Source organism: Sphaeramia orbicularis, chromosome 14 (assembly GCF_902148855.1).
Source record: "Sphaeramia orbicularis chromosome 14, fSphaOr1.1, whole genome shotgun sequence".
NCBI classification, from domain to species: domain Eukaryota; kingdom Metazoa; phylum Chordata; class Actinopteri; order Kurtiformes; family Apogonidae; genus Sphaeramia; species Sphaeramia orbicularis.
The window spans coordinates 20,550,473-20,694,651 of NC_043970.1; the positions used below are offsets into that span (position 1 = coordinate 20,550,473).

At 37.6% G+C, this 144,179-nt stretch overlaps 2 protein-coding genes across 5 annotated transcripts; both read left to right on the forward strand.

Moving 5' to 3' along the window:
• The first annotated feature begins 966 nt into the window (after positions 1 to 966).
• cpeb4b (cytoplasmic polyadenylation element binding protein 4b) lies at positions 967 to 37,809 on the forward strand. 4 transcript variants are annotated; one of them, XM_030154957.1, is made up of 11 exons: positions 967 to 1,388; positions 2,182 to 3,416; positions 15,626 to 15,716; positions 20,469 to 20,519; positions 26,768 to 26,791; positions 27,958 to 28,125; positions 28,352 to 28,441; positions 28,945 to 29,063; positions 29,257 to 29,371; positions 30,857 to 31,038; positions 34,039 to 37,809. In XM_030154957.1, the coding sequence occupies exons 2-11, from the start codon at positions 2,229 to 2,231 to the stop codon at positions 34,264 to 34,266; spliced, it is 2,256 nt and encodes a 751-aa protein (XP_030010817.1). In that variant the 5' UTR covers positions 967 to 1,388; positions 2,182 to 2,228; the 3' UTR covers positions 34,267 to 37,809. The 4 variants fall into 4 exon arrangements, with proteins under 4 accessions (XP_030010817.1, XP_030010818.1, XP_030010819.1 ...); XM_030154958.1 differs by lacking the exon at positions 26,768 to 26,791; XM_030154959.1 differs by lacking the exon at positions 20,469 to 20,519.
• A 9,391-nt stretch (positions 37,810 to 47,200) lies between these two features.
• On the forward strand, positions 47,201 to 114,325 carry nsg2 (neuronal vesicle trafficking associated 2). Its single transcript, XM_030154436.1, is given in 6 exon segments — positions 47,201 to 47,456; positions 47,867 to 48,043; positions 68,712 to 68,822; positions 104,786 to 104,896; positions 112,877 to 112,915; positions 112,917 to 114,325. Coding segments are annotated over 5 exon segments (549 nt in total). The 5' UTR covers positions 47,201 to 47,456; positions 47,867 to 47,914; the 3' UTR covers positions 113,076 to 114,325.
• The last annotated feature ends 29,854 nt before the right edge of the window (positions 114,326 to 144,179 follow it).

A 144,179-nucleotide genomic window follows, 5' to 3' on the forward strand; every position in this document is an offset into this window, starting at 1 on the left:
GTTTTTGCCAGCGTTGGTTTGTCTGTCTATCCATGTGAAAGATAACTCAAAAAGTTAAGGACGGATTTGGATGAATATTTCAGGAAATGTTGATAGTGGCACAAGGAACAAATGATTAAATTTTGGGGTTGACTGGTGGGGGGGGGGGGGGGGGGGGGGGGGGGGGGCACTGGGGGCACTGGTCTGCCTTGGTGGAAGTCTGCGCTCTGAGTGCTTTTCTAGTTTAGGTATGCATTTGTTAAGGCCTGTTTAATTCATGTTAGTATGCATAAAATGTTTTTCAAATAAGGTAATAATACTTGCAATAGTAATTAGTTATCATTATTATTTAATCTATTTGAAATTAATGTTTAATTGTATCTTTTCTAGAGTTATTCATATATAACCCTATTTATTGAGCAATGGCTGTGATAAATACTGATGACAACCATAGAATAGAATAGAATAGAATAGAATAGAATAGAATAGAATAGAATTGCAGGAGGCAGTATTGAGTAATGGGGAAAAGATGAGCTTTGGTTAAATTGGGTTACCCAGATAAATGGGGCCATAATGAAGAACAAAAGAACACCACAGCTATTATGTACCATCCTGTTTCATTTCACATGTACAGTCAAGAGCATGGGATGAAAATGTCTGGCTAGAGATGCTCTTTTTGAGACTGTGCTTGCTATCCTTTAGGGGGGGTTGGGTATCTCAGTTTTCTCACGACCTGATACCGGCTGCATCGTGAAAGGACAGCAGGAGGTTTTTTTTCCCTCATCTCTGACCTCAGTGGGCTGTACATATGCGCGGCCTGTGCGTGTCATTGGTGCACAGCCGATAAATGTTGAGCAACATGGGCGAGGTTGCCGGTGAGCTGACCAATCAAATGTCGAGGTGTGGCTCGAAGAGGGCGTGGCCATTAGGAAGGGGCGGTGTTACAAGCGGAAGTGTGTCTCGGCTGATCTCTCGCTGTCATTCGGCCACGGTCGGTTTCAGGAGAGAGGGGCAGCCAAGAAGCGCACGAGAATCGGCTGGCTCTGTAGGAAAAGACAGTTAGCGAGAAAATATACCGACATCAAACGAACAATGAAACCGGTCGAATAGGGCTTGTGAAGCAACTGAAGCCAAGTATAGTCCACACATTGCCACGTTAACAAATCCGTTTTGATGTTATAGTCCAGGTTCGAGGCAGGCGATAGAGAGCTGTGTCATTGAGCAGGCAGGACACGTCAGGAGAAGGGAGAAAAAAAAGCTGACCGACTGCACTGTACGAGTCAGCTATCAAATCGCCGCTGAAAAGCTTTGCCTGCTCTGCTCATTTTCTCAAGGACACCACCTTGCTCTCATTCCGAGGGGAGGCTCTCAACAAAGACATCGCCGAGGTCGAAGGTGGTGATCAGAAGGTGAAAAGAGATTTTATTCGCCTCTATCCAAGCTGTCCAGCTAGCTAGCACTAGTGCTAACGGTTAATAGCTAGCTAGCTAGCTAGCTAATGTTAGCCACGGATGAAAACGTTAGTTAGCTGTCCAGCTAACATTTTTCGTTGATTTAAACAGGTTGACTGTAAACTCTGTTTTCTGCAAATCAATATATACTGGACAATGTTTAACTATTTGATTCCAGTGTATTACAATTGTCTATGATGAATTTCGGCTTCTGACAGCTGTCAAACAAGGTCGATGGTTTTACTGCTCAACGTTACGATGATTAATTGTTAATATTTATTATGTACATGGTTGTTTTGTGGTGCTGTGTTCTCGTTAAGATAACACTGCTTATCTTGGCTGTCTGTCAGCTGGTTAGGGTTTTTTAAATTAAGAGTATGTCGATTGTGCATAGCAATGTTACTAGCAGTATTGGTGGCTGCCAGCAGCTCAGCTGTAGACTTACAAGTTGGCAACGTCACGGGGTTATAATTAGCCAGAGATGTAACGTTAACTGGTTTGCTTTTTTCACAACTGCTCAATGTAAGAAGGGAAGATTGTTCAGTGCAAGAATGAGCTCATTCATTAGCAGTGTTGTGTGATTATCATATGAGAATATAAGAATCCACTGAGGGAGTTAACAGAACCAACAAAAAGGTCTTTTATGTCACAAGGGAATGTTCATCACCTCCAAATCTCTTTATTTATTCATAATGGAGTGAGAAAGGACAACTGCTAACTCATGCCATTCTATGTCCTCTTCTCTTAATAGGACCAAACGATCACGGGATAGCATTTGTGTGTGGGGGGAAAAAACAAATGGGGGATTACGGGTTTGGAGTCCTAGTTCAAAACAACACTGGCAACAAGTCCACATTCCCGGTCCGAATCCACCCACATCTGCAGCCCCCACACCATCACCAAAATGTGTCGCAGAGCCCTGCTGCTTTCATAAACAGCACCACAGCCGCAGGGAATGGCACCACGGGAGGCTCTCCCTGGCTTTTCCCCGCCTCTGCCACCCACAACAGTGTGCAAGACGAAATCCTGGGGGGCCCAGAGAAGCCCAAAGCACAGCAGCAGCAGGAAATGCAAGAAACGCAGGAAAAGCAGCAGCAGTTGTCTCCTGGGAGCCACCAGGAAGGTGGAAGTGGTGGTGGGATCATTTCAGATCTGGAAAAAGCCCGGTCAGAGGAAGCCAAGACAGACAACGGCACATCTGAAGGAAGTAATGGGAAGGAGAAGCAGCTACGTCTGGAGTCCCCAGTCCTGACAGGCTTCGATTACCAGGAGACATCTGGTCTTGGGGGAACTGGCCCTGTCCAGTCCAGTACAACCTCGTCATCCCTTACAGGCTTCAATAACTGGTCAGCCGCCATCCCTCCGGCGCCATCCACCATCATCAATGAGGATGTGAGCTTTTTCAATCCAGCATCTGCCAACAACGGGCCCCTGCTGTTCCAGAACTTCTCACACCATGTCAGCCCAGGGTTTGGTGGCAACTTCTCTCAGATAGGGCCTGCGGCGGCCTTATCCCAGCACCACCCGCCTCCCCCACCGCACCCTCATTTTCAACACCCCCACAACCAACACCAGCAGCATCGCCGCTCCCCAGCTTCTCCCCACCCTCCACCGCCTTTCTCACATAGGAATGCGGCCTTCAGCCAGTTGCCGCATTTGTCCAACAGCCTGAACAAGCCCCCGTCCCCTTGGGGTCCGGCCAGCTACCAGAGCCCCTCTCCCTCCCCCGGCTCTTCCACCTCCTGGAGTCCCGGAGGAGGCTATGGCAGTGGTGGTGGCGGCTGGGGAGGGTCTCAGGGCAGAGATTATCGCAGAGGACTGAATGGCGGGATGACCCCCATCAACTCTATCTCTCCACTTAAGAAGACCTTCCCCAACAACCATGTTGCATCCCAGAAGTATCCTAGAAACAGTCCCGCAGGCTTCAATCCCAAATCCTGGATCGATGATGGCGTCGGCCGCAGTGACAACATCTTCCCTTTCCAGGTCAGTTTGACTTTTTTGTCTGATTGTACTGGCAATGAATTTCTCCAGTCTTCTTTGTTATCATTTTATATCTCGCATAATTAATCTGTCACTGGATACAGTCTTGTATCATTTGTGCACACATGATTTTCGTCTATATTTATATATCTAAAATTGTCCGCATAATGGGTCTGTCCACGCTTTTGTGTGTGAATATATTTCAGACGTCGCCACTTTCTGCCTGAATTATAAATCATCAATGTGTCATTTACATTAGCTGTTAATTTTATTACAGTATCTGCTATGGGTGCTATTTTTAGACATGGGGGGCAGGGCACAGATTTACATGATGCATTTGTTACCGTGTTAGCTCAGAAATCAGTCGCTCGGGTCTGTACTTCCATAGCTGTAGGTCCTTGATGATGACTAATGTGGTTCTGTCACTGCAGTGGTGTGTACCACGTATACGAGCTGGGGATGAGGGGAGTGGGGAAGTTGGGAGGGAGGGAGAGAAAATGATAGAAGGATAAGAAAATGGGAGAGAGAGGGTTAGAAATGGGGAGAGCAACGAGGGCGTGTGATGGGAAGGATGGGCGATGACTGGCACCGACTAAGATACAAAGAAAAATCTCGATACACCAGTGAACAAGAAGACATCATCTGATTTCTTTTATTTAATTGAGAAAAACAGCTGGAGTAGTACCGTAGATTGATGAGCTGCTAACCGTAGCTCCATTCTTTCCTCCTCCTGCATCAGTTTATTTTATTCTGTGAAATTGAGCCTAATGATTTTTCAGGATTACCGCTTTATTAATCACCCAGGATGTGGCTGCCATAGCCTAGCAACCCGTTCTCAAAATGCCAGCTTGTTTGTAATGTAATTTTGATAGCTGGGTCCATACACAGTGAAGATGGCTCAGATAATAGTATTATCACATGTAGGAAACAGCCAATACGATTGATGGAAAGAGGTAAAGGGAGGATGGAGATGAATTCATTTTATTGATCCGCCTCATGATTGATTGTGTCAGTCATTACTAGGAGGCCGGGTGGAGGGATAAGGGTTACCATGTGGCTACGAAGGACTCAGGATGTGATAAGAGGCTTCTTTAAGTGGATGCTTATTCTAGTCCCTTTTGCTTTTGTTATTTCTCTGTCTAAACCAATTACTTACCAGTCAACTGTCTGTAAGGTCAGATAAAGTTTGGCTTCATTACAGGTTCTTCTTTACCATCAGTACTCATTCGGTTTTGGATGGAGTGTATAGTGGTAAATTGTCTAATTGAGTGCCTGTCTTGTGTTTTTTCAGTTGCCTGTCAATAGTGTAACGATGGTACTAACTGACCTTAGAGATCACCAATGAGGAGGCCTCACAGCCTTGGTTAACATTAGCTCAGAAAAGCTCTGTATATTCATTTAAAGTAAATATAACCATGCATACTATGACTGCCATAGGGATTTAATTTTTTGCTGTTTACAATTCATGACTCATCCTGGAGTATAGGTCAAACTACAGACAAGTCTCAACATGTCGTCTCTATTTTTGCTGAATAAGTAAGAAAGCCTGTCTTTGAATAGTGTTGACTCGAACAGTCTAATTGATGTAGAAAGTCATGAGTTTAATACTTCTTTTCAGACCTAATTATCTCTGTCCCTTCCTTTTTAAGAGTCATATTATGGTAAATGTGTTTTTACATTGACATTTCACAACTTGGAAAGCACGACTGAGGATGGGTTCAACAGATGTCATACAATAATGTCACCCTCTGCCCTACTCCTCATCAGAAACTCGATGCTGCATTTGTCAGGACTCGGTGGCAGATTAAAGCTATAGCAAAGCATTACTGTAACTGCGGCATGGTGCCCTTTCTCGTGTTCGAATCAGATCAGCCAAAGTAGCATTGTCCTTCTGCCCTGATGCAGCAAGGGCAAGGGGGTGGGGGGGTGGGTGTAGAATGGCCTTACTGTGGACTGCGACTGATTATGCAACTGTAACCCATGATTTACAATAAACAAAGAAAAGAAGAAAGAAATTAATGATTTTGGTTAGCTACAAAATTGTGGTTGAAATGCTACATAGTTGTGTTAGCAGGTTGCCCAGATTCACTGTTCAGTCTGGAATTCTTGCAAATGACAAACATGCAATCACATTTAGCTCTGTAATTTTCTAGAGGTGGTATTTATCACATACGCTTTTTGGAATTTAGAATCGGTCGTCTAGGGATATGTTCTACTGTCAGAGAAAGCCATTTACATCAAACTGATTCTAATATTGCTTTTTTAAATACAGATACATCTAGATCCAAATCTGTCTTAAAAATAAATTATTGAACTGGAAATTGGTGTCGGAGGAGCATGAATAAAGGATCGGCTATAGTAATACAGTAGTTTGTAATACTTAAACATATGAATTGTTTCACACAACCATATGTTATTGATTCTTGTATACTTTAGGCCAACAAGTCTTGGTAATTAAATAGGCAAACGTGTAATTATTTTTGTGTGTTGCCTTAGATCATGTTGCTGTGTGGCTGTTACTGCAGAAACTACTGTTGAATTATTACACAGGTAACCACGTTTCATGTTCGTCACAGACCTCCTCTATGACACACAGTGTTCTGCTGTAGATTAGGATGCGACAAATGAAAACTGGATGAAAATCAATGTTGCACCAGTTTCCTTGGGGTATATTCTCATCTGCTGCTTTGCTGTTGTTAGAAAATATCTACCGTGGAAACCATTTGACTAAACAAAGTGTTGCTGTTTTGTGACTTGTTGTCAAAATTGTGCTCATTGGCGTTTGCAGACACCTTCTACAGGTCACATTCATGTCTTAAGTTAGGTCATGGAGGTAGCCTTAACCCCTAAGTGAAATAGACCCTTTGAGGAACTCTAGTCATCTGCCCCACCATGCCTTGCATACTTTCCATTCTGGCACTAATACTACAGATGAAGAATTAGTGGCTTCTGCTTTAGAATTCCCATTGTTTTAAGGACAAAGTGAACACATCATACAGGCAGTATCTTTGGACATTTTGGGCTTAGATGTGTGAGAAAGAAATCTACAGAGAAGAAGCAGACAGTTTCACTTCCATAATGTAGCGTTTTAAAAAATATTTGCCAAAACTGACAGTTAGTTGAAATGAATACCCACAAACAATAATGATGGTAGTCAGGTATGTTGCAAAGGCTAGCTGCAACATAGTTTGGCATTATCTTGTGATTTCTGTGGGTGGTTACTGCCAATCTGTGTCCAAATGAGCAACTGGTTACATGCAATTTGAGAGTGGGGCCACCTGCCATTTGGTGGACATTTTATCCAAAGTGCTGTACAGCACCATGGCACGCACACAGGAAGAAAATGTTCCAGAGCCATGGCTGTTGCAGCATCAGACAGGCCACTGCTGTATTAGAGCAGCTTTAGTATTTGGGATGGGCTCCTGGCCAGACATACTGCTGTTTACTGCTAATACACTGGACAACTAGAAACTAATCTCAGATGAGTTTTTTTTTTTTTTTTTTTTTTTTTTTTTTACTTTTTTAAATAATGTAACTTGTCTACCCTGTTGCTTTATCTTCTCTCTTGCTTTACTTCTTTTTCCCCTTCCCTAAGTCACCTGTAAGTCAAGGTCAGAGGCTGGTTGCTGTGTCAGGTGTCACAGACTTATTTGAACCAGTAGAACTGGCCGAAGACCTGCAGGGCCTGAAGTGAATAAGCCAGGACAGGATATTGTCTCAGTAAGCTACCTAGGTAACTGTTGGTTACAGCTTACTCCTCTTGTTTGTATAGCTTAGGAACACTGGGGCCTTCTGTGCTACAATGTTATGAAGGTCTCAGGTTAAGACATGGTTTGGTTCAGGCATTCACTTTCCACTTCATGAATTATGACACTTTGTAAGGCAAATATCAGTCACAAAGTTTAAAAATATCCCACTTATTGTCAGTGCTGGAAGTAATTGTGTAACTCATATGTTACCATGTGACTCAGCAGATTAGATGTGATCAGATCAGTCCAGTTTGTCCTGTCTAAAGTAGCTACCCAAGAAACTGTCAGTTACAGCTCACTTGCCTATAGCATGATGTATGCCCTGTGTGCACAATAACCCTTTGGCCCACACTAAAGCATCAAAACATATAAAAACTTTCATAGATGACAATGCTACATTTACATTTACATTGCTTAGATCAGCTTGCTAGCCTGGTGATGACTACTTTTTAGGTCAGTATCAGAGTCCAAGTGCATCAGTTTGATAGCTCAGCTTATTAGCATTTCAGCGGTTGTTTGACATTTCATCTTTGTGTTAGTTGCTGTGGAATGGGTACATCTGCCTCAAAATAATTCCTGTATCAAAGCTGGATTTGCACCATTAGGCATTGACTTTTTTTTCGACGCTTACTGTTTTTATTTGCAGCTACAAGTTCGTACACCAGCGGTTTTGGGTGTTCACCTGCCTGTTTGCCTATGTTTGACATGAAACGTCCATAAAGAGAAGAGCACCACATTGACGTGTTTGGATTTCCTTTGAAGGAATCAGCTTCACTCATTTCAGCTAGCCTATCCACCCATATTTATGAGATACATGCAAATTCTCTAACATGTACATATTTTAAGCTAAATGCCTTCAGCCATTACCTGTGGATCTTCTGTCGTTAGTGTTAAATGAAAGAAATGCTTTTTTTTAGACTAATGAGTGACCTGAGCTGTGCTGGCAAGCGTCTAACTCTGCTGCTCATATGCTGTAGCTTCATTGTGCCCTTCTCACACCCTTGACAGACTCTCTGAAACAGGAAGAAAGAAGGAGCACGAGTGTGTGTGCATGTGCACATATTCATGTATGCTTGGGCTAATTAGTCCCTGGCCTATGTCCTCTGCACATGTGTCTCAACAAAGGAAGAAGACAAAGCGGAGTCTATGTGGAAGTGTCATATTCTGTTTAGCCTGGCTCATTGCATACAATAGAGTCACATTGGTCTAATCCCTAAGCAGCGCAAATACTGCTGCAACCCTCTGTCGATCCTATTACACCTCAAATGCACCCATACACACTGTTCAGCCCTTCAGCCAGCACTGGGTAATAGGTTGTTTTTGACAGTAGGGGGTATTTAATGTCATAGCAGGTCTTTGAAATACTTTGACCAGGAAGAAACATAATCACAAGCATCAAAAGCCCAACCTGCTTCCCTTTCCTGCCCTCCTTTCTTTTCTTTTGGACTCCTTACCTCACCATTTGCCTTCCCTCTTTCCATCATCGCCCTCTTTCATCTGCCATTTGCCTTTTCCCTTCTTTGCTCTGGTTTTCCTCCCACAGTCTCAGTCAAAAATGGGTTTTAAAAATACAAAAAGTAAAATGGCAAAATGCAGTTTTTCTCCTAGATTATTTTAAACCATGAACAACCTAAACATTCCACCTCACATTCCTCTGTCCTTTACCCCTTTCCTCCACTCTTCCATCCTCACTCAACCTTTATTTTTCATTAACAGAGAGGTGACACGGAAGATTAATGCTTGAGTAAATCGGCCACAGCATGATGTATTTAATCATTCTTTACTTCTCTACATGTCTTCAGATCTGTAGGAGGCTGTCCTATCTGTTTTATCCTGCTTAAAATTTAAACTTGTTTTGAATGTTGATGGAAAGGAAACTGGTCCTTTTAGCCACTTTTGCTCTTTACCCTACATTAAACCTAAATCTTAATTTATTTTATGTGATGTGCACTGGTGGTCTACTGATTAAAGAGGGGGGCCATGGAACATTCCTGTTACATGTGTTGCATTTCCCATCCATGTGATTGTTCATGAAATATCCAGCATCTTAGATTAGCATTCATCAGTTATTTAAACTGATCATATACTGATTAAACCTGTACTATGTAACATGTCACACTTTTACATCACAATTACAGGGTGAACTGGATGAATCATGTAATTTTTGATATTTTGCACATACCCTGAGTCACCCATCATGCGGCCTTTTCTAGGTGATGGTTTCAAATTTGATGATGCATTTACTACTTGAATAATCCTGGTGCATTTGGATCAGTTCAGTAAACATTTGTTGATCCAAGGTCAGACTCTCCAAAAAGCAGTGGCTAAGTGAAGGCTCTTTGCCATGCTGTGTAATGCAAATCAATCCATCATCAGAGCTTTTTAATGACATTGATGGAAGAGAGGGTATATCTCGCCTTTTAGATCAATCTAGCTTATGCCATAATGTGTCTTAGTGTGTGTCAAGTGCACAAACTTGCATTTCTGTGTAGTCTGTCTATTATGTTTATACCTATAGCCTTGGGCTGTGTGGGCAAGCTTTCATAGATGACAGAGGCCCTATAAATGATGTGTGTCTTGCTTGCAGCAAATCTGACCATGCGTGTTTCTGGATGTGATGAGTGACTGTAACTGTGTGTCTGAGTCTGTGTGTGTGTGTGTGTGTGTGTGTGTTTGTGCACGTCCTGCAATCTGTCAGGACTGAGTACTCTGCTGGTCAGCTGGCCAGTTGTTGAGAGGGAGAGGGATGGGCACATCTGATGATTAATCACCATCTGAACCTTTCCAGTCTAATGCTTAGCAACTGCAGAGCAGCAACCAGGCCTCATGTCCACCATACTAAGTGTCAAGTCCATTTTAGCCTCAAAATTAATTCTTATTCCCCTGAAATAGTATGTAAAACCATTATACAGCAATACCATACCAGCTAAAGCCAAGTATTCATTGTGTGATTTTTGAGCTGTCTCAGAAGAAAGATGAGAAATCATAGCGTATGTCTGAGCATGGCTAAAAGAAGTGGTCTGACGCAAGGTTGTTATCGTTAACAAAAACTAACAAAATGACGAAAACTAGAACTGTAAAAACATTTTTGTTAACTGAAATAAATAAGAACTATAATTCAAAGAAAAAAAACGATAACAAACTGAAACTGTATTGCGTGTTTACAAAACTAACTAAAATGTATAAAAATTCTGGATAAAATTCCCTTCGTTTTCCTCTTTGTCAATGTTGGATTGATATAAACTCGATTTATTTCCCTCAAGCAATTTTAGCTGCTGGTACCATATGATATTTAACGGTCTGTCACTTCTTGTCACTTGTCGTTTAAGTGTTTTCTCATCCCCACTCTTACCTGGAAACATGGAGACTAAAGTTGGGAGAAAGCAGCAGAGTCCTGTCTGGGATTTATTTGAATTCGTTGGTGAAGAAGATAAAAGATATAAATTAACTAAAACTAAGCATTTAGAAAATAATGAAAACTAACAAAAACTAGCAAACCTGCTCTAAAAACTAATTAAAACTATCTGAATTAGAGAAAAAATAGTAGAAACTAAATAAAACTAAACTATAATGAAAAATCCAAAACTATTATAACCTTGGTCTGACGTTGCACAGTAACGAAGGTATAAAGATGGCCAATGTTTGACGAAAAACTGTGAATTTTATTCCATACATACAAATCCACGTGCATACTGGTGCAGTGCTTATCTTAGCTCCTTTGTTTATAACTGTGGTGGTACTGAGGGACAACAGTTGCAAGTCACACCAAAGTTTATCGGACCCCTGTTGCAAATTGTGGCTACTAATAAACATGCAAGACTAGCTTTAATTTCTTGAGGGCTCTGCCCAAGGGATGAATAAAATTCAATCTAATTTAATCTAATTTAATCTAATCTAATCTAATCTAATCTAATCTAATCTAATCTAATCTAATATAATATAATTTATAATCTCACAACCTGGAGGATCTTTAAAATGTATCTAGAAACATGGAAATACTGTACTGTACTAATACTGTCATTAGCCAGTGTTAAGCATAAATGTAGTATTACATCCTATGACACTTAAGCTAACTTGCTAATTAGTGTAGTTGGACATTAAACTCAGCCTGTACGAGTTAATATTTAATGGCTTGTAGTGTGTAGCATAATCCTGGTTAGCATTATGGTTGACATTTTAACATTCACTAATGTTAAAGGGTGGCAATATTGCCAAAATGACAGTACTTGTAATTTGATTCATTATTGCATTATATGGTCTGTCAGCTAGTTTGCTGATTACTGTCTTTGTACATTAACAAAACTGTAGTATTATGTGTTAATGTTAATCAGGTAGCCATGTCTAGCAAGTATCCTAGTTAGCAGTATGGCTGATGTTTTCTGTAAGTTACTGGTAGTTTTAGCATGTACTCATGGTAAGAAGTAGGCATTATTGGCAGAATGGAACTCATTTCTTTCAGTAATGTGTGGTCTGTCAGCTAGCTTGTTTATACATGAAATACAAATGTATGTGTTAGCATGTACCCGCTTGTTGTAGTGTTTAGCATAGCATGTCGTAGTTGGCAGTGTTAACTTAGCGATAGCTTTAGCATTCACTCATGGTTAGGGGTGGGTAATATTCCTAAAATCACATTATATATAATTTTGGTGTCTACTTCCACATCAACCTGCTTTTGTTATGTTTTTCTTTTCCTTATGTTTGAATGTTTGTTTAATTTGACCTCCAGCTATAACCTAAGTCCACATACGTTACTGAGGCGGATATGAGAAAATAGTAGACATAGTCTGGCCTATATCCCTGTGTTGATATTTGTTTTGAGGGAGAGGGTGCGTTGGGTGTGTTCCTCCGCCATGTCATGTCTGTTTTAGTATGTTCTTTTCGTCAGTGTGGGAAATCTGCACCGGCCTGAATGCTGGTAAATTTGGCTGCAGCTGGGAAATTTGGCTCTTTCACCAGAAAATGTGGCAGACGTTCAAACACAGGCTTTGGCTTGATGAAATCGTGTTGAATTTTAGGAACCTCTGCATGCGGTAGATGAAGAAGTGAGCTGCCTGCCTGACTGACCCCTAGTCATATGGTTCACAACACAAGTCTGTGTTTTGAACCCTTTAACATGGAACCCCTATGGAGTTTGTGGTGAAACATAGTACGCTGTGTGCTTTTCTTTCCCAAGGTTCTTTTGCTCTCGGCATGTACTTTCTTTTCAGCCTGCAGTTTGTTGGGAGGGTGTAACCTGGTAGCTGGTGAAATCACTTTATGCTAGAGAAGTTGACAACAAAGTGAATAGATAGAATGACAGAATGATTGGTTGGTCGTTACAGATTGGACAAACACATGATGACAGACATTTTGGTTAATCCTTGTGCAAGTTTTGTTGATTATTAGTCAGGCTGAGTGGAGAGCTGGTCTTATAATGTTGGGAGGTTTTTTTACACTCCAGTGCATGACAAGAAATTGAATTTGATGCACAATTTTGTATTTCTCTGTTGTGATTACAGCTGAAAGGATTAATCGATTAATTTAACTGACTGGAATCAATTAAAATAATATTCAATCACAGTTTTCCTGACTCAAAGCCTTGTTTCCTTAATTTTGCTGCCACTACACATCGGTTCCCCTGTTGTCTTTCACACGGACGCTTATTGTGATGTACATGAGGGCAGGATTAACACAAACAACATGGAGTGTAACTCAGAAGAGATGGGGACAAAAAGGCAGAAAATGTCTGTATGTTCACTTTTCTTCATTGGAACCATCACTTACTCCTTTAAACTTTTAAGTGTTAAAAATATTTGGCTTTTTTAAAAAAAAATTTAAGTTGTATGTTAGTTCTATCTTTAGTTATTGTAAATTAGTAAGTTGGATACAAATGTGTTGAAGACTGTCGTGCACATATTGTTTGTAGATGTCATGACTTATTTGTTGTTTATGTATAGATATTTTTATATATACTTCTATACTGTTGTTATTTCAACAGATATTTGTTATATGCTATATATCCTATTTTATATTTTTTGTGGTTGTTTCTGCTGGTTCTGGAATAAAGGACAAATTGTCATTTTCAGACATGTCTTTTTCACGTTTAATCAAATCTAAGAAAATAATCAATTACCAAAATAATTGATAGTTGCAGCTCTAGTGTAACTGTACATAATCCTGAATGTATTTCACACTTACAGTAAATCTTACTTATAATATGTGTGGATGTTGCACCTTTATTGTTAAAAAATTGTGTGCAGCTTTTACATAGTGCTTACATATTGTGACTGTACAGTGTTTTAGTAGGTGGGTTTGACAGTAATTTTATAAGTTTTCACGAAAAAATCTATTAAAGTTTCTTATTTAATATCAATCGTGACCAGACAACTTAGAAAAATGATGATGACTAATGTTTTAGTCATGATGTATTGTGCACTGGACAACTTCTAACTATTGGCAGGGTCATTGGCACTATTGAGTGTGAGATCTCTGACGCACATCTGAGGAAATAGAAGACTTTTTAAAGTATTTCTGCTTTTGAGATGGCATGCGGAGGATGACTGGTAAAAAAAAAAGGAAGAATGAGGAAGAAATAAAATGCCAAACATGTGATCTTGTGAGGACATGATGGATTTGTGGTACCAGTGGCACATTTTTGACTAGATACAGACATACATTTTCTGTTCATTAGCACCACACGACCAGAAGGTTCTTTTCGGACAGAACAGAAACCGAAAAGTTTCAGACATTTAAAAGCTTGTCAGAAGCTGCATATTTTGTTGAAATGAGGTGGAGTCATAAGAGTGCTTATCTGCTTGGCAGTTTTTGTGTACTTGTGTGTGTGTGTGTGTGTGTGTGTAGGTGTGTGTGTGTGTGTCTGTGTGTGTGTGTGTGTAGGTGGGTTGATACATGTTTGGATTTGGGTGCACATAGTTTTTGTCCACATTGAATGGGAGGTTTGTTTACAAGTGTTTGTGGTAGCTTACAGTCATTTCCAGTATGGCTGGTATGCCAGAGATGCCCTGGTTGTAGGTGTCACACATGTCAGTCAGGAGTGGCGTCCAGTTTAGGTTTGCTGTAAATATCCTGTACAATTCCTTGCTAAATTGGAATAATCAAATGTCATTAGGTGGATAGAGCTGGCTAAAGTACACATGGGAAGATCTCATATGACAGGGTTGACTAAAAGGGTATCTGTTGTTTGGAATTACTTTATGCACTAATGAATTGATTATACTCTATAAAACAACTGCCAAGTACTTTGTGATCAATCTTAGGACTCTGAGTATATTTTGTCCCTTTTTTAATACTTTTGATTTTGCCTTTTATATTTTATATAAATATTTTATTATTCAAAAAACTGTTTACCTTGCCTTTTTTGGTATTTTTTTCAGCACAACCTCACCTGTGTGACAATGATTTTTTTCACTTCACATGTGGTATTAACACACTGAACCTAAAATATCACAAAAATTTGTTACTATTTTTCAACAAAAACATATTGAGCAAACCATTTTCATGACTATATGACTATATGACAATGACATGATAAAAATGTAATACTTACAAAAAAAAATCTACAAATTTAGTAAATAACAAAGTTATATACAACTATTTACATGAAAATGCTGGCAATGCTTCAGGTGTTTTTAGGACAACTATATTCGATTTACAAAACAATCAGGTGTCACAAGATACCACACATTTGATTGGTTGATGTAAGTTTGCAACTAACACAATGATTGTGTGTATCATAAGTCTGGTTTTACTTGGCTTTTCAAAACAATTGACTTCACAGTATTAGATTGACATTTGCATTTTCCACAAGAGTTGAAAGGAAGATTCAGTGAAGCTCTGTCTTGCTCCTACGTCATTTTAAATAGGTCATGTGATTTGGACATGTGGGCGTGTCCAGGGACTTTGAAGGGTTAACAGCATATACAGTCCTGATACTTCATGTTGTGACGTGTAACTCGGTTCTGTGTTTCCATGCTAGGCTGCAGTTCAGAGTGTGCATGTATGTGTGCAGCACTACAATGGCAACATTTATAGGAGGAGTAGAGTGAGGTGAGATTGTCACAGATGGCGTTGTTTTTTTTAGCAGATCAAAAAAATAATAAAAGTTAAAAATGCAAAAATGTGTCATCTATACTTTGGTGTGTCTGGTCCAAGTAATGTCTGTGTGTGGAAAATAGTGCAGGTGGGGAGAAATGTGAATCTGAATTGCAAAACAGTATATCCTTGTGTGTAAACAAAGGGAAAAGCTGTCTCTACTTTTGTAGGTGTGTTCTTTGGGTGAGCCTAGGTTAATTGAATCATCGTAACATGTAACAAGACACAGATAAATCTAATTGTTCCAGTTTTGTCCCCCGGTGCAGGTAGCGAAGACTGTACTTTATCTTTTTTGCATCTTTTGTTTTTATTTATTCTGGTCACTAGTGGCTGGAGTTAAATGGGGTTTTTCTTCTCTCTTTTTCTCTGTAGGAACGTACCAGGTCATTCGACGGCTTCAACATGAATACCCTTGAGAGCTCCCTGATCGACATCATGAGGGCTGAGCAGGACACCCTCAAAGGTAAAATTTGGACTGTTATAGTCAACCACACATTACGCAAACAATTATTAGCGTTATCGTCTTGCAATTTGTGCTGTGTTAATAGAGATGCTTCAATAACTTGCTTGCATGCTGCAGACAATATAAGAAAATTAAGGTGTAACTTATCAGCATGTTGGTGCCGGTAGGAACTTTACACTTGGAATTACAGCTGATAACTTTTTGTACATCACACTTATTCACAATTTAACACCTCAGTTTTTAGCAGAGAAGTTTTGCTTCCTCCACAGGTTAAATGTCTAGACATAATGTCCTCGTAGAAGCTTCTTTTGGGGCTGTGATGAACAATTATTAAAAAAAAAACAAAACACACACACAAAGGTCAGCCTGTGTAGCGATCAGCCCACACCTCGCTCGTTTTCCCTTCTCGCCATCTCACATTGTGAAAAGAATTAGAAAAATGTAAAGTTGCAATGTCGTGAGGAAAAATGTGTTTGGTAAGTGTGGCTGAATGTGATACAGTCCATATGACCTCTTTTCCTTGTGCATTTTTAGGAGGAGATGCAGAGAGAAAACACGGTGCAGAGGTTTAGGCTTTGTATTTAAGAGGGGATTTGTGAGGGAGGACTCAATTTTGGGCTCCAACCGATTGAAGCTGTTGGCCAGCATCAGTTTCTAATGATCACTGCTGCACGGTTTCTCTGTATTTATGTTTTGATGCTGCTCTTTTCTTACTCCTATGCCTTGTGATTTCTGTCCCATTTTTTGGAACACAGTTGTGCAAGATGCAGTTATGTTTGTCTATACTGATCAATGAGGGAAAAAAAAAAAAAAAAAACACATCCTGTTCACATTTAGCAAGACCTCTTTGAGCAATTTATGCTTTTCATCGATGTAGGCCATAGATTAATTGAAGTGGATGCTCATCTCTGCATTGCTTATATGTGATTTTAATGACGTGTGTTTTAACCGACATTGATTATTGATTGGTAACCACTACCCAGAGCCAGTTGTTAGTCACACTGCTAACCCAGAAATTGATTATCGAACGCAGCAAGAAGTGCATGTTGTTTATGACTCTACCCAGTACTAATTATAAAGATAAAGACGACTTGGCTGACAGAAAGCATAGCAGCCATTAATAGTGATTGGTGGAGGCCAAGGCTGCTTTCTTGAGTTATTCTAGTAATGATCATTGTCTACAAGGAAACACCTTTGATTTCTGAAGGCTTTAGAGGAGTTGCAAGGATTGGGTGGGGCTTTTGAGGCGTTGTTGACTAAAGTTTGTGTGCTCGCCTCACTATTGTAGAAGATCATTAGGCGTAATCCTATGTAATGACTACTGTGTTGTTTTTCTTGCAAAATCATCACAGAAACCTCTTTAGCAATAAGCTAACTCTATGCTAATTCAAACGGAAACATGAAAAATCTAATATTTGACCTGGTTTCTTTTTATTTCTGCATTTACGTGTGTACACAGCATAATGTATAACACAAAAGGTCAGCCATGCAGTATTATTATATAGACATATCATTGTCTCTACCAGAACAACAAAATGAGCGAAAAACTCGACACTCCAGACAATTTACTATCAGCTTGTATTTATTTCAGGCTGGGCTCAGTCATATCCAGCTGTGATCTAATGTTCTGCTGTCAAACCTTACTACCTCTTCCCTCAGTATTAAGAGAAGAGGAGTGGAAGGTTACCTCATTAGCCAACGTTTGGGATCTCGGCTGTAGTCATGCTGGCACGGATTCCTGCAACTGCTAAATCCGAGAGCCTGGCACTGCAAGACGATATAACAGGTTTATGCTCAGATTGAAAACCATACGTTTGGGCTTCATTAGCAATCAAACCATGTAGACTTTTACAAAATATTATGAAATGACATACAGTATAGCAGAAATAATGTTATATAATAGTAATAGTTTGGAGCCAGTGTAAATGCTGCCAGTTCTCTTAACTGAATGAATAGTAGCAAATGTAATATTTTCTGTCAATGTTTATCTGTGAATATATTATGCTCCCAGAGCATTCGACACTTTCTCTACTACTTCATATCACAGTGTTTTTATTTTGTTCTCTATTCTGTATTTTTTGTCCATTGTACTCTCTTTTTTCTGTTATTCACACTCTTAGTTCTCATGTTCCTTTATTCACTTTTTGTCCTTGTAGCCCTCAGCCTGCAACACAGTAATGCAGTTTATTCCTTGTTTTGCTAATTATACCATGCTTGTATAGTGCCTTCGTTTTTGCCTCACAGCAAAGTTTAAAAAAAAAAACATAATTACAGCAGATTCTTTCTCTCTATAACCCACGTGCATGCACATGCTAATATAATAAACACAGACAACGTGCATACACAAGCACATTCAGATTAGACTTTAGCGGGTCACAAAATTCGTATTCCAGCACAACATATTGAACAAAGTGAGAGTGATGAAGCAAGGGAGCGGGGGAGAGAAACTGTCTACAGTAGAAGTGGCTTTGAATCGCTTCCAGCATTGTTCTGACTGACAGAAAGGATCCCTCTGTTCAGCCACCAAACACACTCACACACTCCACTGCTGTATGTGTGCTCGTGCATGTTACTGTACTCTACATATATGCAGCCAACAGCATGCTAATAAGGTTCATAGAGCGGGCATACACAGCCCTGCAGACACATTGGGATATGTGGAGCGCTTACGTGCCTGCTAACATGCTTGAAAGGGTTTTGAAATCCAGTATGCTGGGTTGTGCAGGGATGGACTTTGTTTTTGGGTGGCACACCTATCTGCAAATATATTACTAATCTGAATTACAGAGGGAGGAAACTGTTGAAACACTTCAAGAGAAATCCGTGCCCATGTAAATCTATGTTTTTTTATGACCTGATAAGTAGATTATGAATGTTTTCCTCAGACAATCTGAGCTTTTATTTTGATGCTTTTAATGTATAGATCATAAGGTATGTGCTTAGATGTATGAAAATCTGTGTAGTTTTGATGCGCTCCTGTACCCACGGGTGGTCCATCCAGTTTTTTTGTGGTGTGTGTGAGCCCTACTTTGGTTCTATGCACCACAACTACTGAATACTGTGGGGCTCAATAGATGAGGTGTGGGGGAGGGGCCAGCAGATTTCCATGTGACTGAGGCATCGGTATGCACCAATCACAGGGCGGTCTGTACCAATACAACAATGGTTGTACTATATCAGCTCTTTCATCTCATTATCCCTCTGCAGCAAGCGGGACTTGCATAACTTTGAAGCTTGTTTGGCATCATAACATGTATTTGTGTGGGTGTGTGTGTGTTTGTGTGTGTGTGCAAGATGGACCTGGCAAATGACTCAATGTCAAATGTATGAGAGAGAGAGAGAGAGAGAGAGAGAGAGAGAGAGAGAGAGAGAGAGAGAGAGAGAGAGAGAGAGAGAGAGAGAGAGAGAGAGAGAGAGAGAGAGAGAGAGAGAGAGAGAGAGAGAGAGAGAGAGAGAGAGAGAGAGAGAGAGAGAGAGAGAGAGAGAGAGAGAGAGAGAGGAGAGAGAGAGGGAGAGGAATGGTTGGTGTCCCACAGACGTAGTCTTTAATGAGATTGATGTGGATGCAACACTCAGTGTGTTCAGAGCTGTCGTAGCCAAAGCTTTGTCCGTTGCAATGCTCTTAATGAACTGTCTGAAACACACAGCATTACATTAATAAGTGCTTTTGTGTAAATCGGTTATTTCAAACCAAAACCTTGCCCTTGTGTTATGAATGTGGCCTACATTGTGTATAGAATTCTTCAAATGGTAACCCTCAGCATTGTAAATCCCTGCTCATGAAGCAGTAACTGAAGAACATTATATTGTTGTCATTTTGCCAAATTACAAACTTACAAAGCCTGGATAGGGCTTACAACTCGAGCTGTTTTTGTCTGTGTTTTAGTTTTCATTTTATTCTTTGTTTCATTTCAGATTTTGAAAAACAGACACAAAACAACACTTTTCTCAACTTTTTATTCAAAGAGCAGTGCTAACACACAAACAGAAGCTACTCATATTCTGAATCATGGTCCTTATTCATGAAGTACATAAAGTTTTATTGTGCAAAACTACCGAAGAGGTGGCAAAAACACTAGTAAATACTGCTATGGAATAGATCATTAGCCTCACACCATTAACCCATAAAGACCCAGTGCTACCTTTGTGTCAGTTACCCAAAGAATTTTTCTCTCTAAGTGATATATCACCATTTATTACAATATTATCCTCTGTATTTTGCATGTTTCACTGTAAATCATGTATTTTCCGATATTTAATTTAGATGTTCTTGAAAACTCAAGGTAAATTCAAAGGTTATTATTTCAAAATATAGAAAACTGAAGAAAAAATGACAAAATATGTCAATAACTGAACATAAACCAGGTGTGTCCATCCACTGTCATTGATCCAACTCCATGGGTTTTACTGGTGAATCAATGTTGTAGAAGATTCCATGTTCACTATGGAGCCTCTGAATGTCTAAATGGGTCTGTTGACCTGAGATCTGATGATCATGAAAAGATGACAAACTGCATTTTACACCAGTTATTTACATGTATTGATGCAATTAGTGGATCAGCAGAAATTAACCATTTTAGATCAGTAGATGGTTTTGGTCACCAGTTGATGTTAGGGTTTTTGTGGGTTAATAGAAAGAGTAGCACAGCAGCCGCCTGTTCAAAAACTACTAATCCTGGCTTCACATGTCACATTTAGTGTTGTGTAGGCCCTGTTATGTTAAATCTGTGTGTTCTGTGTCTCCCTGTGCAGGTCGTCTGGGGTTTCCCCATCCAGGAGGGGACAACCCTCTGCCCCTTAATGGTATGTATTTAAACTTAGGCAAAATACTCTTAAGGAAGTATTCAGACTTATAATCGCCTCATACAAATGTTCAGCTTCTCATTAGAATGACTTTCTTTTTTAATATCAAACCATGTTTTATGATGGATACTCCTTAAATTGATATGACTCATTAAAACTTAAAGGGGTCATATTTAGCTAAACCCACTTCTATTAGTCTGTGGTACATTTATGCAGCGTTTCCACTACGTGGAACCGGCTCGACTCAGCTTGACTCGACTTGGGTACCAGGTACTATTCCTGGAGACCGTTTCCATTACAGGATACTACTGACTTTACAGTACCTGGACGTCATAGTGATGCGACGCGTTACTTCCGTATGTCCGCTCAGAGAGTTGTGATTAAACTTGCTCATTGCATGTTGTCTCGTCAAGCTCATGCTGAATTTTTACATCGGCCACAGACTGAATCTCCTCGACCAACCATGGTATAGTTTTATGAGCTGTCATTATGTGGATTAACCTACTGCTATATTTACTGTCAACTTCCACATTTGTTTTTTGTAAAACGACAGGTCACAGAGACAACTCTCTGACCAATCAGTGGTCTGCAGTGCTTACACGTCACATTTTAGTATCTGTTCCCCAGTCTTGGAACCTCGGCGTAGGTGATACCAAAAAACTAGTACCGGGTACCAGATTCTAGGTCCTTTTTCGTAATGGAAATGCAAAAAGGCCGAGTCAAGTCGAGCTGGTACCACATAGTGGAAGCGTGGCAATTATTATTGTGTATTTGGGGACGCTAAAAGTTCAAAAAGTTTGAATTTGAACCCTCTGGGTGCTGCAAAACCATCTTTATATTCATTTTGGCAAAAATCGAGTGGATTTCTACAACCTGTTTTTAATACCTTCTTAATTTGTTATGTCTATAACCATTTACGTCACGACATTTTCACATATAAGGTCAAGACTTCCAATGAACATCTCTGCCGAGTACGCCATAATTGTTTGTCAGCAGTAGCGGTTGTAGTCCATACTGAAAATATGTCCGAACTTTTAGCCAGTTGCCTAAAATGTTCAGTTGTTAGTTGTATTAACAAACTCAAGTGGCTGAACAGGACAGAGCAGCAAAGTCAATAACCTGGAGGGGGTGGGGCGTGAAGTGGCTCATGTGCATTTAAAGGGCCAGTGCACAAAACCACCTTTCTGGTGTCATTACTCAGAAATAGGGTTGAAGATGGGCCTGTGGAGTTTAATTAATAAAGAATTCAGACCCAAGTATGGTATTTACAGTTTATGTAGGCCACAGGGAAATGTTTTAAAATGCATAATTCCTTTTAAAAAAGAAAAGTGGACAATATAAAATGAAGTTCATCCTGTTTTAGTCACAGTGGATTTATACTCTGTAGGTGACACTGTGTGGATCTGATGGAAATTGCTGGTTGGCCTGAGTGGATTTGTCCCGTCACTTCTCAAGCTGTGTGTGCCCTTATTTGTATGGGACAGAATCCACCAAAATATCTAATGACTGTTCACAGAGCCCTGAAGTTTTGTAGAAGTCAGAACTGATTGTAAGACTTACTTCCACAAAAAAAACACCACTCTTTTGTTCACCTGCTCTACAACTTCTGTAATGTTCCTCTCTTTCCTTTGACTGTTGATGATACTCAGTCCTCACACCCATACCGCATGAATAACCAGAACTAGGAGGTGTGGATGGTGAGAGGAAGTTGTGGGATTTGACGTCAGGAAATAAGTGAGAGGATGGTAGGTGGATTGAGGGATTGGGCAAGAAAAGTGGCATTAAGAATGAGGCTAGCCATGTGTTTGGAAGCTTAAATCCAGCTACTACACCTTGTATAGGCACTGTTGGCAATAAATAGTTTGTAGATTTATCATTTTTCCTGGCTGTGATAGAAACTGAGGATACAGGTTACTGCCCATTTACTTTAATGCAAATTTAACTGAGGGCCTGACAAAGATGAAGATGAGCTGCAGTGATTGTTTTATCAATTGTCAAGTAATGTGAAAAGAAAAACAAGTTACCTTCAACCAGAAAGTTCACAACATGTTGTTTTCTTTTTATTCAGAGCCCATTTTGTTCCACCGGCTTTCACAGCATTAAATCAAAACGAACAAATACAGTCACATGGATCCTCAATCTTTCATATTCTTTTTATTTTTAGCTGCAGGATAAGAAAATACCAAGTCATGTTATGGGACAAAAAAAAATATTCCTTTTGTTTTTTTGATCAATGATACTGTTGTTGATGTTGTTTTCAGATATTTATCAGTTTCTTTCCTTTCTTTGTGGCAGTAAACTGAACATCTAACCAAACAAGGCATATTGAGGATTTCATCTTGATCAACATTTTACTCCATTTTCTGGCATTTAACAAACCAAACAACCTAATCAACTAACTGAGAAAATAGTGAACAGATCAATTGCTAATAAAAGTAGTCCCCACTAATCTTATTTGATTTCTATGGGCAAAACTAAAACTACTGTGTGCTTCAGTGGTCCTCCAACACAAACAACAAAACTATGCAACGATGCCACTCCTGATTAAAACAACATACTAAACCCTTTTACATGCTGCACTTTCATTTTTCAGCTAGCCCACACTCCTGCCCTCTTTCCCGTTTTATCGCCGTGTAATTGCGTTGTTGTAGCGTTTGCTGTCTGGTCATGGGCCAGGATGTAAAACAGGAGAGGCCAGTAGTCTCTTCACGAGATTGCTGGGTCACATGGTGAGATCACATGGTCAGGAGTTGTCATCTAGCCCTGAGACAGATGGTGCCAGCGGATAGGCAGGATTCAGAGGCTACACACACACACACACACACACACACACACACACACACACACACACACACACACACACACACACACACACACACACACACACACTTTCTCTCTCTTTGCTTTGTCTCATAAACGTACACAGATTGCATGCATCATTCTCTTCATCTCTTGCGCTCACTCTCATTTTCTCTCACCCCCACACAGCTTTTTATCAGCTTCTTTATCCATCTCTTTCAATCTATTTTTCTCTCTCACACACATCTTTTTATAGCCCTCTACGCTCTCTTTCAATCTGCTTTAGTATCTCTCTCTCTCTCTGTCTCTTTCCCATCTCCCTCTCTGACCTTCCCACAGAGTTAATGTCCATCTGGGTTGGAAAGTCCACCGAGGGAGCTGAGGATTATTGCTTGTGTGTTAGGGCCACTTCTTCATCCTATCCGTGTTCTTACAGTTTAGATAGGTCAACGCTTCAATCTCTCCAGTGTCCACTTCATTTTAATTCAGTCTACTTTCGACCATTTCACTTGTGGTCTTTGCAAAGAAACATTATTTCCCAGTGAGCGCATTACAGAAAGAAAAAAAAGAAAGAAATTCAAACGTAATGAGTAAAAAGAGCCCTCGGGACATACATCACAGTGATCCCTGTTTTTGACTGATTGACCTTTGTTAGATGAGTTATAGACAGGTTTTTGAGCTAAAGACATTGGATTTCCCTGACAGGTTTTACAGCAGTAAGATACTTAAATGCTTGAAAAATGTGCCTTCCATCCACTGAAATATTAAACATCTGCTCTTGCAGCCCTCTCTTTATCAAAGTCATACTCAGATTTTGTGCGCTGATTGACTATTGTCCGATTTGCTACCACCTTGTTGTCATGGTTACATGTAGCCGCAACCTGGAAAATTTTCCATAATCGCCAACCTGGACGGGAGAGTCAAATAGCCAGGTGCAGTGTGTACATGAGAGTGGCACCTGGCTGCCTTGGCCGCAGGGCTGCCATTATGTTTACACTACACACAACTGAGGCTGAAATGGCAGTAGCCTGCACTACATTTTGAAATTTTACAAGAAAAAAAAACATTCTGTCAGATAATTCACTCCTACTATAATACATTTGTTTTGTGTCTTGCAGTTCTATCCAGTTTCAGTCCTTTGATACTCTCAGCTGCTCCTTTCAGACTGTTGTTGAGGAATGTAATGGCTCCATAGTCAGCCACACTCGCACTTCTTTCACCTCTGGGATCAGGAAAAGAATCTCACCGTTGGGGTCATTTGGGAGGTTTGGATTACTGTGACAAACTGATAATTTCAGTTTCTACCAGTGACTGAGCTAAATGGGCTTTTCTCACTGTAATGCTGGAAGTAGTGCACCTTGCCTGGAGTACAATGTCCAATGTTCTGCAGTGTACAACTATCAGAGGTACTGGGTATCCACCCTGGCTATCTTCAGTGAATGTTTGGAAGTGCTGAACTGTTCTGGATTAGAATTATTGTTCCTCAGTGTTGAGTCCTTCATCATTTTTTCATTTTATTAACATGCTTCCTGTAGGTCAGGGGTTACTAAAACTCAGTTTTATTCAGGAGCCACATACAGCCCAATTTGATCTCTAAAGAACCGGACCAGTAAAATAATAGCATAATATAATATGAGTAATGACAATAATGACATTAAATTATGAAATATTTACAAACTATTCTTTCACAAAAAAGATGTGAATAACATGGGGAAAAAGAAATTTGTTAAGAAAAATAAGTACAAATTAACAATCTTATACCTCAATTTATCATTTATACTTGTGCATTATGGATCGAATCTACAAAGGCACAAAACATTTAGTAACAGGCAGAATATTGTTAAAATTGCACTTCATTTTCTTTAGACAGTTCAGGTTGTTCATATTTGTTCAGGTTATTCACATTTTATTGTTAAAGGATGGTTTGTAAGTGTAAATATTTTCATACGTAATATATATATATATATATATATATATATAATTTTTTTTTTTTTTTTCTGAAATTATTTATAGGTTAATATGCTATTATTTTACTTGAGATCCCATTTTGCTGAATGTGACCCTTGAACTAAAATGACTTCAACACCCTTGACTGTTAATATCTTCAGTGTAATTTTTGCACTTAGCAAAATCATCCCGTGGGCCGGATTGGACCCTTTGGCAGGCTGGTTTTTGGCCCGTGGGCCATATGTTTGACACTCCTACTCTAGGTCATAAATAGAAGGCAGGACATCTTTCGTGGCACAAACAATCATACCTTTCTGTGTCAACCGGATAAGCTGCACAACACTTTATGAGTGTTAAGTGCACTATCTAATCATTTCTGTTAATTAAATCCCAACAAGGCTGTTGTCCTTGTGTTGGGCCCAGAGCATGTTTCGCTGCTTGCTTCACTTTTTCTTTTTACATTTTCTCTGCGGGGGACTACAAAACATGACCTTGGTTTATAAATTCACCTCATGAAGCCTGTTTTGAGGAACATGGGAGCCCTGGTTTACCGAGTCTTAATTTTACACATCATATTTGAAGATACCCTGGTGAGGATAAAACAATCCGTTCTTTTCTTGTAAGATTGAATATGACCTTAATGCTCTTTTTCTTCTAGCAGCAGTTGGATCAACCTTTAGGTAGTCATTGAAAAGCTGTAACTGTTAAAATGTGGTATACTTCAGCTTTGAGAGGACATTTTATTTTATTTTACAAATATTAAAGGAACAGAAGCTTCGCTGTCACAAAGACATTTTTTATCTGAGTCATTTATTTGTCTTGTATTTTTTCTATGTTAAGGTGAACCTCAAGATTTTTTTTAGCTCAGTTTACTATTATTCCTCTTCTTTCACTATTTTAATGCATTCAATCCTCTTTAAATGATCATCACTAGTCAAAGCACACAGTTTTGAGCCCCTTTTTAATACACGGTGACAGTTTTGACTATTTTCCGACCTGATCTTTGTTTTACATCTTGTGCCTTTAAATGGTTTCCTTTATCTCTTTTAAGGCATTTCACAGCTGTATTAGAAAAAAAAAAAAAACCCTTCGCCATTAGTGTCAGCTCTGAAATGTGCCAAATACAGTGCATCCATCATTTCTGAAAACGCAGTGAGCTAAATCTTTTGTTTTGACATGTTCGTGCTACATGCTGTTATATTCTGTCACTGAGGCTTTTGTCCATATTACTTCTCAGGAGAAACTTTACCCTAACTTACCCTTTGAGTAGAAGTTGTACCCTGATGTCGTCCTCCGCTGGCAATTGATTAGTATTCTGATGGCTCCACAGGCTGATTACAGTTTGCTCATGTTTAATTAGAATGAGGGTGGGCTTGCGACAGAGAATCATTCTGTTGTCATGACCACCTTGCACGTTGATGGTACATGCCTTATTTTTATTTATTTATTTATTTTTATATATAATGACCATCTTCTTTGATTTCCCCTTATTCCACATGCAGCCAGGAATTATAGCAGGAGACGAGGTAAAATATACTGTGTCCATGAAAATGTAACATCACCTCATCAGTATAAATTGAACTCAGTATTTTGGTTAATTTTGTGATGTCAAGCTGTGTTACTATAATTTCCCCGGTTATGAGTCGCTGATTTGTTGTTAACGCTCAGCTCTGAATGACCCTTTCCGCTTTGTGTGTGTTTTGTGCAGTGACACGTCTGTTTGCATGACTGTCTTAGTTGTGGATTCTCGTTACCTGCCTGTAAAAGTGACCTTATTGCATCTTCCATCCTTATTGTGTCTCACTCTGCACGACCTCGGTGCTCATCCTCCCATTTTTTACACCTGTATTTTCCAAAGTTTATTAATCCAGACATTACAAGATGTTAGCATACACATGTAACTAAAAGTTAATGAGGCACACAGACACGCGAAGTAAGCGACACATGGCCTGAAGTACACACACAAACACACACTCAGCAAAGCATGTACTGTAAGCTGAGGCTAACTCCCTTACATAAATCTCTATAAAGCAGCTCAGAGCAGGTTGTATGGAGGCAGGAAGGGGCCAGAGAGGTTTTAACCTCCACAGCATGCGCAGCCCGCTGCAAAACCATTCATATTGCTAATGGTGTTTCAGTTGTAGCAGTAAATTAAAATAAATCCTCTGAAAATAATCCATGACACAATATATGTTACATTTCTGCATTTTTTCATTTAGATGTGTGAAATTATTCATTCAGAGAACCATTTGCATGCTACATGGCTGGATTTACTCATAAGTAGATGTTTTGTATCTGTTTGTGTCTCTTAGTCCCTTTAAAACCATTTTCTTGGTTTGCAGATTTTATAAATTTTTCTGTTTAGTTTTAAAGGGTCTTCACACATTTATATCAACATTTACTACAGTAGTTCTAAATAAATTAAAATTTGCTAGAACTAATCGGTATGCCCAAATGATATTGGAACTGATGTAAGTGATCGAAAAAGTCTACTGGGGAGTCTCTGCTGTTCCCTCATTTACCAGCACCAGGTGGATGACTCCAGGCAGTGGAAGTAAAATGCTAATGTACAGTTGTCATTACCGGCGTAGCGGCGTCCCAGTGACCTCTCCTTAACCTTTCCCCCCAGGTCTCTCCTCAGGAGATAAACCTTTTTCTGAACTCCACCTCCACTTCCTCTTCTCTCTCACAGGCCATTCTTCCCTCTTCCCCATGGAGGATGGTTTTCCTGACGACGAACGCGGCGAGGGTCTTGCAGGTCTGGGATCTCCGCATTGCTTTCCACACCAGAACGGAGAGCGCGTCGAACGCTATTCCCGCAAGGTCTTTGTCGGTGGACTGCCCCCGGATATAGATGAAGGTACAGCAGCTCCATTATGGTTACAAGGCTTTTATCTCTGGCCCAGTTCAGTCACTTTAGGTTTATTTTCAGATATGACCTTAGAAAATGGAAAAGGGTCTAAAATCACAGGTCGCAGCTGACTGTCCACTGGCTTTGCTTTTAGCAGTAAAATCTAAGACACACCTTGTCCTCTTAATCCACATCAGTATTTTCTTTTTTGTGCACCTTCTGTGTTTGATTGCAGATGAGATAACAGCCAGTTTCCGGCGTTTTGGACACCTGTTTGTGGACTGGCCTCACAAAGCTGAGAGCAAGTCTTATTTCCCTCCCAAAGGTATGTTATCTTGTCATCACACCTTCTTTGTACTTTGCTCTTTGGCCCTGTAAGTTTTTTTGGCATTTCTGTGTCTGTAAATTCAATTGCATGAGAACGAATACAACATTTAAAAAGGTGCGGTAAAAGGATGTGTTTTTCAGAATCACCATGACCTTTCAAATTCAACAAATACAGCCTTGAACTAAATACATATTTGGTTAGACTTCAGTTTGGATGTTGCTGTGTCTCCTTAAGAAATGTTTGAACCTGTAAAACCTCTTTTGTATGGTGGAGAACTACTCTTTTAAAGCAATGTGTTTTATAAGCGCTAACATTTTAGAAGCAGCTCCTTCTGTCTGTTTTCTGTGTTTGTAAAAGCTCACGGCCTCCTGCTGTGAGTGCAGTATGTCGTGATCAGATGTAGAGTCACAATAATCAGCAGCGCACCAAATTCCAGCATGATTCTCTGTCAACACTCTGGGCCTGCAGCATCATGAAAAACCCTGCTGTATCTTGTGCAGGCTATGCCTTCCTGCTGTTCCAGGATGAGAGCTCGGTGCAGGCTTTGATCGATGCCTGCATTGAAGAAGACGGAAAGCTGTACCTGTGTGTGTCCAGCCCCACTATCAAAGACAAGCCGGTTAGTGGAAACAAACTCAACAAAATAGACCCACTTGTTTACATGTCCTTCTCTACTGGACGTAGTGGCGATCATTACCACTGTATAAGTGGTTCATTTATTCAGTGTACTGGTGCTTTTACACTATATTTGTTGTGCCATTTGTGTCTTGAATGAAGGTGTGAAGCTGAGACTAGTTTTGATTTTGTTACAGGTTCAGATTCGCCCGTGGAACCTGAATGACAGTGATTTTGTGATGGATGGCTCTCAGCCTCTGGACCCGAGGAAAACTATTTTTGTAGGTGGTGTCCCTCGTCCGCTTCGTGCAGGTAATGAGAAATCTTATTTTTTATCTTATTTTTCTTTTTATGTACAACCTTTTTCCCCGACTTGCTAAACTAACAAGCATATCTACTAGCAGTGTTTACATTTGAAGGATACTAAAAATACATGTTTCTTTATGGTGACTGTATTAAACTGCTTTCTATTAACTTAACTTAACTTAACTTAACTTAACTTAACTTAACTTAACTTAACTTAACTTAACTTAACTTAACTTAACTTAACTATTTTTCATTGCCAACTAAGGGTGTAAGACAATGTTATTATATCTAAGAATAAGGATATTATGTCTTGTCATAATGTATCACTTCTCCAAAACTCTATTAATTTTGTAATAGTTTGTGTGCACAGTCGTGGCTCATAGTTCATTTTGTGTTTTAAATTATTAGTGGGCATGCTCTTGATTATGAAACAGAACATGTTAAAACAGGGCAGTCAGTGTGAGGGTCTACTATGAACTGTTGTGATACATAAAAAAGTCAACATTTTTACTCAGATTTGATGTCTGTGCCAGTTGATCATTTATACTGTGACAGTTTTCCTAAAAATTACATAAAAAAAATTGTAATGTGCCACTCACAGCTTGGAGCATACTGCAATATATCGAATGTTTATCTGTATTCTCAGCAACACACAACCCTAATGCTGAAACCAAAAGTAACCATTCCCTTTTAAGAAGTATAGTATGTATCCAGACCTTATTCTTAAAGTTGTTCAATGTTACAATGAAAATGCACGCTCCTGGCAGGTTTATGTTTCTTCCCATGTGCAAATACTTTATTGCGTGAAACGGTGAAATGTAGTCAGATTGTGTTCAAAATAAACATTAGATCTACAAGAAGCTAAAGATGAAAAGAAGCTGTGCACTGTGCTACTGAAATCAGCTTTAATCTACACTGGGCCAATCACAAAGTGCTCTCTGAGGCACACTGTGGTGTGTAGAATATTAAATTCGTTTTTATCCTGGCAGCGGTGTTTTATGTTTTCGTCGAGGTTGGGTAGCTTTGTTTAGTTGTGGTGGTGATCAAGGTCATATTAGACATGATCTACAAATGTTTTATGACACCCATCTGCTGTAAACTCATATGCAAAACATGAACATTTATAAAGTTGGGGGTTGGTTTTTAACATGTGAAGCTGTGTTGTAAATGAGCAGACTGACTTCAGCACAATTTGTGTATTTATTGAGGATGAAAATGAAAATATGACTTGTTTGGATGAGTGTTCTCTGCAGCTGTCCATGAGGCATTGCCCATATTTTTACTTCATCCAACTGAACTTTAATCTGTTTGTGTTGAGAGCTCAACCTCCCAGATCACCAACCCTCATCAGCTCTTTATGTGTTTAGCCCATGTGTGTGCTGGCATGTAACTGTTTGATTATGCCTGAGTGTGTGTCATTGTTTGTATCTGGTGCGTGACATTTATTTTTGTGTACATTCTGAAACCTGTTCATCTGAATCTTCTCTACAGTGGAACTGGCCATGATCATGGACCGCCTGTACGGTGGGGTTTGCTACGCTGGCATCGACACAGACCCGGAGCTGAAGTACCCCAAGGGAGCTGGGCGGGTCGCCTTCTCTAATCAGCAGAGCTACATTGCTGCTATCAGTGCTCGCTTTGTACAGCTGCAGCATGGAGAAATCGATAAACGGGTGAGGGGAAAGAAAAGAGACCTCAAAGTTTTTCTGCCTTCACCTCTTGGTGCTCATCTCTCTTTGTTTACCCACCCCTCACTTCCTGCTCTGTCTTAATCCCTTCTTCCTTTTGCCTCATTTCTTTCAATTCTGTAAAATGAGCAGCTTCAGTTGTTTGTGTAATGTAGGGGTGTCAAACTCATTTTCTTTCAGGGGCTACATTCAGACCAATTTAATCTGAAGCCGGCCAGATCAATAAAATAACAACATAACGGCCTATAAATAATTTTGTACTTTTTTTTTTTTTTTTTTACAAATCTTCTCTTTGTTTTAGTGTAAAAAAAGAACATTAAATTATGAAAATATTTATATTTACAAACTATCCAATCAAAAAAGATGTGAATAACCTGAAAAAACTGAAACTTCTTAAGAAAAATAAGTGCAGTTTTAACAACTTCATATTTATACATGTGCATTATTGATTGGATCTACAAAGGCACAAATCATTTAGTAACAGGCAGAATATTGTTAAAATTGCACTTAATTTTCTTTAGACATTACAGGTTCATATTTGTTTAGGTTATTCACATTTTATTGTTAAAGGATAGTTTGCAAATGTATGTTTTCATAATTTTATGTTTTTTTTTTCCACTAAAAGAGAAACATTTGGAGTTGTAATATTATTTTTGTCCCATTAATCCAAGAAGAAAATTTGGAGTCATTATTTATAGGTTATTATGCTGTTATTTAAGTTGAGATCACAATTGGTCTGTGACCCCTGAACTAAAACAAGTTCAACACCCTTGACTGTGAATATCTTTAATGTAACATTTGCACCAAAGGGCCGGATTGGAACCTTTGGTGGGCCGGTTTTGGCTCATGGGCCACATGTTTGACACCCCTGATGTAATGCTTAAAAGTACAGCCAATTTTAATATTTTGTTTTGTTGGAGAATCAGTAATCCTGGCACTTCTTGATTTATTTTTATCAGCGGCATGTTCTTGACATAAGCCTGTTTATTCACTGAAAATAAACACGCAGATCCTTAACACATCATATTAATAGACTACAAACTATGACACCAAGTGCAGACAGTGATATAGAGTTCATAACATTGCAGAATATTTTGAGACTGCTGGACAAACAACACAAATTAGCTGCTGCTGAATAAACCTCACTGCTTCTGACCTTCACCATATAATATAAAATATAAAATGACCTGAAATGCTTTATGAACTCAGGCTGTTAGTGGTTTGCTTACTGCCGTCAATAACAGGAAATGCAGTCATGTCTGGCTATCTGTGGTCTGCAGGGTTGTGGAATTGACACATTTACTTTTTTAAGAGAAAAAAAAAGGAATATGATTATTTAAATAGAAATCCAGCAGAAGTATCTACTAGAGAGGTAACATCCCTATGGAAAACACTGATAAAGTGTACTTTTTTTTAAAAATCATTTTTATAATTGTTATTCAGACTTAGACCTTTGCAACACTCACCTGCTAATCCCTCATCATAACTGAAAAAAAAACACCATGCGGTGTACTGAAATACTGTATAGAGTGGCAGTTTAAGCAAACCAGATGTTTTCAAGTAGGTTTTCCATCTTCCATCTGTTACAATTAAAAAACAAAAAGAGCGATAGTTTAATTTTAGGTACTTTAGAAGCAGCAGTTCTCTGCCAGAGAGCACTAATATGCTTCATATACACTGTAAAATGTGTAGCTCAGTTCATATCGTAGACATTAGCTAAAATAACAAAAATGTTATGTTATCCTGTATATTGAATTTTAACCACTTCATGCATCTCGGCTGAATCAGACAGTTCTCAGATCTCAATAAATCCAGGTAGAAGTCTCTTTTAGGCCTGCGTTAACGTGTTTATTTGTCCTCAGTGCAAGTGATAGCTTGAGATCAGATCTCACTTTCCTGCTTTATGTTCAAATAAACACAGTCTATTCAACAAAATTGTACAAAAACACAGAGTCTGTTTTTCTAATATTTTTACATAATTATATTTCACTTATGAGGCTCAAATTCCCCCGGGGAATTTTAAGATGTAATGTTTTTTGTCTGTTGACGTTGTAAATGTGTTTTCACGTCACCTTTAATGTTGATGATAACTTAGACCATTCAATGTGTTTGACTTGTTCTTTTGCTAAACATCCACTTTAATGATGATTGGATCTTAGCTGTGCTGCACTGTTGTCTTCTACAACTTACTACGATGTAACTAACACAACTTTGTGTTGATCCTGGTGTTGTGCATCACGATAAGCGTCCGTGTGAAACACAAGAGCAAGAAAATTAAGGAAAGGAAGCTCTGTTTCAGGAAAAATGTTATTGAATCAGATTAATCTGATTTTTTGAGTCAAATTGATGAATGGTTTCATCTACCATCTTAGTATCACTGTATGCACATAGTCAGGGTGCTTGTGCAGGTCTTAAAAGTCTTAAAAATTCTGGAATTTAGTGTGAAAGTCTTAAAGTATGGAAAAAAGTTTCTCTCATAGTTGAATTTTAGAGTATGCTCAAAGCCACATAATCTTGTAATAAGAAATACATGAGGAAAGCATCTAAAAAACTTGATATGATTTCACTAACCAGTTGGTACCGGAATGATTCTAGTGAAACTTGTTAGTGCGATATTCATGCACTTGTATGATTTTCATGTTTTGAAAATGCTTCTTTCAGTAAAAGATGATTTTCTATGAATTATGCATTAATTTATTCATAAATTTATTAAAATCAACTTTTCTACTACATACAAGAGGTACAGTCTCAACCAAAAAAAGTAGGCACGTAAGTATAAAAGTACATGAAGTCAAGGTCTTAGGGGACAAAAATAGCAGTTTTGAAAAAGTCTGGAATTTTTATTTGGATAAAGAGCAAGCACCCTGATAATGTTTTGTGAATACATAATCACACTGGCGGATGTTGTGATTGGACTAATTGTGCAGCTAATCCCTCCATTATAAAGAACATTTCTAAACTGTAACTTTTGGCCCTGACCTGCAGGTGGAAGTGAAGCCATATGTGCTGGATGACCAGCTGTGCGATGAGTGCCAGGGAACTCGCTGCGGTGGGAAGTTTGCACCCTTCTTCTGCGCCAACGTCACCTGTCTGCAGTACTACTGCGAGTACTGCTGGGCCGCCATCCACTCGCGTGCCGGCCGAGAGTTTCACAAACCCCTGGTGAAGGAGGGAGGTGATCGACCTCGTCACATCTCCTTCCGCTGGAACTGAGCAGGCGACGGAGAGGGAGAGGCAACAGGGGAACAGGAGGGCAGGTAGTGCAGGAGTCGCAAATCAGTGTACAAATAAATGCACTTTTCTGTTGCTGGTTCCTTTTTGCTCTAATTTCACCGAAACTTTTTCTCTTTTTTTTTCTCGAGTTAATATATAATATATCTATATTTTGAAGATAGAAAAGAAAAACTGGAATTATATCCAAATATGTCCAGCAAGGAAAAAAGATGTGTAATGTAATTTAATTTATGCATTTAATTTTTTAAATATTTTTATTATTTCTGAAAAAAAAAAAAACATATAGGCAAGTCTGAAGTGTGAGATGGTACTCTGCTTTTAATTGGCAAGTTACTCAGATTAAACAAAACAATATATTTTATGTGACACGAGGCTACTAAAAACATATTTTGGATTGGTTTAATAAGAATTTACAGCAGAGCAGTTGCTTTTTGATTTCATATTGAATCTCCAGAGAAGATGCTAGTGAAAAAAAATATATATAATTGTCGATTCAGTCCTGAGAGGGTGACTTTTCTTTGGGTAAAAGAGGCTCCAGAGCAAATGTGAAAAAGGTGTTGCTGAAGAAGAGTGCACTTATTTCCTATTCAAAGAGTGCAGTTACAGTATAGAAGACCCTATGTAGTTAACCAAAGCTGAAACTTAAAGAACTGAAGAATATAGAGGGCCCACTGCAGAATGAAACTGATCATTTCCTCCCAGATCGAAATATTCCAACCTCCCTTTTTATTGTTTCTGCGACCATACAGACGTTTTGATCTTACTTGAAAATTTTTCAAACAAATTCTTAGCGACGCATATTTGGGTTTTGATCTCCATTTTGACATGCAAAAACTAATACCTCAAACTCAGCTGCTAATGTGCCGAATACAGTAAAAGAAAAGACAGAGAGAGAGAGAGCGAGAGAGAGAGAGCGCGAAAGAAAAACATTTACACCCGCTGGTGTTCTCCTTTCCTAAGTACCGTAATCAAAGGGAAGTGATGCAACAGGCAGAGTGTGATGTGAATGGCACAGTTTTGTACTCACTTGCTTCATCACCTCCTTATTTTTGTAATCAAACCCAGGGTTGTGCTAGGGACAGAGCAGAGCATCGTACAGTATATTAGGGGAATGTATGGAGGCTAAAGGACAGACAGACAGACAGGCTAACTCGGTACAAACAAATCCAGCCCCCCTCCCTCTCCTGACGTCTGCCTTCAGCCTCTGCTGCTACACCCGCAGTAAACAGAGGGGGCAGGATCCAGGCGCTCGCTGCTGCCACGAATCCAAATTTATTCAGGACCGAGGCGTAGGTAGCTCCTCCAGAGAAGGCTGGTGAGTCTCTGGCCACCTTTTACTGCAGTTTTTTTTTTTAAAGGTGGCCACAGCACCGCCTATTGGGCAATGCCTGTCTTTGTTAGTTTTTTTTAAACACATTTGTGCAATTCTCCCGAGTCTTTAAGGAAAAAAAAAAAGCTCCACTTTGCATCCAGGAGTCGGCTATATTAACGGAAAGAGAAAAAAAAGCAATTAAAAGTTTATCTGGTTTCCAGATCATCAGCACACATTTGAGTCATGGAGGGATCTGGCCTTTCGGTGAACCCTCTATCCTTCCTCCTGCCAAGCTAATCCAACTCAGCATCCAGTGTTTTTGAAGCATAAATGAAGATAGTCTGTGCAGTGTGCTCTACTACTACATGTTTGTGACCCACATGCAGCTCGAAAACAAGACTGCAGTTCTGATAGGTTGTACCCAGTGGCTTATGGGAACCAAAGATGGCCGTGCAGTAGTGGGTCATACTGTAGCTCATTTTCTGTTGAGGTTTTTATTCTGATTTTCTTGTTTTTCTTAAAGGACTTTTTTTTTCATATATTTTTTTAAGTCGTATCACTTCTACCCAGTTCAACCGTCAAGCCCTGTTGGACTCCAGTAAACCAAAGATTGGCCTTGAACATAATATATTTATACATTTGACAGTGCAGTCAAAAACCCATTAGAACACCAGTGGAAAAACAACAGGGCTTGCGTGCGCACACACACACTCACACTCAAACTCACACACACAAATAACGCGACATCGCTCAAACCGGAGAGGTCCACTGAGGTCTTGGATCTCAGTTATCGTAGGTCTACCCGTTGGTCATGTTTGGGAAAATTAACATAAAGTGCACATTCACACAGCGAACGTAAAACTAATCCTCACATTTGTTTGACGTTTTGAAGTCACTCAGTGGTATCCTACTAGCCGAGCATTTAAATATGTCAGGGAGTTAGTACAGAAACTTGATTATACACACTAGTGAGAAACGTATCCTCATATTGGCGTGGTGTCGTCGCACCAGTTTTGCACCCTGGACATTAGTTTTGTGGGTGTGGTGGGTGAGCATTTTAGAAGTTAAAACACTTTGTGAAGAATTTGCTGTTAAATGAGATGAAAAAAGATTATTTTATACATGGCCTGCTGATTTTTGGTACAGTGTGTTTTCTAGCTAAATTATTTTGTCATGCACATATAAACATTTATTATGCACTACTTTTCTAAATATTTTTTCTTTTTCCAACAGTCATTTTAGGCACATTTTTCACAAATGGGGAAACTCCTTTTTGCAATACCTCAATTTTTCACATTGTGAAAGGTAGCTTTTGTACTTTTGTTACTGAGAGATCTGCATATATGGAAATGTTCATTTTAAGAAAAAAAAGTTGAGTGATTTCAATATATATTATTTTCAATTATGCTTTTTATACATTTCAGTGCTGAGGAATCTTTACAACTAAGTGCGCACTTGTGTTGATGCGACTTCAGATCTGCAGAGGAGAGACCAAAGTGTTATGACTCTCTTGGTCTTAGCTTTTTTCGTACACTAGATGTTTTCCAGTCAATCTGGTCAAATAACAGCATGGCAAGAAAAAAAAAAAAAGGTGTAACTTTAAAATTGATGCCTCTTAACACGGCTCTACTAGTTGGAACATGGTAACTTCTGTCTTGGTTTCCTCTCCGTAGATGGAGTATAACTTATTATAAGGAGAATGCAAAATTTGGTTCATGCTTAACGCTGAATCTCTTATCACAAGAATGGATGTTTGGTGTTTAGATATTTTAATATTTGAAAAAAGTATATATATATATTATATATATTCTTGAACTTGCCAACTAGCACCTATTGTAATCCTTAGCATGCATGACAAAAAAGAGAAAATGACAAGTACATGAAATTAGCTATTAAAATTAATTGTTGTGGTGTGCACCAAATGTTTCTCAACTATTAAGTTGTTAAGGACACCCTAAACCCACTCTCACCTCACCCCACTCCCACTCCCACTAGTCCCCGCCTCCCACCCCCACCCGACCTCGCGTGTCGATCCTCCTCGCTTCCCCATTCGCAGACCTCTGCAGGATGCACATGACAGAGCGATAAAGACGAGAAACAAGACAGAAACTAACTTTAAAAATCGATTTGGCAGTGCAGGACTTTGAGCATCCTTATAGAACACTGTTTCAAGAAAAAATAAATAGATAAAAAAAGAAGAAGAAGAAAAAAGACTTGAGAACTCGCGTATCCCCACTGTCTGTCGAGGTGATCTTATATAGACCTATCTGGAGGAAGGGGAGCTTAAAGACTTGAATGTGGTAAATGTTGCAAGTTAACTTCAAGTTGTTATGTGCAATACTTCTTTTGAACCTTTTTCCAGATAAAGACTCTTTGCAATGTAATTCTTTAATGCCATTTTTAATTGCAGACATTTAATTAAAGAAGATGTTAATATGTTTTTCACAGTCATTTTCTACTGTTATTGTAATCCTTTTCATGCTGGTGTTTGTAAAAAAGAAAAGAAATCAAACTATTTGTACTAATATAAATAATTGAAGTTATTTTTAAAACATTAAAGGTTTTGTGCTTATTTGCCTATTTTATTTCAAGCTACTGTGATTGATTGCATTGTAATTATTAGGTCAACAATGTATTTAGCTGTTTATTGGTATATTTTTAATTGGAATGTATAATTGATTTTTATAATTTTGATCAGATTTTTGTTATATTTTTGAGGTGAAGCTTTTAATATGTTAAAGTGTCTAGTTTTTACTAATTGCTATATTGTGCTCCACAATATATGGTTCACATTTTCTGAAGGAAAATAAATATTTAAATATTTGTCTGTTTATGATGTTACTTAATGGCAAGATTTCAATAGTTTTTAACTGTGTATGGGAAGGTTGTTGTATTTATTAATAGCATTTTTTACTTAAGATATCACCTTAATTTTTATTGTCATTTCACTTTATAAGTTCCTATTTTTGTATTTTCCTTTCTAATTAAGTTATGTAATACGGATATGTCCATATTTCTAGGAGTTGGTCTGTAGAAGTGCTAGTGAAACGAAAAAGAAAAATCTAATGTTATTTAATTGTTTGCAGCCAACTATTTATAACAGTATGCATAATTTTTAAATATTTGTAATGTGAAATGTTGAATGAAATAAATCTTAACTGTGATGAAAATCCGGCTTCTGTGTTTTTTTTTTTTTGTTTTTTTTTTAAATGTCCTTCATGTACTTGTCATGGGATTTTTTCTTATCCGTTTCCCTTTTGCTGCATCTTTTCTGATTCCGCTGTGTAAAAATACCGAGAACGTCCAAGGGCAAAAGGCATCTCTACAGTATTAGTACCACCTGCAAACTTGTGGTTTGATTTTTGGCCAAAAAAAGTTATAACATCAACTTTTTAAAAGCACTGCTGCATTTGCTGTGTTTTTTTTGGTCTATTTTGATCATTTTATGAGAAGATTTTTACAGAGAAACTAATGTGGAGCTGCAACAATGATTCGATTAGTTGGTTAGTTGTCCACTATCAACAAATAATTAGTCAATCACTTTTTGTTTTGTCTTTTTATTTAATTATTTATTTTTTATAAGAAAGGTATATTCTGTTGTTAAAATCTTAAACATCATAGATTTCAGTAAATTGAGTATAAGATACGCAGTGAACTATCAGAATGTTCAGATAAGCTGTGTATATTTTTTATTGATTTGGTCATTTTATTGATTTACCTGCTTTGTCACATTTGTTGATCATTTTGTTTTCTTTTTCTTGATTGATTTGGAGCTTATTGGGGTTTTGTTTGTTAATTTTAGCAGATTTTTGTTCATTTTGTTGATTAATTTATTATATTATGTTCAATTGATTGATTGATCTACTCCTATTTTGTAAACTTTTTTTTTTTTTTACATTTTTGTTCAATTTGTTGAATTTTTTTTGTTAATTTTATTAATTGATCTACTTATTTTGTTCATTTTTAAAATATTGGTTATGACAGTTTTGTTGAATCTTAAATAATTGAGACGTTTTCAATTTGCTGAATTTCATTCTTTTTTTTTAAATTTATTGATTTTTATCTGCTTATTTTATCGATTTTTTTTGTTGTTCATTTTTTTCATTTGTTCAATTTGTTGATTGATTTTGATGCTTATTGTGTTAACTCTTGTTCAATTTGCTGAATATTTGTGTTCATTGGTCTAGTGCTTATTTTGTTCATCAGAAAACACTGCCCTTCCCAACATAAAATACTGATGAAAAAAATAAATGCAATGTGCTTACACTTTAAACATTTTTATTCTTTCTAGGAGGAACATATGCCATCTACTGTGATGTATATAAATGTAAGTCTATTTTTGGTCAGTGACACATTATTCATGTCATGTTGGAGCCTTTCTTTCTTCCCTTGTGACTTTAAGCTAAATATTTCTCAGGGTTATAAATGAAACAAGCTGAAAATATCATCTTGATCACTGCTTTTCATACATTTTACAGAACAAACAATTAGCTGGTTGAGCAAAAAACAAAACAAAACAAAAACAAAACATTATAAAAAAAACCCTTAATCATCTTGTCTATCACTGAGCTCATTTCACAGGATCACCATCCTCTTTTACATTCACCTGTTCGTGTAAAATCAGCTTTGTCTTGTGAAGATGGAAACACCCAGTCACTATAAAGAGTCTCCGGTTGAAGGTTTGGCCTCCGTACGACTCCACAGATCCACTCCCACCCCTCAGTGTGGATCCAGAGACACTGAACTGTGACAGCGTTCACTGGGTCATGTGTTGTTTTCTCAAATTCCTGGAAAAAATGAAATAATTGACATATAGCTCAGAGACACCACCATCTGGCTGCATCTGGTACTGTTCAATGTGGATTTAGGCAAAGGCTTTAGTCATGTTATAGTATCATTTTATCTGTTAACCCATAAAGACCCAGTGGTACTTTAGTGACAGTTCCCAAATAATTTTTTCTCTATATTTAACCGTCCTTAATTGATTTATCACCATTTATTGTAATATTATCCTCTTTAGTTTGAGGTTTTTTTTTTTAGTATAAATCATGTATCTTCCTGTACTGAATTCACTGATCATGAGTAAATTTGAAGGTTATTCCATCAGAAACAGAGCAAACTGAAGAAAAAGTTACTTTTTTAGGTAAATATATCATTAACTGAACATAAACCAAATGTGTCCATCCACTATCATTCGTCAAACTCCATGGGTTTTACTGCTGAGTCAATGTAGAAGATGACTGTGTTTCCACGGTAACTACAGAGCCTCTGAACGTCCAAATGGGTCATATCTGATGACCATGAAAAGATGACAAACTGCATTTTACACCAATAATTCACATATGTTAATAGGATTAGTAGATCAACAGGTATTAAACAGTTTACATCAGTAGATACTTTTGGTTCTCAGTGGCTGTTTGGGTCTTTATGGGTTAATTTACATGCAAATAATTTTTTATTTAACACTTTTCATTCATAAGATAAGATACTTTATTGTCATTATACAGAATGTACAATGAAATTCAAGTGCACTATCAGGATACGGACTCATAAAATAGTATTAATAACTATAAAATATAAATATATAATAAAAATATAATAAAAACAAAATATAAAAAGAGCAACTAATATTCTGTTAAAATGACTATACTACATTAAACACAAGGTAAGTATCATTCAGAGAAACAAGGAAACAGCATACCTTTCTGTAATCAGAGATGTTTATCCAGGAACATGTGATTAAACCATGGCCTCACCCCTGAAACCTGGAGGTCTGGTGGTTTTTCTGTAAGGGTTTTCATTTCTTTTTTCCTGTGTGCATGAACCTATGCAACACAAGATGCTAAAAGGTCGAAAACTATGGTGAACTTATCATTTCAGGCTTTGCAGAAATCTAAATCAGTGATATTGATGTTGAAAGAGGAAGATGCATCTCCTCAGTGCTGCGCCTCTGCAAAGACTTAAAAAAGTACTGGGCTGCAGGTTACACAAACAGCTAGGCTAGTAGTTTAAGAGCTGAGAACACCTGTGGTTGTTTCATCACACCAGGAAGTATGACTGCACAAAAACATCCAGTGAGAAGAGACACCCTTTTTTTTTGTTTTTTTTTTTTTTTTTTACTTATGTTACAGGGAACTGAATTAAAATGAGGTTTCCTGGACTGATTTATTGCACAGAAAGATCAAATGATTGTACATTTTAGATGTCTATATCTAATGACACAGAAATATCAACAACAACAGGAAATAAACCTGGTAATTACATTCACTAATAGCATTGTAAACTTTGATTATAATGTGACTTAAAATATAAAATCTAGTTACAGATAAACTCACATTAACAGGTTAGTTTTAGGAGCTGCTTTTTATTTATTTATTTATTTTTTAATTTTGTATTTTAGCACATACCTGTAGTGACAAACAGATGTTAAAGTTCTTAAATGTGATGGTAAATGCTGATTCATACTAACTCTACGACTGTAGAATCTGTGCAATGCTGCATTCATTCGTCTTTCTGAAGGTAAATGAATTGTCTCATTTGTTTATCTAGTTTGCCTGAACACTAACTGCTTATAGTAAGATGAATAAGGCAGTTCATGTATATATATATATATATTTTTTTTATAAAATGGTTGCAAATAGTGATAGATGGGCTGTTTGTGCTTTTTTTTTTTTTTCCTTCAAGCCCTCTGAGGTATGTGTGAATTATATTATGTCAATGTAATACTCTTTACAAATCCTGCTGTAGAGACTTTTAAGGAGGAAAAAAAGGCAGGTCCATATACTTTTACCTAAATCATTCACCTTCAAACCATATCTACATATACAATAGGTCTTGCAGATTTTTTATTTATTTATTTAGCAGTGGCCTTTTTTTTTTTTAAGCAAAGCTGTGAAACTCTTGTCCACTACAGAGGATGAGTTTCAAATATAAGATAATTTGCTTCAAAATAATAATAATAATAATAATAATAATAATAATAATAATAATAATAATAATAATAACAACAACAACTTTAAGACATAGATGGCCTGATGGTGTCGGTTTTGAGGGTCAAATCTGAGGGTTAAGAGTCTTTTTCAGGTGAAAATAAACATCTATTTTACTGAATGACTGTGTTTTGGCCATTACACCACCAGATGGCGCTGTTGAACCAAAGAAGTCGCGTTCACTGCTGTTCAGGGTTCGTGCTGCCTTTATGTGCTCTGGGAATATTGAACATCTAATATTTAGTTATAATATTCCTAAACATTGTTATTTAGTCGGAAAACTACATTCTCTTATGATTTATGATTAATTATAGTGCGGGAATGAGAAGGTGCAGAGTGTTATGCAGTTTCGTGGGTAGTAACTAATGTTAAGGCTGTGTGTTAGCATTAGCATAAAGTCGAGTTTAAACCATACTGTTAAGGCTGTGTGTTACCATTAGCATAAAGTGAAGTTAAAACTATACTAATGTTAAGGCTGTGTGTTAGCATTAGCATAAAGTCAAGTTAAACCATACTTATCTTAAGGCTGTGTGTTAGCATGAGCATAAAGTGAAGTTAAAACTATACTAATGTTAAGGCTGTGTGTTAGCATTAGCATAAAGTCAAGTTAAACCATACTGTTAAGACTGTGTGTTAGCATTAGCATAAAGTGAAGTTAAAAGTATACTAATGTTAAGGTTGTGTGTTAGCCTTAGCATAAAGTCAAGTTAAACCATACTTATCTTAAGGCTGTGTGTTAGCATTAGCATAAAGTGAAGTTAAAACTATACTAATGTTAAGGCTGTGTGTTAGCATTAGCATAAAGTCATGTTAAACCATACTGTTAAGGCTGTGTGTTAGCGTTAGCATAAAGTAAAGTTAAATCATACTTATCTTAAGGCTGTGTGTTAGCATTAGCATAAAGTGAAGTTAAAACTATACTAATGTTAAGGCTGTGTGTTACCATTAGCATAAAGTCAAGTTAAACCATACTTATCTCAAGGCTGTGTGTTAGCATTAGCATAAAGTCAAGTTAAACTATGCTAATCTTAAGGCTGTGTGTTAGCATTAGCATAAAGTCAAGTTAAACCATACTGTTAAGACTGTGTGTTACCATTAGCATAAAGTGAAGTTAAAAGTATACTAATGTTAAGGCTGTGTGTTAGCCTTAGCATAAAGTCAAGTTAAACCATACTTATCTTAAGGCTGTGTGTTAGCATTAGCATAAAGTGAAGTTAAAACTATACTAATGTTAAGGCTGTGTGTTAGCATTAGCATAAAGTCATGTTAAACCATACTGTTTAGGCTGTGTGTTAGCGTTAGCATAAAGTAAGTTAAATCATACTTATCTTAGGGCTGTGTGTTAGCATTAGCATAAAGTGAAGTTAAAACTATACTAATGTTAAGGCTGTGTGTTAGCATTAGCATAAAGTCAAGTTAAAACTATACTAATGTTAAGGCTGTGTGTTACCATTAGCATAAAGTCAAGTTAAACCATACTTATCTCAAGGCTGTGTGTTAGCATTAGCATAAAGTCAAGTTAAACTATGCTAATCTTAAGGCTGTGTGTTAGCATTAGCATAAAGTGAAGTTAAACTATACTAATGGTAAGGCTGTGTGTTAGCATTAGCATAAAGTGAAGTTAAAACTATACTGTTAAGGCTGTGTGTTAGCATTAGCATAAAATCAAGTTAAACTATACTAATATTAAAGCTGTATGTTAGCATTAGCATAAAGTCAAGTTAAACTATACTAATATTAAGGCTGTGTGTTAGCATTAGCATAAAGTTAAGTTAACTATACTAATATTAAGGCTGTGTGTTAGCATTAGCATAAAGTTAAGTTAACTATACTAATATTAAGGCTGTGTGTTAGCATTAGCATAAAGTTAAGTTAACTATACTAATATTAAGACTGTGCGTTAGCATTAGCATAAAGTCATGTCAATTATACTAATATTAAGGCTGTGTGTTAGCATTAGCATAAAGTTAAGTTAACTATACTAATATTAAGGCTGTGTGTTAGCATTAGCATAAAGTGAAGTTAAAACTATACTAATGTTAAGGCTGTGTGTTAGCATTAGCATAAAGTCAAGTTAAAACTATACTAATGTTAAGGCTGTGTGTTACCATTAGCATAAAGTCAAGTTAAACCATACTTATCTCAAGGCTGTGTGTTAGCATTAGCATAAAGTCAAGTTAAACTATGCTAATCTTAAGGCTGTGTGTTAGCATTAGCATAAAGTGAAGTTAAACTATACTAATGGTAAGGCTGTGTGTTAGCATTAGCATAAAGTGAAGTTAAAACTATACTGTTAAGGCTGTGTGTTAGCCTTAGCATAAAGTCAAGTTAAACCATACTTATCTTAAGGCTGTGTGTTAGCATTAGCATAAAGTGAAGTTAAAACTATACTAATGTTAAGGCTGTGTGTTAGCATTAGCATAAAGTCATGTTAAACCATACTGTTTAGGCTGTGTGTTAGCGTTAGCATAAAGTAAAGTTAAATCATACTTATCTTAGGGCTGTGTGTTAGCATTAGCATAAAGTGAAGTTAAAACTATACTAATGTTAAGGCTGTGTGTTAGCATTAGCATAAAGTCATGTTAAACCATACTGTTAAGGCTGTGTGTTAGCGTTAGCATAAAGTAAAGTTAAATCATACTTATCTTAAGGCTGTGTGTTAGCATTAGCATAAAGTGAAGTTAAAACTATACTAATGTTAAGGCTGTGTGTTACCATTAGCATAAAGTCAAGTTAAACCATACTTATCTCAAGGCTGTGTGTTAGCATTAGCATAAAGTCAAGTTAAACTATGCTAATCTTAAGGCTGTGTGTTAGCATTAGCATAAAGTCAAGTTAAACCATACTGTTAAGACTGTGTGTTACCATTAGCATAAAGTGAAGTTAAAAGTATACTAATGTTAAGGCTGTGTGTTAGCCTTAGCATAAAGTCAAGTTAAACCATACTTATCTTAAGGCTGTGTGTTAGCATTAGCATAAAGTGAAGTTAAAACTATACTAATGTTAAGGCTGTGTGTTAGCATTAGCATAAAGTCATGTTAAACCATACTGTTTAGGCTGTGTGTTAGCGTTAGCATAAAGTAAAGTTAAATCATACTTATCTTAGGGCTGTGTGTTAGCATTAGCATAAAGTGAAGTTAAAACTATACTAATGTTAAGGCTGTGTGTTAGCATTAGCATAAAGTCAAGTTAAAACTATACTAATGTTAAGGCTGTGTGTTACCATTAGCATAAAGTCAAGTTAAACCATACTTATCTCAAGGCTGTGTGTTAGCATTAGCATAAAGTCAAGTTAAACTATGCTAATCTTAAGGCTGTGTGTTAGCATTAGCATAAAGTGAAGTTAAACTATACTAATGGTAAGGCTGTGTGTTAGCATTAGCATAAAGTGAAGTTAAAACTATACTGTTAAGGCTGTGTGTTAGCATTAGCATAAAATCAAGTTAAACTATACTAATATTAAAGCTGTATGTTAGCATTAGCATAAAGTCAAGTTAAACTATACTAATATTAAGGCTGTGTGTTAGCATTAGCATAAAGTTAAGTTAACTATACTAATATTAAGGCTGTGTGTTAGCATTAGCATAAAGTTAAGTTAACTATACTAATATTAAGGCTGTGTGTTAGCATTAGCATAAAGTTAAGTTAACTATACTAATATTAAGACTGTGCGTTAGCATTAGCATAAAGTCATGTCAATTATACTAATATTAAGGCTGTGTGTTAGCATTAGCATAAAGTTAAGTTAACTATACTAATATTAAGGCTGTGTGTTAGCATTAGCATAAAGTGAAGTTAAAACTATACTAATGTTAAGGCTGTGTGTTAGCATTAGCATAAAGTCAAGTTAAAACTATACTAATGTTAAGGCTGTGTGTTACCATTAGCATAAAGTCAAGTTAAACCATACTTATCTCAAGGCTGTGTGTTAGCATTAGCATAAAGTCAAGTTAAACTATGCTAATCTTAAGGCTGTGTGTTAGCATTAGCATAAAGTGAAGTTAAACTATACTAATGGTAAGGCTGTGTGTTAGCATTAGCATAAAGTGAAGTTAAAACTATACTGTTAAGGCTGTGTGTTAGCATTCGCATAAAATCAAGTTAAACTATACTAATATTAAAGCTGTATGTTAGCATTAGCATAAAGTTAAGTTAACTATACTAATATTAAGGCTGTGTGTTAGCATTAGCATAAAGTTAAGTTAACTATACTAATATTAAGGCTGTGTGTTAGCATTAGCATAAAGTTAAGTTAACTATACTAATATTAAGACTGTGCGTTAGCATTAGCATAAAGTCATGTCAATTATACTAATATTAAGGCTGTATGTTAGCATTAGCATAAAGTCAAGTTAAACTATGCTACTTTGTTAGCTGTGTTAATTATATCTATTCTGTTGGTTCTGTTTTACATTTACAACAGAGCCAAAGTGTTTATCTGTCTGTAAAACAGTTTAATTCTTTTAGTGTGAGTGTTGAAATGTAAGGTGATATTACTAGGGTTTCTTTTCCTAAATTAACCCCGGCTAATATTGCAGGGGGGAGGCATTAAAAACAGCCCTACCCCCCTAGCGGCGGCAGTAGCAGCAATAGCGGCGCCGGGCTGGGTGTAGCTGCACCGTGGGTGAAGCAGAGGCTGTGTTTGGATTAGGGGGTTGGGCTGCCTGCTGGTAGGAGACCTGCCGCCAGACATCCCGTTTGTGTACGGCGGCGCAGCGTCGCTTTCCCGCAGCATCAGCAGCAGCAGCACCGCAGCACAGCCTCCAGCCTCACCTGCCTCCTCATCGGCGCCTCCTCTCCTCCTCCTCTGTCCAGACACAAACACTGCCGCAGCACCCACGGAACGGACGGAACAAGGACGAGCAGCTGTGAGTAACACTGTCTTGCTGTTAAATTATATTTATATATATATTTTTTGCAATTTAGATAGATGAAAAGACGCTGCCGCTCATATGCTCTGATCTGTTTGGTTTCTGATCAGAAAATCAGAAAATTGCTCTTTTTCTAATGTAAATCAATGCTTTTTCCTATAAACTGCACCCTTAGAATTTAACATCTGCCAAAACAGACGTTTAAAGCACATTTACTTGTATTTACTGCACCCTTTAAGGCATTATTTAACTTCAGATGTCATCAATATTTAATCATGTGTTATATTAGAGTCCTCTCCATCATATAGGCTGTCTGCCTGGTTTCATTAAGCTGAACGGCTCTCACACTGTGAGGTGAAAAAACATCTTTTTTTTTCTTCCCCCCAACACCTACCTCTTCTATTCAGGAGCAGTCTTCGGGGAAATAAGGGGAATACATATAAGGTCGGTGAAAGATGGTGAAACTGGGGAGTAATCTTCAAGACAAAGGGGCCAAAGCTGTGAGTGTGGAGGACGGCTTTCAGAATGTGCCCCTCATCACTCCTCTGGATGTTGGCAGCCTCCAGAGCCAAGCACCTGACAAGGTGAGCGAGAGCCTACAGGGGGTGTTTGGGAAGACAAATTGAGTTTGCCTGCTTGTTTGTGCACCTTTGTTTTTTCTAAATTTCCTTATGTGTCTTTCAACTCAATCAAAGTTGACCTCCACTGTCCTCTCTAATGCTTTAAACCCCCTCCCACCAAAAAAACCCCAAAACACACACACATGCACATATCCACTCACGCACTCCCATAAACACACAGCCATTAATTCATTCATACATTCATTCATCTCAGCTGTCTCCCAGCCGTGTCCTTTGTTTTCCAGCTGAGATTAGGAGACAGATTTGGAGCCAGACAGACTGTCATTTATCATCCCGACATCCCATAGTAACTGCACCACCACTCGTTAATCCAGTTACCATGGTGGCAGTGCGATGTGGAGAGCCGAGTTGTGTTTGTACAGGTCAGGATGCACTGATTGCACATTATGAAAATTAATTGAATCAGACAATAGACAGGCTCATTGACGCTCGATGCACATATGGAATCTGAGTTGTGCAATCAGTGTGACAGGCGAGTTTCAAGGCAACACTTTCTTTCTTTGCAAATGTTTCAGTGTAGATTTACTTGTCAGTCATAGTCTACTCCAACTTAAAGCACCAGTCAATCAGTTCTAAGTGGGAAGTAGAGATAGAGAATAGAGAAGTAGAGATTCCTGGCATAGAATGTTACTTCTACTGCTGAAGGGCGTCAGAGAGAACTCATCCAACTAAAGGTTTGTTTGAAGATGATTCAACATCACCCTTTTTAGGAACCAAAAACAAACAAATTCCCTGCTCTCAGTTGCTCTGTATTATTTTTCTTAGGTATATTTTAGAGATTTGCCTTTGTCGTTTAGAAAGGGGATAGAATTTTCTTCAGATTTGCTATTTTTATTTGTTTCGCATCTTTTGTCCAGTGATGTCAATGTCAAAATGTTAAATGTTAGCTACAGTCTAAACTGGGATTTTTGGGATGAAAGTTGGTTATGTTTTTGACCTATATCGCTTTATTTCTTGGTTTTAAACATAAATGAAATTTAAACATAAATGAAAGTTTTAAGGAAAATAGATGTTATTGTGTAGCAGTAGATGGTTTTTCTCTATAAACAAATGGAGTAAAATCTAAAAAAACAAAACAAAAAACAACTCTCTGCTTGCTGAAACATTAATAGAGGATTAGCCACCTATTTCTTAATGACAGCTAGAATTTATAGATTATATCTGTGGTTAAATATTTGTTAGAGACACCTACAACTGAAACCATTTATGTGGAAATACAGTCATTTACCTCCGCAGCTCTCTCCTCTTGGTCCAAATCATTCATTCATTTTCTAAAACGTTAATTCCACATGAGAGTGAAGGGAGTAGAACAGTAGAATCATGCTTACATTGCATCTGAAGGAATCTGATCAGCAATTGGTAATTAGGGCTATCAATGATATATTTATTATTATCTTTTGCAAAGACAAAATCTTACAGTTTGAAAACACAAAGAACTGATGCAGAATTGACTTCATTTTAATACTTAAGACTCAAGTAAAATTGAAAAGGTACTGTACTGTACACTGAACCTTTTTGTTTTATTACATCTTTAGCGTCATTGTGTCACATCTGTTAAGTCATTTTCACCATATTATGTACTCTCTACATTGTTTTCTCTTTTCATATCAGTTTTCTTGTGTGTCATTTGCCTAAATAGCATCATTTCTATGTGTTAATGTTGCATCTGTTTCACTTGAAGGTGTTTTTAATGATGCAAAAAGGCACAAAATGATGGAAAAATAATCACTAATTCCCCTAAAATGGATTCTCCACTTTAAAAAAAATAACAAGCCTTGAAAATGATTTTAAAATGTAGGGAAGAATTTATACTCATTTACTTCTCACTTGTGCATTTTACCAAAGTAAAGATATGCAGGAAAGAAATGGCAGCAAGATCCCGGCTCTGGAAAAGCTTCACAATTTTGGCAATTTGTAAAGAAATGGCATCACATGCTGCATTTGAGACGAACTTGAACCTGAGACTTTATTCCTGACAAAAGACAAACTCTGAATATCATTTTATACCATCAGGGGTTCACGGACTGTAAAGAAATCGCAAAAATAAAATAAAACAGCCATCTACACACTTCTAGAAGCACACAGTGCAGCGTGAGCCCTCATTGAGTATTCTGCTGAGGGAGGCACAATCTCTTTCCATTTCATATACCTGTTAACTGGCGAGATCTGTCATTCACTACACACACTCAGCAGAACAATGAACAGTAGAGCTTCTCTACATTTTTAGCTGTGTGGATGTGTGTGGATGCACAGTACAGGCGACTGATTGCACAACAGTACTGGTGTATGTGTGAGTGACAAGTCATTTCAGACAGAAGCCACCAGTTCATGGCATGACATTCAAAGAGCTGCCTGTCATTTTTCACCGATGAAATCAGTCCAACTATACTCCACAACACCCCTACGCACTGTACCCACCGCTGCCATTGTGTTGGGACTATAGTGCACATACACACAGATACGCTGGAGTGCTGTATTTGTGCGACTGCTGAACTGCGTGTTTTCTTTCAGAGGTGTTTGATGAGTCAGAGCGTGTTAGCCAGGTGCCATCGACGTGTAAAGTCTGTTTCCTAAAGGATCTGGGTGGAGCATGAACTGCTTCGATATTTTAGCACCCAGTTATTGTTGTTGACATTTAAAAGGGAAGGGAGTCAAAGAAGGCGGCCTGCTGTTTTGTTGACAATCAGTGATTTTTTTTTACATGCCTCGGGAGACGCAGCCACAAAGATTTGCTGCCGCGTGTTGCTCTTGGACGCAACTCGCTGACAGCTGATGCAGATTTTTGTACGCTGCTCACTTTCTCACAAGGCCTGAAAGATTGTTACTTCACCCACTGCATTAGCTGCTTTAATTTGGAAAAAAAAGCTGCCATGCTGAGTGTAGTTACAGCCATTAAGCACGTAGGAGAAAATCAGCAGTACCCCATTTGTATTATTTTTTTCCCACTCATATGCATAAGTTGATGAGTGCGTTTGCTCTTATATGTGACAGTGCGGGAATTGTAAAGGTCAATTTGCTGTTAAATCTTGGAATTTGTCTGCAGTAGTAAATGTGACAATTTGTCTTTGTGGCAAGTGGTGCATGAACACAACAGAGGCTACAAGGAAATGATGAAATCTGTAATTACACATGAGGGTGTTAGTGGTGTGATTGCAATCACAGTTCATTTAACAGAAGACCTGCACACAGCACTTAAAAACTAAACATTATGTGTGTGATCCACAACTCAGCAATAGGGACAAAAAAAAATCACATCTTGATGTATTTTGGCTGAATACTGTTACGTAAAAATAATTCACTTAATTAGTTATAATAATGGTGCTGTGAAAAAAACAAAACAAATGTTGAAACACATGATGAATGAGTGGAAATCATAAACAATTTACAGACACACATTATCTAAAGAAAGTACAAAGTGCTCTCTGGGCTCATTGTCTGTGACTTTATTCATTTCTGCAACAGACATAAAGAGACTTTGAGAGGTTCTCAAACTCATTTTCAACAAGTGGTGCCAGGCACAACAAACCCCGCCCCTCGCACATATTGTAGCTTATTTCAGCATCAATCCAGCTGATGTCATCATGTCTGTGCGTGTGCTGATGTCAGCATAGACATAAACAGCATAGACAAATTTCGGCCATTATAACTAAATGGGGAAAAAAAGAAAAAGATTTTAAAAATTTATTAAAAAAATTTTTGAACTTTGACCTACTTCTCCCAAAATGTAATCACATCTATTCTGGGTCACTGGCAATCTATAAACCCAATTTGGTATGAATTCAACCAAGAGTTTTGCTGCTAAAGTGTTAACAAACAAAGAAACAAACTGAACCAAAAACAATACCCCTTGCCTCCCCTTCGGGGGGCAGGGTAATTATCATGACTTTATAGCAGCTGTAAAAAAAAAACATGTTACACAAACTCCTGCAGGTCAAAGTGCACTAACTGAATACTAGTGTGGCAACACTGATTGACCCATGATGCAATGCTCAAGCATGGTGTTTCCTCCCTATAATTAAGAATTATTTACTGACACTGAACATTAGGACAAGGAAATATAATTAAATATCTGTTTGCCTTGTAACTTTTGAATACACAAACTCCACAGGGCAGATACAACATAATAACTTTAACGTACAATGAAATACTGACATTACATAGGAACAATCCACAGTATACTGAGTATTTGATGTCCCCTAGTATGGTCACACTGTTAGAACATGGAAACACATTGGGAGAGACCTCAGCTTCTGTCTGTATTTTGTGTTTTCCACTTGTTTTTGTATGTTCGGGACACGTCTGGGCGTCGACCTATGTACTTACAGTCAATACTTTGAGTGTATCCCCCAGCTTATGTGAACAGAGCAAAATATGAACAAAACAACTCTCTTTACATCGCTCTCTCCTCCTTCTGCTCTTCTGACTTACTGTACAGTTCTGTCTCAGAGACAAACTTTGGGTAAAACATACAAACAGACCTTTCAGCCTATCGACTCTAACACACCTATAGAAGACACACACGACAGGAGGCTTGAACGTCGTCTGTATATTGCCTCTACAACATTCCCATAGAGTTTTGTGTACGTGTGGGTGTGTTTACTTGTGCTTTCACAATATTACTCATTCCACGTGTGAACTGTTAGCAAAAACAACCCAGAAATGTTACCCACTTTGTCTTTAAGGTCATTTGACAGAGCTGGAGAAAGCCTCACCCACATGTGGATCACGAAACCATAAAATATGACACCAAAATAATGTCTTTGTTATAAAAATCTTCGTAATCTCACTGGTTGTTTTTTTTACCACCTGCTCCAGCAGACAGAGTTGGATGCTTATCAGATTTTATCCGGCTTTCACAATCTGACCCGAGTCCAGCTCCTTTCTCTCTGTCCTTTAAAGCTAAAGCGAGCTTTATCAAGTCATGTGACCCGACGAGCACCCTAGCTTGTTTCTGAGAAGCTTTACAAAGTCGACCCCAGCTGGCTTCACCCTGATCCTGCCTGATTCCTGATGACTCTGTGACCTCTAATATTTCCAGGGACAGGGAAGGTGACTGTAGAGATATCCATGTATGTATTTAGACACACATATAGATTGAATCACATATACATTAGTACACAAACACACATTCCCATAGCAGTGCTGCAGTGGCCTACACAGGCTGAGGCATTAGAGAGGTATTAGATTTGATTCCATCTGGGCATGGACACATCAGAGCGTCCGCTGGCTCAACAATATCTTGATTGGATTGCTGATAGCTGGAGACTAGTGAAACTAGTGAAAGGATAAATGTATAGAGACATATCTAGATGCATATAGATATAGAAATGCGGGCAGTATGGGCTAATATGGTTGTAGTTGTCAGAATACAGTAACTGTAAATACATTTGACATGGTATAATATAGTATAGTGTTGTATTGTAGAGTTTCACAGTATATTGTGTTAGCACTGCTGCCACAATTTGCACATAGTAGACTTAGACATTTTCCATTTTTCTGTGACTAATCGTGAAGAGAAGTCTATGTGATATAACATGACTGATCTAAGGGTTGCCAGTAAAAAGACATCTAGATACAACTCGCTGCAAAATCGCCTCATCTTAGAATAATTCAATCTTTCTAAGTCAACTTACTCAACTCCTCTGGTGTAAACGCCAGTAGTTTTTTTCAAACCCATAATAATCGCACTGAATAATTTTCTTCATTTATCTGAACTTTTACACAAATAACATGATAAAACATTTCCTCAAAATGAGCATCAACACTTCCAGTTTCCAGGTTTAGTCTCACATAGTCAGATCTGTCTCCACACTTCACTGTGCCAGAATTGGAGGTGGGTCTGGCACCTGGACTTTTGGCTCATTTGTGGTTCTTTAAATGCCTCCCTTGGGTTGTACTAGGTGCAGGGTTTACCGACAATAACTTTGTTAAAACACTGTTGGTGGAAGAATTACTTTGGTGGAACATTAAAGGGGTCATATTTTGCTAAACACACTTTTATTAGTCTTTGGTACATTCATTTGTGTATTTGGGGACCTTAATAGTTCAAACAGTTTGAACCCTCCAGATACTACAAAGCTATCTTTATATTCATTTTGGCAAAAATCGAGTGGATTTCTACAACCCATTTAAATCCCTGCTTAATTTGTTACATCTATAACTAGTTACGTCATGACATTTACACATATGAGGTCAGGACTTCCGACAGATATTTCGAGGCGTACGACACAATTGTTTATCAGCAGCAGCAGTTGTAGTCCATACTAAAAATGTGTCCAAACTTCGAGCCAATTACCTAAAATGTTCAGTTGTTGGTTGAACGGGACAGAGCAGCATAGCCTAAAACCTGGAGGGGGTGGGGCATGAAGTGGCTCATTTGCATTTAAAGAGCCAGCGCTCAAAACAACCTTTCTCTTGTCATTACTCAGAAATAGGCTTGAAGATGGACCTGTGGAGTTGAATTAATGAAGAATTCAGACCCAAGCATAGCATTTACAGTTTATGTAGACCACAGGGAAATATTTTAAAATGCATAATTCCATTTAAAAAAAAAGCCAAATATCACTCCTTTCAGCAAAACAGTGAGTCCTGATATTAGAAGTATAAAGTTCCAGCTAAAGGAAATACTGCATAAAATATGCGCTTTTGTTGTGTTTGAAAGGGGTCATTCTTTTACGTAGCAAGAATAGTGTAATGGTGGAGACTGCCAGCTGAAATAGTCACCCAGTGGCAGGATTACAGCAGAGGACATCCTTAGAGCCAGATACAAGTATTAAAGTTAATAGGTTCAAATGAATACTGGCTTGACTTCAGTCAATGTAATATAAATCACAAACACATATTCTTCTTCTGTGATGGTTGGTACTGTAGCTGAGACCTGCATAAATGCTTCCAGCTGTTGCTCCTACATTAGTCTTCCGCATTAGAATTACTCCGCAGGAATAGGGGAGAATATTTGTATCATGCAGTTGCAGGATTGCTTTGAAAGTCTCCCATGCTACATGAAAGAACAACAACTGCTGCGCTTGAACTACAACCTGAAAATGGCAAATTTTGACAGACACACACATTTTAAAATTTTTTTTTTTTGGTAGGGATTTAGTCATTTTAATACCAAGATGGTCTTCCACCATAACAACTTTTCTCTCAACTCTAACACGGCCGATAACATTTACCAGTGTTGCAGAGCGACGCTGGAGACCTGTCTACTGCACTGGTACAGGATATGGATATGCAAGACTACTCTTCTATGTCAAATAAGAATGTTCTGAGTGGTCCTGCTGAACAAATTGGTGTCACTTTTGTGAAGCTGCTGCATTTGAGAGATCACAAGAACATGTGAGAATCCAGCTCTGATTTCATTTATTACATGGAATAACTGCTATCTTGGAAAATATGGATGGATGGATGGATGGATGGATGGTTGGATGGATGGATGGATGGATGGATGGATGGATGGATAGATAGATAGATAGATAGATAGATAGATAGATAGATAGATAGATAGATAGATAGATAGATAGATAGATAGATAGATAGATAGATAGATAGATAGATAGATAGATAGATAGATAGATAGCAGGGGTGTAACAGTACACTCGTTTGTACCGAACCGGTGCAAAAGACCCAAGCACTTTATTCTGAAGCCGGGGCGCCGATGGGGGTAAACATGACAACAGAAAGTATAACAGAGGCACAGAAGCCGGGTCGGATGTTTGAAGCATGTTAAAGGCCCCCACAGAGTTGGGCATACTTAAAAATATATGTAAATGGGGAAATTGTCACAAGAAATGTAGGAAATATGCTTGGCCATGAAATCTCAAACATCCGTGGACAGTGTACATGGAATCCGCGCTGTGCATAGTGTGGCTGACTCTGTGGAAGCCTTAAGTTTCCCAATTGGTTGTGTCGTAGTAATGGAGAACACCCCCTCTACCCCCCCCCCCCCACCACCACCACCCCCATTGGTCTCCTTCACTGTATCGAAAACGTTTCAAAAATTTATCGAACTGAAGATCCCTGTACTGAAAAGTCCTGAATTTTTCTGTACCATTACACCCCTGGTAGGTAGATAGATAGATAGATAGATAGATAGATAGATAGATAGATAGATAGATAGATAGATAGATAGATAGATAGATAGATAGATAGATAGATAGATAGATAGATAGATAGATAGATAGATAGATAGATAGATAGATAGATAGATAGGTTCATTTCTTCCTGTGAAGCTTTGTTCTGAGACTTCAAAAGCAATACCAGACTCCTGTAGTCATCCTCTTATCCTGTCTGACGCGTCTCCCACTACGCCCTCATGTGTACTTTTCTCTCTCTAGCTCCTTTACCTTTTAACTCTCATTCATTCGTTACTGCTGTGTGCTCTTGTTCTCATGAATTACAGAGGATTTCCTCGAAGCAGGAATCCTCCGTAAGCATAATAAAGACTTCTTATGCATCATGATAACACGAGTCCTCATAATCAGATGTAATCGATCAAGTTTAATTTGACAAATTATAATAAGTTATACAAAAATCTGCATGGAAGTGGCTTCAACATCTGAAGACAAAAACATGTAGATGAATAACTCAATGACATACTCTTCAGAGCTGAAATGATGATGTATTAACTTAGATATCGTAGGAGCGGTACAGTAGGATGTTGTCGAAAATCAGGGTTTAGTTTTTAAAGGGTTATTTCAACAAAACCTAGATAATACAATGTACATTAGTACTATTTGGAAAAAAAAGTGTTGAATATGGGTTATTTCCAGATATTTCATAGACCAACATTAACCAAATAATAATTGATTAATTAAGAAAGAATTAGAAAACTGATGATATTCAGTTCAATGATAATAATCCATTATAGGTTCATTAAAAATGAAAATCTGCTGTTAGATCCTGTGAACCAAAACTAGCACATAAACGTACAATAACTGATTATACACACAGTAGAAAGTCATTACCATGTGTATATTAATCAAATATCTTCTCAACGATTTGTTTAATGTAAAGTTATATTACCTTTTATTTATCTATCATATTAATATTTATTATTATAGCAACTATTTTAAAAAAGTAGTTTAGTTTCAAGGTAGAGGATTTACTGAAATAATATATCATTTAAAAACGCTAATAATAATTTGTTGTTATCAAAGTGTGATTTGACTAAAATAGTTAAATGCAGCAATGGAAATATCCAATAAAATGCTAAACTTGGTGCAAATGCAAAATAACTCAAGCTAGTCACTTTAATATGAGAAAAGTATAAAAATTTTCTTCTTTTTCACCTTCCATGTTATGTTGTTACATTTTTTTCTGTTAAAACTGGTGCAAATATATTCAGTAAGTGATTTAACATGTTTCATTCAACTCAACATTTGTCTAAACCACCTTTAGTCCAGTTTATTAAGTGAATGTTTTGTCTTTATGGTCTTTTATATAAGACACAGATCTGGATAAATGAGAACTCAAGTCCCACTTTTAGCTAAAATTGATAAAAAAGCAAACCAAAAAAAAAAACAATGTCATGGTGCCAGTGTTGCATTCTCTGACATGTTAGTACTTTTGGCATAAAGGTGTAAAAAATACTTTGTATGTTTTCATTTTTCCAACTATAACCAAAGACAACTGGGAGATAAACTGTGTAAGAGCAGTGTTATATGTCCACTTTTACCGCAGCTCTGTCTAATTCCAATCAGCCTCATTTCCAAGAACTAAAACATTAATCTTTCTCAAATATTTCATCATTTTTGCGTCGTTAGACTTCACATTGTACCAATACAGCTGACACAAGGACGACCCTCCTCCTTGTGGATTTTATATTCTCTATTTTATATTCTACGGGAAAGACTGAAATCAAACATGTCAAAAAAATGTCTGCAATGCCTTCCACACTGAAACTTCACCACAAACGAACTCTCATGCCGCTTGGTCTTGAGGGATGAGAAATGAAACGGCAATCTCAGTGATAACAGGTCTGAGCAATAACAGAGTGAAAGGAAACTTCAGACAGCGTTTCCACGGGGAATATCGAATATAGAAAAAAAAATACAGTGATTGGAGACAGAAACGAGAGACGAGGTAACCAGCTGAGTCTGACAAGCTGAGATAATGTTCTTTCTTTTTCTAAATGATGTTTCTGTTCTCGTTTTATGCAGCATTCGTTCAGTTGCTTCATGTAGTGTTTCACCACAGTAATAAAAACCTATTAAAGAAACAAGCCTGCGTCTGTCACGGAGATATTACAATAATGGATCAAGATGTTCACATAAAATATACATGACTAATTCATTATCTGTAAATAGATTCTCACAGGAAATTGTACCAGGGGCTATATGTGCCTGTTAATGATGTAGAAGTGCATGTCAGTCTTATTGAATGAAAGGTCACGGTGAAGGAAGAAGAAAAAACTACTGAACATTAAAAACAATCAGTAACAGTAATTGAACAAATTAAATACCATTTCTTTCTTTCTTTTGTCTTTTTTTTTTAAACTTTCATTTACCAGATCAATGAAAAAAGCATCCACCGGTAAAGGCAATTGAAGAATAAGGAAACATTAGCACTTTATTACATTCTATTTTGGTATTTCTGGGCAGTTCTGTGTTATAATCTAAAAAAAAAAAAAAAAACATCAGTAGGTAGATCTCGAGCACCAATGAGTATAAATATCTGACCATGTCTTTTTATTTTGATAAGAATTTCCCTTTTTTTTTTTTTTTTAACAAGATAATGAAAACAGCCTACACTGTAGTAGAAGTCTTCCTTTATATTTTTCAGCTCATTTAAATGTTTCTACACACAAAGCAATTTTGCAACATACAAATAAAAGTATCCATCATGAACTTGTCAAGTTTTACGCAACTGAAATGTTGAATTAATACTAAACAGTTTACTTTATATTTGCCTTTCCATAAATTTAGGGTGGGGACACAAAATGTGTTCTAGAGATGTTTTATTGGGAGTAAAACTCACAAAAGGGAAATAGTTATACAAAGGTCAAGAACAATGTAAAAGGTAAGAAGTTGAAAGTAAAAAAAAAAACACTTCATGATTGAATGTTTTGGCTGTGGAAAGATCAGACATATTTGTTCATGTACATTTGCACTAGAATAGTTTCATGAGTCTTTTGGTGACTGTGATGCTTTGTAGTTAAGAAGCAAGTGTTAGAAGCAATTGTTGATGTTATTTTACTCTGATTGGCATTCTGACATTCTACTGTTGTAGATAGATAGATAGATAGATAGATAGATAGATAGATAGATAGATAGATGAAAGAAAGAAAGAAAGAAATCGGTAAGAATTCTGGATAATTTAAATAGTAATAATAGTGCAATAATAAACTTTAATTCATTAATTCATTCATCCGAACTGCTTAGTCTTCCAGCGGGTCGCTGGGTGCTGGAGCCTATCCCAGCTGCGTATGGGTGAAGGTGGGGTCGAACGAGTCGCCAATTCATCCCAGGGCCGACATATAGAGACATTCACACATTCACACCTATGGGCAATTTAGTTTATGTCTTTGGATGGTGGGAGGAGGCCGGAGAATGAGGAGAGAACCTACGCAAACACAGGGAGAACATGCAAACTCCACACAGAAAGGTGTGCTGTGAGGTGACAGTGCTATCCACTGCACCACCGTGTTACCCCTTAAACTTTAATGTGCAAAGTAAAATGTAATTTGTCAGTGGGATGGAGGTGCATAAATGACAGTAAATTTAGGTGCCAAAGAGACATCACCATGACACACAATCACGATTTACCAAATGTTAATACTTTAATGGCAACTTTAATGATAACTCAGCGGATTTGACACTACAGAGCATTGTTGCCCAAATTTTTTTCAGTTTCAGATCCAAAAAGTCAATTGGGTGTCTCATTGTGACCAAAATTTACAAATGTGTGTTTAGGTCTCAAACTGAAAAACAGAATTATTTTGGAGTCTTTGCTCTCCTACTATCCAAGGTATTCAGTCAGTGCCATAAAAGTACTGAAGTTTGGTCCACAGCCCAGTTAGGAGGAGCACTTCAACATTGTCATTGTGATGTGTGTGTGTTTACTCCTCATCTTGCAGTCAGTTAACACCAAGCAGTTTATTTACCAACTTTTTAGCCTCTTGATACAAAGGAAAACTTGAACAGTTTTCTCCATTACTTATCTAAATGGCAAATGTGTCTGACAGAACATGATTTAGTCCAGTTTAAGGTGTCTCGGATACACACTCTCTTGTTAGTGAGTGCTTCCTATGACTGTAATTACTTAAACTGTGGCAGTTTGCCATAGCTGAATCTGTCTCTCCACACTATCATATTGAATTATTACAATTTTCAAATTTCTCATAATGATATTGCAGATTAATGTTGTGTTTTGGATGCTGCTTTGGCAAGGCAGTGTAAAACTAGACTTACTGTTAAAAAACTCAGAAGTGCCGAGTCAGCAAATCCAGGAGAGTTATTATACTACTGCTGTTAGACAAAACATGTTACACAAACTCCTGCGGGGTAAAACGGTCGAACTGAACACTTGAAGCACTGACGTACTCTAAAGAATCATTATTAACAGATTCAAATTCAGTCACTAGTCCTGCAACATAAGTGCTATAAACAACCAATGGTGGAATATTCACAGTAAAATACACTTTACAGTGGTACATTACTCATTTATTTACACTTGGATTTAAAGAACCTCCAAAATTCCCTCAGACCTTCCTCTGTTTTTTTTTGGTGAGTGTCAAATGTAGCACTGAAGCTCACTAACGTCATTATTAAGAATGGCACATATTCTATTATTCTATCATTAGTGATTCTTTCCAAATATTTTACATGGTCTTCCGAAAGCTTTGGAAATAATGATTGGACCACCATCACAAAGTAAAATATTAAAGCCAGTATTGTTATTGATGTAACTTGTAAAGCACCTTAAGTTTTCTTTTTGTGCAAATTTGAGGCAAAATATTTTCAAAATACACATTGAAATGTCAGTTTTACCAGGGCCACAAAAACACAGTGTTCTTAAAACAAGTAACATTTAAAATGAGATCAATCTAAAAAACAGTTCTTCCAATATTGATATTCAATAGAATATCACAGGAGATCTTATAGTTATTTCCAGGACTGTCATTACTCATGTCCTCCAAGGAAAAGCAGAAGAACATTTTGCAGCATACATTTATCCGAGTCCTATGGAGCAGGATTAGACTTAACATGCGCTTGATGATTTTGTTTAGTCTTTTCCTGTAATTAGTGAGAGTTGTAGAACATAGTGATACTGCGGTGAGACACAAAGGAATATTCAAGTGGAGAATCTCATATAGTTTGCACATGATAGGTGACCAAAAATTATGAGCAAACGGAGCATGAGGACGTGGAATTAATCTACTGAGGACAGTGGACAGTGTGAACAGAAATTGCTTTAGGTGAAACTCTGGAGTCCAGTTGAGGTCACACTAACATTACCAACAGAAAAAAAACCAACCTCAAAATGTAATAATGATAAAATAAATACAATGAGGCACAGGTTTTTTTTTCTTTTTTTTTCCATTTGGGTGCTTCTGTGAAACTGGTCCCTAAAAGCAGGACAGAGGGGCTAAAATTTAGATGTAGACTAATGTTATGAAGCAAGTCTGGAAGCACTTTGGGTCTATTTTAAAAATAAATATTTACTGAGATAAAAGAGAAACTATTTTTCAGATATAACACATTCTAATTTCACGCACGGATACAGAAATCTGCCTGTAACACGATAAAAAGGACACGAAAATTGCAAACATGCAAGGGAGAGTGTTTCACAAAAAATGACTGCTGTTACAAAATCGCTCATGATTTATTTGTGTTTAAACAGGTAGGTTCTGCATGTAACATGACTGGATACGATGGGTTACACACGAAACCTGGAATGAGACTGAGATTCATGAAAAACCCACATGTCTGGATTAGAAAAACCACTAGGATCGTCAAATTTAACACAGTGTCTTTATTCATAGCGGCATATAAGACCATTTCAAGCCATATTTTCCAGATCAAATACACTGACACCTAGGTAGCTTTTCCTGTCCCAATTTTGGTCCTATTTTTGGCCTCAATATTAGATTAAAAATTCATTAATTTTGGGATGGCTCAGAGCAAGAGTATAATTTTTTTTTTTCATTTATCTGAGGTCATGATGAGGTCCATCCTTGGGGGGAAATATGTCTAAATTTCTCTTTTATTATTGGGTCTAAAAAGCTGGCAAAGTGCCAGATACCAAAATAACCCAGTTTCATGGAAAGGCCCATTTATAACATATGTTTGCATCAATCTTCAAATCAAGCTTAGTTAAACTGGACTTAATTCATAAATGATAATGATAATCATTTTTCTGAGAGTATTTGGAGCTGTCTAATCAGAGCAAGACGCCCTTTCAATAAATTTCCATGAGACGCTGATGGCTACAGGGCTGTGTAAATGAGCCAACAGTGATGGATGACCACTTCATTAGGTAATACGAACTAAAAGAATGGGAGGTAAAGGACGAGAGGTAGAATAATGAAGGAACATAAAGCACGGGGGTGTTTCAACCTGCAGGCCCTGAGCGTGTTACTGTGAAATGAGTCAGAGAATGAGAAAGTTGAGGCCGAATTGAGACATTAGTTACGATTATGACAAGCTTGACGTGTGGCGCGTTGGAAACCGTGAGAGCCCCCCGAAGCCCCAGGGGTCCAATCAAATGGGCTGTTTTTAGTACACCTACTGTGGCCTTCAACTCGCAGATAAGAGCTTCCCGCGGCCAACTGACAGCTTTGTTATACAGATAGTGGAGCCCGTTTGTGTGCACAGCAGTTTCTGGCTTTGTCTCAAAGTGATGGAGAGCTGCACAATTATGATCACAAGGACACTGAGACATTGTTCGTTTTCTCTCCTTCTACTTCTCCCCTGCTCTGTCATTTGTGTGCCTTTCTCTGTTCTCTATTTGTCCTGTCCTCTGGTATTAATTTATGCTGAATGCACCAAACAACAGAAGAGGAGTCCTTTTTTTTTTGTCTGGTTTGTGCAGTGATGAGATGAAACCTGTTAAATGCAATTTTCTCATGTTCATTATGTTTGAGACCCCAAAAAAGAGGTGAATAGAAATCAGAGAGAATTAGATTGAGACATTTTGTCACAGTGAACCACAGTGATCTCAGCTCACTGTTAACCCATAAAGGCCCAAACATCCACTACCGACCTAAACCATCCACTGATTCAAACTGTTAAATACCTGTTGATCCACTAATCCTATCAATACATGTAATTAATTGGTGTATAATGCAGTTTGTCATCTTTTCATGGTCATCGGACGTTCAGAGGTTCTGTAGTTACCGTGGAAATGCTGTCACTTTCTACAATAGTGGTTCTCAAACTTTTTACAGCGGAGTACCCCCGAAATATACTTTTTTAGCCAAGCACCCCTAACTCTCGCTTCAAGATTTTTGATTGAAAAAAATTAGGCAAAATTTGTTCCTGTGCCAAAGGTGTCTGCTTATATTTTCAAAACTTTGTAAACAAAAAACATACATTTAACTGTAATATATTTAAAAAATTACACATTTTTTAAAACAAATTTTGTGTGCTAAATCTAAGCTGAAAAGTGCCTTCTTTCATTGAAAAGAAAAATAAATAAATTGGTCATTAATTAATAAATGAACCTTTCATCAACAAAAAATTATTCTTTAGCTACACAAATAAACTCATTTTGAATAATATAAAAGAGAAATGTTCTTAAAATGTTAGCAAAGCTTAAACAAGATGTTTGACAATAAAACCATTATATGAATGCATTTATTGTGTTTCATATTTCAACATTAATTCTCATTATTTGTTTTGTATTCGATACATGATGACTTATTTAATGTATTTTTCCAAGGCTTCTTCCAAGTACCCCTGGGAGTATGCGTACCCCACTTTGGGAACCCATGTTCTACAACACTGATACACCAGTAAAACCCATGGAGTTTGATGAATGACAGTGGATGGAGTCACTTGTCATTAACTTGTCATTGACTGATTATGTTCAGTCAATGATATCTTAGTTGAAAAAGTCACTTTTTCTTCATTTTTCTGTTTTGATGAAATAACCTTTGAATTTACTCAAGAACATCACATGACCTATGAATGAAATATAGGAAAATGTAAGGTTTACACTGAAAAATCCAAAACACAAAGGATTATATTATAATAAATGGTGATAAATCACTTAAGAAAGGTTAAATAGAGAGAAAAATTCATTTGAGAGCCGCCACAGAAGTAGCACTGGGTCTTCATGGGTTAAGAAGGTGACCCTGATATTTATTATATTCAGTGTCAGATGTTGTGATATCATGAACTATGTGATGATAGAGAAATGTACAGTACTGTGCAGCAGTCCTTGGCCAACATTAGGTTTGTTCATTTAGTGAAGTTATAGTGACCTCTTTGTATTAAGATACAATCTGAATAAAGTAGATACAAAACTAAAAGTTTAGTCCAGTTTTTTGTTGTTTCTTTTGAGGCTGTGCACATATTTCTTGTATTTTCTTAAATATGTACACTCATTTCAACTCAGCTAAAACAACAAAGCTGAAGACTAAGACTTTTGTACAGTACTGTACATATTTGGGTCTATCGTTTATATTGGTATTTTGTAGTATTCTTCTTGATTTGAACAGTACTTTCTTTCATTGTACACAAGGGCATTTTGCATGAAAGCAACATGGGGTAATGTTGGACAGGATTTTTTAAAACATATTTTTGGGCTTTTTATCTTTTTTCAGGACACTGTACAAAGACAGGAAGGATGGGATAAGAGAAGGGGAATAACATGGCAGAGTGATTATTTTCTAGATCAGGGGTGTCAGATATACAGCCCATGGGCCAAAACTGGCCCGCCAAAGGGTCCATTCTTACCCACTGGATGAATTTGTGAAATGCAAATATTACATTGAAGATAGTAACAATCATGGATGTCAAAATCATTTTAGTGGGATGGACCAATACAATAATAAAATAGTAACCTATACATAATGACAACTCCCAATTTTTCCTCCTTTTTGTGTGTTAGTGTGAAAAAAGTAAAACTACATCATGGAAATGTTTACATTTACGAACTTTCCTTTCAAGGTAATGGATGGATGACTGTTCATTTTGAGGTATTTATGAAAATATATGCATGTATGAGCCAAAAAAAATCTGCCATAGTGTCTTCTTGTAGTCATGTGATGGACAATGATGGTGGTGATGATAATATTTTTTGTTTAAATTTCTTAGTTATCTTGTCAATGAGTAATAATTGGGTAATCACTGACATCTGAGCAAATTTAGGAAGCACTTGAACCCCTAAACTTGCACAACCATAGGTTCAGGCTTTACACCAGCCATCTGTACACCATTACTGTCCACACTAAACATAAAAGTCAAACACTAATCTTTAAAAAAACATACTTTAGTTAAATATATTTCCATGGTTTTTAAAAGACAACCTGAATCATTAGCTGCTTTGTCTAGAAAAAGCTAGGAGTTTACTGTTTGTTTGATGAAACAGATACTAGTTGTATTTACAATGTGTACAACAATTTGAAAAGCTTGTAGTTTGAAAGATTTTTCACTTATTATTAAAACAGATAATAAATTATAAAAGAGTCACATATAAAGAGCTGGAACAAGCAATAGTAAGGCATTTCTAAATGTAATATGCTTATCTAAATAATAGACTGTTTCTTTTGGGAGTTTTTTCTCTGTCACCATGGGCTTATTCTTAGAGGTTTTATTAGAGTTCTTCTGTGCATAGTGTTTTTAATTGTGTTCTTAATTTGCTTGGTGTTTTGAAAAACTGTGTTATAATAGGTGCAAAATAAATAAAACTGTATTTAGCTGAACAGATTTAGATTTTTTTAGACAGATATACAGCTGGGGTGTTTACTTTGACTCACAATAGATTGTGTGATGCTGTCATGTTCCCAGACACCAGCAATTACTTGAATAATATTTTTATAATTATATAACTGTCACAACTGCGAAAATGTTTCATTGGACATCGTTTGATAAAATACTAAGTGCACGCTGAGAATAAGGAACACCCATCTCTGAACTAAACTAGAATTAACCCTTTAACCCCTGATGTGTCTGTGGTGAGCGTTCTGAACATATGATTTATTTTAAATATTCATAAAAATTCAATTGTTTGCTCTATAAGAAAAATTTCAAAATGAGCTGATAGAGTAGCCGTTGTTCTTTCCATAGACTTCTGCTTGTGGAATGGGGACCAAAAGCCAGAGCAGTGACTGAGACTCACTGAAAATAGATGGCTTGAGATGAATGGTTGGATGGTTTCCCTTTTTGTTTTGTGTTTTTACTGTTGTTTATAGTGTTGTAGCGATTTTCCTTTATTTTTTCACTGTGTTTTTACCAAGTTTTGACCATGTAACTGCTTTTTGGAGTTCAACCAGGTGTACAAAAAGCAGCTGGACTGATTTATAAAAAAAGAGCCCCAAAACACAAACTACTGGGCCCAAATTCAAATCCTTGTTGTTCAGTGTGTTCCAGTTCACAGTTCATGTTCAACATCCTAAATCTCTTATTGATGTACATTCTGAGTACCTCATATAGTGAAACCGGTAAAACTTCAATTCCTCACCTTGCCTTTTTCTGTTATTCCACCGTTTTGACACCAAAAACACACAGTAAAACAAAACCACAACAGAAAAGGAACACAAGTACATACTCACAGCAGCTTTATGACACTGAAACAGACTTAAATTCACAGCAGGACATTTACCTGGAATAAAGTCTCAGGGGTTAAAGGGTTAACATCCATGTAAATGTCCTGTATTGGTGGGATTGGAGCATTGATCACCTCTGCTGTAGTTACTGAAGGATGAGACGGGACCATGTTTTTGGGAGAACTGAATGATAATTTCCCCTGTGTCCCCCTCCTCCAGACTCCTTTATCTTGACTGTAGCTCTAAACCTGTTTGCTTGAGGAGAGCTGGACTGACAGTACTGGGGCAGTGGTGTACTAACCCCAGCTCGGTTTTGTCCTCTGGCACAGTGGTTTCCTCTTGAACTGAAGGTCTCGGTACAGACTGAGGCTTCTTAACACAGAGTAGAGCTCTGACACAAGCCTGGCACTACTGTTCATGGTCTGAGGTTGACAGTTTTTTCTACATTTACAGTATGTATCTCAAATGAAGAGAAGTGAACTGAAACATTACAACATCAAATAGTTTTAACCCTCTGGAGTCTGAGTGGTTTCTGGCTGTTTTTGAATACTTTTGATTTCGTCTTCATATCTCTCATCAAAAAAAACAAAAACAAAAACTGTTTACTTTGCCTTATTTGGTCTCTTTTTTTCAGCACAACCTCACTTGGGGGAATATACTTATTTTTACCCCGCCCCTGAAGAAGAGGCAAGGAATATTGTTTTTGGTTCGGTCTGTTTGTTTGTTAAAACTCTAACGGCAAAACTATTGCTTCAATTCATACCAAATTGGGTTTATAGATTGCCAGTGACCCAGAATAGATCTGATTACATTTTGGGAAAAGTAGGTCAAAGTTAAAATTTTTTAATTTTTTTTAAAAATCTTTTTTCTTTTCCCATTTACTTACAACGGGTGAAATTTCAGATGTCTATAAATACATCAATTTTGTTTCAATTTACTTCATACTTGGCACAAATATAGAGGCAATTAATATGCTGACATTAGCACATGCATAGACATGATGACATCAGCTGGATCCATGCCAAAATAAGATACAACACATGCGAGGGGCAGAGTTTGTTGTGCCTGGTATCACTTGTTTTCATTTCTGAACCTAAAATCACACAAAAAACATAAAATCCGAGTAGTAATCTCAGAAAACTATAGACCTACTCAACTATTACAACTATATACAATTACATTACACACTCACACTGCACCATGCACTAATTATATACTCAAAAAAAAGGTAAATATTCACAGATCTCTGAAATCTTGAAGTTCGCTAATCCTATTCCTGTTTTCCATGGCCATTACTTCCAACTTTTCTGGTTGCACAACAACCAAATTACACATGGCGAAGCATGCACTTATCTGATTGGTCCATGTAATGCACTTTTCCACCAATAGGAATGTAGTGATTTTTTTTGTTTTGTTTTTCTGGCAAGTGCTTCCCTTAGGAGCCTGTTTTTACCGTCTCTTCATGCACCGAATGCCAAATGTGATGACACTATTGCCGAGAATCATGTTTTTGTTGTGTATCATAAGTCTGGTTTTACTCGTCCTTTCAACACAACTGACTTCACAGTATTATATTAATATCTGCACTTTTCTCACAAGTTGAAACGAAGGCTCCATCATGCTGCTATTCATCTTAAATCGGTCATGTGATCAGGACACGCTGACACATCCAGGGACTTCCATGGGTTAACTGAACATAGATGTGTTTGTGTTCACCAGACATGACCCATTTCATTCATGTGTCCTTCCCTTATTGTCCTTTCCTGTGTCATCTCTGTCTTCACTCACTCTAAACATTAGATTACCAGATCCAGAGACTTCATTTTGTAGGTTTCTACCTCAAAACCACTAAGTTCCTCCAGCGTGTTTAAACAGTTCAATGGTTTCCTTCTCCTTTAGGTGGTGGTGAAAACTCGGACGGAGTACCAGACAGAGAAGAAGAGGCTGAAGGTCCCCAAGGTGGAGGAGTTCACCATCAGCTTTACTGATGGTGTGTCTGAGAGACTCAAGGTAAGGGGTTACCCAAATACCCACTTGTACATTTATGATGAATGAAAACATAAAGTTACTGCATAGAACTAACACCCATACTGAGTCTTCAAAAATCTGATAATTTCATCCACTGGCTGATAACTTCCAATACCTAAATCAATATAACACCCCATAAGAATCATCACTTTAAGAAATTCAGCTACAAATTAAAAATGAACTCGACATTTCGCTGGTGAACCGATGCTGTAATGCCAACACTTTTTTGTATTATCTCAAAAGAACTATGTCCAAAATGCTAAAGATACTTGATACGTGTCAAATATATCTTTGTGTACTGCACCTAACTAATAAATATATCTGCATCTGTCATGGATTGGTTGAATCTAGAATGAGTATATTTAGCAACAACTATTAAAACTTGTCTAAATTTGTTGGATTACACTTCAATCCTACTATTTGTTGAAATTATCTGCCTCAGAGATTAAATGTACTTAATTTTACATGCTTTAATAAGATGAAATGGAAAACAAATGACCAAAGTGCTGGTTATCTGATATTTTCAATGTATGTGGTAAAGTGTTATTACACACATATTACACATTGTCAATTGTGCGAGTTATTTGTGTTTTAATGGTGTCATAACTCATAACTGTTTTATATTTGGTACATCTTATCTTGGCCAGGACTCCCTTGATTTTTGACCTGGTTAAGTAAAGGTTTGTTAATAATAATAATAATAATAATAATAATAATAATAATAATAATAATAATAATAATAATAATAATAATAACAGTACTTGGTTTATGTACATTTATACAAACATTTACAAATCTTCCACTAGAACCTATAAAGTGAATGCATTAGAATATGCAGACAGTGTTTTGAAGTAGATCTGTAGCTCTGAGACAAACATTCCTTTTGAGTAAAACCCCTCTCATTAATTCTCAAAATTTCACATTTTGACCAAAGACTGTACAGCAAACCAGCATTTTTCTTTTCTTTATTGGTGATTCAAACTGGTAAAGTTTGACTACTATGTCAGTTTGTTGTGAAAAATGCAGCTTTTACTTTCACTTAAGCCCTGATGGTATATTAAAATGACCTTTTTTTAATTGACCCTGCAGTGTAAAACACACAGACATTTCATCAAAATATCCATAAAAATAATCGATCGATTTATCTGCTCAACTTTTAAAATAGTCATCCACAACACTGGACATTTCTTGCATTTGTGGAGATTTCTGTCGTCAAGGTTTTCATTAAAAGCAGAATATATACAGCACACATACAGTATTCACAGGTTTTCTCTCTGGATTTATCACCACTGCTACCACTGTCAATCAAAACTACCTGCAATACCTCTTGGCCACAGCAGTGTAGCAGAAAGACAACACCACCGTTGGCAGTAACACGACTGTTTCATGCAGACATGAACAATATGCTCCCCTCTCCATCTCTAAATTGAATATGTGCATAATGCCACACACGCATGCAGACACACACTCTCCTCTGACAGAAGGGTGGGTGTAAATTAGGGAGTTACCATTTCAGAAACATCTACGTCACCCCAGCGCTGTCTGTTCCATTCTTCTTCTGTTGTTGTTAGGGGAAACCAAAGAGAACTCACGTTGTCATGGTAGCAAAGAAAACCTTCCCCCATGGAAACGCTGAGAGAGTGAGAGCGCACGCGAGTGGGAAAGTGCACAAGTGGACGTGTGTGAACGTCCCAGTGTAGGTGTGTGTGTAAATGAGCAGTGTGACACCGGCCTGGAAGGTCCTTCAAAGCTCAGAACAGAATTAGATTTTGGACGCCATAAGAGGTTGTGAAATCTGTCGGAGGCTGTTTCTTCACAGCATCCTGCCAAGGTTAAGTAGAAAACTGCATCACCTGGCCTCTGCGGTGCTACGAAGGGATGTGATGAGCTCTTAGAAATGGCAAGAGCAGTAAACAAGTGGCTTAGGTATCTATGTTGAGAAAATGGCAGAGTATTAGTTTTGAAGTAGATTGACCATGTGAATCCACCTGAGTCCTGGAGTCTGTTGAGCTCAAAAAGTAAACAAAAGTCTTCAGACCTTTAATGGCACAGATGAGAAACTGTACACCTTATATAGGGAAAGGAGTAGTGGGTGTATATGTAATTTTAGACTGTGACAGTGACTGTAACGTGATCTGTAAAATGAGATGAAATTCAACCCATCAGCAAAAGTAGTATTAGGGATGCAGTGAAGTATCAGTCAAACATTGTTATTGGTATAAAAGATGGAGCTGGACATTTTTTATCTGTTGTGTTATATTAAGAATGTTTTCCTAGATTTGTATTACTGAATTTCTGCTCATTTAAACACTTTAAAACAGTTATGTTACCAGCCATGTACCAAGCAAATAATCTCAGTGTTACAAAATGAAAAAAATATAACTCCAACCAACATCTCTAGATGTATTTCTGTTATCGTTTACCATTTTGAAGGTACAGAATGATACTGTAATAACTGCTATTTCATTACAATATTATTGCTTTCTATGGTAAGATTTAGCAGCACATAATCTTAGTAATAGAAATAATAGTAGAAAGATACCAGGGCTTATTTTAATACAGAAAAGTCTAATGTGGAAAATATGGGGAAAACAATCAGAACATTATTATTCCTATGTAAACTAGGGCTGTCAAAATTAACACATTAATGTAGATTAATCCATCATCTTGAACGTCTCTGCCAACGCATTTGGGGCAGGTTGTCCAAGTAGAGTTACCATCACACATGTACAAATGGGCAGTTGATCCAGCAGTGACAGGCAGCAGAACCAACCCATAAAGATGGAAGACACTAAACAGCATATTGTCCCTCTGGATGGAAATATGAGGACAAAAACCCAAGACAGAACAGTCGACCGACTTCAGTATTATACAAGGAAGGAGTTGTCTTTTCACTGAAACACTTCCAGCTTAAAATACCGCATTAATGCGAAGCATACGTTAGTCGGGGATTCTGCTAGCACTTTGGCTAACGCATCACCCATCTTGCAACAATCTCGTTAAGTGCATATATAGAGAGATTTTTAATCTCAATGAGGTTTTCCTGGTTAAATAAAGGTAATAATAATAATACAAAAAAATCCCTTCTTTCTTGAGTTTACTCATGCAAAATGAAATACAGTTAATATAGATTAAAAATGAATGATATTTACTCGTGAATAATTGAAATTAATCCACAGCAACCCTGTGATTAATCTGATTAAAAATTGTAATCCTTTGACAGTACTATTTTAAACCAAATAAAAATCTACACTGGACCATAACCAAAGCACATTTATTGCCTAAATCTGATAGTGTTTTTGTAAACCTTCAGTTTCTCTGGGAAAATGAGGCAAAAACGTGTTGCTTTCTTCAATCCTTCAATGTTAGATTATTTTGATTGTGTAAATTTTTGACAGCTGCTTGAGTAGAACATACATTATAACAACATTACTGTGTGCTTTAGGTAAGTATGTGAGTTGCACAATGTGAATAATCCAGAAAAATATTCAACACATAATGGTCTAATTTTTTGGCTCATAAAATAACAATCTATTCGCCTACATAGTGCATTAAATATCAAGTTAATTTGTGTTAATTTAATTTCTGTTCATTGATCTGCATCACTGATCACTATAGCCTGTTACAAGTCATATTATACAGAAAGGTTCTGCAGAAAGGTTAACAAATTTGCACATTATTATAGCGCCCAACTCAACATACTCATGATTCTTGTCTTGATATACAGTAGTCGCAAGCAGCCAGTGACTATATTCAACTATTCCTGCTAAATTGGACAAAACGTTTCTGCGGTCTTTACAGTTGTCTGTGCTTTGCCGTGACATCAGTTTTTGTTTGGCAGAAATGCATTTTAGTCAGTGTGATTTGCGCATTGGTTTTGGATGTTCAGCTGAACCGCTTGTGTTGCTTGACTGACAGAGCTGATTCTGCAGCCACACACACATGTTCACACACACATGCACAAATGGCACACAGAGCACGGCATGCTGCGCAGTGCAGAGCAAACATTTCTGGATGAAAAGCTTGCACATCTCTTCTCTCTTCAAAGCTTTGCAGATTGTGTTGATGGATGAAGAGCTCAGAGTGTAAAATGCTCTCTAATCTGCCCTCCCTCACTGCCTAGCTGCTGCTTTACTACTCTCCGTCCTTTTCCACACTTTTCTCTCCTTCCCTGCCAATGTCTTCTCCCTCTCTCTTTGCCGGATCCTAAATTGCTTTTCCCTTTTTAATTTAAACTGTTGTATTTTGAACTGCAATTTAACTCCTATAATTGCCATCTCACATTCAAAACGTTAAGTTGGAGCTTTTTATTCACATCAAATTCACACTGAGTTACACTTTCATGCAAGTGTTTCTTCTGCAGGAAAAGCCAATAAATAAAAGACGATGTGTGGAAAAGGCAGAATAAAATGCTGCAGGGATGATGTGTTTTTGTAAGCTAACCCACACTCAATGGGATTTTTCCAAGCTTTGTGGCAAGTAAATGTGGATGAGACATATCTTCTTAATTTTATGATTCATGAGGTGTAAATGCTATTGAAAATCCTGTAAATGAACTTACTCAGTCACATGACCTCATTGACCTTATCAATCTTATCAGTCGTATCGTGATTTACATCCTCATGTCACCACTTCCTAGCAAAACACCTTTTTTTAAGTTCTATTTATTCAGGATTTATGACAACTTTGCAAACAGTAAACAAACAAACCTAAGAAAAACAGTCGGTAAAATTAAAATTACAATGATGCTACAAGGCTGGTTTCTGTAATATATGCTTGTGCAATATTGCTAGCACACTGAGGTAGTACATAATGTTTGCACAATAGCTCATATTGTATAGAAAAATAAAACATAAGTATGTGAATCAAGAATGTTATTTCTTTACAGTCAAAGTGAAAAGGAGGACAAGCAGAGAAAACAAAACAAAAAGTGATAGATATCCATTATGTTATGTATTTAAGTCCAAAATGTATTTAAGTCCATTTCTGCAGGAAAATATGAGTCCTTTTGTTAATATAGTGTTCTAGTTTTACCAGTATCATAACTTCTGAGACCAGTGATTTCCACATAGGAATGGAAAGGGAGGTCTTCTCCAGTCCATTTTACCATTATGGCTTTCCTTGCCTGCATTAAAAGTGACTGGGTCACATCCTCATTTTCTTTTAGAAAAGCAAAACACCCTTTTAATGTGGGCTTCGCACTATAATTCAGGACTAGCAATATGTTTGGCAAAGACGTGCTATGTTGCACAGTGAGGGAGGTTCATTGAAGGCCCTCATCATGTGATTCCAGACAACTTGAAACCTAAATCTGACCTGTCAGAAATTCAGGATAAGCCTATCACAGTGTGTCGGCTGGTACAACCTACATCTACTTAACAACCAAGAGGAACACATGAAATGACACATTGGTCAACACAAGTATGTTTATAATTGGAAACTACTAATTTCAAGCCTTCTTGGTAAATTGTCATCCAGAGTTGCAGTCTGTTGCTGAGTCATGACTGGTTCCACTATCTCCTCCTACCAAGGCTTTGGATTCTTTTCTGTTCATATAATTACTATTATTATAACAGCACAATCATTATCTTAGCTTCATTGTTTGAAACTATAGGAACACAGAGAGACCACATGTGCTGACGATGTTTAATAGTTGTACTATAGCTTATTGTCTGAGGTTTAGTAGAATGAATTATTGTACAGTCAATATAATACATTTGCGCTCATAAGTTTACATACCCTGACAGAATGCACACAGGACGGTCTTGGATGTTCCAACATGACAATGACCCAAAACACAAGGCCAAGTCGACCTGTCATTGGCTACAGCAGAAAAAAGTGAAGGTGAAGGAGTTGCCATCTCAGTCTCCTGACCTCAGTATCATTGAACCACTTTGGGGGGGTGTCAAACATGCAGTTCATGCAAGAAAACCCTAAATCTTAAAAGAACTGAAGGTGTTTTGTGAAGAAGAATGGACAGCTTTACCATCTGAGAAAAAATAGTGCCTCATCCACAACTACCACAAAGACTTCAAGCTGTCATTGATGTTAAAGGGGCCAATAAAGAGGATTAAGAACAAGGGTACGTAAACTTTTGATCAGGGTCATTTGGATAGTTTCTGTTGTCAGTATGATTTAAAAAGAGCAGACACATTTGTTTGATAATAAATGGCTTCACCCAACCACTAGCCACAAGTGAAAGAAAATGTTTTGGATTATCATTTGTATTCTCTGAAAAATGGTCAAAAAATCCCAAATTCTGCTAGGGTATGTAAACTTATGAGCACAACTGTATGTGTTGTCCCTAGATTATTAGATCCATGTGAAGTGTGAATGCTTGGGTGTTATAAACTTATAAGCCTGCTGAAACCTCACAGTCTCTATGAGCCTTAAGATGAAGTACAGGCTTCAACATGAGCCTGTTGTCACTCCCAAGTTGCCACTTTGTTAAAACCAGCTGGTGTCCTCTTTTAACACCTGCTGATAGAAGTGCATATAGAAGTTAGTGTTCTTTCTAGGACATAAAAAACAACATAGTGCTGTTGCCCTTCCCCTTATTTCCCTATACCTAAACCTTTCCAAACCATAACACTGTCTAGACCTCCCTATGCACTGGAAAATTACGCTGTCTCCCCTGCATGTCTGAAAATGATGCAGTAGGGCTACTCTGTGCATTGAAATGTGACACCCAGGACAAGCATCAATATGAATGAATGAATGAATGAATGAATTGTTTACTTTGGTTTGTACCTTATTCATTGCACACAGTACAACAACTATAATAAACTTAAAAGCTGAAAAAAGAATAGGCTACAAATAAATGCTCATTTTTTCCATATCTTTTTCCTCCGATGCACTACTTGCACTAAATTAAATGTGTACAGCATTGAGCATTCTCATTATAACAGAAGAACCAACAACAACAAAAACACATCTGCCATCTCAACTTAATATTCCTGAATGATTTTATACTTAAGGCATTTTTTACTTTGTCAAAGAAGTGAACAACTTAAATTCATCATCTAGCCCACTCCATAATTTCACACCCACAACCGAAATACATCTAGACTTCACATTTGTCCTCACTTTAATACATTCAAAAATATAAAGACCATGTAAATTATAATTACTCTCTCTTAATTTAAAGAAATCATGAATGCTATTTGGAACAATATAATTTTTTACTTTATAAATCATCTCTAATATTTTAATATATACAATATCCTGCAATTTTAAGGTTTAAGTTGAATAAATAAATTATTAGTTGCTTTACAATGTCCTACTTTATTGATTATCCTAATAGCTCTTTTTTGTAATTTAACTAATGTATCTATAACAGTTTTTCCTGCATTTCCCCATATTTCTGCACAATATGTTAAGTAGACCATAACCAAAGAACAATATATCATCTATAGGCTGTGTTTTTTTTATACTGTATCCTGTGCCTATAGATTTGGACACTTTACTTTTAATATACTCAATATGAGGTTTCCAACACAGTTTGCTATCTATGATGGCACAAAAACATTAGCTTCATAAACTCCTACTATTTAAACACCAGTTAAATATAGTTTTGCATTTTCAACATTTCTGTTATCTGAAAAAATCTTAAACTTTGTTTTTATTTTCATTTAAAGAAAACTTATTATAATCAAACTATTTTTCTTTTCAATACCAATTATTTTCAATTCAATATGTGACAAGTTGGGAATGAGAACAGGTATTAAAAAACTCAATGTGGGATATTTACTTGTACAGTTTATAATGTTGACCACAGTGTGAACATCCCACATTGTGAACCTCTTGAGACCCAGAAATACATTTTTACCCTCTGTGGGGGTCGAGAGTGTCACATCTTTACTTTGAAAACAAACAAACAAAAAAAAAAGGATATTCCATTAAAAAATAATAAATAAATCACGTATCTGAATAAACTATTACATTGTGCTGTTTCCATTCAAGACAATTATTTCAAACTTTTACTTTCCTTCGTCTCAGGAGTCCAAAGGTCTCAAAAGTCATTTCTGGGGGGATTTTTTTTATTCAGTATTAAACCATCACAATATAAAATACAGTCAGGTGTAAGTGGGACATGGCTGCAGATGTGGAGCAGGTTTCTGCTGTTCACCCTCCTCTCCTCTCTGTCATCTTTACCCTCCTCTCTCATCATCTCCTCATTTCTTTATTCCTCCCACTAGACCTGGTTCATGTATCATCTCCTTCTATCCCTCTGTCCCCTTCCCTTTCTACTACTCTGACTGCTCACCTTTAACCCCGCCCCCCTCCTCCTCCCTCCTACCCTCCATCCCTCCCTCTCCTCTTCTGTCTTCCTGATTACTCCCAGGAGACCCAAACTACAGCGTATTCTCTCTAGTTGTTTTGTTCCATTAAAGAATTGAGGAGGGCATGTTTCCCTCCTCATTAGCTAGGTAAAATAAAACAGACGACATCCTTCTGCGTTTCACTGAATGTCAAGTCAGATGAACCTGGAGATGAAGTAGAAGGAGGATGAGAGAGAGGATGAGGGATAATGAGAGGAAGGATATATGGATATAAAGTAGAGATGAATCAATCAAGCTTTCTTAATTAGGTACTTAGTAAAAGCTAATAATTAGTTTTTAAAAAATTAGAATAACACTCCATTAAAAGAAAACACAATGATATAATACTCTTAAATAAGGAAATTAAATAGTTTTACTTTTTACATGGTATTTTTATGAGGCTTTCTTAGTTTAATGGTAATGTTTTGGTTTGATTAATGATGAAATAGAAGTGTTTTATTGGTTTTGATTTCTTGAGAAATTTTACTTAAGGAAAGAAGTATCCAGGCAATGTATAGACCTAAACTGATTTTCCTGTCATTGAAATTGAAGTCCTGATACCTCTCTGACTGAAATGGGGTTGGCAGCCTCCTTCTGCATTTTCTCAAATACATTTTTGTGATTCTTTTCAGTTCACTCAAACCCAAACCATGGAAACTTAAAAATCGCCCTCTTCCAGGTTTGTTACCAGCCCTCCAGCTTTTCCTTCACCACATACCTGCTCATGGAAGTATTAGAAGATCTGCCAATATGAGTCTATTTCACAAGTACTGGGGCTTTCCCTGTGTGCTGTTGTTCACTGTCTCCATCTCTAGCAGCTCTGGCTGGTTCTTATTGTTTCAGTAGACTAAATGAAGTGCCCTGAGGAATTCCTTACTGCTGTAGCATGTCATTCGCTGGTTTTTGGGAAGTGGCAGCTTTGATGAGTCTCAATCTTCTCAGTGACACAGAATCAATATGCACACAGCCTCGGTTATGAAAAGACCTGAAATAGAATAAGTGGACAGCTTGATTACTATAATATGTATATGCATATGTACAATAATGACTAGGCCTATATGCATATAGTCATTATATATGTATCACAATGACTGGGTTTTGATCCATGTAAGTGCTTAATGGGCTAAACCATGATAATTACTACTTACTACTACGATTTATAATTCCTGCTGAGTCTGATATGAGATATAGTTCTCCATCAGCCTGTTATTGAAATACTGGATGGAGGCACAAAATCTAAATAGACTGCTGCAGTCTATTTTCCATTAAACTCGTAGCAGAACAAAAATGGGGGGGGGGTCATTAAAACATCATCAATAAAACAAAGGAAAACACCGTGTAAATAATGATAAAACATGTTATTGTGTTAGTTCTGTCAACTGTTTTGTAATGTGAATATAGGCAATTATCACAATTATGTAAAATAACTAGGATTATTTAAAATAATTGCAACGTGATGATAATGTAATTGTTTTGATGTGTACAATATGAGGTAGATTGCAGCTAAAAATAAAGCACAGTAAGTCAAACCTGGAAAAAAACTGTCTCTCTGATACATTCAGTTTTATCATCATGCGCTTATGCTTCACTTCTCTTTCAGCAAGTTCTTGATTTTGTCTTCACTGTCTGGGCAAAATGATCTGTTCGCTGGGGTATCTGTTGGTAGTAACAATAGTGTAATAACTGATATGACCACGGGTGTCACACATCAAATCTGTCTTATACCACATAATTTGGTCCATGATTATATTCTAAACAATGTAAGTAAAAAGAAGTAAACACAGTGATGATTGATGTGATTAGTGATTATCTATGAAGACAAATTGGTAGATATGTAGTATATATTTCCCTCAGTTGAACTCAAAAACTGGGGATATAGAGCAGTACAGCAGTGCGGTGTTTGCTGCTCATAACTTCTGCTACACAACATGTCTTCTCTCTTTCCCATCTCCGCCATCACTCACAACTGCAGACTTTCCCATAAAAAGAATACGCCATTAAAACGTGTCTGAAAAAGAAAACTTGGATGAAGACGAAGCAGAAAGGATTAGTTTGGCACGGCAGGGCAGGGATTGAGAGATGCAGGTGTAGAAATTGATGAAGGGGAGATTTAATTTGTCTTGTCCTGCTTGGTTCCTGGCTCGTTCGCCATCCAGAAAACATGGTGTTCTTGGCTGGCTCTCACCTCACATACACTTCAAACCAGCGTCCACACACCCGCCCAGACGGAATACACACTCTCATACTCCCTAACCAATGCCAACAACAACCTCATCATGCACACACAAACATAACACGCACACACAGTGACCACATGATCGCAGTGGGATTGCCAAGCAGAACATGCTCTGTGCCAGCAGAAGTTAGCAGGTAGCTACGGGAGAGGCAGCCATCGTCCAAAACAATTATCCCATTATTACCTCCACTTCGCCCTCTGATAAAAGCTTTGCTGCAATCTGCCGCCTCCACAGAAGGCCCTCGCTGTTTGTCAGGTTGGAGGTAATTACTGCTGCGGTTCGAAACCTTGCACAGCCTCCTGTTCGCCGCTTTGTTTCTCCTCCTTTCATATGGATGACTAACGTTATGCTGATTGTGGGGAGGGTTCGTAGCTATCGTCTGCTCGGAGAAAAACACCCACGCGGATGTGCACACACACATACACATTCAAGTGTGGGGAGAACAATTGATTTACCTTCAGCTCTAGTATTATACTGTGAATGTTGTGAGCAGTTGAGGACTGAGAACATCAGAGGGAGGGGATTGGAAAAGCAAGTGAACAAGAGGGTGGATGCTTTTTTTGATGATGTGGGAGCATCAACAGCATGTGAACTCCACTGCTGTAGCTGGAGTACAGCAGGTGTTAGAAAAGTGTCAGTAAGTGCAGTTTTTTAGGCTTTTTTAATATTCCCTTAAAGGTTCAATATATAACATGTCCACATTAAAGGTTCAGTGTGTGATATGTGGTGACATCTAGGGACAAAGTTACTGATTGTGGTGACCATCCCTCGTTAGATTGTTTGTTTTGTCTGCTTTTGATTTTTTGGTTAGTGTGATATAAGCTCTAGACTACAGCAGGAACAATTATCGGTATATGTCCTACTTTTCAGACGGATTGTACAGGTCATGTCATTAAAAGAAATAAATATCAGCACTATCAGAACTGTTACACGAAACTCATATTCATTCAGAATTTCCTCTTTACCAGAGTAATTATTGTATTTTACAGGGAGAGTCGCACTAACCTATGGGTTTGTGGCATAACCGTTGCTAGCACAGCTCACTAGGCTTGGGTATTTATTTCAGTCGGTTGATTGTGATACTTGTAGTGTCTGTCTGCACTACAGCGTTTGGGTTTAGACTCCGTTAGCTTACAGTTTGTGTAAAGGCCCATTTATTCTCAAAATTAAATATGCATACGTATAGAATGTTCTGTCCGTACTCTGGGAGCTTGTGCATATGAACCCAAACAGAGGAAACGGAGCAGTACCACTGGGAATCATGGGGGCAGTGTTGAGATTTGAAGAGAATAATTTCCAGAAATGGCAGAACTTTGGTGAAAAGCTACCGACGTATTTACAACTACTAACATTCTCAATATCAACATTAGTAATACCTCCTCTGTCATCGCCATATTTGTTGTCTTCTTTTTTCTTTTCTTTTTTTTTCACGTTTGTCTTCTTCTTTTAAAAAACTCTTCTTCATGGTATTTGGCCAGTATGCTACTGCAGAGTGGCGCCCTCTGGTGTATTGATTGCCAAATGCTCATTCCAATGCAATGGATGGATGGAAATATAAAGGCAGCGATGTTTAAAATGTTTGAAAAGGACATACCTATTTACATAAAGTGAGCACAAATGGGCCTTGACATGCTGTTTTGCTGCTGCTGCTGCTGCTGCTGCTATGTCAGAAATAATAATGAATTACCATAAATGTGGGTCCAGGATTCTGATCTCTGACATGCAGCTGTGAAGTAGTGTTTAGATATTATCCATAATGTCTGAGTTGCTAGTCAGTTACAAAAACACAGAGCCATCTCACACAGTCAAAGGCTCTGGAACCCAGAGAAAAAAGGAGAACTTAGTTGTAACTCATCTCAATTTATAAGAGATGTTCTTTGATATTTATAAGTGATCATGATTCAGATTCAGAGAATTGCATCATAATTCTACCTGAAAAGTACGATATAAGACACAATTAAGGTGAATAGAATCATGAACCCAAGTCTGTTTAGAAATGTAAAAACACAGTAAATACTATTGTATTTTGTGCTGCAGTAGTAGTTTATCTTTAAAACTAAAGCTATGTACTTTGTAAAATTCAATCAGCACTTGTTATTAGTAATCATGTGCAAGAAATCCTACATACTGTTAATTTAAAAATACAGTAAAATCATGTGTAGTAGTATAAAGCAGTGACACCAAGATAACCACCTCCTGTGTTTGCATGTTTCTATAAATGTTCACTGTGAGTGTTTTTGTAACACTCTGTCACACACTTTGTCTTCAGTTTTAACACCTCACATTTTAGTTTCAGTTCACACCTTCATATACCAGGGATATGTGCCATGTTAGAAAAAACACTCATCATTAATTCCAGCTAAACATAAATGTGGATCCTTGCTGTATATATTAAAACATTTAAATACAACCCATATCTAGTTAAAGCATGTGGGGAACATAGGCTGTACACGTTTATGCCGGTGGTATAATAATATTATAAATTCACAAATTCAGTGATAGCTGAAGGGCTTTTCATACTTTCAATTTCTTTTTTTCATATGTTGGACTCACTTTTAACAGGTTCTGAGTTGCTCTGAATGTAGTAATAGACTTGCATTATTATCTGCACCACAGCAGCAGCTGTGGTTTATGGGCTTTAGCCCAAAGGCAGCAAGTAATTGGTAACAGAGGTGAGAGTTTCTTAACCTGTTCAGAGATTCAGCCTGGCTACCTCATGCACTTCTGCTGGGGACTCATCGTCCTTCTTTTCACCCCCAGCCCAACTGCTCTCTTGTCTCACATCCATCATTTCTTCTCATCCTCTGTCACACCGTCCCTCCACGTCCTCATCGTATGTCCAGTTCTTCCTCTCATTCTCTATTTCCCCTGCTTTCACCCTCTTCATCTCTTTTCTCTCCCCTTCTATTGTCTCATAATGAGCCAGCAATCGATGGCAGCATGCTCACACCCGCTTATCGAACTCAAACTGGGAAATATTTTACAACACGTCTAACACAGGCACATACAGAGCTCATGTCTGTGTTGCCAGCTCTTATTGGCAGATATTCACAGGCATCTTATTGTTCAGAAGTGGCTTCTGATAAAATGAACCAGCCAGATGTGATGCCTAGATCCTGGTGGTTTGGCGTGCACCCACTCACACAGGGTTAGGGGTTCAAATTGCCGAGCTGCCACTGAAACAATATGAGGTGGGGGAGGCTGTGGCATTCAGCTGTGGTCTCATTTGACTGTATTTGCCTAATGTGAAAGGAAATAGCACACTGTTAACAGGATGAAATAGCGACACTTGGTAAATCAAACGTAGGATGGTGGAGGACTTGCATCTTCACGCTCCAGTGAACCACAAACAGTCCTGGTTAGGTGAGTCTGCACATCCCAAAGGTCTCGAAGTCTGAGTCATTTGTCACAGCAAAGAGGTCTTGTGTGCCAGCTGCCATATGAGATGCAGACAGATACTTTAAAAAAGCTGCAAAGACAGACATACAGAAAGACAGACAGACTGCTAATCCGCTGGGTCTGATAGACAGACAGATAGCAACAGAGACAGACATCGCTGCTGTGTGAGTGATATTTGTGATGATTTATAAGTCCAGATGGTTCCTGTTATGCTCTACTTCTTGTTTCAGATCTCATATCAAGCAGCATCTCAAAGGACAGTAGACTTCAATCACTGTCTACCTATCAGTATCAGCAGATGTGAATACATATACATAAATCATCTGCTCACCCATCCAATAGAACCCATGAATAAAATTGTGCACGTCCCACTTTACATCTAAGGGGATAGTGGAACAAGAATACATTTTGGATCTCTTATCTAAGACTGACCATCCTGTCTGGTTGTTATACAAGGATGCTGAGGCCGGTGTATCCAAACTACATAGCTGGACTTAATAACTCCTCCATCAGAGGCTGCCAAGACCAAGGAGGATTTCTGAGCCTGATCAATGGCCAACACATTTAAGCCTGCACAGTCTGACAGTATTACATTTCTTGGCAAAACTCATTCATATGCAAACTTGTTTAAAGTCAGTTGTAGCCAGTTACAACAATTATATGTTCAACTTCATCTCAGATCAGGACAAAAAAGATTACAGAAAAAGACTGTCTTTTTTGTTTTTGCTGGTTAGCTGGCACCATCTTCTAGACCACCTCTAATGTCACTAATATAATAACAGCAGAAGTGAAGTACAGCTGGCCTCAGATGGAACCTGTCTGTGAACACAATTATTATCTGTGTCTTTTGTTTGTTCAGTAGCAGGATATTGTAAAAACCTCTTAGCATATTTTAGATAAATTTAGGCAAAAAAAAAAAAAATTAGGCCATGGCCCAAGGCAAAAGTAATTAGTGTCTGGTGCTGATCCAGCCTTTTTATAACAACTACAAAATGGGGTGTTTTGTTACCAGCTTTGCTGTTTTTTCAGGAAGTATTTGCAGTCATTTAAAAGAAGACTGAACCTAGTACATCCAAGGGTTAGTTTGTGTCTACTTACACTATCTACTATCCATCCACCCATTACCATATTTGGATGCAGATATTAGTATTCTAATAATTTGTGGGCTCCATTATGTTTTTCAGACTACAAAGATTCACCACATAGAATAATTGAGTGTAAAGGTCTAAAACATTAGCTAAAATGCATCTTTAAAATTTTGTCAAATGTCGATTTAATCAGATTTACCAAGGGCCTGAACATCTTTAAATTTACTAAACCTCTTAATGAAATTAAGCTAAAGGTCCTTACTGTGTGCCAGATTTACATAAATTATATGAATTAGGTGCAATGGACTTAAACCTTTTCAGCTGTGTTGGCATGTTTTATGGAAATTGCTTTGTTTACTTGTCAAATATTAATTAAAAAGAGCAAGAGAAAGACAGTCAAGTGTAGCACAGTGACAACATATGAACACAATGTTCAGGGCTTATTATTCACCATTAGTCAGTATTATGTTGTTATCGTCTCCTGATATTCATTCAATAATAATAGAAATTGATAGTATGTATAATTCAATGTAACATTCATAGAAGTACCTAGATTACACTTCTATTAAGTATATGCTTTTATTTAATGTTTTTTTCATTATAGTCTTAGTTTTTCCAGTGTGTTTTCCATCACTGAATGTTTGTAACTAAAGCATACCACTGTCGTAACTGCGATCATAGCTCTTATCATTTACCTCATTTTAATAAGTTACTTCCCGACAACATGACAACTACTCAGATGAATGAGCAACAGTAAAAAAAAAAAAAAGGCAGATGTAGATTTAAACAATGAAGTGTAAAAGCGTACAGACAAATCTGCATCTGAAATGTTTATCATTAAACCGAAGCATAGCACAACGAAAAAATCCATCTGTCTTTGATGCTTTCATGTTTCATGTTCCCTGTGCACCTGAATGACTGACAGGTGTGTTGGAAGAACGTGCAACTTGAAAACAATGTGAAGAGAAACTCCCACACGTCGTCTCACTGCTGAAATATTTATGATCAGAGGATTGAGGCAGTTCCTGTATGTATTTATATGTACACTGTATAACCTTGTAATAATCATAATCAAATACATATTTCAGGCAGTGTGTAGGAGTTCTTCTGATCTTCTCATTGTTTTTATGGTGGAATTTGGAAGTGGGTTTTAAGCAGTCGCTGCGGTCCATCCTCAGCCAGAGTCCTTCACTCTCCGCTGCTGTTCTTCTGACAGCCGGAACCATGGGAGCAATTAGGACACACACAAACTATGGATGACTACTCTGACCCACCGCTTCACTCACAGTATGTTGTTTTCTCCCTTCCTTCCTCACAAAAGCCTACATTTAGACACTTAAAGGGTACCTGTAATGAATTTTCATTGCTAGCTATTTCAAAAGATCACAAATAATACTCGCGGTTCTGTCAGGTAACTTACATCATAGCCCGTTGTCAAGAACATGTGAGTACTAAGTCACTGCCCCATTGGTCATTCTTGGTCAGTGACATGTTGCCTCCTTCACGGACTGTTCCAGTAACGCAGTAACGTTGTATTGTTCGATTACATGAGCTGCGATGGACTAGTCACTTACCCTGTGCAGCAGACACCAGTCTAAGATGACACATTATCGGCCAGGGCTGGGTCGTGACTCTAGGACAATGACAGAGTGCAAAGCTAACGGTTGCACAACCAAGTGCAAACTCGTGCTTTCCACTCAATCACACTCACTGACTGCGAATTGTTTACTCACACTCGATCGCCCAAAGTCAGCAACAGGTGTGTCACTTCTGGCCGGCAATGGCTGCTTCCCATAGGTTCTGACCCAGTGTGTAAATCACATAATAACAAGGTCCAATGTTGTGCATTTATGGCGATTTTCTACTGAATCTGTGCCTCTCTGGCTTGTAAGTCATACACAAAGCACAATTAATGGTGTAACCAGTACAGGTACATTTTAAACAGATGAGTCACTTAAGAGAGACTTAACCCTTTAAAGTGTGAAACTAACCATTTATATTTTTTTGACATATAATACTGTCATGAAATGGACAGAGTTTATTTTTGATATCTATAGCATTTTTGTGTTTTGTGCAGGCTTAATCAGAATTTATTTTGACACGTATAAGCTTTGTTAAGCTTACTTATGGGAGCTGACATGGGAATTTATGGTCAGCGAAAAGATAAGTTAAGAGGGTGGGAGTATATAAGTTGAACTTCATCCCGCTCCTTTTCGAATATGCTTTCTTTTTCATATTGATTTTTCATGTTATATTTGTTTTAAATGTTGATATTCGAAATAAACGATCAATCAATATTCAAAAGGACAGCAAAAATATGTCACACACATTAGAATGAGAAAATATTTTTTCCTGTATTCACATCAGCATTTATTGACCGACATACTTGACTCCATCCATTTTTGAGTGACTGTTAAAGAATAAAAAACAGATATATCGACCTTCCATCTGTGATCCAACTACCATCATCTGATTTTCCCTGAAAGCTCGTCTCTTCCAGATAAAATCCTGACACTCCTTTCTCCTCACTGAATCATATTTCTCTCCAAAAATCTTCCACACCCCCTCTTTCATTTCTCTCTAAGTACAAAATCCTTTCTATCTGTCTCCTGAGGCTTTATTTCTCATATGTCTTCTCTTTCCTCAAACAATATCTGATCTTTCTCTTTGTATACAGCAGTATTGTCTAGGTACACCAGTGTTTGGTACATCTGCTATTTGCTTTAAATTTTGGCTGATCCAGTACCTAAAGCTAATTTTAGTATCTTATTTAAAGTCTTTAATAAGGAATTATAGGAATGCTTACAGCTACATTAAACAAAGATAAAACATAAGTTGATTAGTAGATATCTACTTTACAACCACTTAAATACTAAAAAAAAAAAAAAAAAATCAAGTTAAGCTGCAGGAGCCGAAATAATGGGGGAAAAAATCCTGTATTTGAGAATACACACCTTCCATCTGCATCTCTCTGCTCTCTATCACAAACAAAAGACTAAATTAAAAAAAACAGTGAACCTGATGTGATTGCGTGCTTTGATGGAAAAGCGAAACCACTTTTCCAAACTTCATGTTGAGGCACAGAGTACAGCTGATCAAATTTGATGAATGATTGGTAATTACAGCTGTCAATCAGATATTCAACCCCACCCCCCGACCTGAAAACACGGAAAGATGATTAGATGGGCCACTATAAATACAATATGCTGAAAGGTAGTTATTACATTTTTGCTCACTGATGTTAAAATACTGTCAGTGTCCTGTTTTTAACAACAAATGCCAAACATATTGTATATATGAAATATTTACAGTATATGCTTTTGTATAGCTCAATATGCAGTAAGTTTGTATTAGTACATTTGGGACCGATCAAGCGAAAGTGAACATCAACATGAAAAAGTCAGTTTGTACACATCATTTATCCAGTGGGCTCATTTTTTAGCTAAAGATCTCTATTTTATGGGACTGTTATCCTTTTTAAAATACCATTTACACAGTACAGGAGAAGTTCCCAATGTTCTGCTAGCCTGTATTAAATTAACAAAAAGACATAAAAAGACTGTCTATTACTTTGAGAAATTAAAATTCTGAATGATGAAGTTTGTGAATTCATACACTGGTCACATTTAAAACGACTATCTGTGAACTATTACCGAGGAATGACTCTTTATTTGTCATTTACCTATATCAGTATGGACCTTCCACAAGTTGTAAATAACACTGTGTTAGTATTAAATACATTAAATAAAGCATTGGGATTATATCTGGCTTGTTTTAAAAAATAAGTCAACATTTTGGGTGATTCATACAATGGTATCATGGTCGTCCATGTGTTACCACATTCTCATGTCAATAAAACAGAGACTTTTTAATATTTTATTCCAAAATTTATTTTCAACATAGTTGAACATAATATCTAAAAGGTTTTGTCCTACTTGATATCAGTTTCTGTCGAGAACCGCATGTTTTGAATGTTTGCATAAAGCTTAAAAAACTGATGTTTGTTTTATGTTCACATTACAGAGCAGTTAATTTGACATTTTTCACCTAAAAAATTTATCTCCCCAAATTTTGTTATACATAGTGTTAAAGTGTTTATAAATACCTACTCAAATATGTATAATACATGCATATAAGTTTTTCTGCTTACATGACAGAGACTGTTGAACACCAAATGTGTCCCCGTGTTAGCACTTGATCAGACCCAATTAACAGGAAAAGAAAAGGATTAGGAAAGAAAAAGAACATTCAAGAGAGACAAACCCTGAGCGCAGACAGAAGACATCATTCAAACATTTTGGTACACCACTTCTAGGTATTTGCTTAGTCAATACACCTGTCAAACCAACACGGATGGGCACAATGTATGTGCACAGTCATTTTTTTCTGTCTAATTGCTAGGCCTAACATCCATCCATCCATTTTCTGAACCATGTAATCCTTGTGAGCATTGTGGGAGCTGGAGCCTATCCCTGTTACCATATACAGACATATACAGATGAACACCCATTCACGCCTGCTGGTGATTTAGATTGACAGTTAACCTATTATGTGCATGTCTTTGGATGGTGGGGGAAGCAGGAGTATCTGGAGAGGACTTATGCACACATGGGGAGAACATGCATGTTTGCTGAAATCGAACCCATGACCTTCTGTGTGAGACGATAGTGCTAATCAATGCACCGCCGTGCTGCCCAGCACTAGTATTGAATGTGAAAATAAAAAGAATACGTAAATAAATGTGACAGGTCTAGTGTTGATGAGGTCAGTGTCTGTGATAGTTGAACTATTGGAGAAACATATTATCCCCCTGAGGATTACAGCTGTGTAGTTGACTGCAATATGATAACATAGCTAGCAGCTAATGTATGCAGGAATAGATAATCATAAGATAATCAATGTCACAGTCACAGAATCATACAAAAACTAATGCATAACATTAGATCTCACTGGATGGAAGTGTTATGGGGAAGTTAAGGATCTTCTAAAATAAAGAACCCAAGAAAGGTTTATGCTTAAGACTAGCGGCATTGTACCCGTGGTGCCATTGTACGATAGCATGATAAGTAGAACTTGTCTGCCCCCACTATCCATTTGTAAACTACCATTTAATCATGCATTGTGCAGGTAATTATTTGAGCCAACATGTGAGGCATGAAGGGAAGAGCATGTATTTGTTTGGCCTGTCAAGCATGACTAAATTCATACAGCGGTAGTGAACTGCAGCCTTCACATTGTAGCATCATCTGCTAGCAGTAGAAATTTCATGAATGGCAGCATAACTACTTTCAAAAATGGAGTATGGCGGCAGGGATGAAGAATTCAAAGTAGAGAGAGGCTAAAATCGCCCAGCATACCTCACAACATTTGAATATGGACATAAAATTGTGCCTAGTAGATAGTCAGGTAATGTTTCTATTCATTTGGCTAGTTTGGTGATAATCAGGCCTGTGAAGGCTGAGGAAAATCCGTACAAATGCCCTCCTGTGCAGCAACATCGATTGATCGGACACAGAACGTACATTATATAGTAGGATGAATGCAAGAAAATGTATGTATATTTGTCTAATGTATCCATTGATAAGTTATAGTGGTCATACACAGATGGACATAGGCAAAAACAACAGCCTGTTTTCCTTTAATAAGTTTTTGTTCTGCTTTTGAACTTAGAAAAACAAAGAACCAGAAAGAAAAATGTAAGAAAAGAAAACGTTTGAATCAAATCATCGATCAGCCTGATGTGCATATTTACCCAAATCCAGATTGATGGAGTAATATAACATTTTCAAACATAAAGAGACACACACACATATACCCGTGGCTGTGTACATGGTGAACATTAGCAGGAAAATAAAAAATACCCAGGAGGCTGAGAGATGGGGATACATTAGAGTAATGAACCTTTTCCTGTAATGTAAACAACTGTTTAAAGGTGTGTGAGTGTGTGCATATGTGTGTGTTTGTGCGTACAGGGAGGCGGGTCCTATCATTAATAATATCATCTCTCCTGTAACATCTTCATCTAGCTGAGCAGCAGCTGATTAACAAATCTAATCCAGATGTTTGGTTTCTCCTCAGAGACTTATAACTGATTTATAATTAGTATGTTTGTGTGTGGGTGTCCTTGTGTTCAGATTAGTGTGGAGGCATTCCGTTTTGTAGTGATAAATTAGTGTTGTGTTTATTTTGTTGGAACTCAGTGTATATTTCGGTACATATTTCCCAGGTGCGAGGTTACAGCAGGTTGCAGAAACTCAATCAGTTGAATATTTTAGTGTATCAACAAGTTATTAGAATGGAGGTTTTCCAGGGTCGAAGCACATGCGATGTTTATTCATGGCTCTGTTTATATATTTTCTGTGTTTGTGTCTTTCGTCGTTTTCTCCTACTTTCACTCCCTCATTTCTGTCATTTAAACCCACCTGCTATTTGATTTGGAGTCTATACCCCAAGAGCATATTCTCCTTGAAGCTCATCTCTTACCAATATGACAGTGTGTGCTGTCTTAACCTTTGATGTTTTGTCTCCATAGAGACCTTGCTTAATTGGGACGCATTAGCATAATTAGCATCTATCTCCTGCTGAACATGCACTGTCTCCACCAGTACTGAGTCTGTGAATTCTGCATGTGCATTCTGAGACTTTTGATGGTCTTTAATATAGCATTTAACCACAAAACAGTGGAGAAAGTAAGAATTCACAGTAATGATGTCTACATACACACCCAGAAGACACACAGCATGACATCACAGTCTCATTGTAGATTTAAAAAAGGTTTAAAAATATGTGAGATCTGTGCATGTTTCTCTGTTTTTGGAAACAGGTCAGTTGTTGACAGTAACTTTATTTCTAAGTCAACAAATATCTTGGTTGGCCAGTGGCTTAAGACAGAGAGTGAGTGTGACTTCCGTTTTCAGTGTCACATGGTCTGTCTTCTGCCCGTCCCTTTTGGACACTACAGATGGATCCTGCCCCATTCATTCCAAAGGGAGAAGTGATCATGATTTACATCCTTTGGAACAAATTCATCTGAGTAAAAACTGGACCCACTTCTCACAAACCATAAATCTTCTTAATATTATGACATTAAAATTCATTTGTTTGAGTGCTGTCTCTAAGTCAGCAACAAACTCTTGTGAGATCTTAAACCACTAATCTAATGTGAAGGGTAAAGGGATAAAAATGGGCAGAAAAATAAATCAAGTGATAATTATGATAAAATAGTGTTAGCTACATGTAAAAAAAAATATGATATTAGTATTAGATCGTTTTACATTTTCTATACCCACTTAAGAAACATAGCATGAATCATTTTATATGACGTAGTTCACCATCTTTGTAAATAGAGGATCTTTGGTTGTATCTGCTGTTAGCCAATGATGGAATTGGATTATGTCAGAGGTGGGATGGATTCAAGTACAATAACCATACTTATAGTATCTGTACTTGAAATATCTACTTTACTGACAACTTTGTACTTCCTACATTTTTAACACAAGTATCTTTACTTTCTACTGACATCTATGTTGTGAGATTCAGTAAAGTTTTTTTGGGAACCAACTGAAATGATATATGAAATGTAATATATACTTGACTTTGTCTTTGAGTGCATTTCAGATCTTGTCTTGTACTTTTACATGAGTAAAGTAGTTCAATCAATATTTCCCCATAAATATCTGCACTTCTTCTGGAGTAAGAATTGGTGTATTTTTGCCACCTCTTAACGTAACGTAACCTAACGTAACTTAACTTAACTTAACTTAACTTAACTTAACTTAACTTAACTTAACTTAACTTAACTTAACTTAACTTACACAGACTCCATCAGAATCTTCATATAAGCATGCGTACACACTAACCTTCTGTGTTGATTCTTAAAGCATACTATCATTATTTGAGAGGAAATCACAACCTTCACTTTTCAGGATACGCTGTTTTTTTTTTTTTTTTTTTTTTTTTTTTTTTTCTAGCATTTTTTTGGCATTTGAAAACAGGCCACAGCACCACAGGCAATGTGTCATCTTGGAATGTGCAGGATTCAGGAGTCTAGGGTCACAGTTGCGGAGTCTGCAGTTGGATTTTTCATGATATAGAATCTGATTTTTAGGACTTCAGTTAACTGCAAATTGTTATCTGAAGTGACTCTAATCCTTAAATGTGCAACAGTTGGTATTTCCACATTCAGTTAGAGTTTTTGATGTCATCTTGTTTTTGATGTTCACTGAAGTACAAAATGCTTTTGCATATGGACAGAGACAAATACAGATAATGATTAAATCAATAATGAATGCAGTTTAAAGCTTCCACATTGTGTGGTCACCGATCTAGTCGTGCTCCCATATTTGTCATTATTCATGCTGGTATTGAATACATACTCAATAAACCGGGGCATGTTCTCCCTTTGTGTGCGTGGGTCAGTCTAAATCGCCTGTAGGTGTGAATATGAGAGTGAGTGGTTGTTTATATGTGTGTATATGTCAGACCTGCAATGACGTGACATCACCAGTCCGATCCAGGGTCCAGCCTCCTTTTGTGACCCTTCAGAGGATTAAAGGGTTTGGAAAAATACATTATAAAACAACAATGTTGGTGCAGCTTTATGAAATGTGTAATTTACTTTGGTTCGCCTTTTGCCCGACTTACACCAAAATCCCTTCACATACACAGAAAAACAGCATGGCTCCTGCAGAATACACACTAACCCCATGCTGAGTTCATTGTTTCTGGAGATTGAACAATGCGGCTTGTTGACCTCCCCAGACAAAGCCTCCTGAAAAGCTCAGAGGGAGACTTACAGACTTCATCTGACACGGTAGAGAGGAATATCATTTGTTTTGTGAGAATGGCATTATAATTGTTTTTGTTTCCATTTGAGATGAGATGAATCTCGACAGTGGAGTGTTTGTAGTTTGTTGCTATACTACTGTAGCTATCCTTTGTCTCATCCGGACAGCCAGTCCTCCAGAGGCCAAATCCCTGTACGCAGTCTCCTTGACATCTCTCCTCCCTGTCTCAGATATCCACTCTGAGGTAGCTGAGTCCCTAAACGATCCCTGTACTGAGAGTTGTCTCTTTGTTCCACCTGCTACAAACAAGGTGAATGCTGAGATGCTTTGGGAGGAAGACACGCGATTAGCAGCCACTTCTGCAAAAAGCATCCTGGAAAAAGAAATCAATAAAAGTGTACTCTTCTAAAATACAGCAAAAATGCCTCTGCTGTTGTGGCGCTCTGCAAGAAATATCAATTTAGTGAAGTGTTTTCTCTCACAAACTGGGACACCATGCTAATATGTGAACATAAGTATAAGAAATACAAACGACGACTGCTGCATTGTCCTTGAATTTTTAAATGGTTAAAAACAATCTTGATGGAAAAAGACAGTGTTCTTAGTCATTTTAAGCATCATTGTCCTTCCGTTACAGTAGTGCAGAATGTGTTTTTGTCTTTACATGAAATAGTAATTTCTTGCTAATCCATGATATTACCCACATTTTAAAGATACATCACATATAAAACATGTTTTTAAGCTGTAAATAGAATTATTTGACTGTAATGTGATGAAACTAGATACTACAATATTAGTGTTGATATATATGTAAATCAACCCCCTGTTTTAAATGAACCAGCTCTATTAAGGAAAGACAAAGAGATCTCATATCCTGGCATGGTGCTAACAAAACACAACACATTCTTTTATGACAATTACTAATGGTTTGTGGAAATGTACAATTGCAAATAGGGCTGTCACACATTACATTTTTAACGGTTAATTGAGGGTTAAGATTTATTTGTCCGTTTTGTTTTATTGAATTGCCTTTTTTTGTTTATTTTATGTCACAGCTTTAGCGTACGGCTAAGAGCAGTTTAATGATACACTCAATTCTTATAAAGAATAAAGCTGAGTGACATTGAACACTTAAATGCAGACAGCACAACAACAAGACATTATTAAAAGAGAATGAACGATGGAAAATGATGTGGAAATATAGTGATAAAATATGTAATTTCTGTTAAATACTACGTTTCTGTTAGTTTCATCCAGCTGGTCTAATGCAGATGATATCCAACAATTCTGATGATTACACAAAATAGTGACATAATTGCAATAAGGTGATTATGTAAGAGCTGTGACACGGTTAATAGAAATAATTTATTCAGGCAACTGGGCTGGTTACATCACATGTCTTTTACAAAACCAACCACCCAAACCTGGCAACCTGTGCTACAGCTGCAGATGTTGCACAGAAATACAGCGCAGGCAGATAACCTGTTGTTCACTCAGAGATTTTCACAGTGTGTAAACTTCACCGTCTAGAGCTGAAGAGCCTTTTCAGTTGAACATGTATAATGTAGTGGACACACACTGGCTTTTGCTGAGGTCTGACCTTTAAGGCTTTCTCTCTGCATTGACTCACCCTATCACCAGGTTCATTAATTTCATTAATCAACTCGCTGCCCTAAAGGCATAAAAAATGAACACAGCCAAGAATGTGTTCAATGTTAGAACGTTTTAAATGGGATAATAATGGCATTTAAGCTTTTCACTGCCTCTAGAGTGTCGACATGTCTGGCACCAACACGAAGTAAACAGATCTGCAGAACGTAATCCATGAAAAACTAAGAGATTGAGCTTCCCTCTTGCCGCTATAGAGAAGATGTCATTGGGGCAATAGGAAGATGAATGAAAAATAGTTGTTTATGCTGCCTTTAGAGGCGTATTGATTGATGCATCAAGTGATACCCCATTGTGTTTGCTGCCTGCCGCTCCGTCTTACTGTCTGTGCCACCTGCTACAGAGGGAAGCAGCAAGGTTCTCCATCTGCCTCTGAATCTCTGTCATTTGCTCTCTGTCTGCCTGTCGCTCTGTGCTTTATTGTCTCTGTCATCTCCTCCTTTATTTCTCACTTGGCGCCCTTTGTCACTCCGTTATCTGTTTTTATCAGCATCATTTTTCTCTCCTGTCCCACGCCCACCTTCCTTTTTTCCCTCGCTTTCACAGATACACTCGCTCATATTCACCTCTTTTCTGCAAGTGAATGTGAGGAGGTGTCTGCTCCCCCATATGGCCTGTCAGCTTCCAGCAGTGGAGGTGGGAGGTGTGCTGCATGCTAACGTAGCGTAGCCTGCACAAAAAAAAAAAAAATAGAGAGAGGATTCATGTGTTGAATGGTAGTGAAATAAGCTTTGAAGAAGCATATCCATGTAGCAGAAGTTCCTTTGAACCCATGATGGGCTGTTCATCTCTACATAATTAAAGTGGATGCATTCCTTTTTTTTTTTTTTTTTTAATATCAGACTTGAAAATTAATTATTCTCCAATCCAGATCCAGAAAGGAATCAGACAAACACAGCAGGTGCTATGTGTGTAAACATAAACAATAGGAAGGCGGTCATTGCTTAAGTTTCAGTCAGATGAGAGAGTTTAGGAACAGAGGAACAGTCTTACTAGATGTGGTTATGATTGTTTATCTCTCTTCTCCATAAACCGTTGCCTACAGCTATAGCCATCTTAACTGAAAAAGGTCTGAGGAGATGAAAGAAGACATGTACACTGGCAGTTTTCTGAACGTTTACTACATTATAATCTATCTGACTTTAATGTGGGGCAGTTTTAGGTCTCATTGGTTTTAAAGAGCTCTTAGGTTATTTCAAAGGTCATGATATTCTGTGTTCATTATTATAATTTTGCATTTTGTTAATTTTTGTAGTGTGTACTAACATAATAATACGTGCCATAGTTTGTAATTCTATCACCTCATGATTCTGTGTGATTTTATGATGTTGGCAGATAGATATGTGAATTTTTCCACCATTTATACATGTCTGTCAATTTAAAAGATAATTTCACAAGCTAACAAAGTCGTGGTTTATGGTAAAGATAATAAAGAAACATCTAGTTTTGTGTTAAACAGTTGAAATGACTGCATCTCATCACGCAAAATAAATGTAATCAGTACCAAAATGGCTGTTGCCTTGGCACATTTTAATTTAATATTCAAGAATAAAAAAAAAAATATTTAAAGAGGTGAAAAGTCTGGTCAAGTTGAAGTTGCAGAGAAATATTTAGGCTCAGGACAGACTGTGGACAGAGACAGTTGTGATGACATGACATCTGTGACTTTCTGGTGTGTATTTATGTGTTTTCGCAGTCTGATAGTTCAACAGTTTTGCAAATTTATGTCAAATGTTAAATTGTGAAACATCATGTGTAAATAATGGATCAAAAAAATGTTCTCTCTTGCTGTTGTCTGTAATACAGTTTTTTTTTTGTTTTTTTTTCAACAACCAGAGGGACAGGACTTCAGCTCTCTATCACTGGCAAAACATACATGATTGATTGATTGATTGATTGATTGATTGATTGATTGATTGATTGATTGATGAAAGGATTTTCTAGGATTTCTGCAAGTAGTAAAATGACACTGGTCAACAACAAATTTATTGTTTAAGTTTTTTGAGCTGATTTAGGATAATTTTGGTGTGCTGAATCCAAAAATCACATTAATTTTGCTCAATCAGGTCAACTTTCTGAACTATGCTACATATGGGCTTTTTAACATTTTTGCTTACATTTATGGGCATTTTCACATCATATGATACAAAATTCTTTCATATTTCTTGCAATAAACGAGTTCTGAAGATTTTACTTTTGCCAATTTATGATTAATGTTTTTTTTAATATTACAGGTGAATGAAATGGCTGCGACTAGAAGATCTAGCAAAAATAAGCCTGACGTATTCTGCTACATCTGTGGTGAATACACCACTGTACCTAACAGGTACAATGGTGAAATGATTTTTTTTTCTCTTAAAACCTATTTTGGGTGAGAACTATATAAAAAATCAATTGATAAAGTCACAAAAATGTAATCAATTTTGTGAGAGGATTAAATTTTTCAAAATCAAATTAGCAAAAAAACCTGACCTGTTTGAGAAAAACAGATGTCATTTTTGGATTTAGCGGTGCAAAATGGTCCTAATTCAGTAGAAAAAACCTAGACAACTTGCAAAAAACATTTTTTTGTAACCCAGTGTTATTTTTAGTAATAGCAGCATTAGTGGTCACTTATCAGTTTAAATGCCAATGTTTTCCTTGTGGCATTTTTTATGTATCATAATAGAATAAATACAATTGGGTTGAAGGTTTAATGATTCATCAATAAAGGAAATATTGCTACTTTCTTCCTTAATTTTTACATGAGACGCTGCACAACGATGAACCTGGATATAACTACCAAGTACAGAATAAGAATCCAAAGAAATAGAAATCAAGCTATTTCTATAAAGACTGGTTGCAATTTCATTTATATTTACACTATTGATTTCTCAGTTTACAATATAATAAACTGAATTGATCTGTTTGTTTCAGTTTCATTGTGCTTAAAATTGTAGATGTGGCGGAGGGATTGTGCTCGCTCTTGCTTGCTGTAGATTTTAATGCGAGCATTTTTTCAATGAGAATACCTTCGTGTTGGCCCTGAGTGAGTTCAGTAAAGCAACGGTCTGTTTAAAGCTCAGCGGACGCGGTCACCTGCCATTCGAGGTCAGGCTAATCTCTAACAATGAACCAGTCTTTGTTAAGGACACCTTGTTCTTTGCCTGAATTACAGCTGCATGCTACGCTTTTTACCTGTACCCAAGAGAAATAAACGTCTGTCTGTTATCTGTGTCTCCCAGCAAACAGGATGACGATTGTGTTGGTGGTGATAGCGATGTAGGATGGCACAAAGTGAAAGCCGTAAAACAACCGCATGGACTGTCTTCAACACATAACAGCATGATGACAGTGTTGGTGGAGGTGCTGCCATGTCAGGAGATATCGAAATTTGGCAATAACCTTTAAAAAGACATCACTGCTCTATTGTTTATTAGTCTCTTTCCTCTTTCGTGTTGTATTCTGTTTACTCCTGCTCGATGTGACCACACCCTCCAGCCCAGATTTCTGATGAATAACTGTAAGAGCATTATCTTATCAAAGAGAAATATTGCAGTAGGTCAGTAGATGTTGGCAGATAAAGTCTGAATCCACTTTGTGCATGCAGGGAGTCTTCATCTGCAAGCGTTTCCCTGACGACCTCCAAAGGTTTACTGCTGGGTTCAGCCAGATTATGAATAATGGAGAAAGGTCAGGATAGATTTTTAATGGATTTATACGCCACATGGTCGTGGCTGGATCAACAGGGATTTTTAAAGAAATCATTTCTGTTACAAAGGGCAGGATATGTTCTTGTTGAACCGTGGCTCTGGCTGCTGCTGCTGCTGCTGCTTTGAATTCTGATGTCTTTAAATGTTAACATGCTTTCCATGCGAGGGTTAATCCTGCTAATCTATGTCATGTATATGCAATTTCGTGACTTAAACTTTAGCTTTAGTCAGGAGTAGTTAGAAAATATGTTTTGTAGTAAGCTGTTTCATTGAGTAAATTATCTACTGAATGATAATATTTGACAAGTAACTCAAATGCATGGAGATAGCTTAAATTTCTTCAGTTTTTTTGTTTGTAAAAAGAGCAAATCTCTGTGGTCATTAGTGATTTCAGTCTTCACTGTAAGCTTCCAAGTACCCAGCAAAATTATGTCTCTTCATGCACAAATCAGTCATCGGTCTGTCCGTGATACGAGGAGCTTTACTGTAATCCCTCCTCTTAATAAGCCGTTTCATGTACGCAGCTACTGAAAAAAAAAGAGGGTCAGGCCGAGCTTTAATCAGTCATTCTGTGTCTATTGCCGCCCCAAAGGGCTCGTCGTCATGACTCTAAATGTGGCCCTTTAATGTATTGCTTTATCTGATGCAGGAGATGTAATTTACCAAGAGTGTCAGCAGCAACCAAGGCTTAAAGTTGTGTCCTCCATTTGACACCAAGTAAACAGTCACTTAGCTTGTGTGTCTCTGTCCACCCCCATAACACTGATGGAGACTAATGAGTGCACCCGGGTGTAATTGGGCTGACATCTTGCTTTAACAGATCATATAGAGGGCAGTAAATCAGAGCTGGCTTCACCTGAGATGGAAACAGGAAGTCTTTATCCATTCTGTTGCTTTATAACCCTTTAACCCCTAACACGTCTGTGGAGAGCGTTCTGTATGTTTGATTTATTACCCCCACCCCCCCCCCACCCCCGAAGGGGAGGCAAGGGGTATTGTTTTTTGTTAGATTTGTTTCCTTGTTTCTTTGTTGTTAACACTCTAGCAGCAAAACTATTGATTGAATTCATACCAAACTGGGTTTATAGATTGCCAGTGACCCACAATAGATCTGATTATATTTTGGGAACAAGAGGTCAAACTTAAAATTTTTTATGAATTTTTCAAGGCATTTTTTTCCCCCTTTTGCTTGTAATGGGCAAAATGTCAAATATCTGTAGCAGCAAAACAATCTGTTGAATTCATACCAAATTTGGTTTATAGATTGATAGTGACCCAGAAAAGATGTCAATACATTTTGGGAAAAGTAGGTCAAAGTTAAAAATTTTTTAATGAATTTTTTTAATCTTCTTTTCTTCTCCCATTTACTTATAATGTGTTAAATTTCAAATGTCAATAAAAACATCAACTTTGTTTCAATTTACTTCAAACTTGGATATATAGAGACAGTTGATATGCTGACATCAGCACATGCATAGACATGATGACATCAGCTGGATCCATGCCAAAATAAGATACAATATGTGCGAGGGGTGGGGTTTGATGTGCCTGGCACCACTGGTTTTAAATATTCCTAAAAATTCAGCTGTTTTCTCAATAAGAAAAAATTGTTCTTTCCATAGACATCTGAGCATGCTCAGTGGACCTCCTGCCGCCTGTGGAATGGAGGGCGAAACACAGAGTAATGAATTAGACGGACCTGTTATAAAAATAGACCTGTTTTTTTTTCACTGTTTTCCTTGCGTTTTTTGTTTTTACTGTTTTTACAGTGTTGTCCTGATTTTCCTTTATTTATTTATTTATTTTTCTGTTTTTACTGAGTTTTGACCGTGTAACTGCTTTTTGGAGTTCAACCAGGTGCCAAAAAGAAGCTGGACTGATTCAGAAAGAAAAGAGCCCCAAAACAAAAACTGCTGGGCCAAAACTCAAATACTTGTTGTTCAGTGTGTTCCAGTTCACAGTTCATGTTAATCATCCCAAATCTCTTATTGATATACATTCTGAGTGTCTTATGTGGTAAAAATGTGTCAAACTTCTGTTCCTCTCTTTGTCTTTTTCTGTTATTCCACCCTGTTTTGACCCTAAAACACACAGTAAAACAAAACCACTGAAGAAAAGGAACACAAACACACACTCACAGCAGCTTTTATGATACTTCTGCAGCACACATCATTGAAATAATGTCTCAGGGGTTAAAGGATTAACTCCCTCATGGGGGTAAATGTGACTTCTGTGTGATTTTGGAGAATATGTGGAGGACGGTAACACACCCACATGCACGTTCCCACAGCAGCATTTATAAGTTGACAGACAGTACCATTTTTACACCAAGCTATCCTTTGCATTCGATTTGCATAATTCTAATTAAATGCTCGCTCAGAAGCACCCAATCAGGGCATAAGTAGAAAGTAGGAGGAAACAAATCCTTTTATATGTTAATCTGCTTTACGACAAAATCATCCATCCTGCCAGGGAAATGAATATTTCACACCTCAAACTACACAGAGGACACAAGCATCCCTATTTGCATCGGCATGCAGAAATAAATGTATTATTTCCATCATTTCAAATTGGCTGTGCTTTTGAGTGCTATTAAGCATTTTTCACACCATGGATGCATTTTGATTCAGTACAATTGGTCATCCATGAAAACACTGATAACATTACACAGCTCCTGTTTGTAAAATTGACCAAAACATTCCAGTTCGTTACAGTTTTCTTTTTTTTTGGTTTACAATCATATATCATCATAATAATACGGTTTTTGTTTGTACCAAGTATTGAATGGCTTAATCTGCAGCACTTGATGACCTCAGAGCTATTGGCTGTGTCACAAAATGTAATTCATGACAGCGCATTATTAAATTTGTTTGCCACCTCTGTGTTTACAGGGATAAATAGGAAAAGCTTCTGGCAGTAAACAGTTGGAAACATTCACAAAGTAGATGAGGGGCTAATTGATTTCTCGCTGTCTCGGGAATGCAGCGCGAGTCAAAAGCCTTTTCACCTCCACCAGTGCTCCTCAAATCTCTTATGTTTATAAATTCACACTCTATATATTATCACCAGTTATTATTACCAGTTATAGCTATTAGCTATTCTGGCAGACCATGTAAGAAAAACAACCAACTTTAACCCATAAAGGCCCAAACATCCACCGGGAACCCAAAGCATCTACTGATCTAAAACATTTAATATCTGTTGATCCACTAATCCTATTAATACATGTAAATAATCGATGTAAAATGCAGTTTGTCATCTTTTCATGGTCATCAGACATTTAGAGGCTCCACAGTGAACGTGGAAACACCATCATCTTCTACAACATTGGTTCACCAGTAAAACCCACAGAGTTTGATTAATGACAGTGAATGGAGACACCGGGTTTATGTTCGGTTAATGATATAATTACTGAGAAAGCCGCTTTTTCTTTAGTTTTCTCTGTTTTGATATAATAACCTTTGAATTTACTCTGAGTTTTCATGAATATCTACATTAAGTATAAAAAAAATTCAGTAGAGGAAAATACATGATTTACAGTGAAAATGGCAAAATGCAGAGGACAATGTCATAATAAATGGAGATAAATCACTTATGAAATGTTAAATAGAGAGAAAAATCATTTGGGAACTGCCACAAAAGTAGCACTGGGTCCTTATGGGTTAACACTGAATTTATTAAAGAACCAGCAACAGGATACTCATGTTTAATGCAGGTTACTTGAAATAGTGCTGTTTGATTTTTTTTAATGCTATTTAATCACAGTCTTTTTAAAAATACTGCACCTGCCCTTCAATTTTTTTCCCATTTTTTTATGACCTCGCGATTTACCATTGAAATTACATCCATCATTAAAACCATTATTAAAAACATCAGCATGGGTTGTTATTTATATAGTTGGAACATGCTGTTGAACACCAAACAATATATTATTATGTAACTCACATTATTGATTAAATTATGTTAGTAATATCATCACACAAAGAGAATGATAAGGTTAAAAAAATTAGAACATTCAGAATATTCAACTCAAAAATCTAATTTAGTATAAATGAAAAATTGAATGAAAATTACTAAAAACAGATGTTCAGTGCTAGTAACTACTGTTTCTTCAACATTCAACCATGGCAAAACTCTTTACACAGTATATGTTAACAAAACATATCAATTTAAAATTTTACATTTACTAACCATTCATTTTTCAGCTCAATTCCACTTCAGTCTCACTATAGCAAGATTTTAACACTTCAGATGAGTCTGGACGACTAAACTATCATTCAGAAATTGGACAAAAAAATCACGAGTTTGTTAAAATGAATTATACTCATCTTTTGTGACAGTGAATACAGGACAACAGAGATGGTCTCTTGGCAAAATCGAGGTTTCAGTTGAATATGTGTGTGTGTGTGTGTGTGTGTGTGTGTGATATGGAAATGACTAAATCCCAACAGAAGAAAATACCACATAAAAAGACATGTGTTTGTCAGAAGTTGCAGCTTTTAGGTTGTTTGTCCTTTCACTATCAAGAGTGACATTGAAAAGGCAGAGAGATGAAGGAAGGAGAGTAACAGGCCTGGCACTGTGAGATGGTCCTTAATTTGTCCTTATTCTGACAGAGTGCATCCAGAGAACCCGACTACTACTCCACTGAACCTTGATAAATTACTGTTATGACCCCGCACTTATTAAAAATATCTAATAGAAGCTCTGCATGTCAAAACAAAATCACACAATCACACCTACTGTTATTTATATCCTCTATTTCACCGCTTGTAATCCCTATTCAGATTGAAATCGCTCTTCCAAAAGTGACATGTCCTTATGAAAAGCATAAATAAGTTTCTCAATAATGTGTGAGGAAATTGCAAGACTTATTAACCCATAAAGGCCCAAACATCCACCAAAATGGACCAAAAGCATCTACTGATCTAACATGTTTAATACCTGTTGATCCACTAATTCTATCAATACATGTAAATAATTCAAGTAAAATACAGTTTGTCATCTTTTTCATTAGAAATGACCCATTTGGATGTTCAGAGGCTCTGTAGTGAACGTGGAAACACCGGCATCTTCTACAAAATTGATTCACCAGTAAAACCCATGGAGTCTGATCAATGACAGTGGATGGACACACTTGTTTATATACTGAGTTATTGATATCTTTGCTGGAAAAGTCACTTTTTCATCAGTTTTCTCTGTTTCTGTTTTAATAACCCTCAACTTTAATCTGAGCTTTTATGAACATCTAAATGATCAATGAATTAAAAGCTGGAAAATACCTGATTTACACTGGAAAAAATGCAAAATAAAGCAGATAATATTACAACTTAAGAATGGTTAAATAGAGAGAATAATTTATTTGGGAACTGACACAAAAGTAGCACTGTGTCGTATGGGTTAAAGGGTTATATTTACAATTATGATTAAAAAAATAATGATCCCATCGAGTACACAGCTCTGGAAAAAATTAAGAGACCACTGCAGTTTCCTCTGAAATCAGCATGTGTGCATGTATGACAGCTGTTCCATTCCTGTGTCTGTTGAATTTAAACACAATCACACCTTATTCTACTTAATAAACACCTGATCCATGTCTTATTTAAGAAAGAGAAGTATAAAAACCTTTACTGTGGCCATCACTATCATAATAGAATTAAAAACAGTGCTATTAGTACCGCAAAAGTAACTGGAATCCAAAAATAACTATTGAAAACTACTGGACTTCTGCTCTGACAATGTTCCCAGACTCTGAGGACTGTTTTTTTCTATCAGGACAATGCTCCTGGCCTCAGCTAGGTCAATAAAGGTGTGGATGACGGACCACCAGATGAAGACCCTGTCATGGCCAGCCCAATCTCCAGACCTGAACCCACTTTGAAAGCTTCTGGAGGAAGATGGATGGTCACAAGCCATGGAACTTTGCTGAGCTTCTTGAATTTCTATGCCAGGAGCTGCATAAAGTCATCCAACAGCAATGGAGAAGAGCCAAGACACGTGAAAGCTGTCATTGAAGATCAGGGTTATTCCTCCAAATATTGATGTCTGAACTTTTACCAAGTTACAACATTAGTATTGTGTTGTTCAGAAATGAATATGAACTGGTTTTCTTTGCATTATTTGAGGTCGGGAAACACCTTAATCTTTATTTTATTTTGACCATGTGTCATGTTCTGCAAACACATGCTCTAAATAACAATATCTTTATTTGGAATTTGGGAGAAGTATTCTTGGTAGTTTAGAGAATAAAACTAAATGTTCATTTTACTCAAACTCATACCTATAAATGGTAAAATCAGAGAAAGTGATAATTTTGCACTGGTCTCTTATTTTTTTCCAGAGCAGTGTATTCTGCACCATGGGAAAGAAAAACAACATATTAACACAGAATAAGAAGAAAATAAGAACCAGAATACCGTGCTGCTGCAGATTTACATCACTGGCTTGATGACTTATGTTTATCCAAAGTGAGCTGCTCAGTGTCTGTGGAAACAAAGTTGTTTTTAACAGTGTCCCAACCTGAGTCATTCATCACGTAACTCAACAGGAACACCTTGCCTTGAGGAGCCATTGACCTCAGTCAGCAGCATCTTTCCATTTATAACGACTACACACACACCCACGCCGGCGCAGACACTCCATCTTTCTCGCTGTCGAACTCTAACCCTGTTTCATGTATATATAAACCTCATGCACACATCTTTATTACCCTGGCATACACACACACATTGACCAGCGTTTGTCCTCCTTCCAGGTTACCATCCTGATCATCCTGGCCCTGGCCTTCCTTGCGTGCATTGTGTTCCTGGTGGTTTATAAAGCCTTCACCTATGACCATGCCTGCCCAGATGGATTTATTTACAAGGTAAGACCAATAAAAAAACCTGTAGTTTAATGTACACATGTCCAGAGCCCTCATCTTGCTAGCAAGGCAGCATATGTCCTAAAAACTCACACTAGTTAAAGAATTTTTTTTATTGATTTTTTTTAGTTTTTACCTAAGGACAAGAACCGTAGCTAACAAGTGAAGTGTCCTACCTCTTACTGACCTAGTCTGATTGGGTTCATATTGTCTGCTGAAATTATAAATATTTCCTTTCCTTTTTTGTCAGACAGATGGATTTACTGACCTCCTTTAATAAGACCTGAGAGCTAATAGAAGGCTTCGAGGTCTGCCCTGTTGGGGTGTTATTGATAGGTGTGTATGATGGCTCACTCACCTGCCAAGTTGGACTTCCGCATCATCTGTTTAATACGTCCAAGTCTGTAAGAAGGCCAGTTATGTATGAACAACAACATATCTCAGGAACAGTGTGACATAATGCCTTAAAATTAGGATGAACTGGAATGATTCTGGTGGCCAGAGGTCATAGGTCAATGTATCTGTGCTCTCATGCTAGCTCGTTCCAATATGTGTGATATGTCAGGAATGCATTGAGAGAATTCCTTCTAATTTGGTGCAAACGTTTAGCTAAAACGATTTTGGTGGCCAAAGGTCAAGGTCAGTCATAAATAAACTAGAAGAAGCTAAATTAAATTGTCCGTAGTGGCTAGTAATTGAGAGAACTGAGCGGTTTATGATGCAAGGATAATAAACATGTCTTATTTCATGGTTATTGAGTTACAAGAAAACTGTTTGTTATGTAACTGTTTAAGTTTATCCTTTGACCCTGTCAGAATGCTAGCTTTTAGCATGAGTTCACCCAACACTCTTTGTGTTTCTTCTCTGTAAACCCAACGTTCTCTTCTGGCTCCAAAAAGCCAAGATAATCACAGCCAAATGTCTCCTGGTTTCAAAAGAGCAGTTTTTGTTACAGTGTTGCCAAATATTATCAACTGAAAATCCACCATCGATGGAGCTTTTAGGATCCCTGATTCCACCAGATTTTATCACATGGTAACTTGCATATTTTGTGATGCCACTGCATAACAGTGTATACAAGAGGATTACTGAGCCTGTTTACATGCACACCAATACTCCGATCATCAGTTTATACTTCTTCCTACTCCTTTTTGACCATGCAAAATTCAGACTTGCACATACTTGAAGATAGATGCTGTACATTTAAGTGTTATTTTGTTTTTGTCTTATTTTGCTTTGTTATGTTTTATTTAGTGTCTTTGCATGTTCGAAATAAATAAAAAAATTCAGTTCAATTAAAAAATTGAATTGATTCAAAATTATCCTATTTCTGGAGTTGTCAGATTTTTAAAGTGTTCATGTAAACAGATTAATCTAATTTATTTCACTCTTTTACATCTGTGCATGTGTAAACACAATTAAAATCATAGAGAACAGAAGTAACATAGTCAAAGCAGAAGACAATAACGGGAAGTTTGAGTCTACCATCATTATATACGTACATACTCCGAAAGAAATCCAATAATGGACTGGCGTGTCTAAACCAGGGTTTTTTGATCATCACATTTCTTAAATGCATGTAAATGTGTCAGATCTGATTATTACAATTATGTGATTACTCCCAGTTGTCAGACTTTTATGGTCATGTAAACAGGCTCATTGATTGGTTATAAGGTTGATCCATTCATCCTTTCAGGACAGTTGCCATCCATGTCTTCTCATTGGTGGACTAAATGGAGTATTTCTCTCCTCCAGTCACTTTATACAATCAGTGCAGAAAGCCAGAGACACATTCATGCAGAAACATTTGTCATTTTCTTAAGAGTGTAACTAAATCTCAGACAGCGGTAGAAAATTGAATGTAAGAAGTGCCTTTAGAAAGAATACACAAAATGTTAAAACATCATCAACGTGATGGAAGGTGGAAGGGACAAAAACACGCCCATTTGCTCACAAAAACATCATCCACATAGTAATTGCTTGGTTATATAGGTTGGCCATGATGTATTATGACTGGCATAAAAAAGTATTTAAAACTAAATTATAGTCACGTTCACACTCCTCTGGTAAACAGTAATAATAAACACTGGAAATAAGAGAACTCCATTTACAAGGAATGAAGCCTTAAGCCTTCAATAAACTGAAAAATGTTGGTAAATGTGCTGAAGGAAATAATGTCACAGAGTAGGACAGCTGACAATGTAAGGTTCATGACTTATATAATCCCCATTTGTGAGCACACAAGGCCTGTAGAAAATACACATTATTTTCTCTTCATGAGACACAAAACTTTTAAGATTTTACCAGACACCGTTTTGTCAGTGTGAGGATATAACTATTAGCTTCAGCTTGTCTTTTTCAACTACAGTTTGTCATCGACCATGAGGCCGAATAGCTCTGCCAAAATGTCCTTGAGCAAGGTGTTGAATCTTCTGTGCCCTTCACTCTCTTCCTCTCTACGTTCTCTTCCATCTAAATAAAGAATTATAGATGACTGCACAGTTTCCTATGGGAGACCAAAAGCATATAATGCGCCTGCCCTACTTTTACTTATTTCGGAGGTCACATAACGGTAACGGGCTAATTGAGCTCATTAGCCAGGCAATCATCAATCATTGATATCAGTGATTTTGTTATGACCAGTGTAATCATGTGTAATTCTAATCTTTTGTTCACTGACACAAACGCTGAAGAAACACACTCCATTGGCACTAGTCTATTAGCCGTGTGGGCAATTAGAGGAAAATTAGATGTACTGCCTACTTTACAATAATCATCAAATTATGATCGCTAACTCCTGTTGCATATAACTGAGGTCATAAAAGAACATGGCTAACATAGGCGCTCATGTCTAACTATCTGCTGTTGAGATATGTACTGTATTATTACTGCGTCTGTTACATTTACAGTGGCCTCTTCTGCTCTCCTGGTACTTACTAGGTTTTTAGCACACTGCTCTTAAATGTTTCATGACACTTTGCACGAGATCACCTCGAAAAGTCTGTGTCTCTGGACAAATCTGATCTTTTAAGGTGGACTATATCTAGTTTTAAGTCTGAAACCTCTGCAGGGGCTCTGACTCAGAGAGGCTATTATTACCAGTGTCACATGCACATTCACAAGGTGCTAAAGCGTTAATAGGAAAATGCACAGACACACAGTAGAAACAGTACACAAAGGTATATGGCTGCAGAAGTAAAGGCATTCCTGCACTTTCCCAGGCTACAGACCTTCTAGGTCTTTAATTCCTCCTCTATAAACACTGAAAACATGCTGCAATGAAAAAGTATTGATTCGCCCTCTACATTTTCTGTTGCACTGTAAATGGTTACTTCTTCTTCTGTTCACTCTCCAATAAACAACTGAACATATAAAAGACAGCTAAGGTTTTAGACTCTTGTTGACCTCGACCTTAAACATGGAGCCTTTTTTGTCAAAGCTCCACTCTCAGTAACATGACGAGGCCCAATCACAGAGTCCATACTCACAGAGAAATATTCCAGAAGCCTTCGTACTGTCAAATGGCCACGTAGGTGAAGTCCATTTTGTAGAGATTTAGAGACATTCATGCACATGTGTCATAAGCCTGTTGTTCTGCAGATCTCTTGAGTGAGTTTGAGTGAGTTGCAATATCAAAAAGAACAAGTGGTACCAGGCACAACAAACCCCACCCCTCGCACATATTGTAGCTTATTTTGGCATTGATCCAGCTGATGTCATCATGTTTATGCATTTGGTGATGTCACCATATCAGTTGCCTCTATATATGTGCCAAGTTTAAAGTAAATTGGAAAAAAATGATGTTTTTATAGACATTTGCCCATTGCAAGTAAATGGGAGAAAAAAAAAAGGATTTCAAAAATTCCTATAAAATTTGAACTTTGACCTACTGTTCCCAAAATGTAATCAGATTTATTCTGGCTCATTGGTAATCTATAAACCCAATTTGGTATGAATTCAAACTATAGTTTTGCTGCTACAGACATTTGACATTTCGCCCATTATACGTAAATGGGAAAAAAAAAAAGATTTCAAAAATTCATAAAAAATGTGAACTTTGACCTACTGTTCCCAAAATGTAATCAGATCTATTCTGGCTCACTGGCAATCTATGAACCCAATTTGGTATGAATTCAACCAGTACTTTTGTTGCTAGAGTGTTAGAAATCAAAGAAACAAGCCGAACCAAAAACAATACCCCTTGCCTCCCTTTCGGAGGGCAGGGTAGTAAAGAATCAGTAAACATGTCAGCATTCTGAGCTCAGCTGTATACCTTAATTAACATGTTAACACTACATTAAAAAAGAAGCAAACCTAAGTATTGGGAGTTAGTGGAGATTTACGAGGATCTAACTGCAGATTTGAAATATAATATTCATTAGTAAGTTTCCATTAGCGTATAATGAGAGTCATTGTGTTTTCATTTCATTAGAATAAGTCATTCATATCTACAGGGTAACAGGTCACCTTTCATAGAGTCCACAAAGTGCATTTGATCAAAATGGAGTTCCTGTTTTTATAGCGAATAGCATCAAATGTTAGGTTCCTTTACTGCTATGTTATGATACTATGTTCAAGTGTGGACCAGAGGTAGTATACTCTGAACTAAAAAGACAAAACAAACAAACAAAAAACACACCGGCCACCATGGAGGAAGGTTTTTAGGGCATTAAACTGGCCGCAATCTACAACTTGTCCACTAGATGTCATTGACATAAAAAAGAAGACAAGAAATCAGAGAACTGCAAGGAGACATAATACACATGAATCCACCGTATCTTTTGATTTTTGCTTGATCATACTGGTTAAACAAAATGTTAACTAGTTAAAAGATTATTTGACTATTACCTGTTTTCAACAAGAGCCCAAACACCATGTCAATTAAGAAGTTAATGAGTTGAAGCTGTTATAAATAATGGCTGAAGTTGATAATGCATGTTTAATGTTGTTAACTGAAGCTTTTATTCCTCTGAAGGTAAACTATGTAAGGTTTACATGAGGCGTTGTGCTTCAATGAAGATGATGGTGGAGTCTAGATGAGTGTTTTGTATGGGGAGCTGGTCATCTGTTAATGTTAGCTAACACTGTCCTGGTTACTAACATTCATGGCAGCAGCCTGTACACCGATTTATATCAACTCAGGTCAGATTTTCATTAAAAATTCTTACACTTTGCTTACAAAACGCAACATAAACTTCACACACAGTCAACAACACAAAGACGACGTGACATGATGAAGATAAAACATAAAGCTTCAAATGCACAATACATGAAAGACGTTTGTTTTGTTTTGTTTTTTCAAAGTAATGTCACATGATATTTAAACATTTCATACCTGTACAGCCTCTCATACTCAACCAGGTCTTGAATGCCATCATCCACGCCAGGGCTGTAATATTATGAGCATCCATACAAACACTATCAGCAGCTCCTTCTGTTTCTGATTCCCAAAATGACTACGGTCACCTGTTGAAAGACAGATTATGTACAGAGTGCAGACTATAAGTCAACATGTGATTCTTATCTTTATTTTGCAGGTTAAACTACAGAAAAGTAACAAAGGGGGGTTGTTAATCCACTTTTCCCTTATAGAAAATTATATGTTGCATTAAATATTTCAACACAAAATACTGCTGTTTATCTTACAAGGTCTGTAAATAAAATGTAATTATAATCCACAGCAGGGTCAGAAAAGTGATGCTCCAGTCTGCCTTCACGTTCCCTGCCTGCTCTAAATTGCTCATTAACTTAATTGTTCAACACAGTAGATGTGTGGTCCAACTGTTTACCCTATGACTCCTACTCTTATTAATTAAAGCTACATAAATAAAAACCACATCAGTTGATGTGCAGGGCTAATGTGACATGAACATAATTCCCTGTTGATTCAGATGCGTTCTAATTGGTGGTTGGTATTTTTATTGTTAATCAAGTCAGTTCAAATGGGATCACAATGATATTCTTCTCCTCTGTTGTTATGCTGATAGTTGTAATTGTAGTATTGACGCTGCTACATATTAAAAATTATTTTGGAGTGTATCTACTTTAAAATGGAGATTGGGATTGGATTTGTCCTTTTCAGAAAATAACAGTTGTGGCCCAGAAGTTAAATTTACAACAAGAGCATCAGCTAATTCTATATGACAAGTAGAACCTTTGATAAGAAAATTAATTTGTGTAATAAACACATGTGTAATTAACCCTTCAAGTCCTAAACAGGCACAAGCGACTGAAAGTGTCTACTGATCCAAAAAGCTTAATGATTTTTAAAGCAAGACGCTCTGTAGTGAACATGGAAACACCAGTTTCACCAGTGAACCTCTTGTAGCGGTTGCAGTGTTTCATTTACTATTACTGCTTATGGAGGCGGGGTTACTCATCACATCCAGTCATTGATGAGGGGGGAGGGGTTTAAGATGGGGTTGCATCCATTCTAAACTATCTTTGCATTGATATGATTTGGCTCCTTCTATTTCCTTTTGACTGGAATCCGTCATAACCTCGTTCTAAGTAAGAGACGTCCATTTTAGCGAAAGTAAAATAAAATCAATTGGGGCGCCGGCACTGTTGGGGGTGTGGGTTGCCCCCCTAATATAATGGTTAGGGTACAACACTGGGTTGTACTCACTTGTTCATATGTTATCATTATTAATGGTATAATTTGCAGAAAAGCTTTCATTCATTCATTCATTCATTTTCTGAACCCACTTTATTCTCATTAGGGTCACGGGGGTCACTGGAGCCTATCCCAGCTACTTATGGGTGAAGGCGGGGTACACCCTGGACATGTCACCAGTTCATCACAGGTCTGACATATAGAGACAAACAATCACTCTCACATTCACACCTATGGACAATTTAGATTAACCAATTAACCTATCAGTGCATGTCTTTGGATGGTGGGAGGAAGCCAAAATACCTGGAGAGAACCAACGCAGACATGGGGAGAACATGCAAACTCCACACAGAAAGGTCCCACCCCCATCGACTGGTGTTGGAATTGAACCCAGGACCTTCTTGCTATGAGGCACGAGTGCTGTCCAAAAGAATTTTATTTTTGTATTATAATTTTTTTTTAGTTTTTTCTGTTTTAATACAATAAACTGAATTTACTCTGAGCTTCTATGAACATCTGTATGACAAATAAATAAAATTTAGGAAAACAGCTGATTGTCATTTAAAAAAAGCCAAATACAGAGGATAATATTATAATAAACTGTGATCACGTAGCAATGGTTAAATGTAGAGAAAGAGTCATTTTGAGGTCATGACAGAAATAGTTTTTGCTCTTTAAGGGTTAATATGATAATAAATGTTTGACTTGGTGGATCTGTGGTTAGTACAGTCCCCGGCACCCCCATGACCCTCATGAGGACTAAAGGCCCATTCATACTCTACATTAAAGACACATACGTATACAGATGGAGTGTTCTGTCCGTCCTCTGCGTTCATTACATGCTTAAATCTGTCAGTTTCCTGGGAGCTGCAAACTTTAACAGAGAATACGAAGCAGTGGCACCGGGAACCAAGGGGGGCTGTATTGAGATTTGAGAATAATTTCCAGAAATGGTGGAACTTTTCAGAGCGACTGTGTCAGTTAGTAAAAAACTGCCAACCTATTTTCAACAACCACCCTTCTCAATATCAACATTAGTAATACCTCCTCTTTCATCACCATGTTTGTTATTATTGACTTTTGTCTCTCTCTTCTTCTCAAAAAACTTTACTCTTCTTTGTGATGTTCGGTCATTATCTTAAGTAAGAACAGCGCCCTCTGGTGGATTGGTTGACAAACACTCATTCCAACACAATGGACACATTTTAGTATGAAGGCAGTGACGCTTTACACCGTTCGAAATGGATGTACCTATTTACATATGTAAAGTGAGCATGAATGGGCCTTTAGAGGTTCATAAAATGGATGGATGGACGTTTGTATTTCACTTGTAAAAACACTGCTTTCTGTCTCTTTGTGTTTTACAGCACAAGCGGTGTATCCCAGCGTCCCTGGAGGCCTACTACTGCTGCCCAAGACGCCAACTCCAGGGGCCGTTTCTACACAGTGATCAGCCACTACAGCATGGCCAAGCAGACCACCTCGCACTCTGTCTCCCCCTGGCTGCCTGGAGGAGCAGGCGGGCAGCAGCATGACGCAAAACCCCCCAGCGGCGAAGGGCACTGAGTTAGCTACGAAAGCTAAGCAGTGTTGTAAACCCATGCAGACACATTAAACAGACATATGTAGACACAAACACAGAAACATTTAGGTTAAGATGTAGAAGATTAAACAAAAGAGACGCACATGGACACAACAGATACATGTAAAATGCCAGTATAGAGTGAAAACATGCATGCAGACATAAAAACACACAAATATGTTAGTTCACATTCTGATTTACCTGATCCGCCCATTTACTGTATGTGCTCACTCTCTAAAGGGACATTTCTCATTGATCTTTAAGTCGATTGGGATTCTCATCGTCTGCCGATACTCACTTTCTCCCACACACACGTACACCATCTCTCCTCCCTCCCTCTAATTTATTATTCAACTGTCATGATATATTTATTTTTTACTGTAATGTATGGATGTTTTGTATGTGATTAACAGGCAACTCTTTGTACAAAGGCACGAGTCAATGCTGAATTTCACACCCCCTCTTTGTGAGATTCTCTGGAGTTTGGAGTCATTTTGTGTATATTGTAGTTACTGTATATTCACTCACAGCTCTTCTGCGTCTTTTTTTTCTGCCTTTATTGTCCGAGCTATTGCACCTCACATTTCCATTTTCCCGTCGTACTGTTTAAAAAAGGTCTAATATTCAACATCTGCATCATGTCCAGTTGATTGATTTTTTTCCATTATGGCTGTTTGATAGCTCATATACAGTGACATTTTCAATGTGCTGTGTTACAGTTTAAATCAACAACCCCCCCTTCCAGTGACCCGAGCTGTACATAGAACTTCAGGCTAGTTTTTTGTGTGTATGCTTTGTAGTAGCTTTCATTAGGAGTTTTTTTTTTTTCTCCCTCAGAGCAACTATTTCTTCACGTGAGTTCCTTGTATTTTGCTTCAGCTGGCAGTCTTGTAGCTCCAGTACGTATACAGAGGTGGCCTGACTGAGCAGGTTAAAAAACAAACGTTGCAGGTGGAAAAAAGAAATATCGTGCATATCACCGTCTTTTGCCAAAACTCTTACTTTTTGCCGTGTTTTGTTCTGTTTGTAGATGGGCTTCCTCTGCAGCAGACTTTAATACCTGTACTGTTATTATTTGATTTTGTAACATTTGATCTGTTGTCAAGAGCGCTTTTATGAGATATTGTGATGTTGTTAGTTGATATGTAGCGATACCTGGTGTAATTTATCAGTGTGCATCCCTGTCCCCTGTTCTCTTGGTTTGAATTCCAAATAAAACAAGCTGTGACCTGTGCTGAGTGTGTCTGTCTCTCCCACTCACTGCTGTGTCTCTTTAGCACTCACACAGTGCATAATGTAGCCTCCAGGCAGCGCCGGGTGAATGACAGTGACAGCATTTCATACATATTATTCAGATGTGCACACTCCTACTCAAATTCATGCAGTATTACAGTAGATATGTGTTCTGTGGTCTGCATGTGTAACTTTTCAGAGCGGCGGAACGCTGATTTGTCAGCTAACATGATGAGTTCCCTTTGACTGACAACAAAGAAGTAGAATAACTGTCTGGAATGTATAATTTTTTTGTTTAGAGTTTTTTGTGAATGGCTTTTATTCACAACAGTTACAACAGTAAGTTTGGTCATTTTTATAGTTAAGAGGTAGTAGTGTAACAAACATGCCTCAAAAATCATTCCCTAACAATGTTTTTTTTATCTTTAATGGAAGCAGTAAAACAGTGATGTGTTCCATACAGATAATGCTTGTTTCAAAGGTTTTACCTTGTGTTAAAGCAGCGTATGACTTTCATCACATTTTTTTTTTTTTAATTTGTAAAACCTGACTGATATCCTAACTATCACTAATCCATTCATCTTTCCGTGCTTCCACACCTGAATCACTTCCCTCACAGTGAACAACTTCGAAGATGATTCCATCATCAACACAGTCCGCTTGTTTACATAACAAACTGAAATGTCACTCGGGCCATTTCGGAAATTTTGTCACAAAGTGCATTGTGGGAAGCGAAAGCAGTTTCTCACAGATTCAGCAAGAAAATGAGCCAGATCGCTACAACGTAAAATTACACAGTCCACCAGGCTTGTTTTAAAGCATGAGTATAGTCTGTGGATGGAGGTAAAGGTGACGTTTGGGTTCAGCACTCACCATGAGACAGCCAAATTGCTGCTGCATGGAATTCCCATTCCCACAATGCACATCGCATCAAAATTTCCAAAAAGCCCCAAGTGATGTTTCGGTTTGTTTTGTAAACAACTGCGTGTATGATGGAGTCATCTTCGATGTTGTTCACCGTGAGGGAAGTGATTCAGGTGCATAAGTATGGAAAGACTAATGGATTAGTGATAATTAGGCTATCACTGGAGTTATACTAATTAGAAAAAAAAGTTGTAATGAAAGTCATATGCTGCTTTAAGGTTGAAGAGCTTTCTCAGACAATATCTCTTAATACTGGAGTACTATTCATAATATAATAAGTCTTAAAGGCTCAGTGTGTGATATTTAGTGACATCTAGTCCATCTGAAGGGCCGAGTCAGTAAAAAAAGTAATATAATAACATATAAATAATGGCAACTCCAATTCTTTCCTCTATGTTTTAGAGTGAAAAAACTACCCTTTAAAAAATGTAAATGAACAGCCATGAACAACATGGAATTTCTTGTGAAAAAATAAGTGCAATTTTAGCAATAGTATGTCTTATTTTATCATTTACACATGTGCATTACAACTTACAGATCTACAAATACACAAAACAGTAAAAGGCAGTTTAGTAAAAGGTAGAATATAGAATATTGTAACTTACTTTTCTTAAGACATTTCACATTGTTCATATTTGTTCAAGTTATTCACTTTTTTGCGAAAGGATAGTTTCTAAATGTAAATATTTTCATGTAATTTTACTTTTTTTACATAAAAACAGACATATTTGGAGTTCTCATAATTTATAGGTTATGTTATTTACTGGTTGGACCCACTTTATATCGAATTGTATACGGCCTCTGAACTAAAATGAGTTTGACACCACTGAATTTTTATCTTGAGTATGATATTTGAACCTCACAAATTCATCCCTGGGGCCAGATTAGACTTCTTGGTGGGCCAGTGTTGGCCCAAAAGCTGTGTGTTTGACACCCCTGGTCTAGTAAAGAACACCAGAGTCTCTGTTTGCTGCAGGTTTTTGTTTGTTTGGTTCTTCTAGTTTAGTCCAGTCTAGTCTAGTTCAGGGGATTTTAACCCTGGGCCATGTTCAGACATAGTAGGTAACTGCAATGCACTGTAACACAGGATGTCACATGTTTTAAAGTGGACAAAAATGGAAGAGGAAGTCAACTATCAGTGAAAATATGGAATCCATCAAAGGTAACCCACTCCCTCTAGAGATGTACACATGTAGCTCATTTCATATCAGTATGTTTTGACCTTTAGCTTCAATAACGTGATGCTTTTGCTGTGGGATTGTTTATGCCACACCATAATAACATCACAATAAATGTCATAACAGTTATTTCTGTCCAGAGATGCATTAATTTCCACCATTGATGATGGAGAGTCAAACATAACTGCATAAAGTTTTCTTCATTATATTCCAAAGACTCTCAGTGGGGTTCAGGTCTGGACCCTGTGGTGGCCAATCCATGTGTGAAAATGAAGTCTCATGCTCCTGAACCACTCTTTCACAGTGTGACCCTGATGAATCCTGGTTTTGTCATCTTGGAATATGTTTGTGTCATCAGGTGAAGAAAAACATCCAGTGATGGTCAGACCCGGTCATTCAGTCTATTCAGGTTCAGCTAAACTCATTTTATGGACACAACGTTACTGAACCTAGACCTGACCAGCTGACCCAACCCCAGATTATAACACTGTCCCCACATATAGGCACTAGGCATGATGGGTAATCACTTCATCAACCTCTCTTATCATCCTGATTCAACCATTGGTTTGGAACAGGGTCAGTCTGGACTCATCAGACCACATGACCTGTTTCCACTGAAACACAGTTCAATCTTTATTCTCTTTAGCAAACTGATGACGTAAGAAATGAGAAGCTACTCGCTGCATCACTGTTTCTTTTTTAGTTTTTACTCCTTGGCTGAGGGCTATTGTAATTGTTTTGTCATCCGTCTGTCTGTCTTTGTCCATTCAACGACACAATCCCATTATCTGAAGAATGCATTGACATATCTGCACCAAATTTATACTGTGGATGCATCTTGACATGAAGCAGAAGCCTATTGAACATAGGTGACCTTGACCTACTTTTTCAAGGTCAAATGGCCTTGTGCAGTTATAATATCTGAGTACTTTCAAATGTAAACATGTATGTAGTAAGTTTTACACAAAGACAATCTAATCTAAATTATAGGGCAGTAACTTTCAACAGAATCTTACACTATATTTTGCCAAGGGGGAATAAAAGTGTACAGCATGTTATGTTAGCCTATTTGTTTTTGTTTACTCAAAACCTATTTATTTTAGGTGCTTTAATTCGTATTTTTTATAGTAGGTTTTAGATGTGATGTACAATGGCAATTTTTATTCTAGTGTATTTGTTACTATAAAGATATTCTATTCTATTCTGTTCTATTCTATTCTATTCTATTCTATTCTACTGTTGGGCTTTGCAGTGTAAATGAAGCAATGAGGCAATGAAAACACAACACTTATTCCTACATTAGTGTTTTTCAACCTTGGGGTCAGGACCCCACGTGGGGTCGCCTGAAATTTAAATGGGGTCACCTGAAATTTCTGGTAGTTGATAAAAATAACAAAAAACCTTACTAATAAGTATATGGTGAGCTGAAAGAGACAATCTGAAAACATAAAAGACATGACAAACTCTGAAGCTGAAACTGAAGCACTGTGGTTCTGTTTATCTGTCAAATGTTCATTGTGGTCGGTTTCAAATGCTGCAGCTCTTTCATAATTCATAGTTTGAGTTCTTGTTTGTTCAGTATTAATTGTCAGCCTTGTAAATCCAAGCTGGACTGACTGTACATATCCTGACCAAGGAAATAAAATTTGTGCAGTAATCTACACCTGGCTTTTCTGCCTCCGTCCATAATAATATACATTATATAGACTAAATGTCGTCTAAAATTAACACTTATTTGCATCATAGTATGGCAAACTATTACATGATCAAAAACAAAAAAAAAAGTCTCCGTTTTGAATGTCTGGGGTCGCCAGAAGTTTGTGATGTTAAAATGGGGTCACAAGCCAAAAAAGGTTTGGAACCACTGTCATACACTAATGACAACATTATACCAATATTATTACATATCCTCTGACATCCCATGAATCTTTACTTACTCTTACTCTTTAACAACTGAAAAAAACTTGAGTTTATTTCCACCACAGAGCAGCTGTAGTCATTTAAAAACCCTGTTAGTTTCACATTGCCAATAATGCAAGTTTCTGCAGTTAAAGTGAATTGTTGACTACATTTGACCTTAGAGAACTTCTTAATTTAGATACATGAAACGGACCAGCAGGAGCATTCCAGCCCATTAATTATCATCACTGTCAAATGGTTTTAATTATGGTCTGAGGGTGCTTTACAGTGCTAACAGTTTTTGCTTTCCTTCTAGATTCAGCTGTTTTGCTTTTTTTTTTTTTTTTTTCATTTATCTTACCACTGGAGAGTTAACTTTCATTTAACTGTGGATGCAGTTTTATACATCCTCCTTTGCATGTACAGTTCTGTCTTTACTCATGCAATGAACTTAGAGCAAATTATGACTGAAAATATAAAATATACTTTCACTTATTAACTCATCGGATATAAAATCCTTTATTAAAACCGACAGGATGATCTGACTGAAATACAGCACATAAACTACAGGATTCATATACAGTATATACCATCTGTACTGTCAGTTTGTGGAGGTATATTTGTCTAATGTTTACTCCAGCGTGGGTTTCTAAATAGACCTGACTTATGGGAGGTGCATCATGTTGGACAGATGGTTGCTTCTGTGGCATTAACACAATGCTAACAAAACACTGACAAGCTGTAAATTAAGAGGTCATGGTGAAGCAAAGAAGCTATACATATACACTGAACAAAAATATAAATGCCACACTTTTGTTTTTGCTCCCATTTTTCATGAGCTGAACTCAACAATCTAAAACTTTTTCTACGAAGACAAAAGGCCTATTCCTCTCAAATATTGTTCATAAATTTGTCTAAATCTGTGTTAGTGAGCACTTCTCCTTTGTCCTTTGCTGAGATAATCCATCCACCTCACAGGTGTGGCATATCAAGATGCTGATTAGACAGCAGGATTATTGCACAGGTGTGACTTAGGCTGGCCACAGTAAAAGGCCACTCTAAAATGTGCAGTTTTACTGTATTGGGTGGTCCAGGGGGGTCAGAAAACCAGTCAGTATTTGGTGTGACCACCATTTTCCTCACGCAGTCTTCTTCATGAATTCTCTGAAACAGCTTTGGAGATGGCTTATGGTAGAGAAATGAACATTCAATTCACAGGCAAAAGCTCTGCTGGACATTCCTGAAGTCAGCATGCCAATTGCATATTCCCTCAAAACTTGTGACATCTGTGGTATTGTGCTGTGTGATAAAACTGCACATTTTAGAGTGGCTTTTTATTGTGGCCAGCCTAAGGCACACCTGTGCAAAAATCCTGCTGTCTAATCAGCATCTTTATATGCCACACCTGTGAGGTGGATGGATTATCTCAGCAAAGGAGAAGTGTTCACTAACACAAATTTAGACAGATTTGTGAACAATATTTGAGAGAAATACACCTTGTGTGCATACAGAAAAAGTTTTAGATCTTTGAGTTCAGCTCATGAAAAATGGGAGCAAAAACAAAAGTGTGGCATTTATATTTTTGTTCAGTGTATTTACGAGGGCCGTTCAATAAGTTCATGGCCTCACCCAGAACAGAACAACACAGACTGATAATTTATATTTTATTTTTCAACATAATCTCCATTTACAGCAATGCACTTGGTCCATCGATGTTCAAGCATCACTATCCCATCATGAAAGAATGTAACATCCTATATTATAACAACCAGTATGTCTGGGTGAGGCCATGAACTTATTGAACGGCCCTCATATGAGTAGACGTGTTGTACAGTAGGGGAGGTTGGCAATAAAAATGGACAAGGATAACGCCTTCAGAATCAGCAATGAAGAACATGCACTTAATATTGTACGTCATGACAAAAGTGACAGAAAGGCTCTAGCATGACTGCTTATTGTAAGATTTATCTCCCCTTTTCAGTTCGCAGACATGTTCATTCTCCACCGAGCTTAATAGACCCTTAATTTGAGAGACCTTATGGCCCTCCTAACTTACTAGGTACAATTGGCAATCAGATATGGGATGAACTGTGGCTCAATCCCCTCTCTGACTCTCTAATTATAACAGCAAATAGCTTTCAGCAGTTTAATTCATGCTAAATTCCTTCTAGTGCAGGATATTAGATATTGATGTGAGGAAGGACTGATTGTTGCAGACAAGTCATCGGAGGGGGATGTCAGAGGAAGGAGAGGTAAGTGGATAAAAGAGAAGAAAGAGGAAAGAGGGAGAAGAAAAGGTGCTTGATTGGCACAGAGGGAAATTAAACCTGACGTCTGGAAATGAACAGCCATATATGTCCGTCCTGTTGTTTCCTCTGATGCAGGAAGAAGAAGAAGATACAAGCAAGGCAGGAAACTTCCCTAATAGTCAGGCACTTTTTTTCTTTTATTTTCCTTCCTTTTTGCTTGCATTTTGTTTTGTTTTTTTCTCTTGGCTCTCCATCTCTTTTTTTTTTTTTTTTTTTCTACCACACACACTCGCTCTCTTTCTCTATTTCAACACACATTTCATTGCTGTCATCCTCCGCCTCCCTCCGCTCTCAATGTCTTTGTGTTTCCTCGAAGGCTCTGTCTCTGATCCAAATGTAAACAAAAGCGTCAGTGTGAAAAAGCAAAATGAGAGACGGGCGGCGGAGGTTTGATATTGTATAGAAAACCAAAGCCAGAAAAATGCAACAATAGCAACTCCATTAGGTGACATTCTCCTGCCAACTTCATTCAATTAGTGATGATTATTTAAAAACTATCACTGGCAACTGCAGTTTAATCAAGTTTAACAAGTTTGTGGGTAATCTTTTAATCCCTGGGTGATATGTTTCTAGTCAGCATTATTTCATTGTAATACCAAACAGTGGATTAGCTGATAACAGAAGCTATCATGTTATATTTTCCCCTTTAAGTGTTTGTTGTTTGGATTATTTTTTGTTGTCCGAAAATTGGTTTTGTGGATCTTTTAGCTGATGTTCTTCTGGTTACGTAGACATATTGCATGTACAAATTGCTAGAAGCATCACATAGCGTTACCATGGCAACACAGACGGAACAGCAGCTGAGGAGGTTAGATAAATTATGTTTTAGGTTACAAAAATCTATCTGCAACAGGAAACCAATTAATTTTTAATTAATTTCTAAGAGTTCTAAAAATGAGCAATGCTGCTTCCTGCTGCTACATAAAAATTCAGGTCAAAATCCTGTCGCGGTGTGGAGATGTGACATCTGACCTGTCACCGTGGTGGTCTCCCACCCATTTATCTGGAATGAAACAAGATGATCAGAAAAAATGACCACTGAAAGACAAATTATTCTGGTGAAATCCACAAAAAAAGACAGGATTTATCTTTTGGTAAAATTATTATACAAGTTTTTAGTTTGGCATAACTTTCTTTAACCCTTTCATGTATTGTGGTCGCTACAGTGGACAGATATTCTACATCTGTTCTCTTGTATTTTCATGGGTTTTGTTGTTTTACTTCCATATCAGCCAACAAAGTGGATGCTTATGCATCATCCCATACACTGACTTTCATCCCATTACTGTGACTTTGCTGTTCCAGACAAATCTGATTTGCAGTTACATGTCTGAATGTAAAAAATTGTTAACTGTTATTAGACTGTAATTGAGTTAGGTTTTGCTTGTTTGTTTTTTTAAATAATGTTTTTTTTTTTGCATATTATCTTCTTGCAGGTATGTTAAAATGTGAGGAAACATCAGATTAGCGGCATTAAAAATATTTTTATTTCATAGTTTTCTCAGTACATCAGTAAATGCATGTTTCTTTGCTTCTAAAATCAAATGCATAGTGTCCAGCTGAAAGAACTTTTTTGTAACTCCATGAAAAATAGGTTCATAAAAAATCAATTACATTTTTTTCATGCTTTAAGAGGAACAAAAACACTCAGGAAAAAAAAAAAAAAAAAACTTAGTTAAGGTTCTCATAATTCATGCATGAAAGGGTTAATTAAGATATTTATAGCCAGTGCAGCATCCAGCCACAAGGGGGAGACAATATGATTTGGATTCACTTTTATATGTCCATTGGTAACTAAAGCAAAATTAGGCTACGTTCAGACTGCAGGCAAATGTGGCCCAAATCCGACTTTTTTGCCCATACAGTATGTGACCTGTATCAGATCCATTAAAGACAGTTTGAACAGCACAAATCTGATTTTTTCAAATCTGACCCAGGCCACTTTCATATGTGGTCCTAAATCTGATACGTATTTGATATTTTGCAGTGCGACTTCAGTCTGAACAGCCAGGTTGCATTTAGCTGACCTTTACGTTATTGAAATGCGACAAATGTCACAATTCTGCGACCCAGGAGGAGAAGCAGTGGTAAAAATATACTTACTTCTGTAAACACAGTGCGTAACTGCGTATTACGTCAGGACCTCTTTTGCGCATGTGGGTCACTTCAGAGTCGCATTCAGTTCATACTCAAAACTGATGGAAGTCAGATTTAATGTGTAACTTGAACAAGCACACACACACAAAAAAAATCGAATTTCACCAAAAAAGTCTGAATTGTGCATTAAGACCTGCTGACTGAACGTAGCCTGAGATACCAAAAGTAACGAAGGTCCCATAATGTAAATATACAAAAAAAAAAAAAAAAAACAAGCTTTGACACGTTCTTTAACTGTAACTGATGCAGTAGCTTCTCATTTCTTAAACAACTCTTAGTTTGATGGACTCATAAAGATCAAACTGTTTCAATGGTAAAAAGTCATGTGGTCTGATCAGCCCAGACTGACCCTGCTCCAGAATGATGGGCACAGCAGGGTGAGAGGAGAGGAAGATGGACTGATTACCCATCATGCCTAGTGCCTCCAGTATAAGCTTGTGGGAGCAGTGTTACCATTTTTGGATTGGCCTCCAGAGCAAGGTTATTATCATTAACGAAAACTAACGAAATGACAAAAACTAGAATTGAAAAAACATTTTCATTAACTGAAATAAATAAAAATTATAATTAAAAGAAAAAACGATAACTGAAACTGTATTGCGTGCTTACAAAACTAACTAAAATGTATACAGATTATGGATAAAATTCTCTTTGTTTTCCTCTTTGTCAATGTCGGATTGATATGAAATTGATTTATTTCGCTCCAGCAATTTTAGCTGGAGGCACCATATGGCGCTTCACGGTTCGTCACTTGTCGTTTAGAGGTGGGTTCTCATCCCCACTCTACATGGCAACATGGAGACTAAAGTTGGTAGAAAGCAGCAGAGTCCTGTCTGGGATTTCTTTTGAATATGACGATGAGGAAGATAAAATATATAAACAAATTAAAATTTAACTAAAACTAAGCATTCAGAAAAAAACGAAAACTGATAAAAACTTGCAAACATGCTCTAAAAACTAATTAAAACTAACTGAATAAGAGAAAAAAAAAACCTCAAAACTAAAATAAAACTAAACTATAATGAAATATCCAAAACTATTATAACCTTGCTCCAGAGTCCAGACCTGAACCCAACTGAGAGCCTCCTGATGTGCTGGAAAAGACAGTAAACACACAGACAGACAGACACAGTGGTCCAACTCTAATGTCATCAAAACAAAAGATCTTGGAGAAAAATTAATGCAGCTCTAGACAGAAATAAATGCTGTGACATTTATTATGACGGTGGTGACATAAAAGATGCCAGTGAATGTGTCCTATGATCAAAACTAAAGGTGGTCCAACAACAAAGTACAACAAGGTATTATTTATATTTGCTTGTTTGCATTTATGTTAAATTTCCTTACATGTCTGGAATAAATCACTAAATCACTTTAATCTGAGCTTTGATTAACATCTACATAATCAGTACATTAAATATAGGAAAATAGCTGATTGTTACATAAAAATGCAAAATACAGAGCATAATATTAGAGTAAATGGCAATAAATCAGTTAGAAAAGGTTACAAATAGAGAAAAAAATTATTTTGGAATTGCCACAAAAGCAGCACTGGGTCTTTATGGGTTAACTCCATAATACATAACTACACTATTCCTAATGCCTTTGACTTTTACGAATATTGTTTTTTTTCAGTCACACAGATCATATTGTAGATTTATCCTGTAATGTAGAATATTGTGTAGCATGGTGTTATGTCATGAGTTACTCTTTGATCCACTCGTACTGTCAAGTGCTTCCTGATCCTTGTGACCTTCTTAATACCGTACTACTCCACCAGGTTTCATAAAGGAGACACTTCTATTAGCAGTGTCTTTCATTACTGTGCACAAACAGAACACAGCAAACTGTCTGATCCATCAGAATCATATCCCTCCAAGCTAAAGCATTCCTTTTATTGATGGAAAAAGTAACGACACACTCATGCATCTACACTGCTGGAAATGTGCAACAAGGAGGAAGAAAGGGTCTGATGTTCTGCTTTATCTCACACAGAATGATGACAACGGTGCTGTTGTAATGTCTGCAAAAGGATTGCTTCAAGTTCAGCTGGAAACACCAGCAATTTCCTGAAACACTTTTCTGCACAACAATGACTCCAATTGCAGGAAAGGAATCTGACACTCAACACAAGAATATCGCCTCTTCCACACATACACAAGAACACATACAGTATCTACTGTTATAAACAGATTCCTGCCAGGCTTCAGGCCTTCAGGCCTAGGAGACTTTTTTATCCTTTACCTCTGAAATAATAAGAGTTATTGTAGACGTATGTTTGCATAAGGAGAAACAGGACCAATGTCCCTGTATCTCACCAGCATGTTTTATCAAGAATTAATAACAAGTTGAGTATGTTAGAGTCATGTGGTCTTGATGCAGGAGATCAATCTCCCAATAGAAGTGGGTGGTACTTTGACTGGAGGAGAACTCATCTAATTCAGTGAAAGTCCATACATGACTTCCTATCAGTGCTCAGTAGTAACTATATTGTTATCTCTAACCATTTCTATGTTATAAGCCATTAAAATATGGTCCATTTTAAGTAAAGACACATTTTGAATATTTCAAAGATTTGTCAAAAATTCAATAATCTCAATTTTTCAAAACTGTGAACAAACTTTGCAGATATTGTCTCAAGAAAGCAACATAAAAGATTAGAAATGAATCCCACCAATAGTTTTGTTGGAGAAGATGTTGGAAGACAACGCTGGACATATAACAATATGATGAATGATCAAGAATCAGCAAGAGAAGTGATTAAGAATCTGACTGATAATTAGACTTCTCAGGGCTGCAGTTTCAGCCCCCCCCCCCCCCCCCCCCCCCCCGCAATTATGTTCTTTAAGTCATAAATATATTGCTTATGCCAACATAGTGATGCTACATATCATTTGGAGGCTCAGATTCTTCATATATTTGCTATTTGGGTATTTTAATTTAAATCATGAGCACCAGAGAACAATACATGTTTATGTTTACGCATTTGGCAGACGCTTTTTTCCAAAGCGACTTACAGGGGAAAACCAATTAAATCACTCAATCAATCAAATTTTATTTATATAGCGCCAGATCACAAAAAAAGTTATCTCTTGACATTTTATATATAGAGTTGGTCAAAACCAGACTCTAAGTCAATTTACAGAAACCCAACAGAATCCTCCAGGAGCAAACACTTGTGACTGGTGACAGTGGCGAGGAAAAACTTCCCTTTAACAGCAGAAACCTGGAGCAGACCCAGACTCCTGGAGGATGGCCGTCTGCCTTGACCAGTTGGGGTTAAAGAGAGAGAGTAGAGAAGGGGAAAAAGAGAGAGCGATAGAGATAGATACTGGGGGAGAGGGGGAGAAGGGGGGAGTAGGGGGAGACACATAGAGGCGGTTGAGGATACATCATACATCAATACATCATAAAGTGAAGACATGTTGAGGTTTATTCAGGTTCCTTTAATCCAGGGGTCCGTTATGATTTAAGGAGGTCTGGATAGAGACATTTCCCTGTGTACAGGTCTGCAGCATCATCATGTTTAAGTTACATTATAATTTAGTTATACAGGAATGAATGTATGTGCAATGATGTAGCATTGTCATCGTGTCAACATCTGGAATGTGTGAAGTCAACGACTCAGATGAAGAAAGCTGTAATTCAACAATATTCATATTTAGTGCAACTCTGGACTCTGGAGGATCAATGACACTCATAACCAGGTTTAAATTTTTCATTCCTGTGTTTCATGATTTTAGTGACTTTCTCATGACATTAAATGAAACCCAAGTTTTAAATCCACAACCGCATTATTTGAATGTTTTGAATAATTCACAATCTGCTGAACTTGTCAGATTCTCTTTTCACAATATGTCAAACATTACAGCCTCCTCAGACTAAACAGATCACACCCTTGGAGAAAACTCACCCAGAACAAACTAAACTGAATATAAATGAACCAGTTGTCTCTGTTTAAAATGACGACACAAACCCACCATCTCTCTCCTCTGACTCGCTGCCCTCCTTCCTGCCGCTGTTTTCTTCTGTGCACACCCACTCACTGAGACATGGAGCTTCACACACACATGCACACACACACACGCGCGCACACACACACACACACACACACGCACGCACGCACCCACACACACACACGCACACACACACGCACGCACGCACACACACACACACACACACACACACACACACACACACACACATAGGGCCATCTGTGGAGTTTGTGCTCCACACCTCACCACCCCCTCTCCATCGTCCTCCCCGCTGTCAGAGAAAGGCTGCTTCTCGGCGGTGGGCCCTCGGAGGTGTAGGAGGAGGAAAAAGAGGAGAAAGCAGGGACAGACCCGGGGGAATAACAAGGGGAGGAAAAGACTGAGGTAAAATGTGGGGAAACAGCAACAGCAGACCTAGATGGAGACAGTCATGAAAAACAGGACCTGTTTTCTTTTGTCTGTTTCTGTGATAAATACTTTTAATATCAGTGAACTGGACATCACATGATACTCCCCTTCTGAGTGTTGTACATGTACTACAGGGTGGGGAAGCAAAATTTACAATATTTTGAGGCAGGGATTGAAAGACAGTGTATGACCAATTAGTTTATTGAAAGTCATGAGAATTTATTTGCTACAAGAAAATTGACATAATAGAAAATGTTTTTATTCTATGTGTCCTCCTTCTTTCTCAATAACTGCCTTCACACGCTTCCTGAAACTTGCGCAAGTGTTCCTCAAATATTGGGGTGACAACTTCTCCCATTCTTCTTTAATAGTATCTTCCAGACTTTCTCGTAATAGTTTTGCTCATAGTCATTCTCTTCTTTACATTATAAACAGTCTTTATGGACACTCCAACTATTTTTGAAATCTCCTTTGGTGTGACGAGTGCATTCAGCAAATCACACACTCTTTGACGTTTGCTTTCCTGATTACTCATATGGGCAAAAGTTTCTGAAAAGGTATGGATAATAGTGTTAGGTATGATTATGACATCAATATATGTTTGGTTTCAAAACAATTGACGTAGTGCCTGCTGAGAAAAAACAACTAAATGTTCATTGTAAATTTTGCTTCCCCACCATGTATATGTTTTATATACCACCACTGTCACCAAGTGTTTGCTCCTGGAGGATTCTGTTGGTGTCTGTAAACTGGCATAAGTGTCTGGTTTGACCAGCTCTGTATGTAAAGTGTCATGAGAGAACTTTTGTTATGATTTGGTGCTATATAAATACAATTTGATTGATTGATATGTTTTTCAGGTAATATTGCAGAAACTAAAGTAGAGCTGCAGCTATGGATTATTTTTGTAATCAATTAATCTATTGTTTGTTTTTTCAATTCAATTTGATTGAATGATTATTTGAATAGGTGAAAAAATACATATACAATCTATCTATCTATCTATCTATCTATCTATCTATCTATCTATCTATCTATCTATCTATCTATCTATCTATCTATCTATCTATCTATCTATCTATCTATCTATCTATCTATCTTCATAATAAATGATAATAATAGATTAGATTTATATTGCACTTTTCTATGAATGCATACTCAAAGCACACACAGAGGATCTATTATTCATTCGCTCACACATTCACACTCTGGTGGTGGTAAACTACATCTGTAGACACAGCTGCCCTGGGGCAGACGGACGGAAATGTGGCTGCCAGTCCGTGCCTACGGCCCCTCTGACCCCCTCCAGTGTGAGTAGCAGCACTGGAGGCAAGGAGGGTGAAATGTCTTGCTCAAGGACACAACAGCACATGGATAGAGCGGAATTTGAACCGCCAACCCTTCGGTTATTGGACGACCCGCTCTACCATCTGAGCCATGGATGGAAAAAAAAAGCATGAACCTTATTGTGACACTACATACACAGCAAAAAATTATTTCTAAGAAGTGACAAAAGCCTAATTTCTAGAACATTTGTCTTATTTTTCATCTAAATAGGAAAAAAAGCTTGCCAAGAAATTTTTACATAAGAAAAATATTCATATTTTAAAAGAAATATATCTAACTTTTTCTTAATAAGATTTTCCAGCTAATATCAAGGTGATTTTATTTCTTGTACTTAGCACTGTTTGCTAAAATTCTAATATTTTTGTCTAATACTAAGGCACATAATGTTTTTTTTTTTTTTTTTAGCTTATAGACTTTTTTGCTCGTTTTAAAAATTCTAGCCAAGAATTTTTTTTTTCTTACCTTAGGCTTATTTCTAGCAGGACATTTTTGCAGTGTAAGCATTATGTGACAAAAAAGATGTCACAATGAATGTCTCCTGTAATCAAAACCCAAGGTGGTTTAGTGACATTTTGCATGGGCAACTTTTTTTTGGGCTGGGCAGCAAATGATATCTACAAACAATATGTTCACTGCAGTCTTCAACACATTTGTATCCAATTTAATAACAACTTAAGATGGAACTAACATACACATTTTAAAAATACAGGTAAATATTTTTTAATGTTTTTATGAAAGGTTAAAATTTTAAAGGAGTAAGTGATGGTTCCAGTGTAGAAAAGTAAATCTATAGACATACCGTACTTTCCGGGCTATAAGCCGCACCTGACTGTAAGCCGCAACTGACTTTAAGTCGCACCTGACTATAAGCTGCAGGTGTCCACGTTGTGACATGAGATATTTACACAGAACGATGGGAAACAGAAAGATTATTTAAATATTTATTTCCATACCTTCACTGCTTTTTTCTAAACACTGCCTGTAACACGGCAGTAAAACGGCTGTAACAGGCTGGTTAAAAAACCCAGAAAAGTCATTGATCCTATCTCCATCTTCCTTCTGCGCATTGAAACCACTGCAGTTGTCTTCTTCAGTGTCGGAGTTGAACATTCCCAGAAAGGCTCCGTCACACACCCTCTCAGTCTCTCTTCCATTGTCACTCTCAACGGCACTTGTGGGCAACAGCTCTATTTCCTTCTTAGACAGACAGATCACTTAGTTTTAACTTAAAAGCTGCATCACATGCATTTCTTCATGTGTTTTCCATGATGAGGGTTTGTGCATGACACGCAAAATGATTGTCAAAAGTTAAGTTTAAAACTTCTCTTCGCATCACCTCTTCCACCTGTGTGTCTCACTTTTGCGCTTCCTGCTAGAGCGCCCCCTGAAGGCCGTTAGCCCATAAAAATCTATACTTGAGCTGCATCGCTGTATAAGCCGCAGGGTTCAAAACAAGAAATAAGTAGCGGCTTATAGTCCGGAAAGTACGGTATTCTGCTTTTTTGTCCTCGTGCCTTCTGCGTTACGCTCCATGTTGTTTGTGTTGATCCTGGCGTCATGTGCGTCACAATATGTGAAACACAACAGTGGAACCGATGTTCAGTGGCAGTGACATTACAGAAAAAAAGCTTTGTTTCAGGAAAATTGTAATCAAATATTTGTTTTTATCCTTTTGAGTTGATCAATCAGTGAATCGTTCAAGCTCTAATCACAATCAACAAAACCAGCAAACAGCATTAACTTTTACATGATGAAAAACTTTTTTTTTTTTTTTTTTAATTATCTATTAAATAGTATTGTCATGAACAAAGTTGAATAGTCAAAAAAATATACATTTTCATATACGTTCACAGGGAAATTTTTCTAAATAATTTGCAGTCAGATATACTTCATCTCTGAAATGTATCGAGGCTGTGCTGTAAAAAACATCAAGAACATCTCTAATCTGAACAAACTGCTCAAAATAGGCTTTATCTAAAAACAAATATTCCTGTGTCCAAATCAAATGTTTTCTTCAGATGGCACGCAAAGCTAACACATTTACAAACGATGAATTATGGATTACACACACGGTTCAGTCAATTCACAATCCTGTCAGTGGATCACAATCTGTTTTTGCTTCAGAAAAGCGTCTGCATTGTTTGCAGCGTCGTTCCTCTAACATCAACTCAATTACTTTTGTGACAAGATAGTGTCAGAAATACAAAATACACTCTTTAAAATGCTTGGCTTATCAGTGTTTCATTTTGCAGGTAAACATGTTCTTTGATTTTCACTGTTACTTGTGAATCTGTCACAATAAGAAGGAATACTGACTATAGGATATCTATGGAGTTTTACCATCAGTAACAGAAAAGCAACAGTTTCTTATCTAAGTTCAACTCCTCTGCGTTGTATCTGAAGGTCAGTCACACTTTTTAAGGATGTAATAACACAATATCTGTCTGTATTTGTTGTATCAAGGATGTAAACACAGTCACTCTATTTCCAGTTTAAGGAGAAGGACCTCCATGATTAATATTCTGTTTCTCACCTCAGACTGAAAATGTGGTTCATGGATACATTTTCACTCTAAGGTGTAAAGGAATACTAATCATGGGAGAGTAACCTTCAGAAATGAGTGGCACTACATAGTCTGGTTCCCTCTGTTGTCCTCTGTATTAAGCTGGGCTTCAGTAAATGTGTCTGTGTAAGACTTCTGTGAATCTGCTGAGAGTTCCTGCAGCAGCGGTTCACCCGGGGACAGTATCAGGAAGGGGTTTAAGACGTAGTGTTAGACTGGTCTCAGCTGAGTCTAATACCAGTCTGGCTTATTTCAGTCAAAAAAAAAAAAAAAAAAAGACACGAAACATTTCATACAGTATGTCTCTAATTTACATATATTTTCGATTGCACACTAAACCCCCAAACCCCAAATACAGGAGATAGGAAAGCCTTGGGATGCATAAGTTTGCGCCCCTAACTACATGTGGTTGGATAGCTTAGCAAGTAACACTACGGTCTACGATGTTCAAATCCCAGCAGGAATGTCTGCATTTTTTTCAACATTTTACATGTTCAAACAGGGGGCGCAGCGCCGAGGATGCCGGTAGATAAATTTGCAAGTATTCTAACTAGTTATAGGAACATTAGCCTACCTTGTCATTGCTGATCACAGGGATCATGCTAACTAGCTTCTGTAAAGCAGGGTTAGAGTTAGTAATGAACATACGACAAGGTTCAAGGTTTGAGTTGTATTTTAGTGACATTAAGGGCAAAAAATCAAGTTCTTGGTTATGAACTGAAAATATATCAGTTTAGGGTCAAATTTTCTCAGGAATCTGAAATCATTTATGCAAAATCTCTGGTTAAATTGGCTTCATCATTGACAAAGCAAGTCAAAATCTAACAAATTGGTGGGCAGTTTCAAAAACAAATATGAAAATTTGGTTGTAAAAAAAACTCGATCTCACTTTAGGAAAGTAAATGGGCCTAAATAATATAAACTAATTGTAGCCCATGTAGGTGGGCTTAATTGATTACATTTTGGAGGCTAGATATTGAAAATTGAGTGAATGCAAGTGTTTTTTAGAATGGTATGTATTTTTTTCACAAACTAAAAACTGATGGGGGTAGGGTTAGTGAAAGTAATGATTTGACTTATCTAATATTCGAATTTACTTAATTGTTGGGTAATGCTTTATTCACAACAGAAAAAGAAAGAGAATGGTGTAAAATACATACAGATTTATGATAATATCAACTCTACATAAAGAATTATTTGTCAAATTCTTACCTAGAAGCCAAAAAATCTAAACAAAATTGTCACAGGACGTCTTCTGAGGAACTGGCTGATATGACGTCATTGACTTTGAACTGAAATCACTGAAACTCAAACTCATTCAAAAGGCCAGACCATAAGCTTTTCTTCTTAGGTTAAAAGTAAGCAAGTTCAATGAAAATTTGCAAGCAGCAACAGGATTAATATGGGTTTTCAAATTATTTGTCACTGAAAAAGGGTAATTTTTGCCCACTTTTTAGCAAACATCAAGCAAGAAGTCACACAAGGACAAGTGATACACATTTTTTGATGTTATATTCTGAAACTACACAATTTTTCCAATAAATTCAACACAAGACACCGCATGAAAGGTAGACATTTATTCCACAATATTTTTTTCACAGTAATGTCACAATAATGATAGTCAAAGTTTCAACCTTGTCATACGTCCATGTGGACAATGGAGTGTGTTCTACTGTCTTCGCCCACTGGCTGAACACCAACAAGAAATAGAACCTTCCTGCAGCATTTTTGATTCCTTAAGGCAGGGGTGCCCAATCCTGGTTGTTGAGGGCTATAATCCTGCCTGTTTTAGATGTTTCCCTCTTCCAACACACCTGACGGTCATTTTCAGGCTTCTGCAGAGCTTGATGACAGGCTTATCATTTAAACCAGGTGTGTTGGAAGAGGGATCCATCTAAAACATGCAGGACACCGGCCCTCGAGGACCAGGACTGGACACCCCTTCCTTAAGGTCTTGTAGTCTTGCTGTTTGTTTTGTTTTTTGTTGTTTTTTTTTCTCATTAGAGCAATTAAATTAAGGGTGAAAAGTGTGTTGTAACACAAGTGCTATTGAACATGTACTGAGTAAAATATTACTGAAAATTGATCAGTAATGCCTTACACTACCGCGTTACAGCAAAAAGTAATCTGTTTCTGTAAAGCGTTACTTTTGTAACAAGTTACTCCCAACCAGTGCTGGAGTTGAGGGAGGATGAGGGGGGATGCCATCCCCCTGAAATATAAACAATCAAAATGATCCCCCTTCTAAAACTGCCATCCCTCCTTTCCATCCCTTGCGTCATTTTATCAGTGAATGTGGTATCACTGCTATATGTAACAGTCAGGGTGTTTTGTTCATATTGATTAAAACAGTGGGGGTGAGAGGGCACGCACACATACAATGACACCATTTCTTATGTTATTATTTTTATTCTTTGATTGATGTCAAAGTCATACCAGCACACGCATTTGCAATTTTAGCACCATGGCCAAGCGACCAGGAGGACAAAGCTCTGTGAGGGACTTAGGACCCTCTGTGAGTCCACCCCTGTTCCCCTGTCAGTGTACAGGCAGAGTGAGCAGGTTCTAACTGAGTTCATAGGGAACAGAGGTTTTTGGAGGGGTGGGCTTTAAGTTGTTTTTTCTGTGCGTGCGTCTTCAGTCTTGGTTCTTGTCTTTGGTCACTGTCACAGAGGGTGGTACCGAGGCACTCATCCTTCTGTGTTCAGGCACTTTGATTTCTGATTCTCCTTCTTTCCACACACTAGAGTGTCTTTCTTTCTTTCTTTGCTGTTTCTCTGACATACTTTGCATCCAAACGGACATTTACATTCCATCATACATTACACCCACTCCTTCCATTTATGGCTTTATCCCCTAGACATTTTATATTCAACTTATTACAATAAACAAACTTTATTTCAGTGTGAACCTTGTGTGGTTGTCCCTCTTTATGCTGTGGTCTCTAACGAGCCGGGCCAGAACACCATACAGGAGTTATCCATTTTACTTACCGTTACATATTAAATAAGTGGTAACTTGTGCACATTTAAGTTCAGAAAACAGTTTTTTTTTTGTGCTTTTATGTATTTTGGCTATGACACTTGCAGAAGGCTGCATTTAACTGCTGTCATGCCATTCCTGCTTATTAGCATTTCATTAGATGATACATGTAGACTGTATGTTTTTCTACAGGTGTTTTGGTCAGTGTCCCGCCCCTGGACGCTCGGCGTCAATGGGGGTGAATGGAGCTGTGGGCGGAGCTTGGCCAGGCTGGACGCCAGGCTTCCACGTGCTGATTGGAGGATCAGTCGAATTTCTGAATCTCGTTTGACAGCCATTTTCAGATCTACTCCTTCACTTGACAGAGTTCAGTTTAATACCGTCGTGCATTCTGCTGTGAAATCTCACGTTAATGCCGTTTTATTCTAACTCCTATTCTTCTGCCCCTGCTTGTGTGTGCGTGTAGCGATTATCTCGGCAGATAGACAACAGGTTTAACAAGAAAAGCTGGACGCCGAAAACTTCTCTCCAAATCTTTTACTTGAGACTCACTGTAAAACTGCAACATACATACAAAATATGTCTCAGTTCTGTTCAATGCCTCAGTACATTTACATGGCATTATACATTTAAATGAATGGGAAAAAGACCACTAGCTCGATGCTAACTTGAATGGGAAAATCCATAGACACGCTAACGATTAGCATTTACGGATTAATTTAAGATTTACAACGTCATTTTATCCAGCCACAAAGGTTCACCTCAGGGAAATTTTATACTATTCATTCTTACAACAACTGAACATAAAATACTCACAGGCAAACGTTTGTTGGGCCATACACACAAAGTGATAGAAACGTGTCTGTTAGTTCCTTCTTATGTCCAAACTGACTATGGGAACACCGTAAGGACAAAACATACGTTAGGGCAACTTATTCTGACCACTAGAGGGCCCCCTTTGCTTACTTTGAACAACTGAACATCACATATTATTGGGCTCATTAGTATTAGTACTTATTAGTGGGCTTAAGACTCCTGTCAATCACTCACAAGCAGAAATAAACTGGTGGGGACATAAACATGGAGAAAAGTACTGGTCTTTTCCATGGACATTTTCATTTTAAATGTCTTCAGATGGTGGGGTTGTGAAGGACACAGTTGTTTGTAAGCACTGCAATGTGGAATTATATTTTATCACTGGAGTACTTCCAGTCTGAAATATCACTTAAAGGCAATACACGCTGTTGATGCCGGCAACCCCCCATATAACTATTCGATTAATCGTGATTAATTGCAAAAATTCATGTGATTAATTGTGATCAAAAATTTTAATCGCTGCCCAACACTAATTTTTTTTTATTGCAGTACTTTTTGGAGTTATTATTGTACATGTGTGGTGGATGGTTAGACTTAACACTAACAGATTGTACATTTTTAACTCTAATAGTGTTAATCCCAGTGGACAATGTACACCTTATGAGTAGTATAGTAAACACTAGTTAAATTTACATTTTACACCACAGAATCTTACTTGAATACTGGTGCAGTATTGAATAGTTAACTCTGTTGGTGTCACTAATTAAGGAACTTTGAATACTAATCTAGTGTTCTTTTCATCTATTGTGGTGTTAATATTTTACACTTAAAGAGTTTGTCTGAGCACTGTCATAGTGTTAATCATTTTAACACTTTCAAAAGTGTTAATTTAACACTTAACCAGCGGTTCCCATATTAACCCTGGCTTGGTGTTAATTTTAACTCTGAGGGTGTTAAATTTGCATTTTCAAATTTGCAGTGTAGGTTGATAGATTGCGCTTTTGAGACAATGGGAGGATCAGAATAATGACTAATGTACTTTAGATGTATAAATGTGAACACCTCCCAGATAGTGTGTCCCTGTGTGTTTCCATCCTTGAGACTGACCCAGTTTCCCCTCAGACATTTAGGAGGATGTCAGTGTAGTCCACATACCCTTCGCTGCTCCTACTGCATTTGCTCCATATAATATTCAAAATATAGAGCACAGTTCAATTATTTAGAAAAATATGTCTGGGTTATGGGTCATAAGTCGTGTTGCTCTCTCAGGGAGTGTCTACCTGGGCAGCATAATATTCTGTCTGTGTTATTGCAAGAAAAGAACATTTCATGACTGGCCTGTGGTTTTAATGTGTGATATTTCATGGGGAAAAAAAATACTCATTAGGTCATATAAGTCTACTTTGTTTTTCTTTACCATTTTAATGTTGTATACACATCTACACATCACGCACTTACCTAATGAAAACAGACCTTCGTGTACAGTCATAATCAGATAAACATATGCTCACACAGAACAAGCGAAATATTTGCAGACATTCGTGCTTGGTCATATAAAAGCACACACCGTTACAAATTAATGCAGACATTCGAGGGTGAAAACACACACAGTTTGTCTCAGTTGTCTGCGTAGCTTATTTATGACACAACTCTCAGTGCTCGCCGGTCCCTCTGAAACTGGGGCAATGGGATAATCCCCGGTCAGATGTCAGTCATATTTAGGAGTGGAAGCCAAGACACTGCAGACTGTGAAATGTGCTGTATTAGAGCAGGCATTACTAAGAGATGAGATTAAATACCAGCCTGGATGCATTTCATGGGCACTTGCTGATCAAGGTTTTAATTTTATGAGTCAGACAAACTCATAAGCAGGACGCCACGCAGCGCACAGTACTGTGCAAAATCTTAAACCACCATTAGGTTTGTCATTTTAGCAGGGTTATAAAGACCACCACATGCATTACTCAGTCCCCGTATCAGTATATGCTAAACTGGAATATGCATGAAATACAGAAACAGCATTAACCCCTTAAAGCCTGAAGTTATATACAAGCAGACCTATAAAAAAGGTGTTGTTTTGCTTTTAAGCAGATACTAAATCAAATATAAATTGTTAATTTGATGATAGCAGATAAAATAGATAGAAATCTGGGTTTGATGCAAATTTGCAACAACAAGCATAAACAAGTCAATTAGTTTAGTAATTAGTGTTGCCTGACTGCTAGAGGGTCCTGAGTTCGATTACAACACTTTCTGTGTGGAGTCTGCATGTTCTCCCTGTGTCTGTGTGGGTTCTATCAGGGTACTCCGGCTTCCTCCCACCATCCAAAGACATGCACAAATAGGTTAACTGATTAATCTAAACTGCCCATAAGTATGAATGTGAGAGTAATTGGTTGTTCGTCTCTATATGTCCAGGTTGTTATTGAAAATGAGAATCAGTTCTCCACTGCCTTACCTGGTTAAATAAAGGTTAAATAAATAAGTGCTTGTCAAAGGTTCCTAGGTACATATCGAATATGCACAAACCGTACTGGGGGAAAAAATACACTGGGCCAGATCTACTAAGATCCCAATTTGCATGTAATAATTTGCATGCACAATCTAGAATTTTGTGTATGGGGTGGCACTGCGGTTTGCAGATGATTGCGCAAATTACAACAGGTGCAAAGTCTTGCAGACCGCCCTATTCAAATGAGGATTTTGCGAATGCTACTGGAGACAAAGCGCTGTAGAAACTTCTGTGGGATACACCAGCACTAATGGGAACAGTGCGCTGAATGACCCAGACGCAATGAAATGTAACGTTGGAGGAGTTTTTTCATAGAAGGTATTGCATGACTGATCAATTAATTTATTTTTCATTTTAGAGGTGTGTGTGTGTGTGTGTGTGTGGGGGGGGGGGGGGGGGTGAGGTTGGATTGATTGTCAGGTGCACATACTTTTGTCACACTGTAGCCCAATGTTAGTGCGTATTATTAATCACAATTGTCAGACCAAGTGGAAAAGAGTCCCATAAGGAGTGTGTGTGTGTGTGTGTATATGTGTGTATTTTTTCTCCATCATTCCAAAAATGTTCACACGAGGGTGAAAAATACGTTCTCTGAGTCTTGTTTCATCGTTTTGATGTCTCCTTCTTGTGACAATAACTGCAGCCATGTGTGCACAATTACACATCCAAACCGTTTGCACCTCCTTTTGAGACATGTTAAATTTAGACAAAGTTTCTGTAAGCCAAATCACTTTGGGATTTGATAAATCACTCTACATGTGCTAAATTAATATATTTACATTTTCTCCTCCCAGCACACGCGCAATTGCGTGTAAACGCCCCATATTGCATTTTCATTGTGGCAAACATACTAAGTGGATGCAGATGCGCTATTTTGCACCTTTGAAAGACGCAACCCTTAGTGCACACTGTTAGTAAATCAGTTTGTACATTTTTTTTGCGTGTGCAGTGAGTTTGCACACATTTTTGTACACACAAACCTTTAGTAGATCTGGCCCACTATCTGTACTGATTCCATAATGAAATTGGTTTGATGCAAATTTGTGACAATTTACGTTAAGGGGTTAAAAACAAAAATAAATTCAGAAAAACATGAGTATTACAGAAACTATATGAGATCATCTGGACAGGGGAGAGAAAAAAGACAAACTCTGGGATGTTTTGAAGGAAGTTTAGTATAATACACCACAAGATTATTAAAAAAAAAAAAAAAAAAACCTTCCAGACAGTCGACCCAAGGGAACTCAAGCTGTATTAAATCCAAACAGAGGTCACAGTAAATACTGCCTTTTACCTGTAGAGGCTCTTTAGTTCTGAGGGTTTGTGTTTTAAAACTGTGCACATATTTCCCGCATTTCTTGTTATATCTGAACAAAGGGACTGAGAAGTAAAGATGCTCATTACAACCCTGCAAAAATAACAAGGCTAAAAGCAAACTGTTGCACAGTGTTGTGACAGAACTTTATAACACTCTGATCAAATCTAACTCCACATATACATTTTTCAACATTTCAGCCTTTACCTGAACTTGAGTGCTTATTAAATACCACATGCCCTTGTAGATACTGTTTGTACAAACCTGTATTTGGTGGTAGGTTTTCACAGGGAGTTGGATGAAACTGCAACATGAAGCTTCACCAACTGGTGTAATCCAGTATAACTACACTACTGGCATGAACCTTAAAGCTTTAATATGTAACATTTCTGCTTTATAAATGTCTAAAACTGACCAGGCCTATGATGTCACAACAGTGCTCAAATTCAGAGAAATCTGTAATTTTATTCAGCATGACAACTGTTTCATGTCATTTTAATGTCATAGAGCTTGTTGCGTTTTTTCCACCAGAGTCACACCAGCTCTGGCAGTAACGATGAAAACAGTTTCCATGATAAAATGCTGCTTCACAACATCATCTGCTACTGTTTTACTATTGTTTTGACCCCTGACAGCAGAAACTGGCTGTAAAAATGATCAAATTTTAATCAAGGTTTCTCTGACACTGTTTAAAGTAATATTCATTCATTCATTCATTTTCTGAACCCAAATTATCCTCACTAGGGTCACGGGGGTCGCTTGGAGCCTATCCAGCTACTTATGAGCAAAGGCGGGGTACACCCTGGACATGTCACCAGTTCATCACAGGGCTGACATATAGAGACAAAAAATCACTCTCACATGGGCAATTTAGAGTAACCGATTATCCTATCAGCGTATGTCTTCGGATGGTGGGAGGAATCCAGAGTACCTGGAGAGAAGCCACGCAGACACAGGGAGAACATGCAAACTCCACACAGAAAGGTCCCACCCCCATCGAGTGGTGTTTAAAGTAATATAATTTCTGATAAATGTCTGATATTCATTCCCAGTTTGATTGAAATAAATCTGTTGAATGTGAAATTTTGACTATACTTGTGACTAGGGATGGGAATCGTTAAGAATTTAACGATTCCGATTCCATTATTGATATTGCTTATCGATCTGATTCCTTATCGATTCTCATTGGGTGAGGGAATAAAAGAGTACAAACGGGTGTGTTTGCATTAACTGTCTTTTATATTTCCATCTCTGCACAGAAAATATAACATTTACAGTATGTACAAATAATAATAACAGATGATGCCAGGCCTGGTTGGGGGGGGGGGGGGGGGGGGGGTACAGTGAAAGTGAAACTAAAGACTCTTTACTAATTCCTCTATTGCCACATTTCTGCTACGTGGAACTGGTTCGACTTGGCTCAGCTTGTCTCCCGTTGTTGTGCACCTCATTTCCTTTCCCTTCTTACCTTCAGAAACTTGTATTTGAGGAGTTATGACATTTGTTGCCCACTCCGGAACCAGCCCGGCGTTCACTCTGCCGCTACATTCACAAGTGCCACTAAGTAGCATATCAAATACGTGACATTCCTATAAATGAGTCACATGCTGTGGACAAATGTTTGAGGATATTGGAGGGATTCCACCCTTTTGAAGACATGGAAACTTTGCAAGTGTTCCAAGTAACTGGATCTGGTGACATCTTTTTAGACCATTTCTGCCTCAATACTATGTTGGCTACGTTCTGACCAAAACAATGCAGCGTATGTCTGACGTCATCGCGCATGCACAACGAAGGCGGAATTGATAAGCAGAATCGTTAAGCAGACAGGCAAACGATTCCAAGGAATCGAGCTACTGGGAACCAGTTCTCAAAAAGAACCAGTTCTCGATTCCCATCCCTACTTGTGACCATAAAATAATGAACAGGTCTCGCTGTATATGGAGCTGAATTGCAGAAGTTGTACATGTGTCTAGAAAACATCATATTTGTCAGTCAGTCATGATGAGACATTGTTTTTGTGTAAAACTAAATCAATGAAATCAGCTAATCTTTTCAGTCCTTAATAACCCACTGTCTTACTGGAGGGTTTTGCTTAGTCCTCATTCAGGAAAGCCATCTGTGCATGTCAACAACTGACTTGATAAAGCAAAGATTTTAATAATGCCACGTCAAAATGACTCAATCATGACTGCTGCTTGAGCTCTAGTCTTGGTGCTCATTGAAATTTAGATAGTGTGCTTTGTTTTGAGGTAATATTCACAACTCTCCTCACCTGTCCTCTGCTGTCCGCTTCCCTGTATAGTCATTATCCTGCAATTGGGCTTTCATTCATAGACATATCTGCCTCATCAGTCTGTCACCTGGACATAAAAACTCATCTGCGAAATGGACAGGTGTGTTTGCAATCACAGAAAAAAGACACAGGGAGGAATTCACAAAATAAAACACACAGAGCCAAAGTGAGGACAACAGAGTGAGTCATCTGAGTACAGAAAGTAAACTGAGGGAAGAGAGGACAATTATAAGATGAGCAGTCTGTCTAGTTTACGAGAGGAAAGACAGAAGCTGTTAAGAAAGAGAAGAACAGCCACTTGTTGAGCAGGGAGGCTTTCCTCCTGCATACAGAGATTATTTATGCAGAGTAAACATGAGGGAGTATCTCCTTGGACACTGGTTTGTTCATTAATTTTCAACCTTAATTTAAATCTCAAGTAATCACTGTCATCTCAGCCAAAAGGCCCTGAGTTCAATTCCAGCTCTGTGCAGTGTTTGCAAAGCTATTGAAAACTGTACAATCAGCATGAATATTTGTGTTACAAATTGTTATAAATGATGTAATATTATTAAGGTCCATAAATAATTGGACAGTAACACATTTTTGTGTAGTTTTGTGTCTGTACAGAAGATAGCTAAAAGTTTGAGAGGCCAGATTTGTCACAGAAAAACCTGGGAACAGGTGACATCTGGACATCAAGCTGCTTGTTTCAGTTTGTTGTCCAGATAATTTTGAGGCTATGTTTGAAATGGTTGGAATGCCTCAAATGTTCACTCAAAGTTTTGTGAAATCCCGCAGATTAAAGCTTCATTCACATCTTGATCACTTCATTTCAGTCCTATTATAGTGGTGTAAGAGACTAAGTTGGTGTAGCTGTCCAAATACTTATGGACCTGATTGTAGATTGTGAATCAGAAAGGACCCATTATGGAGCCTTGGGGAACTCTGTTTGAAAGTTGGAGCAATCCATCTGAAATTCAGCAATTATTGTCTAAAATAACACATTACTAGCAATAAAAAAGGTAGTCTCGAAACCCTGTACAGGAAGGGAGTGTGAAGTTGGTTCCATAAACGGAGCACCTCCCAGGCCCACAGAAGCTGGACTTGGAGGGCTTGATGCTGGCAAAGCGGGGCTTGGAGGTCGGAGCACGGTTTGGTTCTGAGTTCTGTAAATGAAACTAGTTCAATGATCCTTAAATGAAGCTGGTTCCAAGATCCTTAAAAGGAACTGGTTCCGAATAACCAGATCAGAGAAAGCTTATTCATAACCAGTACGGAGCTGGACTTCCGAGGTCCGTTTAATTTATACGTAGCTGGTAGTTGATGAAAAGCCTGGAGCTTGGAGGTCCGTGCTGTGGCGTGGTGTACTGGGTCACAGCGGCTTAATGCACTGGTCTGCAAGCCCGCAGGAGCCGGTACAAGAAGCCTGGAGCCCACTTCCTGCAGGGCACAATGGGCGATGTGGAAGTTGGGGTTGGCATTAATGAAGTGAAATAAAAATGACATACGCCAGCATCAAAGAAATATATAAACAGCAGAAAAGTGCAAATGTGTATTCATTTAGGGGTCGGACCTGATGGAGAGCATTATTCAGAACTAGATCCGAGGTTCATGGGGGACCGTCTTGATCTACCGGTTCACTGTGGGTTAGAGCAGCTCCAAGCCCCACAGGAGCCGGGCTTGGAGGGTGCTAAGCGGTGCTTGGAGGTCGGAGCACGGTTTAGTTCCATGACCTTTAAATGGCACTGGATCCTTAAACGGATCTGGATCCGTAAATGGAACTGGATCCTTAAACAGAACTGGATGTGTAAATGGAACCAACTTCTGCTCCTTTACAGGAATTACTATCAAAACCAGTATCACAAAGCTGTAGAGGATAATCAACACCAGTTCAACACTGTTTCCATCTATCTAACTGTAGACATGCTGTTTATTTGTGGCAGAAATGATTTGGGTTGATTATTAACTGATGATTCCAGCATGTATGTTTGTACCGTCTTTGTACATTATACAGTATTTGTGAGAGGACAGTGTATACTTTTAAGTGTTTTTGAAGCTCTTGATCAATAAATTCTTAAAAAATTTGCTTTGAAAAGTCATTTCAGACCACTAAATTGTAATGGGACTAGTACAAAGGCTGAACCCAAATGCAAGACCAGAACACAGATGACCAATTGAGAGTGTTTATTAAACACAATCACGGTAGTAAAAACACAGCACAAAATTGTTAACACGTCTGTGAAGGCGTGTGATACTGGACTCTTCGTCCGGGCTGTGAGCGGAGAATATGGATGGTCAGCACGGCCGAGCCGGAGGATTCCCGTCAACACCCCGACTAGGGCAAAACAGAGGATAGTCAAAAAACAAGCCAGGTCATACACAGGAGGGCAATTCAGGAGGTAACGGGACATGAGGGAAAGGCTACTCACGGTCAAGGTCCAGGCGAGGGTCGAAACACAAGGTAACACGTTGGAGGCTGAGGTAGTCAGGGAATAGGCAGAATCAGAAGTCGATGTACGAACCAGGTCAGAACCAGACGAGCAGGCAGACAAGGAACAGGCAGGATCGGTGGTCGGAAGGCAAAAACGGGTCAAGAACGGGCAGACAGACTGACAGGTATCCAAAAACGCTGGTAAGTGAGCACACAAAGGTAGAACACAAACTGGCAAAGGAACAGGGGAAAACACAGGGTTTAAATACACAAGAGGGCGGGAAGACAATTGGACACAGGTGGAGATAATCAGGGAGGAGTCAGGTAATCAGGAGCAGGTGAAACAATCAAGGAGGGGAAGTAAAAACACCAGACATGACACAAGAGGGAAACTTAGCAAAATAAAACAGGAAATGACAGAGAAAACAGAAAAGACAGACACAGTCTGGGAGCAGACATGACAGTACCCCCCCCTCTAGGGGACGGCACCGGACGGCCCAGGAACCTCCGGGTGGTGGCGATGAAAGTCCCGGATCAGGTCCGGGTCCAGGATGTAAGAGGCGGGCACCCAGGAACGCTCTTCAGGGCCGTATCCTTCCCAATCCACCAAGTATTGAAATCCTCTTCCCCGGCGACGGGCCGCTAGGAGCCGGCGTACAGTGTAGGCTGGGCCTCCATCAATGATCCGGGGTGGCGGTGGTGGCTGGGTGGGAGGAACTAACCGGCTCTCCTTAGCCGGTT

Excerpts from the sequence above, each read along its gene's own strand:
- cpeb4b (XM_030154957.1), top strand. The coding sequence starts at position 2,229 with ATGGGGGATTACGGGTTTGGAGTCCTAGTTCAAAACAACACTGGCAAC. Across the intron at positions 15,717-20,468 it reads TGAGCAGGACACCCTCAAAG|GTCGTCTGGGGTTTCCCCAT; the intron begins GTAAAATTTGGA and ends CTCCCTGTGCAG. Across the intron at positions 29,064-29,256 it reads CCACTATCAAAGACAAGCCG|GTTCAGATTCGCCCGTGGAA; the intron begins GTTAGTGGAAAC and ends ATTTTGTTACAG.